General features: G+C 47.3%; 10 protein-coding genes, 1 long non-coding RNA gene and 2 other non-coding genes across 32 annotated transcripts; 5 read left to right on the top strand and 8 right to left on the bottom strand.

Moving 5' to 3' along the window:
- Positions 1 to 14,937: 14,937 nt before the first annotated feature.
- On the bottom strand, positions 14,938 to 28,962 carry LOC120663619 (pentatricopeptide repeat-containing protein At5g04780, mitochondrial-like). 15 transcript variants are annotated; one of them, XM_039942484.1, is made up of 12 exons: positions 28,736 to 28,962; positions 24,180 to 26,607; positions 23,854 to 24,046; positions 23,080 to 23,756; positions 22,823 to 22,885; positions 20,871 to 21,071; positions 18,485 to 18,894; positions 18,301 to 18,394; positions 17,960 to 18,161; positions 16,666 to 17,299; positions 15,751 to 16,174; positions 14,938 to 15,665 (listed from the first exon to the last, which is right to left on the bottom strand). In XM_039942484.1, exon 2 carries the CDS (start codon positions 26,303 to 26,305, stop codon positions 24,737 to 24,739), a length of 1,569 nt encoding a protein of 522 aa, XP_039798418.1. In that variant the 5' UTR covers positions 26,306 to 26,607; positions 28,736 to 28,962; the 3' UTR covers positions 14,938 to 15,665; positions 15,751 to 16,174; positions 16,666 to 17,299; positions 17,960 to 18,161; positions 18,301 to 18,394; positions 18,485 to 18,894; positions 20,871 to 21,071; positions 22,823 to 22,885; positions 23,080 to 23,756; positions 23,854 to 24,046; positions 24,180 to 24,736. The 15 variants fall into 15 exon arrangements, with proteins under 15 accessions (XP_039798418.1, XP_039798426.1, XP_039798422.1 ...); XM_039942492.1 differs by having other exon boundaries at positions 23,647 to 23,756; XM_039942488.1 differs by having other exon boundaries at positions 23,690 to 23,756.
- Positions 19,478 to 21,830, top strand: LOC120663620 (B3 domain-containing protein Os11g0156000-like). 2 transcript variants are annotated; one of them, XM_039942498.1, is made up of 3 exons: positions 19,478 to 20,769; positions 20,922 to 21,099; positions 21,244 to 21,830. In XM_039942498.1, the coding sequence occupies exons 1-3, from the start codon at positions 20,148 to 20,150 to the stop codon at positions 21,254 to 21,256; spliced, it is 813 nt and encodes a 270-aa protein (XP_039798432.1). In that variant the 5' UTR covers positions 19,478 to 20,147; the 3' UTR covers positions 21,257 to 21,830. The 2 variants fall into 2 exon arrangements, with proteins under 2 accessions (XP_039798432.1, XP_039798431.1); XM_039942497.1 differs by having other exon boundaries at positions 20,922 to 21,830.
- Positions 28,963 to 36,725: 7,763 nt separating the features above from the next.
- LOC120663618 (cationic amino acid transporter 6, chloroplastic-like) lies at positions 36,726 to 42,153 on the bottom strand. The gene is made up of 5 exons (XM_039942479.1): positions 41,620 to 42,153; positions 40,328 to 40,550; positions 39,156 to 39,507; positions 37,635 to 37,866; positions 36,726 to 37,542 (listed from the first exon to the last, which is right to left on the bottom strand). The coding sequence occupies exons 1-5, from the start codon at positions 42,056 to 42,058 to the stop codon at positions 36,992 to 36,994; spliced, it is 1,797 nt and encodes a 598-aa protein (XP_039798413.1). The 5' UTR covers positions 42,059 to 42,153; the 3' UTR covers positions 36,726 to 36,991.
- An 18,368-nt stretch (positions 42,154 to 60,521) lies between these two features.
- TRNAM-CAU lies at positions 60,522 to 60,595 on the top strand. The gene has a single exon. It is a non-coding gene; the product is annotated as a tRNA-Met (tRNA).
- A 5,421-nt stretch (positions 60,596 to 66,016) lies between these two features.
- On the top strand, positions 66,017 to 67,333 carry LOC120663616 (probable F-box protein At2g36090). Its single transcript, XM_039942478.1, has 2 exons — positions 66,017 to 67,124; positions 67,172 to 67,333. Exon 1 carries the CDS (start codon positions 66,128 to 66,130, stop codon positions 67,088 to 67,090), a length of 963 nt encoding a protein of 320 aa, XP_039798412.1. The 5' UTR covers positions 66,017 to 66,127; the 3' UTR covers positions 67,091 to 67,124; positions 67,172 to 67,333.
- A 180-nt stretch (positions 67,334 to 67,513) lies between these two features.
- Positions 67,514 to 72,487, bottom strand: LOC120663615 (mRNA-decapping enzyme-like protein). Its single transcript, XM_039942477.1, has 8 exons — positions 72,190 to 72,487; positions 72,055 to 72,095; positions 71,904 to 71,953; positions 69,813 to 69,957; positions 68,983 to 69,039; positions 68,754 to 68,877; positions 67,978 to 68,439; positions 67,514 to 67,899 (listed from the first exon to the last, which is right to left on the bottom strand). Exons 1-8 carry the CDS (start codon positions 72,367 to 72,369, stop codon positions 67,846 to 67,848), a joined length of 1,113 nt encoding a protein of 370 aa, XP_039798411.1. The 5' UTR covers positions 72,370 to 72,487; the 3' UTR covers positions 67,514 to 67,845.
- A 1,396-nt stretch (positions 72,488 to 73,883) lies between these two features.
- On the top strand, positions 73,884 to 75,423 carry LOC120663614. Its single transcript, XR_005670546.1, has 2 exons — positions 73,884 to 74,995; positions 75,145 to 75,423. It is a non-coding gene; the product is annotated as an uncharacterized LOC120663614 (long non-coding RNA).
- Positions 75,424 to 93,227: 17,804 nt separating this feature from the next.
- LOC120667371 (bZIP transcription factor 16-like) lies at positions 93,228 to 94,485 on the bottom strand. Its single transcript, XM_039947457.1, has 4 exons — positions 94,083 to 94,485; positions 93,905 to 93,982; positions 93,706 to 93,771; positions 93,228 to 93,609 (listed from the first exon to the last, which is right to left on the bottom strand). Exons 1-4 carry the CDS (start codon positions 94,467 to 94,469, stop codon positions 93,514 to 93,516), a joined length of 627 nt encoding a protein of 208 aa, XP_039803391.1. The 5' UTR covers positions 94,470 to 94,485; the 3' UTR covers positions 93,228 to 93,513.
- Positions 94,486 to 99,599: 5,114 nt separating this feature from the next.
- On the bottom strand, positions 99,600 to 100,591 carry LOC120663613. Its single transcript, XM_039942476.1, has one exon. It carries the CDS (start codon positions 100,531 to 100,533, stop codon positions 99,913 to 99,915), a length of 621 nt encoding a protein of 206 aa, XP_039798410.1. The 5' UTR covers positions 100,534 to 100,591; the 3' UTR covers positions 99,600 to 99,912.
- A 670-nt stretch (positions 100,592 to 101,261) lies between these two features.
- On the bottom strand, positions 101,262 to 101,335 carry TRNAE-UUC. The gene has a single exon. It is a non-coding gene; the product is annotated as a tRNA-Glu (tRNA).
- A 193-nt stretch (positions 101,336 to 101,528) lies between these two features.
- On the bottom strand, positions 101,529 to 104,660 carry LOC120663611 (ribonuclease H2 subunit A-like). 5 transcript variants are annotated; one of them, XM_039942473.1, is made up of 9 exons: positions 104,512 to 104,660; positions 104,297 to 104,403; positions 103,979 to 104,050; positions 103,012 to 103,135; positions 102,841 to 102,928; positions 102,618 to 102,755; positions 102,448 to 102,535; positions 102,247 to 102,379; positions 101,529 to 102,153 (listed from the first exon to the last, which is right to left on the bottom strand). In XM_039942473.1, the coding sequence occupies exons 2-9, from the start codon at positions 104,388 to 104,390 to the stop codon at positions 102,048 to 102,050; spliced, it is 843 nt and encodes a 280-aa protein (XP_039798407.1). In that variant the 5' UTR covers positions 104,391 to 104,403; positions 104,512 to 104,660; the 3' UTR covers positions 101,529 to 102,047. The 5 variants fall into 5 exon arrangements, with proteins under 5 accessions (XP_039798407.1, XP_039798403.1, XP_039798408.1 ...); XM_039942469.1 differs by having other exon boundaries at positions 101,529 to 102,121; positions 104,512 to 104,659; XM_039942474.1 differs by having other exon boundaries at positions 102,247 to 102,367; positions 104,512 to 104,659.
- A 732-nt stretch (positions 104,661 to 105,392) lies between these two features.
- On the bottom strand, positions 105,393 to 108,009 carry LOC120663612 (replication protein A 32 kDa subunit A-like). Its single transcript, XM_039942475.1, has 10 exons — positions 107,774 to 108,009; positions 107,551 to 107,667; positions 107,321 to 107,418; positions 106,819 to 106,860; positions 106,634 to 106,711; positions 106,477 to 106,555; positions 106,294 to 106,389; positions 106,129 to 106,214; positions 105,806 to 105,874; positions 105,393 to 105,710 (listed from the first exon to the last, which is right to left on the bottom strand). Exons 1-10 carry the CDS (start codon positions 107,858 to 107,860, stop codon positions 105,626 to 105,628), a joined length of 837 nt encoding a protein of 278 aa, XP_039798409.1. The 5' UTR covers positions 107,861 to 108,009; the 3' UTR covers positions 105,393 to 105,625.
- A 26,608-nt stretch (positions 108,010 to 134,617) lies between these two features.
- LOC120663610 (rho GTPase-activating protein 5-like) lies at positions 134,618 to 138,784 on the top strand. The gene is made up of 5 exons (XM_039942468.1): positions 134,618 to 135,652; positions 136,926 to 137,046; positions 137,146 to 137,265; positions 137,653 to 137,883; positions 137,981 to 138,784. Exons 1-5 carry the CDS (start codon positions 135,207 to 135,209, stop codon positions 138,545 to 138,547), a joined length of 1,485 nt encoding a protein of 494 aa, XP_039798402.1. The 5' UTR covers positions 134,618 to 135,206; the 3' UTR covers positions 138,548 to 138,784.
- The last annotated feature ends 1,417 nt before the right edge of the window (positions 138,785 to 140,201 follow it).

Below are 140,201 nucleotides of genomic sequence, written 5' to 3'. Positions count from 1 at the left end.
AGTACTGGATTTCAGGTTATTCATACAGGAATTATACCATTTGTTTTTAAGGGGAAGGAATTGTACTATTTGTTGATAAATTCTTACAGCATCCATGTGAATTGTAGCAAGCTGTGCAAGCCAAATGGGCCGTACCCTTGAACTTGCATTTTGGGCTGGGCTATAGAAAATATAAAATGGACTTATGCTCACCTTTGAACTGGGCCGTGTGGATCACGACCAGGGAGGGCCGAAAAGACAAATGAGTGTTCAAAACACCCAGAGCAGCAACAGCAGCAGCAGTTTGTTTCTTGTACGGAGTTTCCCTACCATTTTCTTCAGGGCTTCAGTTTGAGTCGACAGTGAACATCCCAACCTTTTTCGGATTAACAGGGAATTAAAAAACGCTCATTTTAGGCCTAGTGCCCAAACTCCCAATTCATCTAATTTGCATGCTCCCACATCCACAGGTGCTCTCCTAGCCTGAGCCGGGCGAATATATGCTGCCATGGTGGTGGCAGGTCTTCTCGATCCTCTAAGATTGCATTGTCCACCATGAAAAAGATGAAACACAGCATGATATTGACTGCATGCTTGCACAAGTGAAGGGAAAAGGAGACGAGCTCGAGAGAAATTAAAACCACAGCACATCGGCCCAGACACTAGCACGATGATGGAGGCCTAGCTCGAGTTAGAATGCCGCAAATGGGGACGCATGGGATCGATTCGAATTCGATCCGTCCGCCCTCCTTGATCTAGCTCCATGATATATGTTCAACTGGGATGAGAAAGGCTATTGCTATTCTGTATGTATAGCTAGCTAGGTACAAGTACAAAGACGGCATGCATGATGAGTGTGTCTCCTAGCTTGATCTCCTGTGACATACTGCAGCCACTTACAAATTAAAGAGACGACGGACATTCTGAAGATCATTTGCACCGTATGTACAACTGTCGTTCGATTTCCCGATAGATAGAATAATCTGCTCCATCATATGAGAGCATTTTCTAGTGTAATTTGGACATTTTGTAGACGGCCAAAAAAAACGGCAACTGGAAGGAATTATGTCCTAGCGACATTCTTATAGTGAATGCACGACGCAATCAGCCACTAATTAGTAGTATAACCCTCGGAAAAATAGTGATTCTGTCGTGTCACAGTTATCAAAACTAGAAACTTGTTAACTGGAGCTGAAGTGTATCTAGTGCAAACCACAGTCTTTGTGAAAACTCGTGCAAACCACGGCAAAAAAGTCGTCTAAATTCACCAAAAAATCACACATGTAAATGATATGATGATACACAACTTTGTAAAATATCTTGTCCAAACTCGACTTTGTTTGTGAGATATAAAAATAAAAAATTTCAAGTCAGAAAGTTGTCCAGATGATTTGTTAGAAATTTGTTATTTTTATATCTCACAAACAAAGTCGAGTTTGGGCAAGATATTTTACAACATTGTATATAACATATCATCTACATGTGTGATTTTTTTTGCCGTAGTTTGCACGGGTTTTCACGAAGCTGTGGTTTGCACCAGATATGTTCCTCATTGTGATAACACTCCTCACATATTATAAAACTCTCCCTCATCTCTTCTCATAAACAACACTATCATGTCAACAAATTTACTGAAATTGCATAATATTTAATACTCATGATACTCTAACAACACTTCCATTGAGATTGGCTTCGTCCGTACATGAACTACCACCTTTGCTGATCGGCACATGAATGAACAAGTTCGTACGGACCGACATTTATATATAATCATACTGTTTTGCATAAAGAATCAATTTCAGCCCACCCCAAACCACTCCAATCCATATTTACATAGAACCCACTCCACTCCACCCCATTAATTGATACAACTCATTTGAATCCACCCAAACATAATTCATATCAAAACCCAATCCATTAAAACCATTTCCACTCAAACCATTAGCAGGGCGACTTATCTTGAGCCTATCTGACCCAACCCTCCGGTCATCAACGTAACATGCATGCATATATGTGGCCCTTCAATTCGTCAAGCAATCATATCAGAGCCGACATGCAAATTTCAGAAAGAAATTGCATTGTTCCGTTCCTTTATCAAACTTGTAAGCTTTTTTTTCAGAAAAAATATCCTTTATCATTGATATTTTGAAGTTCTCTGTATTTCTGACATACATGCATGGGTCCCTCTAGTCTGCTCCTCTGATGTCGGATCTATCTGGCAAAGTTTGACTGTTAATTACAGGTATCAAATAAAGACAATCTGCAAAACTAACTTCACAACTCTGCGCTACTTTGCATGACGAATATAATGAGACATTTGACCGCACGATTAGATGATGGTTGTAGCTAGTCATGGATTAATTATCGTTATTAGATTTGTCGCGCAAAATTGTACCTATTTGTAAAAAGATTTTACAAATAAATTTATAAATTTTTTTATGGTGTGAGTAGCGCAATAAACAGGGCCTCTCTCTCGTTCATCAGTGACTGACACTACATGCGCATGGACGTGTTGACGTCGTACTGTACACGGCGTGTGTGAGGGTTTCCTATATAACTTGTGGAAGATGGATAAGCTAAGTATCTATAAAGCCTATTAGATGATTAGCTTCAATTAGATTTAATATTTTTGAAAAAAATAGTTCAACATTTAAAAATAACAGATTCAACATGTTTTAAAAACACATTGCAATATTTTAGATAAAATACTACATTCAATATTTTTTACGAATTATCTCAACATCTCAAAAGAATACATTCAATATTTACCAATACTTAATTCAACATTTTCTTATTCTTATAAATAGATCCTTCACAATTTCTTCGCCGGCACTGGCCGCGGCGGGTGCGGCGGCAGGCAGCCTAGCAGCAGCACGCGGCAAGGGCAGCCGGGCAGCAGCGCGTCACCTAGACAACAGCTCACGACGGGGCAGTGTAGCAGCACCGTCCAAATTAAACCGGCTTAAATGCACTAACCATCATCTTAATACTTAATCAAGTTCCTGTGCACTTAAAACGGTGTAACCTGACAGGCTGTCGGGTAAAATCCCGATTAAACTACTGTACTCCAGGATCACAATTGCACTTAGACCCGTACGAAGACGAGCACAGGTGATACCAGCATACAGAAATCTTCAAATTAATTTACAACACAGGTTTTACATAAAAGTCTTAATACAAGCGACAGAGTTTAAAACACAGCGGAAGTTTAAAACTGAGTTCGAAATACAAAACGGTAACCACGACGATGATATAAGGTGAGCTCCACATCCTGCCCACCGATGTGATGCCAACCTGCCCAATCTTCACGGGGAAGATGGGGCCCACTCGACGGTCCAACCCGGAGGAAGCGGCTGTCCAATCCAGGACGCACAAATCTCCTCGAAGTCAGCGGGGACACAACCTGCTAAAAAGGGTACAACAACAACCCTGAGTATACTAATACTCAGCAAGGCTTACCCGATTTTGGGTATACTTAGCCCATTACCTAGACATGCAAATCTTTTTGGCTCTGGAGTTCTTTTGCTGAAAGGCTACTATAAGTGAATCCTTACTTTCAATATTTTATCTCCATTTAGTACAGCGAGTATTAACTAAATTTGCCTAAACATCTAGAGCACACATGGTGGAACAAATTATCTTTCAGTAACTCCCAAACCAGCATTTTCCATTCCGTTTCCATTCCACTTTCTTACTACGATGTGACAAAGTGACCAAGGCTCTCATATCCGCGAGTCACGGTGAATCGATCCGATTTAACCTTGCAAGGTGGACCTAACTCACACGACACATGTAACCCTGTCGGGCCACGCGCGTCAACTGTTTCCATCATTACCACGGCATCTGAACTACGCCTGCTAAAACCCAGGTGATGGGCCCCTCGCGGTGAACTCCCGGAGAACCCGGAGGCGGCATCCTATCCAACACCAACCAACTCCCACGCCCAGCGTAGCATGACGGAATTCAAATCACCGTTGTAAAGTGGTACACAGCTTACCGGTTTCGACTACCTCCTACTTCCGGTATGTGGTTAGTACTGTTCAATCCTCAATCAACACTGCCAACAACGGAACGGTCCTCAATCGACACAGGCGGAGATTTCTTTTCATCCATTCCATACCATTAATCCAATTCATTTCCGCCCGGTCTCATTTCTCTTTACTCAACAACTCATTTCAAAGCTATAGCTAAAGAAACAAGATCCTAAAACTCGCGAGTGACAGCAATCACTCGACTTCTACCGAAATCCTACTTAGCAGAGCATTGCTAACGATACCTGCACACTAGTATGGACTCATAGGTACCTAGGGAGAACATGCATACTAGGGTTTCATACAACTCCTAAAACTTAAATGCACAAATACTTAAATAAACATTGAATAATTTAAATTATGGTTATGCTCCGGGGCTTGCCTTGCAGGTCAGCGGGGTTAACGAGGCCTTCTGGAGCGGGCTCAACGGCGTCCTTCTGCGGCTCTTCTGCTCGTGGATCCTGGACCGGCTCAGCGATCAACTCGTAGGCGACTTCGTTCGCGGCGTCTACACGAATAAAAATATGGCATGCAACAGTTAGGACACAGTGCAATGCATGAGTGCTTATGATGCGATGCAAAGAACTCAATTTAGCCTGAAGTGTTTCCTGCAAAACAACACTACTAAAACGGCTTAGGGTAGCATGGATTAAAACAGGAGTTTGTTTTGCAGGCATGAAACAATTAACTAACAACACTAATAAGGAAAAGAGCATAGCTAGGGCAATATAAAAGTAAACACCTAACTTTCATACATGCTCTAGCAACAAAAATTTACCAGCTTAACTTGAAAGCAGTAAGTATGCCACCCAATTTTTTTTCAACATTTACTGATATAGAAAAACATTTCTTTTAGCCCTAGAAAAGGAAAACAAACACTACAGATCCACAACCAAGCACATAGGCCATGCATCTGAAACTTTTCAGTGGACTACACATGCAAGGAGTAACATACTGAATAAATTTCATAAATTTTATAGCAACAGAACAAGTGGTAATAATTAAACTAGCTTAAACACACACTAAATTTTTATCAGGGGCAAAAGTGACAATTCACAGGCACAAGTATTTTTCCTCAGAAGCTTTTGATTTTATAAACCTAACAAAATTGGGTTTGCATTTTTAGGATTTTTCTGTGATTTATTACACAATTATGAACTTTCAGCCAAAATAAAGAAATAAAATTGGAAACATAAAAGATAAAGGGGGCGCTGACAGCCGGACCCCACATGGCAGTGGGCGCCGGCCCAGCTGCTCCCGCCCCATTCCCCTGCTTCGCCCGCGCGGCCAAGGCCGGCGCGCTCTGGCCAGCGCAGCCCGCGGCGGCCCCGCCAGCGGTGACCGGCCAGCGGCGCGGCTGGACCGAGCCGCGGCCGAGGGCGGCCGGGGGTACAGGGCGGCCCGCGGCCCGCGGGGAGGCGCAGAGGAGGGGGCGCGCGGCGGCCCATGGCGGCGCCGAGACAGGGGCGGGGTCGGCCGGCAGCGGACGGGGCGGTGCGGGGCTCAGGGAGGCCAAGCGGCTCCCTGGCGCGCGGCGGCGAGCGGTGGAGCACGGTCAAGGGCGGCGGCGGCGCGCGGCGTTCCGGTCTGGCAAGGGCCGGCCGGCGGCGGAGGTGGGCGGCAGCGCGGCCAGGGGTTCTAGGCGGCCCTAGGGCGCGCGGCGGCGCACAGGGAGGCCCGGCGGCGTGCGCGGGCGGCGCACAGCGCGTCCGCGGCGGCGCGGCGGCAAAACGGCGGCGGCGGCGGCCGCGGATTCGGGTGGGGAGAGGGTCGGGGAGGGTGAGTAGAGCGCGATTGAGCTCACCGTGGATCGATTTGGGGCGGAGGATGGCCGGGGAAAGGTCGTCGTCGGAGAGGGTTGGAGCTCGGGGATGGCGGACGGCGTCTGGGGCTTGATTTCGGCTGGGTTTGGGCACGGCCGCGCTCGTGGATGGTCGGAGTGGGTGCGGGGTGAGGTCGCGCAACTCAGAGCGAGAGGAAACGGTCGGGGGCGACGAGGGGTGGTCGGCTCAGACGTCGACGACGAGCTCTGCTCAGCTCGGGTCGTGCGAGCTCGAGGAAAGGGATGGACTGCGCTGGACGGGAAGCTTCGAGGCCTGCGCGAGAGGAGAAGAGCGGCGCTTAGGCGCTATTGCCGACGCGTGGAAGCGGTGCGCCGACGGCCACAGTCGCCGGTATGGCCGGCGAGCTACACCGTGTCGAGCACAGGAGATCCACTGTTTCTTCGTTTGAAGGATTTTGACTCGAAATTGACTAGCTGAAACTCCAAATTCCATATGGGAACATGAAATTTGGCCAAAATAAAAGTTGTAGAGGAAAAGAAGATCTACAACTTTTGTTTTTGGCGAAAGTTGATTTGAAGCTAGGATCGGTGACAAAAATGAGATCGAAAACGGCTAAGTAGATGTTTACTAAGCGAACGCGATTAGCGCTAACGACGAATTGAGTCCACGATTAGCGAGATAAATCGTGATTAGCGAGCATGATTAACACAGGGGTGTTACAGGCAGCTAGGCGCAGCCCAAGCAGCAGGCTCACGGCTAGCTAGGGGGCACACAGTCGCAGAAAAGCAGCGCAGGGGGGCACTAGCTCCGGCGACGGTGTGCGGCCAGCAGCTCGCGGCAGCGGACTGAGCACCAACAGTAGCAATGGCGGCGGCGGGCGTAAAGCTGGTGGAATTGGACGACGGAGCTAACAAATCGAACAGAGGGAAATCATCTGCACGAATCTCCAATATTGAAAGATGAATAACAAAAAAATCTTTTGTGTAAGATATATAGGATCCACCGCGTGTGTGCCCGCGCAGGGGCAGGGCCCACGTAGCAGCATAGGTAAGGTAGCCCAGGCCCAGAAGGTCGGCCCACGCCAGTCATCTTGGCACACGATGTTCAGGTGGTGTCGGAGGGCCCGCCCGGCCCGCAAGTGGCGTGAATTATTATTAGCACGCTCGCTCGCTCGGGTTTGGATCTACTGCGTCACTCGCTCGCCACATGACATATAGATACTCCAAAAAAACACTAACGAGAAAAACAAAACTACTGTCTGGTAGCAGTAAGGAGACGTAGGAGCCCAGTACGTAGCTGAGGAGCACGCTCGGTTTCTTGAGGCTTTCAGGCACGCAGCTAGGCAGAACCAGGCCGGGGCAGTGCAGTGTGTGTGTGTGTACGTCGTCCTCAGCTGACGCGACGCACACAGCCGAGCAAGCAGTGTCATGCATGCATCAGGCAACGCGCACGCCGGGCGGGCCGTGACCAGGCTACAGGACGGCGAAACGGATCGCCACTGTTCCGCGCAAAGCTAGCCGGCCGCACTGGCCTGGAAAACCAGCGGCATGTACAGGAGTGAATTAAGTGAGCTCATGGCCAGCTAGCTACTCCTAGACAGGTACAGGTACACCATGTACGTACCATCTCATACCTGATCGACGACGTTAGGTTCGCCATTACGTTAAAGAAAAAACGTTAGGTTCGCCATCCCCCTGCCGCAGTTGACACACGTATGTGCTGAGCCAATGGCGGTGGGACACGACTGCACGCTCTTGTACTTGTACAAGCTAGCTGTGGCCGCGTACGCAGTACAGTAACTACGTACATGTACGTACACACAGTGCCGAATTGAATTTAATGAATCTGTCAGAAAGACAAGTAGTAGTACGTACCTTGTGGCAAAGCAAGGCGCAAGCTAAGTATAGATCTGGGCGTCAACCCCATTTCCAGATTCCTACCACGATCGTCGATGGAGAGTGGGCCGACGCCGAGGCCGAGCTGTCGTGACAACGATCGCTCGATCGGTCCCGCCCCGCGCGCGCGCACTGTGGAAGCAGCGGCGTGACTCCTGTAGCACAGCACCACCTTGCATCATGCGCCCCACCACCCGAGAAACTTCCTGGCGTCTTCCCCGGCCAAACGGCAGCCTAGAGCAGCAGCGCGCCGGGGGACCGGCCTCCTCCTCGCCGACGACGTCGACGTGCGGTGCGGGCGCCGAGCGCGGTGCGTGATGATGCGCGCGACCGTCGTGGGCCTGCCTGCTGCTCCGCTCCGCTCCGCTCCGCTCCGCTTGGGGGCCGGGCCGGCACCCCGCTCCGATCCTGGCCCGGCCACGCGACGCGTGGGTCGCCGGGGGGGCCCCCGGCAGGTGGTGCGCGGCGGCACGCGACGCGCCGGCCTAACAGCGACGCCGCGCGGAGGACCTGCCACTGCCAGAGGGGGACCAAGCAGGCAGCCAGGCACCAAGCCAAGGGCGGCGAGCCGTGCCGTGTGCGTGCCAAATTATTCGCGTCGCGTCGCGCGGCCCAGGCCGCCGGGGACGGAGCGGAGAGGCCGGCCGGCAGCTAGCGGCTGCTGGGCGCAGCGGCAGCAAAGGGAGCGTGCCTGCTGGCAGTGTGACGGCCTTGGCTTGGCTACCTGCTGCTGCATGCGCCATGTACCGGTGGCGCCTGACTCACGTTACCCTCCGGTCATCACTGCCGCCGTCTGTTCATCCCCTGTTCACGTGAGGCGGTGGTGCCGATCCTTGGTTTGTTGTGTTACCAGCACTGTGACGTCAACCGCACTGTGCTGCGCGACCTCCATGTCCAAGGGTGGTTGGTTTTCCGCTGGCGACGGCGAGGACGACGAGCGGCTGGCTCACTGACCCGCCGGCCCTCATCGGTGCCTCTACAGTCCGAGCTGTTTCATGGCGCTGTTCGCGGCTTCTACCTGTTGAATTCTGAGATTCTAGAAATACACAAGGATCCTTCTCTGTGCACATAGATCAGGCACGGGCACAGTGGCGGAATCAGGACTGAGTCGAACCCCGGGCCGAGTTTTAAGTATAGACGTCCACAAACTCACAGTTCAAAAGATACATGAAAATATAAACGGAAAGATAGATAACATACAAAAAGCGTCATCGCAAAGTAATATATTTATTCTTCTTCAACAATTGATCCAAGTCCTTCTTCAGCAATTGATTCAAGTCCAGAGGTAGAAACTACTGTAAAATGAAAAAAAATTGGATCGAACCCCGGGCCATGGCCCGGGTGGCCCGGGGTGTGCATCCGCCCCTGCACGGGCACACGTTCTTGACATGAATACACAAGTAAAAAGGTTCTTCCCTAGATCTATTATATAAATGAGAGAGAGAGAGAGAGTGAGGAAGAGGTTAGACCAGATCCGCCGGTGCTGGGCGGCGGGACGGAGGCGCTGGAGCTCGGAGCAGTCATGACTCCGACGGCGGCGGCGAACTCCGGGTCGGAGAAGAGGCCGTCCGGCGGCGGCGAAGGTCAGCGTGGGAAGCGGTACCCCTCGAGCCTCCACCGGCACTGTCCGGGGACAAGAGCAGCAGATCGGGTCGTCGTGGTGGACGTCGCGTGGCGGCACTGGTGTAGCTTCCCGTCGGCCAAGCGCTCCCGAGATCGGATCGGGATATTGGAGGGGAAAGTGGCGGCGGTGAACTTAGGGTACCGTGCCCCGGCCCCCTCCTGTTCTTATATAGCGCTGGCGATAGGGGCCCACCAGTCATAACGGACTGGGCGCCCCTGATCAGGGCGCGTCAAGGGGTTTGGCCCAATCTTTGGATTGGGCCTTGAGATCAACTCCAACATTCTCCCCCTTGATCTCTCTTCTTTCTTATTGTTCTTGTTCTTCATATGTACTTGCTCCATTCCATCACAGATCAGTGGATAGGGCGTGCCTCGTCGTAATGGTTACTACCGTTAGATTAACGGCCACAATCAACTTTCCGTTCTGAAAAAGAATCTTATTCTTGGGCCCTCTTTGTCCAGGAATCATAGGCCTTCCCTCAACCCCATGCCGGCTAAGTGTTCTCTGAATACATTGGGTGGTAGACCTTTTGTAAGCGGATCTGCTAACATCTTGTTCGTTCTGATATGTTCTAGACAAATTGTTTGATCCTGGACTTGCTCCTTAACAACATAAAACTTAATGTTGATGTGTTTGCAGCACCACTCGGCTTGTTGTTAGGAGCATAGAATATTGCTGGCTCATTGTCGCAGTATAACTTCAGTGGTTTTTCTATGTTGTCGACCACTTTCAATCCGGGTACTAATTTCTTAAGCCATGTGACCTGCCCTGAGGCCTCATAACATGCTACAAATTCAGCATACATCGTGGATGATGCTGTGACTGACTGTTTGGAGCTTTTCCACGATATCGCTCTCTTTGCAAGAGTGAAGATATATCCAGACGTGGATTTTCTATCATCTGCATCTCCTGCAAAGTCTGCATATGAATATCCTTCTATTTCTAAAGATTCTGATTTTCTGTATGTCAACATGAGACCTGTTGTACCCCTCACATAGCGCAAAGCTTTCTTTACCATTTACCATTTTCCAGTGCTCTATGCCTGGATTACTCTGGTATCTGCCAAGTACCCCATTTCTTCTGTCTCGATGAATCTCAATTTCTAAAACGAATGAAGCTTCACCGAGATCTTTCATATCAAACTTCGAGGACAAGAATTTCTTTGTTTCCCGTAGTAGATCGACATCACTGCCAGCTAGCAGAATGTCATCCACATACAGGATGAGGAAAATGAATTTCCCATTCTTGAACTTTGTATAAATGCAATTGTCCTCTTCATTTTCTTTAAATCCAAACTTTCTTATTGTTTCATCAAATTTCAAATACCACTGCCTTGAGACATGCTTCAAGCCATAAATCGAATTTTTTAGGCGGCATCCTAAGTTTTCTTTGCCTTCCATGACAAAACCTTTCGGTTGTGCCATGTAGACATTTTCATATAAATCCCCATTCAGGAATGTCGTCTTCACATCCATCTGATGTAATTCTAGATCATAATGTGCCACTAAGGCCATTATTATTCTGAAAGAATCTTTACATGAGACCGGGGAAAAAGTCATATTGTAATCTATCCCTTCTCTTTGCGTAAAGCCATTCGCCACAAGTCACGCTTTAAATCTTTCTATGTTCCTTTTGGAGTCACATTTCGTCTTGTAGACCCATTTGCAGCCTACTGTTTTGGCTCCTTTAGGAATTTCTTCTAAGTCCCATACTTTATTGGCACTCATAGATTTCATTTCATCTTCCATGGCTGCAGTCCACTTGGATGAATTCACGCTTCTCATGGCTTCTTCAAAAGAGGTGAGATCATCCTCCATTTGAATTTCTTCGCTATTATAGACTTCATAGTCATCAGAAATAGCTAGTTTTCTAATTCTTTGTGGCCCGCTCGGGGCCACTGCAACTGGTATTTCTTGCACAAGAGACTGCTGTTGCTCCCCCTCGTCCATGGCAATGGGTTCTATTTGGTCCCGAGGAACAAGGTCCTCATTTTCATTTGTCGCCACGTTAGGAGAACTAACAACAAGCGTCGGCACTGCAGTTTCCTGCTCTATCGGTGCTGCAACCACAGGCAACGAGAAATAAGGCTCTTGACTCATCGGAGTGGGAACGAATACCCGCTTCTCTTCAAGATCATTTTTTCTGGCTACCATGCTCCCCCTGATTATCTGATCTTCTAAGAAGGCACCGTGTCTTGTTTCTATAAACTTCGTGTGTCTGTCGGGACAGTAGAAACGATATCCCTTAAACTTTTCTGGATAGCCAATAAAATAGCAACTGACTGTCTTGGGATCTAATTTCTCAATGTTTGGATTAAATGCCTTAGCCTCAGCTGGACAGCCCCACACACGAAAGTGATTAAGCGAGGGTTCTCTTCCTGTTCATAATTCATATGATGTTTTCGGCACCGACTTACTTGGCACACGATTAAGAATGTAGATAGCGGTTTTTTAATGCCTCCATCCACAAGTTAATCAGTAGCATGGAGTAGCTCATCATGCTTCTTACCATATCCATCAGGGTACGGTTTCTTCTTTCTGCTACTCCGTTCTGCTGAGGCTCGCCCGGTGTAGAATACTGGGTAACTATGCCATTTTCCATAAGAAACCTTGCAAAAGGTCCTGGAACTTGGCCATATGGGGTGTGCCGACCGTAGTACTCCCCTCCATATGGGGTGTGCCGACCGTAGTACTCCCCTCCACGGTCGGATCTTACTATCTTGATTTTTAAATTATGTTGATTTTCTACTTCTGCTTTAAATATCTTGAATTTATCCAACACTTCCGATCGTTCTTTAATTGGATAAATGTAGCCATAACGTGAATAATCATCTGTGAATGTTATGAATGAATCATAGTCATCCACAGTAGTGACAGGAAAGGGTCCACATATATCTGTGTGGATTATTTCTAAAATTCCTGCACTACGTTTGGCATTTTTCTTTATTTTCTTAGCAAACTTTCCTTTAATGCAATCAATACATTGTTCTAATTCAGAAAATTCTAATGGCAGAAGAATTGATGCTTTAACTAAGAGCTCTATCCCCCCTCGAAATATGGTCTAAACAACAATGCCATAATTTCGACGAGATTGCATCAATTCGTTTGCGTTTCTTAGTAACATTCTCATATGAGGAGGCATTCTTATTCTCAGAACATACAGCATTCACATTCTCAGATAATAAAAGCAAGTATAATTTGTCTTGTCGGAAGGCAAGACCAACACATTCTGAATTAACTTGTATCTCACACTTGCCATCACCAAAATGACAAGCAATAGCATCATCATCTAATTTAGACATGCTTATTAAGTTTCGTTGCAAAGGCGGTACATAAAGAACATCTCTAAGATAAAGTACAAAGCCACTATATAATTCTAAGTGAAAATCTGCAATGGCTTCGACTTCAGCTCCTACACCGTTTGCAACTTTAATTCTTCTTGCACCTCTTGGCAGGGTCCTCCTCATACTTGATCCCTGTAAAAAATTAGCAACATGAGTAATTGCACCAGAATCAATCCACCAAGTGGATTTATCATAACTTAAATACAGAGATTCATCTACAAAAGTAATGGTGTCCTCACTCTTTCTTAGCAACTCTTTCAGGAACTCGGGGCAGTCCCTCTTGTAGTGCCCTCTCCCTTTGCACTTCAGGCACTGGTCTTTGTCAACTGGGAAGTTAGACCAATCTTTCTGCTGAGGTGCGTTGGAGGGACCACTCTCGCTCTGATTTCTACCAGGTGGGAAAGGCCTCTTGTTCTGGTAGTTCTTATTGTTCTGGAAGTTCTTCTTCTTATGCTGGACATTGAAAACAAGCTGGCCACCATTGGAGTGCTTGAGTCTGTCTTCTTCTTGAACGCACATAGCAAGCAGCTTTTCTAGTTTCCATTCTTCAGTTTGAGTGTTGTAGTTGACATTAAAAGTCTCAAAGTCCTTGGGAAGGGACTTGAACACCAACTGAACAACGAAAACTTCTGGTAAGGACATATTCATTGTCTTGAGCTTATTTGCAATGTGGCTCATTTCTAGAATATGTTCTCTAATGCCACCGCCGGTATATCTCTTGGTCACAAGCTGCTCTGTCAAAGTGGCAGCATAGGCCTTGGAAGAGCCAGTGAACGGACTCTTCACCCTTTCTAGATCCTCAGCAGCAGTGGTACATTCTGGAATTGCTTCTTTTATATTGTCTGAAATGGACCACTTTATGATCATCAGGCACTTGCGGTTGGAAGTATTCCAACGTGTCTTGTCAATATCATGTTGGATTATAGTACGATTATGGTTCTTTTTACGAATGGCCCATGCATCGTCTGCTTCATTCTAGGCCCGCACGGGCTTTTCTGGTTCTTTAGGTGTTGGCACTGTGACAGCCAAGTCTATCTCAGTCATTGCCAACGCAATTTCTAGTTTCTGGTGCCATTTCCCATAATTTTGGCCATGTAGTTCTGGAATTTCATTCACATATGACATAAAGCCTGAAAGTAAAATTTAGAAAAATGAGGATAAATTCTTGGTAACAATAATTGCATGTTTAAATTTAACTTTGGTCAAAATTCAAACATACAATATTCTGTGCATTAAATCTAAATCACCTTTGGCAGATATAGAAAAAATGCATAAGGTAATTTCTGGACAAGATTATAATATTGCAATATCAACTTTGGTCAGAAATTACAATATCATAATTTACTAAAACTCTAAATTCAACAACAAATTCTATATTTCTCTATGCCAATTATCTCGCTGGTTCAAATTAACATGGAGAAAACAACAGTAATAATTCTTTGCAGCGGAAATATGTAAAAATTCTAAATATTCAGAAGCATATTTCTTTGTTATTGGTTCTAAAACAATTTACACTAGGTGCAAATTCAAAGTAGTATTCAAATTCATCAAAACATATCCAAAAAATGCTTTTGAAATTAGAAAAAACTTGAAAATCCTCAGACTTCTTTTGGCCCGTGGTCGAATTTGGCCCGCGGCCCACAGCCGCGCGGGCGCCCCTCCGCGCGCCCAGGCCGCAACCTGGGCCTGGGCCGTGAAAACGGCCCGCTCGCAGCTCCCTCTTGGGCCTATTGTGGCCCAATCGCCGGCCGGATGGCGCTGGCCATCGGATCTGATTCGACGACCGGCCTTCATTCTCGGCTGATCAAAACCGCCGTCTGGACGTCGACCGGCCAAACCCTAGGTCATTCTTGCTTCTTCCTTCCTGGTTCCTCGGAGCGGCGGTCGCCCGACAATGGCGGCGCGGCGCGATCAGCACGGGGAACGAGGGTGGCGGTGCCGCGGCTCGCTCGCCGGCGCGCTCGCCCGAGGGTGAGCGCGCGGCCGTCGAGGTGGCCGCGAGTGGCGCCTCGGTTCTGGATCCCGCCGAAAACCCGCGTGACGGCGAGCGGCGGTGGGGGTTCTGTGGCGCGCACGATGATGGCGCGATGCTTCTGATCCGCGCGAGCGCGGCGGTTCGGGAAGGTGAGTTCGCCCCCCTCCCGCGGGTTCTGTTCTTGGGTTAGGGTTTCTGGAGATTCTTCGATCTAAAATTCGAGTCTGGGTTTTCTTGATTCGAACGAATCCCCTCCTTCTAAATGCTTTTCAGTGCCCAAAACACTCGATCTAGTGCATAGATCGGTGATAGATACCATTGTTGAATTCTGATATTCTAGAGATACACAAGGATCCTTCTCTGTGCACATAGATCAGGCACATGCACACGTTCTTGACATGAATACACAAGTAAAAAGGTTCTTCCCTAGATCTATTACATAAATGAGAGAGAGAGAGAGAGAGAGTGAGGCAAAGGGTAGACCAGATCCGCCGGTGCTGGGCGGCGGGGTGGAGGCGCTGGAGCTCGGAGCAGTCATGACTCCGACAGCGGCGGCGAACTCCGGGTCGGAGAAGAGGGCGTCCGGCGGCGGCGAAGGTCGGCGTGGGAAGTGGTACCCCTCGGTTCTCCACCGGCACTGTCCGGGGATGGGAGCAGCAGATCGGATCGTCGTGGTGGACGTCGCGTGGCGGCACTGGTGTAGCTTCCCGTCTTCCCGTCGGCCAAGCGCTCCCGGGATCGGATCGGGATATCGGAGGGGAAGTGGCGGCGGTGAACTTAGGGTACCGTGCCCCAACCCCTCTTGTTCTTATATAGCACTGGCAACGGGGGCCCACCAGTCATAACGGACTGGACGTCCCCGATCAGGGCGTGTGAAGAGGTTTGGCCCAATCTTTAAATTGGACCTTGAGATCAACTCCAACATTAGCCACCCGCTTTTTACTGCCACTCCTTTTTCCGGTCGTGCAGTGCGGACCGGCCGGCGGCCAGTGGCTGTCTCTGCGCCGTATTATAGGAGAGACTAGTGCCTGCAACTGCGAGGTGAATAGTAATATCATGCGAATAAAAAAAGGTAAGGCACCGGCCGGTCAAATAAGGCTGTGGTGTGCTCAGCTTTACCTAGGGTCGTGGTAATCAGGACCTTGCTTCCGCTTTGTCTCCCTCCCTCCACACCACAAAAGGCGCCCTTTCACGCTGACACAAAGCGGCCGGGCCGGGCACCTACTACTACACCACCAGCATGACACCATGCTTGCAGGCCCTGGCCATTGGCCTCTGCCGAGGGTGAAAAGGCCTCAGAAAACATGCCAGTTCCTTCTCTCTCTCCATCATCATCGTCATCAATCTCCTGCCGGCTCGCTCGGCTCCTGGCCTGGCCTGGCATTCTCTATCACGTCACGGCGCTGTCCGGTGCGCAAGAGGAAAGGCGAGCTCCAATCTGGTGGGGTGGGCAGGCACCAGGCAAGGCATGGACATCTGCTCCTCGCACTGCACTGTTTATTTGCACTGTGCGCCTCCCCCCCGCGCACGCATCCGCAAAGATCTGCCCAAAAGATCACGAGTTTAGCTGCCGCCCGGTGCGGAAATTTAGGCAGCTGCGCGTAAAACGACAGCTGCGAGATGTTGGACCAGCGCTAGCTCCTGCAACTGGTTCTACACATGGCACCACCTCCCAGCACCTGCAAGTAGCTAGTCCACAGTACAGTACGTCCACAACAAAGTATTATTCATGATCATGCCACCGAACGAACACAAATAGGATCTACAAGAAGCTAAGCGTTCACTAGCTAGAAGAATCAGCAAGATTTTATTTTTGCATATATTAGGATGTGTATGTATCTTAGAAATGCACTAGTCATCGTCCTAATAATTATTCATCCGCAGAATTAACACTCACTAATAAGCTGATGCATGCATGCTTACACATAAGATGATAAGAGCCAGAGAGAGAGAGAGACCGCCACTATATATTATATATATAATTATAATCCTTACTTAAACTAATGTTACCATCAGCCATGTAAAGATACATACCTGGTTACTATAATCCTTTCCACGTCCGTCACGGCGATGGAGCCCTCCTGCATCCTCCGCCGCACCAGGCACACCAGTCCTGCATGAAGGAAGGAAAGCAAGCAGGCAGGCAGGCAAGACAGACGTGGCCTCTCATGGAAAGCAGCGGAGCCGCAGGAATAACATAAGCAGGGGAGGGGGCATTAGCATGTGTCCCCTCATCTCCACCTCGCCCCGGTATTCAATTCAATTCCCCTGCATAAGAAACCAAGCCGCTCATGTGCACGGAGAAAAGATTGTTGGGCAGGTGAGCTGCATGATTGAGCTTGCTTAGCTGCGCTGCGAGGAGGAGAGAAGCTAGAAAAACAAGCTGCCTGTGCCCGGCCGGCCGCGCCGTGGCTGCCCTGCCTCGTGGTCACGCTCGAATAGGATACGCACTTGGACACACTTCACAAGCTCCCCCGCCCCGGTTGATGAGCCCCATGCGGTATCTCGATGTGTTGTGCTGCGGATCAGCTGACGGGGTTCCAATGATGCGGCTGCGGTCCGGTCCATGTTGCCGATCGATACCTCCTTCAACGATGGGCGATTACTCAATGAAATCAGGTAAAAGTATGCTGGACTGGATCTTGAATCCTGGTCAAAGTTTAGGGGCCTGCAAGTGCATCCCAACTGTCAGTAGTGATAAACAATTCCAAGTCTACCCCTACTAGTGTCTCTCTTCTGAAGAACATGCCTACTACTGAAAATTTGTGATCAAGTCTGTATAAATGGATTTCTCGGGAAAAAGAAGTTAAACATAAACAATGCAATGCTGCAACTTCAAATTGCATATGCATCCGCTATGGAAACCCTCCGGTAAAAACTGGAGTGTTTAAGGTTTTCCAAATTAGGACCCTCATTATTTGGGTGGAGCTGCAATCGAGTAACCCTGATGACTTTTCTTGACAAGATTCCACAACAAAACCTGCCAACGTGAACTCAATCGTGCATGCATGATGCACCATGGAGATGCTAAACATAGACGTACTCATAGTTTAGTCCAAGCATATGTGTGCAATTAACAATTACTACTAGTCTCTAAGCACACTAATTAGCACATATTATAGTGCATCTAGCTGCTAGTGGCTGAGCAAGGGAGCATCAGGCTTGTTTATTGCGCATCTCTATGTGCATGCACGCAGGAAAGAAGAGCACAGCATAAGTTCTAGGGATTGCTAGGGGATTAATGGGTGGAGGAACTATGAGGACCAGGGGTTGGTGTTGCACAGCAGTAATGCTGTGGAATGAACTGGAGGACAAAAATATGTATCACCTGATTCGCGAACTTGTTGGAAATTGGAGATGGAGCAAGGGATCTCTGGTGCAGGTCCAATCTTTGATCTTGTTTCCCATTTCAGTGCAAGATTTACTTTGGCGTTTGGGAACCTGTAGCCCCAGCGACAGCTAGGCAAGAGACCGCACACTAGTATATGCCAATGCCACGTGAGATGGTAAATTATACACTTCCCATTTTCCTGCAGGTGTTGATAGTAGAAGAAAATATGACCGGTCAAATTACCAATATCCGATTAAGTGATCCAATAATGTCAGAGAAATATCAAATGAAATGAGATGAACAGGGAGAGATTAGTTTTTTGAGATCCGTTAGCACACCGTTATGATTGGATTCTGGACAGTACAGTACCAGCTGATATAATAGCAACAGCCTTCCCTCATGGCCCCTCCGGTTTCTCCAAAGGTTGACATGCTGAATAATACTCAAACATAAGCACGCATTAGTGCAAGAACAATGCATCTAACCACGTACTGCTCAGTTCAGAAACATGTGATGGAATACCTGTCTCCAAAGAAGCAAGCAAAGCGACATGGCCGATTTCATCCCCAATAGTTTACGGGATCTGATACAGATCCGCCATTAAAAATGCCAGGAACAGATCATCTGGTGTCCTGTACGCCAATCTTCCAACAAGACGAGGTGCCTCCCAAATGGCGATGATGCATGGTAATAACAACCGCTAATCTGCAGCAGCAGGGGAGGGAGGCATCGATCCAAGCACGAGCAGGAGGAGGCAGGGCCGTGGTGAGGGCCAATCGCTTTGCCCCCACGCAAGCCTCGATCACCAGCCACCATGTTCAACACTCCCAGCTAGCAGTGCAGGCAGGGTCCGGACCAGGCCACAGGCCAGGAGGAGGCCGGGGCAGGTCGTCCTGAACCGATGGTTTGAATGGGAATAATGCAGCAGCATCCTGCAGGCAATTCAATTCATGGGGGTAATAAGAATCCAACCAAAAGCCAGCTCCCTCGCTTGCAAGTCTTGTCCTCCGGTGGGGAGGGGTGGTCAGCCAAGCCTTCAATGGGACAGGCCTGACTGAGCCCTTGATGGTGTTGAATCTGAGACGAAAAAGAAGTGGCTGGTTCCAGTACAAGATGGTGCATGATAATTAGAGCTGGCTCAGAGCCCATGCAATGCATACACCTCAAATGTCACATCTACTATCTCACAAAGGCCACTAGTGCCCTCAAGAACAAGCAAGTTATTGCCTACCAGCTCCTCAGGCCTCAGATATTCCAAGTGGCCACCACAAGGATGAACTGAGGCTGCTGGTGCCTGGTAGGAGTAGAGGGCTAGAGGCAGGCAGGCCAGCAAAACCTGTCAATCCATCTATCTCTTCGGGTTAATCCACCTCTACCAAACTGTATATGGAGAGAGGAACAGAAGAGACAGGATGTTATGGGAAATTGAGATGGTAACCGGGACTGGCTGGCTGTCTTGCACCTTCCCAAAGCCAATTGGAAATTGAATGGCTTGAAACACCAGGAGCCAGGATCCCTTCTGCAAGCAAGAAAAGAGGTTAAAAAAATGAAATAAAACTGGGGAGTTCATCAGGACAGTGGTCATGTATAGGCCCCAACCACCCCTCGCACATGGAAAGCAATGGTAGGGCCTGCCATGTCCCGGCCCCCTGCATGGCTGTGATTAGGCCACAATGTCCAGGCGCCAACTTTTAAGTACCACCACCTGATCATTCCTCATCGACTACACTGGACCTACATATTCTAATCTCATCACCTTTGAAACCCTTCCCTCACTTTGATTCTTCCTGTCTACCTAGGTTAAAATAATAGAAATGCCTCTCTCTCTCCTCAAGATCAAATGCACCTGCACCAAGACCTCCCATGAGTCTCCTACTCATCATGCATGTATTCCCACCATGGAAGTATTATCAATAGTACATTACATGTACACCCCTTCCTGACCATCTAGACTGGTGGTTTTACTACTTGGGAGGCTGGCTATAAATGGCCGGCCATGACATATGCATGCCTCCCTCTACACAACACAACACATCACCACACCACCACTGGTCCACTGCCTCTCTTCCCCGCCTCTTCCCACTGCCAAACTTTTCTGCGTGAGCTAGGCAAGAACTGAAGAACCTCTCTTCTTCCACCTCTAGCTAGTTAGCCTTCCTCCAGACTAAGAAGTTCAAGATCAACAATGGCCATGCACCATCTTGCCCAGGGGCACCCCCATGCGTGGCCGTGGGGGGTGACCATGTACACCAACCTGCACTACCACCAGCACCAGTACGAGAGGGAGCACCTGTTCGAGAAGCCTCTGACGCCCAGCGACGTGGGCAAGCTCAACAGGCTGGTGATCCCCAAGCAGCACGCGGAGAGGTATTTCCCCCTTGGCAGCGCTGGTGGGGTCGGCGGCGGCGATGGCAGCGAGAAGGGCTTGCTGCTGGCCTTCGAGGACGAGGCCGGCAAGCCGTGGAGGTTCCGGTACTCGTACTGGACCAGCAGCCAGAGCTACGTGCTCACAAAGGGCTGGAGCCGGTACGTGAAGGAGAAGCGCCTCGACGCCGGTGACGTCGTGTGCTTCGAGCGGGTGCGCGGCGGCCTTGGTGTCGGCGACCGCCTCTTCATCGGCTGCAGGCGCCGTGGCGAGAGCGCAGCACCAACGCCGACGCCTCCACCGCCCGTGCGCGCCCCGGCACCTGCTCTGAACCCCGGCGAGCAGCAACCTTGGAGCCCGATGTGCTACAGCACGTCGGGATCGTCGTACCCAACCAGCCCGGCCAGCCCCTACGCCTACCATAGCGACATGGCACACGCAGGTATATAATTAACGTATCCAAAAACAGAACACTTTAATGATCAACGCGATGCTAGCAAAGGTGAAAAACTGAAAAAGGATCAAAGAGATCATGTGGCTTACCCCATTTCCCGTGGATGATTTTTTGAACATATTTCTCGTGGATGATTGCAGGCGAGGCGGACGCCAAGAGCAGCGGCACGCCTACAGCACCGTCGAGGAAGCTCCGGCTGTTCGGCGTGAACCTCGACTGTGGCCCAGAGCCAGAGCCGGAGGCGGAGGCGGCGACGGCAATGTACGGCTATTTGCACCAGAGCCCTTACGCTGCAGTGTCCACAGTGCCAAATTACTGGTTAGTGCTACAAATATCGCCGAGTTTCAGTTATTGCATCATACCTGAAACTGGTAGAATCAATCGAAATCAACTACCACCACTTTCCTTGCTCAAATTAATAATTAAGTGAAAACTTAGTATCTTCTATTTTCTTGTCAACAGGGGCAGTTCATAGGACAGAAGAAGGAGATCTGAGGCCATGCTTGCAGAATCCTTACAACCAGAACCAGCAATGAAGAAACTAGCTACCAGCCTACCACTACTACTGCTCTGTAGTCTGTCTGTACTGAGTGACAGGTTTGAATTGACCTGTGGAATGAAAAGGAAGGGAGTGAAAGAGATCCCTTGTTTCCCGGGCAATCTTCCTTCCGTCACCCAGGAATGCCCCTTTTCTTTCTTGTTGCCTTCCAGAAACCCTACGTGCAGTACGGGTCGAGCCGGGCCCGTTGCAGCTGCAGCAGCAGGTAGTAGCTAGTTGGAGGTTTCAGGAAACATCAGGTTGAAAAGGAGAGGTAGAGAGACTGAGGGAGTGAGGGATGGTGACACACATGAAAAAAAACAAAAGGACATGCCTGCCTACATGCATGTGTGTATGTGTTTGTCATCTGTAGTAGGAGTATGTGAGATGTGGGTGGGCCCAAGAACAAACTGGATGCATGAAGTTGATGTATCTATCTTCTCCTCAGCTCCCTGCCTCCTTCAAGGAACAAAGAAATATCCTTATGGAGACTTGGTTCTCTCCTTGAGAATTTTCTGCCGTTCTAGCAGCTTCAAGCACTCTTTTTTTAACGTCAACAAAGATTAAAAAATATATCCTTTTATCTTTTTTAACAGGAGTATAAATAGGGAAAGTCAAACTATTTAATCCCATACCATAGAGCTCAATTTCATTTGAAGTAGTAAGGAAAAAAGGTACAGAATGATACCTAAAAGAAGTAAAAGAAAGACGACTGTAAATAGCCGAAGGCGAAAGCTGATGCAGTCAATTGTTTCAATGCTTTTTACGCTACCTGTCTACTTCATACAACCAATCCAACCAATGCTTTCACCTCAAGGGGCAATCCAAGCAAGGTGATGGATGTGCAATGGCATTTCACCTCCTCCAGACAACCAAACCAAACAACAGGGTGAAAACTCATAGATGACCAAGAAATATTAAAGAAGCAATGTGCCCCAGGCGATGAAGACATCTGGGGATTTCCATGTTCCGATCCCTCACTAGACTATCAATGGGCGGTCTCCACCTTTTTGTTCCCTCGGGAAGGAAAGGCTCACCAAAAGTTTCAGCGTCCAAGTGGGCTCAATTCGCCCTAATAGGATAGAAAAAGGGCTGGCCAAGCTGACAGTCTTAGAGGCAGGTTTCAGACAGGGAAGGGGCACTAAGCTCCAATAACCAGCAAGATTCCCAGCAGCACGTATCAAAAGATGGACGCAGATCTGTGACTGTCCCTGCCTTTTGTTGCCTGACTGCCTACGTCGGAAAGGCTTGTACGAGGCTAAACCACAGGTTACAAACTGCTCTTTTGGCCGGCCAGCCGGCTGGTCAATATAATTCAGAGCAGTGGTAGGTGCCTGGAGAAACCCGGCCTAACCAAGCTGATGTGGCACCGATCAACTCTTATAATTAAGGCAAGGCTGTAGCTAGCTGTAAGAAAAAATGTGCACTGCCTTCGTGTCCACTTGTGAAACACAAGCACATTTAAACAAAGTGCATGAAGAATCTAGAGTGACAGCCTCTTACCTTAGGTCACCTAATAGGGTATGAGAGCACATCAGTGTAAAGACCTCTGCAGTTGCAAGTAGCCTGAGAGATAGAGGATATATAACTAGTCAATTTGCAGTGCAAGTGCTAGATGATGAGAATCCTATTAAAACATAAACAAGGTCCTAGAATACTGTGCTGATTAGGGGAAAAATAACTAGGATGCAGGTTTCACATTCATCTGAATGTAGCAGCAGCAACTGTGGTAATGATGATTAAACATATAGGTTAACTACCGTATCACCAGCAGGATTTCCTGTCTGCTGCTGGCGACCGAGAACAGGAGCCATGTGCAGAAGCGGAGGCTTTCCCTAATGACCAGACATGAACCTTATCCGAGGCACTCCAGGGTTACATGATTAACACCTTTGAACACCAGATAATATTATCTGAATCACTACAACTAAAGCGTCATGTGAGGGCCATAATGGTAAAGTAGACTCTCGCCTACTATGCTCAACACATACCAAGGAAAGGAAGTGTTTCTTTCATGCAAAAGAAATGAGTTGTCAAAGGATGGATGCAACTAGTACAAAGTACAAACTAATCACGTCATCCACGTAAAAGTACACTCCAGCTAAATATGTAGTTCTTTGTCTGACAAAGTAAACAACTCTTTTATAACCAGAAGAACCCTAGTTCCTTTCCAAAGCCACTTTTATTGGATAAAAATACACAGGCACATGGAGGATCAGCCAGGAAAACCAAGAAATACTGTATGGCAATGTCCAATGCTAAACAGGCAATGGTGAGGTGACCATTACTAGCTGAGAAAAAACCGAGATGAGAGTGCAATGACACACTACTTTTGAGAGAGAGGGAGGGAGGGAGATTAAGAAGCATCACATGAGTGAATTAAGTCCCGGGAGGTACCAGAGGTCTGGCTCATGAAACTGGTCGGACCTACAAAATGCTATGATATACCCATCAGGGGCATCAGCCACATGAGGCCAATGACTTCAAGGAGCCCCATGAACAAGAATATAGTTGGTCCACAAGAAATGACTAACCTGATGAATAGTCATAATCTCCAGTGTCAATTATTTGCCCTTTCCTCAGTACCTGCTAGTGGTTCTAGACACCAGCTCTTTTGACGAAAACAGTACTTTTCTGGAGAGACAGATGTAAACATGGGCTGATGGTGGACCAATGGAGGCTCTTTAGGACCTAAGATATGCCATGTTGTACCAAACTATGCTCAAGCTGTCATAAGAGATCGAAGGTATAACATATCAAAACTTTGTTTATTTTTTGTATGTTTTACATAATGTTTACTTATTAAATAGAGAAAACTGATAAAAAAGTTTCATGAAAATTATGTGACTAGTGAACATACCCCTTTGAGAGTTCACTGTGAACTGGAAAGATAACGAGGAAGACAGGAATAGAAGAAATCATCCTTTCATGTGCATTTCTATAAGAGGCCTTTTCTATAAACTCAACAAATCGTGCATCCACTTTCCATGCACAGCTCTGCACAAACAAATATTTCATTGCTAAAAACATTGGCTTACAAAAGCACTGTACAAGATATACTTCATTACTGTAGGTCACACTAGCTATTATGATAATAAGCGACTCAACTCAGCCTTTGATATGCTATTAACGTTCAAATGATAGTGTTGATGTCACACTAAATGGGGCCACAAAATGACAATATTGGCTTGAATAACAAAGCTATCAGCACAAGTACTGACATTTATCTTCAATATAGAGACTACCGCAAGGCAACAATTTAGAATTTACTATATGATAAGAACACAGTGCCAGAAATAAATTGTTGCCATCCCTCATTTAGCAATCAATTACCAAAAGTCGTCATAATAACACGTCAATCCTTAAAATGGTGAAATTGATATCTCTGACCATGACCAATGCCATTTGCAATCTTAATTAAGGAATGGCAGTCTGCACAAACAGCTCCTCTTTTTGTTCACAACCAAAAATATGAGCTGCATAGATCCAACTTGACCCCATGTCTTTCTTTGCGCCACTATCATTCAGGTATTTCCTTGCCAACACAGCATTCTCCCAGTTTCCACTGGCCGCATATACATCTGAAAGCAAAGCATGGTTCCCTCCATTTTGTGGTTCCAGTTTGAAAAGCTGTTCAGCTGCTAGTTTGGCTAATCCAATATTTCTGTACTTACGGCATGATCCAAGCAAAGATCCCCACATAGAAGTAGTTGGCTCAAATGGCATTTGTTGAATCAGTTCCCAAGCCTCATCAGTCCTCCCAGATCGCCCCAAAACATCTACCATGCAAGAATAGTGAAGGGCATTAGGTTCGACAGTCTGATCAGATATTAGCAGGCTGAAGTAGCAGCGGGCCTTTTCAACTAAACCTGCATGACTACACACTGACAACATGGAGACATAAGTAACTTCATTTGGAGATATCCCTGCCTGCTGCATTTTCTCAAACAGAATCATTGCTTCCCAAAAATTGCCATGCCTAGTAAAACTAGTAATCATTGCATTCCACAGAACTACATTCTTGTGTTTCATATCATAAAATATTAGATAGGCTTCCTCAATCTTCCCACAACTTGCATAGACATCCACGAGAGATGATGCCACAAAAAAATTACCATGAAAACCATACTTGAAAGTAACTGAATGAAGCTGTATTCCTTCAATCATCAATGCTAGGCTTGCACATGTACTGAGTATAGCAGAAAGAGTGAATTCAGAAAATTGTGCTCCTTCCCTTAGTGACCTCTGGAATAAACACAATGCATCTTCATGAAGACCATTTTGCACGAGTCCTGCAATGAATGTACTCCATGTAACTGCAGTTTTCTCAGGAATTTTCTCAAAAACCAAGCATGCATCATTAATCATATTACACTTTGCATAAACATCAAGAACTGCAGTTCCAACAAAACTATTGGAGTCCAATGCTAGCTTGATGGCAATAGTGTGCAATTGTTTGCATTCTACGGTAGCAAATTTTGCAGCACATGCACAGAGGGTGCTGGATAAGGTAAATTCACTCATCTGTATCCCTTCTTCATGCATCTTTGAAAAAAGCTTCAGAGCTTGTAAATCATTTCCATTGCAAGTATACCCAGCAATCATGGTATTCCATGAGACTATGCTTCTGAAAGGCATTGTATCAAAAACACGACGGGCACAATCATTCATGCCACATTTTGTGTACAAGTTGATCAGAATATTGCACGTGGTAGTATCAGTTTCCAGACCTAAATGGACGGCTAAACCATGGCAGCCTTTCCCAATCAAGAGGCACCTCCTCTTCGCACATTGTTGCAAAAGTACATGTAGTGCAAACATGTCAATCAAATTCCTGTCAAACCTAACAAGCCTTTTATCCTTTAGGGCAATTCCATTGTTGAGCTTGTTACAAAAAGATCGAGCACGAAAATGAAGTCCCAAGCATACAGAAATAAGAGATCTGCCACACTGACTTGTAGCATGACGGTTAAACCAAATGCCCATCCAAGCAAGCCAGCTGTCGGCAAGCTCTGGGTTTTACTTGAAGGCAAACTTCACCGATGGAATTTGTTACTCGCAAAAGGAAAATCATTGGATCCTTGCCAGTTGCTAAGAGTACATCATATTTTCTGCAGACTGAACTAAGAATGTTTCAGGTTTGTTTACCTTCAATCTTCAGAAACTTATCAGACCATTGAATGGTGTGGCTGAAAGAAACACCAAATTAAGGCATTGTGACAACAATATGATACTCATCACAATTTGGTGCACCTTCTTCTAGCAAATCACATCCTGTAAAATAAGATCTATCAAAAAAGTAACATAAGTTCAGCTGACATTAGCATGAGAAAATATTTTAAATTCTAATTACAAATGGTTGGAAATAAAACAAAAAAATGGAAAAATAATCGTGGAACTGAAACAAACGGAGTTCCTGGTTTAACATCTTGGGCTGTGCAAGCTGAATTTAGCATGACACTTACATTATGCACTGAACACTATTCCAGTGATAATAGCCCCAGGTTTCATTTCTGTTTTATTGAAAGCTGCAAACATTAATATTTTTGAAGTTAGCATGACCAGTAATTTAATAAGGTTTTCTTATTTGTCCATAAGAACTCATCCTGAATCATAGTCGCATTAAAACCGTGCCCATCATGGAATGAAATATCTTCCCGAAACTCAGAGGCAATCTCTAAAACACGAAACGCCGTCCGACCCTAGGGAATTCTCTGGCACCTCAGAGGGCCACGTCGCCCAGAAAAGCAGCCGCCGTCGGATCGGGGCCATCCAACGGCCATGGGAATCCCCCGCCTCCTCCTGAGCCCGCCTCCCCCGCCCGAGCCCCGCCGCAGCGCTCCGCCCCCTGCCGCCCCTGCTCTGCCGCTGGCCCGCCACTGCCTTGCCACCCTCGTTCGTGTCCGGCCCGCTGCGTTGACCCGGCGCGGGAGCGCGGCCCGTGCCGCGAGGTGCGCGCCGCGCGACGCCGCGGCGGTCGGCGGGGTACGCGGCCAGGAGGCGAGTGGATGCCGGCTGCGCGTGCGCACCAGCTGCCCAAGAGCGCGGTGAAGCTCACCGGCCAGGAGGCGGGGAGACGGCGTCCGGCGACGGTGGCGATGGAGCTCCGCTGAGAGGACCTGCGGAAGGGGAATCGGCCGGGTGAGGACCGGAATCGATCGAGGAGAGGAAGGGGAAGCTCTCTTTGCGAGGAATTGAAGGGAACCTCACCGGAGACGATGAATCGAGGGCGGCCGGCGGTGGGGAAGAAGGTGGCGGCTGCGGCAGGAGCACTGGAGCAGCGGCGCACCTCGCCGCCGGAGGCTTCGCTGCTGTTGGGCCAAAAAAACTCAGCCCACCTCTCGTCTGCCACCGCCGGCCCACACAGGGTCCAAATTAATCAACCAGACGTTCCCCCCGGCACCCACGTCTCGCCCGACGCCCTAGCCCCCCGCCCGTCTTGCCAGCCTGCTGGCTGTTGGCTGCTGCTGCCGTCGCCCCACGCACCCGTTGCACGCCCAGTTGCTTTATCATTAATTTGTATTTATTACTGGATATAGCTTCTCGAGAAAAGGTACAAATGGTTGCGTATTACAATGTTTGTTAAAATGGATTTTCATCTCAAACTAGAATTACAAGGCTTATCAGAATCTGGATGCTCATGCGGCACTTTGAATTGAAATACTACTATTTATGCATGTATCCGGCTATCGGCCTTTTGAAACATTGCATTTTGCGCAATTATAGAATTCCTGGTTTATAGGAACTGATAGTTAAGAACTATCATTAATGGAAGTTAAAATGAAAATTAGGTTTCTCATGTGTATATAGGCACTGGACACAGTATACGTGTGGCCAACCGCACATCAATAACATAGCGTCGTATCACTTCCAGTTTTGCATTTACTCCTCTTTGCATAACTGTGGTACATCCTGATGCTTAGCTATCTTGATTCATGCTTGACGTAGCGTCGTAACTAGCTTACTTTTCTATTTTAGTACTGTAATTATTAGCAGACACAAATTCACAGAAACCAGTGCAGACACAAATGCACACAAACATTATCAATTAATTTGTTAGATACTAAACAAAGTTCCCAAAACAAGCCAGTGGCGTTATCTTCTCCTCCCTTCCTAAAGGCATCGACAACTAGCTTAAAAAAAACACCACCAGTGAAAACCGGTATAAACAAGATCAATCCATCTATAGAATATCACTGGCCGTTGCCGCGTGGCTTTTCTAGTTAGATCATAAATGGGGAACGAGATACAGAGCACCCAAAACTACAAAAAGCACACTCCCCGACTCTTCAATCTTGCTCGCAGCAGGACATATTTTCAGTCCAGCGCCCTATGGAAAACTGATAGTCCGACACTATAATACATCAAAATTCGAGAGTTGTAGTAAATTATGCACAGAGAAGATCCACTGGCTACCTCTCTCGGGCGGATCATTCCATCGAACACCCTCGGCGCACGAAGCAGATGTCGCACCATCCACAGGGCCAACAGCTGCTGTGCTTTTGCGGAAGCGGTGGGACGAGGAGGAGGTGGAGGGAGCCTCGAGGCGAATGGGAGTTAGGAGGACGCCGAGGTTCCGGGGAAGGGATGCGATGCGAGCGATCGGAACCAGGCCACAACCCACAGGTGGAGCCGGGGAGGGAGACGAGCGGTTTTTTTATTTTTTATTTTCGTTTTTTACAAAAATATATTTTCATTTTCAAAATTTATAAGAATATACCCCGACCGCCTCATTGCCGGACGGCCGGCACCCGATCGCCCCGCTGCCGGACGGCCGGCACCCGGTCGCCCCGCTGCCGGACGGCAAGAACTTATCTGCAAAAAATTTTGCGAAAAAATTACGTTCCGGTCCCTAGAGAACCGGTCGCCCGGTAGCGGGGCGGCCGGACTCCCAGAGACCTACTAGCTATCTGTCAGCGGCAGCTCGAGGCCTACTAGCTACCTGCAGGCTCGGCCGATGCTCATCGATCAACGCGCGCGGTGCGTGCGCACATGCATATTTTTGGCTGGAGGTTTCCGCAGTTTCGACGGCGACGCCTGCCCCTGCTTCCAGCAGCGTCGAGCTGTGGCACGTGTACGCGCACAACCTGGGTATACGTGAGGCCAGGGCGTGTACAGCAACCTAGGACTGAGGTGCTACATGCATGCCGGGCGGCCCGTCAGGCATCGACTCGTCAGACAAAAGTAGTGCAGATCAAGCTAAGGGACCATTAACGGTGGCCAGCCGCACGCACCATCAGGTTAGCAATTGGTAGGATTTATAAAGTCTCGCCTAATGTAATACCTCCAGCAAACTTCAGTTGTCTGAAACATCAGGCTTTGCTACAAAGTTCCCATTTTGTCTTAGCATTTTTTATATAATTTTATTTGGTTCTGCTTATGGTCATTTCAAGGCTCTGAAAACACAATACATACACCAGCTTAATCAGGACCTATAAAAAGCACCACAAACATGCATGTGCAGCTGTCATATTAGTCATGTTGTTATAAAGTAATCCAAAATGGAATGTGTTCGGATATACATGTTGCTATTTTTCTTCTCTTGAACTATTGATTGAGCATATATGCTTTGCGCTTCTCCCTGATATATTTAAGCTTAAATAAAGGGAGCATAACAAGAAGAAGAAAAGGGTAGCGGATGGTTCTTAGCTTTAAGTGAACATCAAGGATTTGAATTGGCAAAAAAACGAGGAATCACCTAATGCGAGCAGAATTTTGGCAGATTCCTCTCTTTTGCTAAACATTATCTTGACAAAAGTGGTTTCGATTTGGATTTATATATGTGTGCAACTAGATAGGGCACTTGTGTTCTTTTGCTCCAGAGAATAATCTGCCCTTTTGGACACGCTTCTAGAGCGGACGTAGGACCCCGAGCAAATAACAAGGGCGCAGGAACCAACAGATTTGTCTTGAGGTCTGATGAATCGTTGTGCGCGTACGCGTGCCACAGCTTGATGCTGCTGGAAGTAGGGGCAGGCGTCGCCATCGGAACTGCGGAAACCTCCAGCCAAAAATATGCATGTGCGCACACACCGCGCGCGTTGATCGATGAGCATCGGCCGAGCCTGCAGGTAGCTAGTAAGCCTCGAGCTGCCGCTGGGAGGTAGGCCTCGAGCTGCCGCTGACAGGTAGCTGGTAGGTCTCTGGGAGGCGGTCGCCCCGCTGCCGGGCGGCCTGGAGGGCCGGCCGCCCCGCTGCCGGGCGACCGGTTCTCTAGGGATTGGAACGTAATTTTTTCGTGAAATTTTTTACAGATAAGTCCCTGCCGCCCGGCAGCGGGGCGATCGGGTGCCGGTCGCCCGGCAGCGGGGCGGCCGGGATATATTCTTATAAATTTTGAAAACGAAAATAAAAAAATCGCCGGAGACGAGAACGAAGCGAGGCAAGAGAGTGAAAGAAAATTGTGGGTCTCAGGAAACACCTGACGGAAGCATGCGGCCCAATAGAAGAAGAGCGCGTGAGGATTACAGCCCAGTATCTTGCGGAGCCTGTTATGCGGGCCGGCCTTGAACCTTGTCTGATCGACGCAGGGACAGTACTCGGGCCGGCCTTTTTCCTCATGTTCTTTTTTTCCTCATGTTTAAGAACAAGAGCATTTCATAGAAGTCCAAAAAGGCTCCAAGTCTATAAAGTATAAACCAACTTGTTTCTTTTGTCTTCCTTTTTAAACTATCTTTAGTGACTCTTGTAACAAGCAGTTCGTCTTTTTAAGAGAGTTACCATAATATAATTATGAAAGGTTGAGGATCTATCCTCTACCATCTCACCTAAAGTAAAACAAGAAAATGAAAACAACTGCCGCCGGCATGCTCTAATCCCTTCTACTATAAGAGGGTATGGATCACATCAGATGATTCCCACTGCGATTGAGTGATCAGATTACCACTAGTCAGCCGATCAGTTCACATCGCTCGAGTCTTTTTGCCCTCCACAATCCGTGAGGATAGCCAGGAATCATGCCGGCCTTGGTGCATTCCTCTTCGATTTCACCCTATCAGCTGCGCCTTTCCTCAAATCAAATTGGTTATTTGTTTCGTGTTCATCTCATCTGGACATCACCAAGGCGCGGTCAGTTTCCCCCCCCCCCCCCCCCCCCATTGCACTTTTCAGAAAAGGATGGCCATTTGCACCCACTGATGTCGTGAGTGCTGAAACTCTTTTTTAACCTTTTAACACTGAAACCTTGTACTATACGCCCACGCGTAACTAGTCGTTTTCATGTGATTGTGACACAAACACCTGAGGCATTGCATTACCAGGTTAGTTTATTGTTTCATGAATGTGCAATCTGTTAGCCAAATCTTATGTTCCCTACTGGTCGATATGATACAAAAAAGATTAGAAGCAAGCAAAGCATATCCTGTTTTCGTCTTACTGAAGAATATGCACGACCCACAATCAGGATATTTGCTTTTTTTTCTCTAAAAAAATGTGAGGAGCAATCAGCATAGTCCAACCCATGCATTGGTTCTGTATAAACAGAGAGATTCTCCTGCTTAGTGGTGCATATCAAGTGCTGCAAGGTAATGTAGCAGCCTAGCAGGCTAGCAGCATACTAGATCACTGATCAGCCAGTTAGGCCATGGGTGATGTAAGAAAAGGATTTTAATGTAATTACTTGCAAAAATGTTGTACTACCACAATTCCTGAAGATACTGCAGCCTATGCACTTCGTAACTTTTGAGTTTTGACCCATTTGCGGTCGAGTCTCTTGTTATGTAAAATAAAATTGACATGCAGAGCTTTTGAACCCTAAAGATACAACAAATTGGGATTTCTCTTTGTCTGTCTCTTGTATCATGGAAAACTCTCTGGAGTTCTATGTAAATAACAAAGAGAAAAAAGCAGCATAATTCTTGTTTATAACAAAAAGGAAGCAAAAAGGAATCATCGGTTGCATTTGATTGTGCCCATCGTCCAAGAGAATCCAGTAGGTGTAAAGCGTAGTGCAGTGGAACAGATATGCCTGCACTCACTGACAGCCATCAGCACTATTCCATGGCGGCCACAAGATATGGTCCAAAGCAAAAGAAGTGCACATGGAAAAGGCGATGAGATCGCTTGCCAGAAATGGAACCAACGCCTCGCCGTTTTCTCATTTGTCAATGCACACCAGATAAACCTCCAAAACCAAGTGTCGGCAAATGGCGCTTACGGGACTAAAAATTCTGTGAATCTAAGAGAGCATGCGCCGTTGCTCTCAGGCTGCACCTTGAGTGTTTTCAGTTGGGTGGTGATTCGATGGCGGTGGAAGAAAACTTTCGTCCAGCCGCCCTCTGCTCCTCAGTGGATAATGGATTTGATTCTCGCACTGATCGATCGTTTCGGAGACAGAGAGAACGAGTTATCTTGACATCTGGAGCTTTCTACTTTCCCGAAAGATCAAAGCAGGTTCACTAAGGAAATTACAGGGTTTCAAGTTGCAATGGCACTTGTGTATGAGCAAATGCTAAACCTGAGTAGAATTATTATGTGTAAAGGAAATGCCTATCAGTTCAGCACCGACAGGCCATAAAAGAAAATGATGTCTCGTTATTTTGTCTCAACATATCATACTCGTTTCCGTTTAGTTGTGACTGATCGTGGTGATAAAGGTATGTGATGTGAACCAGAAAATGCGAAAAAAACAAACACTCAAGGCTGAAAAGCTAAAATATTCGGGTCGGTCATCGAAACACAGTGGGCGGCACAAAGATGTTTCGGACGAATTATTGGCACCAGCTGGACTGGATCAGCTTTATCTCCATTCCATTCCATCAGGCGATAACTTCAATCCTCAAGCCTATCTGCAGTTTTATATGGACGAAATGTTCTTCAGATAGCAAAAGTTTCAGAGATGGGGCACTATTGCACACTGCAAACAAGCATTGACGTGCGGTGGCATCACATCCATAGTGGCAAATCCAATCTTTGGAGCGGCGAATTTCCAATTTCCTTGATCGTTACCTACCAGATGATCCAAAGAAAACATGCGCCAATACCATCCATATCATGCAAGTTAATTTGTAGACACATTCTCCGAAAGAGACATTTCATTTCAAGAGGCACAATGTGCGTTGGTGAGGCAGTGTGCAACAAGCATCGCAATCCATTTCCATTTGATTTCCACAAGCAATTTTCCAGGTAGCATGGCAGATTTTCCACGAGTCCTTTTAGCAGAATCCAACTGAAAAAGAATAAGAAGAAGCAAGTGGCACCATCTCCATGCGCGCGTGCGGATCATCCATTCCCGCCGGCTTCGACGATGGATCGACAGACACAGGATCAGCATGCCAAGACGATCGCGATCCGGGTAATCATCACATACTGGCTAGGCTACTGCTGCTAGGTTCCCGATTGCATGCCGAAGTGGCCGGCGTGCGACCAATCGATGAGCGCGGCATGTTCTGCTAATGTGCTAATGGAGGTCGCCGTCGTTGCCGCTCAACCTGCGTGCTCGTGGCAAATGTGTGCGGCGGCGGCGGCGCGATCGTGGCTTTTGGATTTGTTCCTATCGCGAGGATCCGCGCAGAGACGCATAGGAATTTCGGTGGCGATCCCTTCTCCGGTTGTAGAAGACGAACGCTACATGCTTTGAGACAGTTCCACTGTGCTTGCCTTCGCTGCTTTTTTTAGAGTTTTTTTTTTTATCAAGTGCTTTTTTTAGAGTTTATGAGACCCAAAAGGGTCTCCCGTCTTACGTAGAAACGAAGACAGAACGTTTACAGCACGGATCCAAGTTACAGGCTGGGACCAATCTCGCCTGCACAAGTCTCAGGATTACCTACCCCAAGCTAGAGCCCAACCAGCTCAAAGAAAACAAACGGAAACAGTAAGCGAAAACAAGAAAGTTCCAACAAGCTTCAACAGAAAAGGAAAACGTCATGACTCCGTACAGCAGGATCTGCTCATGACTCCGTACAGCAGGATCTGCTCTGAAAGTTAGAACGGGTATGTTTAGATCCTTAAAAAGTGAGAGAAAAAGTCGCATCGGACACTGTCGGGTATCACGATTAGGGGCACCCTAATAATGGTACTAAAATCACCCTAAAAAACGCAAACACATGTTAGGCGACTGAGCCCACGAAAGCCTACGGCATCCTTCCAATTCGGAAGAAAGTAAAGGACTCGAAGAAGCCTAGGATGCGGCCCATTCGCACCCCCCTCGGACCCGCGGGGCGATCTCCGCCTCGCTCGAGGGCTCCCATCGAAACCCTCGACTGCGCCCCGCATCTCCGCCTCGCTCGAGGGTAGCGAATCTACCCTCGAGCGGGCAAAACATCTCTGCCTCGCTCGAGGGTAGCGAACCAACCCTCGAGCAGGCGACTCATCCCCTCCTCGCTCGAGGCCGCCCCTCGGCGTAAAGGACAAACGGCCCTGCCGCTCACCGCCCGTCGTACGGAGGCATTGAATGCCAACCACTCCTCCACAGCGCCCAGGACAGACGGCGTCAGGCCGCCATTCCCCGCAGTGGATGTGACCGGAGTCCCGTCCGCCAACTCCGGTCACTGCTCCACCATCCCGGACGTTGTGGCAGCACTGTGGGACCTGCGACGCGGGACGGGATAGGCTCGGCGCTGCTACCGTCACTATTCTGCCAACTCCGGCTGTCCGGACTCCACCTCACCCGCGCATATGGCACCGGGCCCGCCTCCTACCCGGGAGGGGGTCCGGCGTCGCCACGTGCCCCTCAAAGAGGGACACCCAGCACTCGCAGCCGGAGTCCCGAACCTCCCCCTCGAGGGGTTCGGGATCCCCGTATGACTCCCGGACCTCCTTAGTGCACACGTCAGCACTCTGTCCTGGGGGTCCGGGACCACCGCGTGCCCCGCTACCGCTGGTGCACGCAAGACCCTGACCTGCAGAGCCCACGGAACACCACTACGCCACATCTGGAGGATTGTACACCCTACAGCAACAACCACGCCTCCTGCTGGGGCTGGCAAGATGCCGGCGCGATCTCCGCGAGGTGAAGGACGATGCCCAGGACGACCGCCATGCCCGACGCCATACCCCACAGTGTACTTCCCACAGTACTCGACTGTTGTATCCCCACAGCTCGAGGAGGAACGACAACTTTCGCGATGCCCTGTACATGTACCGGTCCCTCCTTGTGTCTATAAAAGGAGGAGGCGGGCTTCCCCTAAGGGGGTGGGTGGATCGATCGGAAATCAGGACGTTACATCACTCACAGGGCACACACTTGCTTCTAGCCCCAACATCGCTACTCGCCACGCTCATCTCCTTTTTTAGCAGAGACTTGGGAGCCTTCATCCCTCTCTCGCCTCGCTTGTACCCCTACTACCAGCACTCCGGGTGCAAGATAATACAGTGCCCTCGCACACCCTTTGCTGAACGTATGTCCCCGCGGCCGGAACCAGAATAAACCCGTGCGTTACTGTATTGCCTCTTCCATTAACATCTGGGACGAGGAAACACGCAGGTTTACTAGTTGAGATCCGAACCCCGAGGTCAGGACGCGACAGACACTGTAGCACACTGTAGCATTTTTCGTTTATTTGTGGTAAATATTGTCCTACCATGACCTAACTAGGCTCAAAAAATTCATCTCGCAACGTACATCAAAACTATACAATTAGTTTTTTTATTTATCTACATTTAGTAATCCATGCATGGGTCATTTTCTATATTTAATGTTTCGATATGATTTTGATGTGATGAAAAGTTTGGATTTTGTGGGGATTTTTAGGATCTAAACACACCCAACAAGAAAGTTTCAACAAGCTTCAACAAGTTCCAACGCTGCTTTGGATGCGACTGATGGCCGAACACTGAACTGCGCTGAGTCGGAAGGGAATCGTACTCTGTCGTCCGTACAGCAGGATCTGCTTCGGCCTCTTTTCATTTATGAGATGGATTTTGTTAACTAACCCTTTGTTTAGATGCAAAATTCTAAATTCTAAAACTATCATATCGAATGAGAATATGCATGCATAGTAAATCTAGACGAAATAAAAAATAAACTACATAGTTTGCTTGTAAATTGCGAGACGAATCTAATGAGCCTAACTAGACTATAATTAGACACTAATTTGCTACAATAATTGCTACAGTACATATGCTCTAATGATAGATTAATTAGGCCCATTAGATTTATCTCGAAGTTTACAGACAAGTTCTGCAATTAGTTTTGTGATTATTCTATATTTAATATTTCAAATTTCAAATGTTAAAAGATTTCCTTTCAAAAAATTTACAGCATGCATAAACGAGGCCTAAGACAAGACTTTGACTACAATTACTCTAAGAATATGTGAAGCATAAGCATAAATAAGTCTTTGTGGATTATGAATATTATCGTAATTAATTTTGTGTTGAAAATATTATGTGCAAATGGGAGTAATTTTTTTATTAAATTTTAATAAAAAGAATTATGTCTTTTTATAACTCATGAATTAGCATAACATTTTCGAAGCAAGATCGGAGGAATCCTTCATTGACTCCTTTAGCATATACACTTTTCATCTTTGCAAATTACAGGATGCATATCCCTTTGTTTCTCTCTATTTCCATTGGGTTGTTTTACCCACCCTTGTTAGATTCTTTTTTTTTCCTTTGTTCTCGTCAGCACAGAACAAGTCAAAAATAGGAAGAGAAAAAAGCATACTAGAGCCTGTGAGCAGCACTGAATTAGGATTAGTTGCCTCTGTGTGACATCAGCCAGGCATCCTGCTACACCGTGCACGCTTCATCCTGCACCTTTGCCCCGGCGCCGTCGAGACCGCTCTCCTCGGCGTCGTAGCTGGCGTGCACGCTGTAGAGCACGTACACCAGCAACGCGGCGGCCGAGAAGAAGCCGAACCGGACGTAGGAGGGCCGGTCCAGCGAGCCCAGCAGGAAGACGTTGAGAAACACGGACGCCGCGGGCACCCACGGCATCCCGGGCACGCCCCACAGCTCGGGCGCGTGCGCCTGCGGCACCAGCGCCTGGAACGCGGCGACCGTGGCGACCGCGAGCGCCGCGCACGCGGCGAGGAGGCCCGTCCGCACGCCGCGCTCGGCCGGGGCCAGCTTCCAGACCAGCGTGAAGGAGAGCGCGACGAGGGACAAAGCGGCGAGGAACGCGAGCGTCGGCCAGGCGCGCCCAAACTCGCCGGCGCCGACGTAGCGGCGGTACACGACGGCGTTGGCCACCATGTAGAAGACGAAGAGCGTGCCGATGCAGACGAGGTTGAGCAGGATGTCCAGCTCCGTGAACAGCGCCAGGGCCGCCGTGAAGAGGCCTGCGAGGGAGCAGCGAAGCTGTCATTGTCCAACATCAACAAACAGATCTAGCAGAGCTGGCAGCGTCAAATAAAGCTGAAACGGAACGCACCGAGGAAGGCGGAGGCGTTGACGGGGGTGGCGGTGCGGGGGTTCACCCTGGCGAGCCAGGCCGGCATGACGCCGGAGCGGCCGATGACGCAGAGGTACCGCGCCTGCCCGAGCATCGCCACCATCAGCGACGTCAGGATGCCGAGGCTAGCGCCGGCGCCGATCACGTTGGACACCCACGCCATCCCCTTCCGCCCCCTGAACGCTCCCGAGAACGGCGCCTCCGGGTCAATCTGCACAGCACAGCACCCAAAAAGGACAAGAGCAATCAGACCAGGTGAAAAACTGTCGCAGATTCTTTCTTGACTGAGAATTAGCTGTCACTGTTATTCGTGGTGGCAGTTAGATAGAACACAAAAAGCCAGTAAAAATTCTCGATGCTTTGTTCTGCCAGAAAGTGGATTCGGGCCCTTCCTGCGATTGGGACCTCAGATTCATCCCAAATCATACGACCAACATCCCAGAAAAGCTGAGGGAGATATGAAAGAGAGAAAGACTACGTTACCCCGATACTCTAGAGGAGTTGCGAATTACGTATCCGATACGTATCGGATACCGATACGCGGCGGATACACGACGGATATGTATTGGAGAAGTATCCATAAAAAAATAAATGAAACATAAATCGGATACTTATTTGGGTACATATCGGATACTCCATTGAACGTATCGCAGAGAGAGCAGAGGATCTGCTTCCGATTGACCGATCCAGAAAAAGGAAAGGTTATATGGGTTGTTTGGTGGTCTCTTGGGCTGAGCTTTCTTAATTTCTTCTTCTTTTCTTTTTTCTTTTCCTTTTCCTACCATTAAAATGCATTAATATTTATTTTATAAAAAATTACTAAAATGTATCCGTGTATCGGGTTTTTTAGAAAAATGACCAAAAAATGGCGTATCCCTGTATCCGTATCGGCCCGATACCGATACGCGTATCCGTATCCGTGCTGCATAGGAGAAAGAAAGCAGGTGCCGGGATCAGATGCCAGTGGCACCAACTGTTCTACTGAACTAGCCCAATTGACCATATATTCCCTGACCCAGCTACCCTCACCTACGCAACCAACGATGAGCCCTAAATATAGTAGCTAAAAGGGAAAGGAAATGGCTGGGCATCAGTTTTATTCAAAGTTCTAGGTAAGTGTCAGCATAATGCATTCAGCTATATGCCTGAGCAGAGCCTCAGCCACAGTTTTGGCCTGGATGGAATTCTGAAACAGGATGTCTCTAAGGTTTCTGCAAATCTGCACTTGTACTATCAGCATCAACTCTGAACATGCATCCTGTCGCGTTCAGCTAACTATAGCCACCCAATCGACCTTTAGAGAGTAATATTCGCCTGTAGAATTTTCCCTAGAGCATAAAGATGAGCTCTCCTCCTCTAGCTCTAGGTGAGGGAAACTTTAGCAAAACGTTGCTTGCGTGCCTATAGTGGAATCTCAAATGCTGTTGTGGATGGAATCTGGAACTAGGCAAGATTTGGGCATCTGCAAAGTTTGCATAGACCAACAAGGCGAGCACGTACCGCGTCGTAGGGAAGGAGCATGGACATGGAGGCGGCCATGAGGCAGTAGAGCACGGTGACGACGACGACGGAGCCCGAGACGCCGATGGGGATGTCGCGTGCGGGCCGCTCCACCTCCTCCGCCATGGTGGACACGGCGTCGTACCCGATGTAGCTCAGGTACACCATGGCCGCGCCGTTGAACACGCCCATGGCGCCGTGCGGGAAGAAGCCGCCGGGGTTCTGGGACGGGTCGGCGGGGTGCGTCAGGTTCCGCGCGTCGCCGTGCACGAACCCGATGACGATGATGAACAGGATGAACGCCACGTGCACCGCCGTCAGGACCATGTTCACCAACGAGCTCTCCTTGGTGCTGCAATTGATAGCAGAGCGCAGAGAGGATTAGCAACAAATGTGTTCAAAAAAGTTGTAGCATTTTTTTCCCAAAATGTCAAAACAAATATGAAAATGGTTGTTGCAAATTTCAATCATCAGATGTTGCGTTCCAAATTTCCAAGGCTTGTTGTAGACAAAATCGTGTGGTTCTTGGGTGATCTGAGGTGTAAAGAAAGATACGAGCGAGATTTCAGGAGGCCAGCCAAGCAGTAGATAGAGTGGCTAGCTTTTGATTTGATTCTCGTCTTTCGACAAAGTTTGCCAACATTTGCCACCAAAAACATTCGATCACCAAACGAAAGACGAAGGTACACTAGAAAACAGCGACCAACAAGCCACGGAACAAAATCTCCATTTGATCGACTCTGCTTTGCCCGAACCTTACGGAATCTGGAGAAAACAGATCGAAGGACAGGAGCAGCTACGGAGTAAAAAAAAAACGCAAATACAACCACCAGACATGCATGTTTTCACCAAAGAAAAACATCAATTACAAGAACATCCAGAAGGCAGTAAAATGAATCTGGGAGTCACAAAAGTGTTGTGCGCTTGCTTTTGAGTGCACAGAAACCAGGTGTTTGTGTTTCCTTTCCATCTCATCATATCACTGATGCAGAGCAGACAATGCAGATTGGAGAGTTACACACGAAGAGACAACAAGAGTGACACTTGGACGCAATATCTTCTTTCTTTGTAACGTCGAATTATTGTTCTTTTTCAAAAACAAAAAAAACCTTCAGTGCAATGGTGACATCAGAGAAGCTGTGGTTTAAGTAAAAAGTAACTGACGCGCGCACCTGTAGCAGATGCATACGGAGATGAGGAGGATGACGCCGACGGCGACGAGGTCCACCTGGTTGAACCCCTCCGGCAGGCCCGGCACGGGGATCCGCCACTTGCTGGGCGCGTCGACGCCGACCGCCGTGCCCAGGTACGCCGTGAAGCTTCGCGCCACGGCGGCGTTGGAGAAGACGTACTCCATGATCAGGTTCGCCCCCGTCAGGAACGCCGCGAACTCCCCTGCAACCAGCACGGCAGCGCAGGCGTCACGTCGCCGCCACGACCATGGCAGAACAGTAAAAAAATTCTAGTAACTCCAAAGAGAAATCGCTGCCAGGCCAGCGTTACTACATGCGAATTGCAAGGCAAATGCTAGGTAATTTACTGGGCGATCAGGACGGAGGGAACGGTGGTTGGGACTGAAAATTACCGTGACCTTGTCCCGGTCATGGCCCTTCAACGGGTCGAGGACTCCCGGGTCCCATGCGGACGAAAAAGAGCAAACCGTTTGGGCGTGTGCGTGATAAAATCTGTTGGGCGTCGCAGTCGTCTCGAGCTTTTTTTTTTACCGTCGATGCCAGTTACAAAAGGGCCAAAACCCAATTGACGAAACACGGGCTGCATGCAATGTTGGGCAAATTTAGGTAGGTCATGTACTTTTCAAGTGTTTTTTTTTTACAAAAAGAAAGAGGATTAGCAGCCGACAAAGTGAAGAGAAATCTTTTTGGAGGGTGGTTGCCTGAGCCAAATGATCCATGGAGGAAGGAAACATGCATAATCACGCTCAGATGGCACCTATCTAACTCTCTTGAACGCAATTACGCAACTACTAGTACAAGTGACAAGGAAGATAAATACTCTATGTTGGCGCAAAAAGAAAAAAATCAAATTGGCAATTGTCCTCGTGGTTGCCGCAAATGAACAAACAAGACTCCAGCAAGAGCAGACGACACCTCTCGCAAAGCCCTTAAATAGGCCTGAAAAAAGGGGGTGCCGCAAATGGACAAACCGAGGAAAGGGGAAAGAGAGCGAGCAAGTACACATGCAAGACGATAACCATGAAATGATTTCTATAAGCAAAAAAAAGCATCTTTTTTGTTTGGGATATATATGTGGCGTCACGACTCACAAACTGCCGCAATGCCGGCCGTGAATCGCACGAGCTGAAACGAACATGGAGCTGAATTCAGTCCGGAACTCCCCAAAAGAACTGAAGCTCACACGAAACGAAACAGAAGGCATCGATCGGGGCAAGCCGGCAAGCGCATGGTGTTGGCGAGGCGTGAATAGAATAGTAGAGATTACTGACCGAAGGTGACGCGGAGGTAGCTGAAGGCTCCGCCGGCGACGGGCATGTCGACGGCGAACTCGGTGTAGCAGAAGGCGGAGAGCAGCGCGCAGAGGCCGGCAATGGCGTAGGACACGACGACCCCGGGCCCCGCGTAGAGCCTGGTGGCGCGGCCCGTGGTGACGAAGACCCCGGCCCCCACCATGCCGCCCAGGCCCAGCCCGACGAGGTCCCACCACCGCAGCGCGCGCGCCATGTGCGCGCCCGACCGCGCCCGCACCCGGCTCATCTCCTCCCCGGGCGCCGTCGCCGCGCACGCCCGCCGCGCCACGCGCCGGGGTGTCTGCGCCAGCGCGCGGCCGTACGCGCGGAGGCTCGCGAACGACCCGCCGGCGCCGGCGCTCATCGCCCCGCCATGGCCGGTGCCGCCAGACGGCGGCAGCGCGCCCTTGTCGTCCATGGCCCGATTGGGGGACGGGCAGTGCGCCGCGGGAGATGGAGGGGTTTGGACGGGACGGAGAAGGAACGCAACAAGCGTGGCGTGGCGACGGGAAGGGGAGGAGGCGCGGTTTATAAAGGGAGGCGGTCGACGCCGGGCGGCGGGTGTGGGTGGCGCAGCGCGCGTTGCCACTGCCACGGCCACTAGCAGCGCGCGGACACTTGGCAGCGAGCGGAAGCCAGCGGAGCCGAAAACCCCCTGGCTGTTTTTCAAGTTGACCGTAACTTTTTTTTCTCCCGATCAATTTTTTCCACCAAAACACATGGTGGCCCCCACTATGCTCATATATCTCCTCTCCCCCACCGCATTCCCCACTCCCGTGATTCCTCCTCATCACCCGCTCTCTTCCTCCCTCTATCTCCTTTTTCCCATCGCCGGCGCCGCTCGTCCTTCCCCATCGCCAGATCCAGCGCGGTGCGGCTGCTCCCCTTCCTCTCCTCCGCGCCGCTCGCCCGGAGGCGGCGCAAACCCCGCCGCGCCCGGGGACGCCCACCACGGCACCAAGCAGCTCGTCCCGGACCCCACCTTCGCCTCCCTCGTCCGCGAGGACGCCGCCGCGCTCGCCTCCACTCGCGGCCTCGTCTGCCTCCGCGGCACGGCCTCCAGGGACTACTACGTCGCCAACCCGCTTGCCTTTGCCTGCGCGCGCCCCCCGCCCCCGCGCGCGACCACTTCGCCAAGGGGGACCCGCCGTCGTCATCACCTTCGATGTCGACAGCGGCGCCGACGACGAGGAGCGCGCCCGCGGCTTCTTCTACCGCCACTACCACATCGCCGTCGCCTTCCCCATGGGCGAAGGCCTCTACGCCTTCGAGTCCTTCTCGTCCAGGACCTGGGAGTGGACCATCGGCGCGGGAGTCGCCGCAGCCGAGACCGTCGTCCCCTTGTCCGGGGTCGGCGCGCAGGGATGCGCCTTCTGGCGCACCACCATGGGGTGGTTCCTCTGCTACGAGCCCGTCTCGGGATGCTCGGACCTCGTCCCCGCGCCCTTGGTGGTGCAGCAGTAGCCCGTCTGTGAGCTCGGCGAGATGGAGGGCACGCTCCGCGCCACCTGGGTATTTTTTATTCGAGTCCTGCGTGGTGCAGCAGAGTCCTGGGTATTTTTTTATTTTTTTATTTGTTTGATACAAAAAAATTTAACAAAAATTTTTTTATTCGAGTTTTTTATTTTTGGATGTAAAAGTATTCCTCTTCAAATTTTTTTAATTGATTTTGTAAATTTTTCTCTTTCAATTTTTTTCTAACTCCAAAATTTTTCTTGATTTTTTTTCCCACCCTTCAAAATTTTTTTCTTTGTTTTTTTTCTGACTTTTCGCCCTTCAAATTTTTTCTGTGATTTTTTTATCAGAAAACGACAAAAATTTACCGAAAACGAAAAAAACATTACAGTCGTGAGATCGACCGTAGGGATCCTCTCCCTACGGTTAACCGTAAACTAGCGGTGCCTGCCGAAAACGCGGACGGACGAGCAGGACCAACCTGTCTTTAAGAAACCCGATTCGCGGCCTCACATAGTATTTATTTGCATGTAAACTGTGTTATCGCAAACGAAAACCACATCCGGAAAGTAGGATAAGGACGAGAGGCCAAACAAATAAATTGAAATGGATCCATACATACACATCCAAACAATAGATCGACAGATAGGTGCAGCCAGGCCACTGGTAGGTCAACCACTGGCGAGTGATCGAGAAGAATCAACCATATTTCATATTTGCTACCGCGCTAGTAGCCTAGTACACGGGAGAATCAGTGTACTGGATCAGGTCGGCCGTTGGAAGATTTGGCGCATGGCCAGGGAGCTAGTATCTGTATCTGCTGAGGACGGAGGTGACTGCCCGGCCGTGCCGTGGATCATAGCATTATTATTAAAGATGGAACTTACCTCAGTGGCACCCTGCGGCAAGAATATTGGCCCCCCAAGGCTCCAACCACTACTTGGCCCCCTCAATGATCAAATCCTGCCTCCGCCCCTTGTGTTGCAACAATCTGGATTCTCTGAAGTGCTGAAGCAAAGTCAGCAAACACTGTAGCGGCGACTTTCGGTGTATTTCCGGCCGTCCGATCTGAGATGGATGGACATGATTGATTGCTACAGACCCCTGCTACAGTGTAAAACAGTACCTTTTTTAGCAGTGTTCCGTGAACAGTGCCAGATACATTGATTTGCGGTAGGGATTACTGTTCATCCAGACTCAGATCACTGTTCAGCTTTGTGACTTCGCTTGTTCAAGTCAGTGAAGTTGGACCCGTGTTGCAAGGCATCGGATGATCCATCGACAAGCTCACGTGTGGGTGGGAGTGTGTGACACTGACACGCATCCTACTCCTCCACTGACCACTGCCGATGGACGACGGTGCGTGACTGATCTGAGCGCGATGGTTTGCTGCGGCGTTACCTGCATGAGCCTGATCGCAGCTCGACTGTGCGATCTCGCCGGCAGCTGGTTGATTCGGCTGCGGACCAGCTGATCGGTTGGCTCGAGCCGGCGGGGTCCACTTGGTGGTTTGGGGCTCTGGGTGGGTCGTCGATCCCTACTACCTCACTCCAGCTGGCTATCACACGGCATGCAGTACGTCAAGCAACATCACAATTAATTAATTATATTTGATTTCTCCATCAGGCCTCCTCCAGCGGTTATCGCTGGCTCTGACGATTTCGGCAGCCGGCACGACAGCAGCAATGCCTTGAAATGCGTGTTTGTGAGGAGGAGAGCACTCTCGCCTGTCGACGAAACCAACGCTAGCGAAAGGAATCTTGTCATTTCTCTCTCCGCCGCATCATTCAAAACCAGCTATAAGCTAACCCGTTGGAGGAGGCCTCACTAGGCACAACAACACACTACTAGACCAAGTGCGGTAAATTATTCTTTCAAGCAACAGATAAATTGTCCATGAATTGCATAGAACGTAACAATGTTTTCGCCACAAATATTAAAGGTTTCAGTAAAAAAAAAGTAATACCTTGCCCGATCCTACTACATGACAATGACATCGAACCACACTATATTTCTGGACAATGGTGGCAAGAGAACTAGAACCCGACGAGGAGTGGCGAGGCCATTATACATTTCCTTTTTCGTCGTGCTAAAACCTTAAGCGAGCAGCAAAAACCAAAGCCTTCCACTGATGCAGCGTTTGATTGGGAGGGAAATTAAAAGGAGGCCAAAAAGAAATAGATAGAACGAAAGATGGATAAATAAACACGGGTGTAGACCCTGGCGTATAGTATACTATGCAATGCAATAGGCAAAAGGCGTGTGCAAGTTGAAGCCCCGCGTTCCTCTTTCCGGTAAGAAAAGGGGGGCAAGTTGGAGATGGTTGCTAACGCACATAACCGTCTCCAATGGCGTTCGTGTGAAGCGCCGCTCCATCTTTATATATATGTGGCCTGTGGTACGTTTGTTCCTTTTTCCGCTTTGCAACTTGTGTCCTTGTCATACAGATAGGTGACGAATTGACGATGCATCCGGCCGCACAATGCATGCATGCTCCAATAGGAAAATCGTAGTATTGTTACTAGTATTATAATGTATATTGCTAGTATACTTTACTGTAGAGCCCAAACCGGTTATGTATATTGCTAGTATACTTTAGCTAGCTAGATCTAAATTTGTATAAGGCCTCCTCCAGCGGTTGGAGCTAGCAAACGCGATGTCGCCGGGCGGCACAGTGACATAGGTGCCGAGGGTCGCGTGCCCATGAGGGCGATGGTGCTGTGGCTGGGCGAGGACTGCACCGCTAGCGAGAGCTGTTCGGTACTGTTTATGAATTAAAAAATTATTATTTTAATTGATAAACAGGGCTAAAACCATCTTGCTAGCGAGGGAATAAGCGCTAGTCTTGAACACTTTCCAACACATCTCCCTCTCTGTGCACGTTTTCCAAAGTACCTATATACTTCTCTATGTAGCGTCTCTGCCCTCCACCTCCTCCGGCGACGTCGCCTCCCTGATGAGGCCTAAGAGCAACACTAATAATTAAGTCTGTTGCTAGCTGTAAAATTTTTTTCTCATTTCTCAGTCTATTTGTATAATAGTTTAGCTCACCACCATAAATATATGGCCTACTTATTTATCTTACAAAATATTTTGATTCTTGTATCAAAGCTGACGGTAAGCTAACAGTCTACTTTTCCTCTTTCTTCTCTTCTCTCTTTTTTACCTCAGCATTTAGTCTGCTTTTAGTCCACTATAATCCTTGTTCTAATCTTGTTATGGAACAATCTTTTTTGAGCACCCGGCTAAAATGGTGCATATTTTTCAGAATTTAATAAACACAGACCTGTTTCTCCCCGGCTGCAAACTTTTGAATGGCGGAACCGGATTGGGCGAATGCTGACCAGAATCCAGATAAACAATCGGCGCCATTAATGAATGAGACGCCCACACCCAATTACTACTGCTAGCAGTGGATGACAAGTGGACCTCCAGCGCTGCTGACAATCCTACTAGCTGACGGCTAACCTCTCGAGCAGTGTGCCGGCCCGGCCCATACGCCGTTGCCTCTTGCTTCCCGAAAACGCCCTCCTGGGTTGCGTCAAAATCCGAGCGTTGCCCCCGCGCTAGGGCAATCAACTCTGTTTAAAATGTCTTCAAAATTTCAAAACTTTACAAAATTTTCCATCACATCGAATCTTTAAGCGTATACATGAAATATTAAATATAATTAAATAAAATAATTAATTACACAATTTGTTTATAATTTGCGAGACGAATTTTTTAAGGATTGTTAACTCATGGTAGAACAATAATTATCAAATACAAACAAAAATGTAACAATACTTTACAACCCAAACTTTTTACGTCTACACGCTACACGCGAGAGGACAACTCAACAACTATACAGGGCATTATGGTCCGAGGGCATTTCGGTAATAAAGCGCGCGGTGGCCCACGTACTAGCACTAGACACAGACAGGGCAGCGGCGCGTGCGACGAGACGTGACGGGCGGCAGGTACAGTGCGGCGCGCCCATCCATGGACGACGTGGCCCTCCCTCGTCTCGTCGTGTGCTACTGACATGATGATTCACTGCGAGCGCCGGCCGGTCGACCAGCTACTTTGGCGGGGACCACCTGCCCTGCATGCGGCCTAGAGGGTCAACGACGTTGTATGCTGTGCGCGCCAACGGTACGAGCCAGTGAGCCACCGTCCGTCGTCGTGGACAGAATTTTTTTTTTTTGAAAGGCCGGAACGCGCAAGGCGGCGAGGACTGCGGTTTAAGTAGGCGAAAAGATTGGAAGGATAGGCACATGAATGATGAATTCGTGATCGATGCCTTTCAAGTCTTGGCACACGCATCACTTTGTGCCCGTTATTCGACTTGCCTGCCGCACAGGCACAGGCTTGTTGGTTACCCTTCCACGCCCGACTGGATTATACGGCAGGCAGATTACACGAGTGCGATGCCGCGGAGCGAACAGCCGAACACGGTGTTCCCATGGTTGGGCCACCCTCTGCATTTATTACACGACTCACACACACTGGCACCCGCTCTTTCTCCCTGCCCGCAACCGCATAACGTGGACCGCACGCACGGGCTGGGATCGATCACACACCGGCGGGCGGGTAAAGAAGAAGAAAAAAAAAAAGAACCTGTGATTGACGTGCGCGGGCCAGGGAAAAGACGTACTGTTTGCCACTCTCTCTTAATGATTCATGCCTCATGCAACTCTCTGTGCTTTCCGTCCGTTCTACTTCTATTCTCTCGCAGAGGTTGTGTGTGTTGCGCCGCGCCTACAAAAGCGCTTTTCTATTAGTTACCAGACGGTGACTTTTGCATCTCAATCATGTTCATCCATGTCTTCGATCCTGCATTTCGTAGATGCATGCCTTAGCTTGCTGCCATCAACTAAAATGCAAGCTCGAATGCTCGATCACATGGACACCATTCATCATGCGATTTTGGGCCACCTGCTACCTAATTAATAGGATTTAATTTGTCCCATGCATGCCAATGATTCATGTGCCTACAGGGAAAAAAACTTCTCTTTCTTAACACTCTCGCCGGCTACATGCCTCATTCTAGCCAGGCTTTTTATTCTATCGTGAGTCAAAAAAGAAGACGAAATAAAGCATATGTAAAAGTGTAAACCACTGCCTTCACATCAAATAATGATACATTGAAATCTAGTTTATATAGCAGCTTGGCATATTAGTCATGGACCACCACGGAAGCCGATCTTGCACCTAATCACCATTATTTTAGGACCAGATCATCATTGATGCCTACTACTCCCTCCATCCAAAAATATAAGATAATCATTTTGGTTTAATAAACTAGTCTAAGTTTAATCAAATATATAAAGAAAAATATTAATATATAATGTATCAAATAAGTAAATTATGAACAAAGCATGTGTGCCCCGCCAAGGGGGGATTGTTGTGATCCTTTGCTGATGATGAGGGCCGGGACCCGGGACATATCCATGCGCGGCATATATTCCTAGCTATCAAGGTACGGTAGAATGCAAATAAATAAAGCAGCAGACAAATATTCTCCGAGATCTCACCTATTTTTAACAACCTAAAGCACGGGGATTTATCCCTGTTCATGCATGCTGCTCACAAGCAAGTACACTCGTACTAATACAATGTATGGTTTCAACCTCGTGGGAATCAGCAAAGGACGAACCAATAATGAACTACGGATACATAGCAACCATTCGTTGATTTATATATATATACGCTAAACCCTAAATTATTATATACAAATAGCAAATCAGCCAATTTACTTCTTTAAAAAAATTAGAGTGATGCTGAAACAGCAAGTTAATTAAAATTGATGCCCTACCGACCATTTAGCTACAGTTAGAGGAAGCCCCACGGCCACTCAAGGTCACTCTGGGCCATCCAGCTAGCGCCGCAAGCAGCAGATCATCTTTATTTTTCAGTGAGCTGATGGTCCACGCAGACATCAGCCGGGCCGGGAGACCAGAGCTAACATGCCGGTAATATAAGTACAGGTTTCATCTTGCCCAAATAATTAGGTCTTCGGTTGGAACATCACAACCCTTTCTTTCGGCTTCCAATCCTTGCCGATCCATCGATCAGGGCTCCACCACATGCAAATGTCTCTCCTCCATGCAAACAGTGTGTCTAATTAGGCCGTACATTTCTCTGCAGTTGCTAGATGGATTGCGTTTCATGCCAGCTGATTTGGCTCCTGCAGTGAACCTGCACATCTGAAATTCTGAATACACACAGCCACAAGCCATGCATCGTCTACACTGATCGATCCAAGAGTGATATATGCCAGCTGTTCACCGTCGGTCATTCACACGCGAACCTGCTGCAATGCTCAAACCGAGATTTCAACCAGTGCAGCAGAAGGGCAAGAGTTCATCAGAATCCAAAGAAGGAGAAGAGGTTCTATAAGACTGACACCAATTTAAAATGGGAAAAGTCCAGTTTATACTTTTTTTTTCAAAAAATGGTACATGTTTCATATTTTTCTAATCTAAAATAAATTAGTTTTATTTTTTAGTAATAGTTTTTTCATCTTTGAAACCACCTACTACCTTACACAGTTGGATAACCCTCGTTATTTAGTTTTGTAGTCGAAGATTGAAAATCAATTTTTTATAATAGTTCGAGATGTAAACTGGATTTTTTACAATTAAAATTAGGACCTTAATATTATGCAGTTTATTGTTTGTGGCTCCAACGTCCAACCTCATGGGGAATCAGCAATAGCAGCAAAAGAGCTGCGGCCGATTTATACGAACCATACAAATTGCGTATACCTTATAAAGCTATAGAGTACTCCAGATATTATGCCCTTTTTAATAAAAAAACTACTATACAGTGATACTAAAGAACAACTCTTTTGAGGCATGCATGCAGTGCATGTGCAGCAAAACTTCGAGGTAGGGACCCCCACAACGACTACAGGGCTAGCTGCAGCTGGAGAGCCATCCACCGCCGCAAACAGCCGATCATCTTTTAAGATCCGCGAATGGACCAGACGGAGCAGAGAGGGATCGGACCAGCAGCTGACAGCAATCACCAGCTGACTAGCTAGCTATCCTGCTCAAATGATTAGGCGGGCCTTGCAATCAAACAGACAAGCTTGCATGGTTGGAACTGCAGAACCCTAGCTAGCTTGTCGATCTGTCGGGCCCATTCTCTTGCTGCATTTGTATTTTTGCATGTGCAGTCAATTTGCTCGATCTGTCCAGGACCAGCCACGTACAACAGACGGAGTTGGACAGAGCTAGCTAGCCCGTATCTTTCACAGGCACTTTTCTGCAGGCAGATGCATGATCGTGTGTGTACTATGTGGATGCTTGCTGCTGCTGATTCACAGGGTGTTTAGTTAGTGAAAATTTTTGATTCAAAAGTCACATCGATTGTTTGACCAGATGTTGGGAGGGTTTTTCCGGACACTAATTAAAAAACTAATTTCAGCACTCGCTTGGAAACGGCAAGATGAATTTTTTGAGGCCTTTGACCATATCATTAGCACACGTGAGTTACTGTAGCACTTATGATTAATCACGCACTAATTAGGCTCAAAAGATTCGTCTCATCGTGTACATCCAAACTGTGCAATTAGTTTTGTTGTTTAACTATATTTAATATTTCATGCATATGTTCAAAGGAGAGAAAAAATTTTGGCCAAAAAATTTTGGGAACTAAACAGCCCTCAGCTCACGAACCTCCGATCCGATCAAGTGCACAGCAGGAAGAACAGCCAGCCAACGGACCTTGCATGCAAGCTGTCGCACTCGCACAGTACATGGTGTTGGCCTATACTCACTACCGAAACCCGACGTATGCTGAGTGCCGAAGGCTTTGCCGAGTGCACAATATCGAGCACTCGGTAAAATTACTATTTGCCGAGTGCCTACGAAAAAGCACTCGGCAAACAGACAACACTCGGCGGAAGAAAACTTTGCCAGCCACGTGGCACTCGGCAAAGCCACACTTTGCCGAGTGCCTAAATCAAGACACTCGGCGAACACACCTTTGTCGAGTGCCGCGTGGGCAACACTCGGCAAAGTGTCACGTGCGCCACACAAGCCCGCACACGCCCGTTACAACGGGGCTGCCGTTATTCTTTGCCGAGTGCCTCACAGTGTGCACTCGGCAAAGACAATCACGTGCGCCGCACACGACCGTTACCCCGTTGCCACCCTGTTGCGACCAATGTTACACTGTACGAAGACCGTTACCGTTATGATTTGCCGAGAGCCAGGCTGGGGACACTCGGCAAAACTTTCTGTGCCGAGTGCTAGCTGTCCGGCACTTGGCAAAGCTCTGTGAATGCCGAGTGCAATAGGTCTGGCACTCGGCATTGAAACTCTTTGCCAAGTGACGACTTTAGCTCTCGGCGAAATAATAAAAAAATTTCTCCAATGCAATCCAAACTTTTTTCTTAGCTACTATACTATACAAAACACTGCATATTAGAATTTGGTATATTTTTCGTTATGTTTACTATATTTAGTTAATTTATTTGGTTAAAAGGATATTTTGGGAATAATACAATTTTGAACCACAAAATATAGTATAAATGAAGTATAATGAATGGAAAAATGATATTTATGTTATTTAGTCCAATTTGAGACATTTTCAAACAATTGAAAGGGAAATTTGAACATCTTGGTCCTGAAACGGGACAAAGTACTGGATGGACAAAATGGTTTTTAATTTATAAAAATCAAAAGTAATCAGAAATTCTTGAAATTTGTCCTGACATCATGGTTTCATATAGGGAGTCTATGGTAAAAATTTGAAATGGATTTGCAAAAGTTATCATGTATGTAGTTTACGAAACGATCCATCTCCGAAGAAGTTTCAGAGAACTCAGAAGGATTCTTTGAGATTTTGAGTCAGAGTGATGTTCGAGTTGGAGTTTTACTTGCAATTTTTTTTGTAGTCATAAGATATGAAGAATTGTGTAATTTTAAATTTTTGTGATTTTTTGAATCCATTTGACAATTTTTATTTTTATTTTTCCAAACTAGAGTATTTAAATTGAATTTGAACTAAAAGTGCATGAAATAATGTCATTTTTGTTGTTGTAGCATGCTAACTTTTTTGTATATGCAATAGACTGCATAAATTGGTTCTTGTTAAATTTGGGTTATTTTTTGAATTTGTTTTGTAATTTTTAATTTTTTTGAAATGAAAAGAATTAGTTCATATAAATTGAAATATAGCTAATAGTGATTGAAATAATGGAATATTTTTTGTTAAAGCATGAGTAAGAATTGTTGTGTGGAATGGGTAATGAAATCTTTCATTATTTGAAGAAATTTGTGAAAATTTGAATAGTATTCAAATAAATTTCTGAAAAAAATTCAAAAAGGCCACTTTGCCGAGTGCCCTGACACGACACTCGGCAAAATGTGACTATGCCGAGTGTCATGTCAGGGCACTCGACAACAGCTGACTTTGCCGAGTGCCCAGATCTGGCACTCGGCAAACCTTGTCTTTGCCGAGTGCTAGATCAGAGCACTCGGCAAAGTCACGAACACTTTGCCGTGGCGGCGCCCACACACGCGCGCACACACACAGACAGCGCCCACACACCCCGCCCCCGCCGCACACTACAAAAAATCTGTTGATCCATGACGTTTGGATTTCGTCACAGATCACTGAAAAACCGTCATAAAACAGTATCTATGACGATCTCAAATAACGCCATGTACTGAGCATCACAGATCAAACCTCGTGACGTTCCTTAAATTTTCGTCATAGATTGCTCGATCCATGACATTTTGAAATCGTCATGGTATGTCTCCGGGCCCCGGAAACCCAGCTCAAGCCCGTTTTCTATGACGAAAATTAACGTCACGAACAGTATAATTTTCGTCACAGATTCAATTGCCATATCACACATTGATGACATGGAGGATGACGTGGCTGCTGACATGGTGATGACATGGATGGCAGTGATAACATGTAAATTGACGTGGACGGTGACATGGCTGCTGACATGGAAAGTTAGGCTGACGTGGCAATCGACGTGGCAGATGACGTGGCTGCTGACATCAGCTACACAGCCCATGAGTTGATGGGCTGAATTCAAAGTGGGCCACCAAGTTGGGCCTGATTTCAGGCCTAAATTAATTATCAGCTCACAAAATTTCAGCCCAATATTAATAATCAACTAATAAGATTTCAGCCCAAAATTATTAATCAAAACAAGATTAATCCAAAATTCACATCACAGCCGTAATAACAAGATTTATCCAGAATTCACATGACAACTCAGCAAAACAATAACATTCCAGAATCCACATGCTCAGCAAAAGATAGTTCCATTTGTCCAGAATCTAGAGTTCAAGCCATACAGTTCTCCAAGGCGTTTCAGCCTATTCGGCTGCACTTAATACCAGCCGCGGCTGGCTGATTGGCCCAAGCAGCACACCACGCAAGCACACCACGCAAGCAGGAGCAAGCCCAGCAGCACGCCTACCCAAGCAGAACCAGCCAGACAGCGCTGGCTTTTCAGCCAACCGAACGGGGCAAAAAATAACCAGCAACAACAAAATATAGTATTCATCAAGATAACTCAGCAAAATATGAAGGCCACCCAAAAGCTACCAGATCAGACCACCATATGCTCAGCTTTGTCCATTTTGGCTTAGCAGCAGCTCCATTTTCTTCTCCAACTCAGCTTGCTTCTTCCGGTTCTCTCGGTCTTTGATCCTTGCTTGTTCTGTTCCCTGGACTTGATTTTTCAAACCATCCATTTCTTCACGCTGGTTGTTGACGATCGACTGAAGCTCAGAATTGGTTCTTTTCTCCACCTCCAATTCTGCTTGAACATTTTGTAGTGTAGTCCTTCGCTTTGCAACCTGGATGCCCACATTCCGAAGGAAGTGATTGGTTTTTGTGTTTTGACAAATCTGCTTGAATCCATAAGCTACTATCAACACAACCAAGAAAAAAATTGATATACCTTTGGATGCCGGCCGGTGCTCACGCGAGGAAGAAGGGGAAAGACGAGACGGGTACCCACCAATCGATGATTCCAGCGTGTCCAAGCTATTGAAGGCCGCCGTGCCGGAGGGGACGAGCCGTGGCGGCGAGCCGCGCCGAAGGGGAGGAGACGCGGCGGAGGGCCTCCCCGGAGGGGAGGAGCCGCGGAGGGGAGGGCGCACCGGAGGGGAAGAGCCGCGGAGAGGAGGCCGCGGAGAGGAGGCTGCGCCGAGGGGAGTGCGCGCCGGAGGGGAGGAGCCTCGGCGGCGGCGCCGGTCATGCAGTATGCAGTGGCGGCGTAGGTGCCGCGGGATGCAGCGCTGCGCCTGGCCGGACTCGCGGGATGACTCACGGGATGTCACTTTTTTCATTTGGCTGATATGCAACAACACTACAAAGAAAATATTGTTCTAAACACAACCACATGCAATCAAGTGGCGTGGTGGTAAACATCTTCACTGCCTAGCCGCAGGTTGCGGGATCGACTCCCAGGATTTGCGCACAAGGTGGATTTTTTTATTTTACGTGTGCGCTGACTAGGCTGCCACGTAAGCATCAAATAAGAGAAGAAAAAACTTGAATTAAAAATGAAAATGTCAAAACATATAGTTAAAATAGCTATGACGATTTTTATGACATTAATGTTAAAATGTCATGTTTTGTGGGCTAAATTATGACGAATTCAATAAAACGTCATATTTTGTGGGCTCAATTATGACGAATTCAATAAAATGTCAGAAAGTTCTGGGCCTAAGGTCCATACCTTCAAATTCGTCATAGATTGTGTGTAATTGTGACGCTCCATTAAAATGTCATAAAATTTTCGTCATAGATCACCACATTTCTTGTAGTGGCACCCCGCCCCCGCCGCCGTACCCGCGCCACCTCCCCGGCCGCGCCGCCTCACCGCCCGCGCCACCGGAGGCCGGCAGCGACGCATACCCGCCCTCGCCCCGCTCGATCCTCGACGCGCCTGGACGCCGGCCCGCGCCCGCGCCTCGACCCCTCCCACCCGCGCGCCGCCTCGACGCCGGCCCTCCTGCCCGCGCCTCGACGCCGGCGGCGGGCCTCCCTGTCGCGGCCGGCCCCTCCGGCCCGCGCCTCGACCCCAGGTTGCGGCGACCCCGGGGCGGCTCACGGCGGCCGCGCCCGCCACCGACGCCCCGGACCCGCCCCGGAGCCAGTGCCCGCGGCGCGGCACTCGGCCCCCGACCCGCTCGCCTGCGCCTGCCGGTCCGGGAAACACGCTCACACACACGCACGGCCGCCGCACCCCGCCCCCGCCGCAGGACCCGCGCCACCTCCTCGGCCGCGCCGTCGCTGCCGCCGCACCGCGCCCCCGCCCATGCCGCTGCACCCCGCCCCCGCCGCGTCCACGTCCCCACCCCGGAGGCCGCGTCCACATCCCCGCCCCATAGGCCGCGCGGGCTCCTGACGCCAACGCCCGATTGGCCCCCGACGCCGCCTCCCCGCCCTAACAACGACGTCTCCGGCGCCCGACCCCGCCCCGGGAGCGCCCCGGTGCCCATCCCCGGCGTGCGTCCCCACCCCCGGAGCGACCGGTCCCCGCCCCGCCCAGCCCCCGGTGCACCGCGACCCCGCCCCGGTGCGACCGTTACCGCCCCCGGTGCCACCCGTGACGTGTTCGGCGAGAAGTCCGAACCGCGAGTCCACTCCACGCCGGCCACGACTACACCACCGACCCTCGGTAAGCAATGCAACCGCCCCCGTTATTGATAATGTTCGAAGATTATGTAACCACAACCTAGTTAGGTGTCTCCCGTTCGGAAGAAATACAATTGAGATATGCGGATCTTTGCATATCTATAATTGTATCTATTTTGAATTGTCCACGTTATTTGGACAGCCTGAGGATGCGTAAATACGGTTAGTTTTCATGGTTCACTCCTATCCGAGACAGAGTCTCGGCATCACCTCCCCGTTGTTCTCCGGATACACAATCTCCCTTTCAGGACGTGTATCTGGAGAACAGCGGGGAGGTGCTGCCAAAATTTTGTCTCGGATGGTAGTGGACCATGAAAACTGACTGTATGTACGCATCCTTGGGTGGGATTAGGACCTACCTTCACCTATTAGAATGTAGGGACAACACGTAGTTGCATTTGACTTTTATTCTCACTTCGGTCTAGAGGATGGATGACCGTCATTGGATGTACACGGTCCGTCCAAGTCAGGCTACCATGACCGATGAATGGATTCGAAGGACCAATGATTTTTTGGAAGCCGCGTGGAGTCAGGCTGAAGGATCGAGTTTCTTGTGGTGTCCATGCAACAGATGTGGAAATAAGAAACGGAAAACGAAGAAGGTTATGGGCCAATATCTTTGCAAGTATGGATTTACGCCGGACTATACCCGGTGGATCTTTCATGGTGAAGGCCACCGTATGAGGGACGAGGTTGTGAGGCAACGCATCGATGATTGTGATGCTGATGGTGGGGTTGGAGACATGTTACATGACTATCATGAAGCACATTTCGGTGATGGACAGCAGGAGGAGGAGCCAGAGGCATCCGCAAAGGTGTATTTCGAGATGTTGGAAGCTGCACAGAAACCACTTCATGGTCATACAAAGATTTCTCAGCTGGACGGCATCGGACGGCTAATGGCCTTGAAGTCTCAGTTTAGTCTGAGCCGAGACGCCTTCGACAGTCTGTTGACCGTGTTTGGAAGCATGCTTCCAGAAAATCACATTCTACCAAAGTCAATGTATCAGGCACAGAAAATTCTCGATGCACTTAAGATGCCATATGAGCAGATTCATTCTTGTCCAAATGGGAGGAGATAGAGGCGAGGCTAGAGGAGGAGCGGACGCTAAGGCAGGAGCAAGAGCACAGGTGGCAGGAAGAGCGGATGCAGGAGCGGCAGAGGATGGAGCAGGCGCTTCTTGCTGAGCGAGAGGCCGCGTAACAACAGATGCAGACCATGTTCTCATACCTCCAAGGCCTTGGCGCGACAATCAACTATCAACCGCCGCCAACGATGCCCTGGCCTCCACTACCGCTAGGCCTTCATTCTATCTTTCCTCCATCTGGCGCTACAGGCACTCCTGTGAGTATGATATATAGATTTACTTTGCTTGCACATACATATTCAAATTTTGAGATACTTTATGTCAATATATCATGTGCTATATCTGAAAGAACATCTAGACTCACTTAGTGGTTGGTTGATTAATGACATATGCTTTTAATAAGAATGATTAGAAGGTATCACGGCTGATATATACATGAGCTAAGTCAAGGATATGAAAGTTGAAAAGCGGATATTCATTTAATATTTTATCTTTTCAAATTGAGTTTAGGAATGTCATACTGTCAAGAGGGACATGAACTCTTACAGGTTTCTCAAGATGTAATCCTCAATTTCTTTTTGCAGAATCAATCGATTGGGGGTCAAATAAGCCTCCAGACGAGCATTCACCGGCACCGGCAGCGTCACAGCGGCCACCGAGCTGATTTAGAGTAGTTTATGGTATTTGTTCTACAGACTTGTACTTGTTAGACTTGTGCTTGTTTAATTTATTGGACTTGTGCTTGTTGAACGTTACACTTATGGCATCGATGTTGGACTTGTGTTATTTGTGATATTCGTGCTATGTACCGTGAGATATTTGTGCTATTATGCTATATTTGTGATGGATGTGCCGTATATATGCTATATTAAATGTCTGGAATGTATATATGTTATTACCCTGACACTCGGCAAAGCAACCATTTTTCTATTTTCTAGAAAAAGGATTCGCCGAGTGCAATTACTTTGACACTCGGCGAAGTCTGAAACTTTGCCGAGTGCCGGACGCGTGGCACTCAGCACATATACAAACTTCGCCGAGTGCCAAGCTGGCAGCACTCGGCGAAGTTTGAAACTTCGCCGAGTGCTGCCAGCTTGGCACTCGGCGAAGTTTGAATCTTTGCCGAGTGCCACCCATCTGGCACTCGGCAAAGTTTTCGACCCCGTCCCGTTCGACCGTCCCGTTCGTCCCGTTCGCCAGTTTGCTGTTGTCCGTCCCGTTTCAATTTTTTTTGCCGAGTGCCCGAGAAAAGCCGGCTTCGCCGGTAGAAGAAAGGCCATGTGCGCTTCGCCGAGTGCTACACTCGGCAAAGAAGTTGCCGAGTGTCTGTGACACTCGGCAAAGTACGCGAGTCCGGTAGTGACTCTGTTCCTGCTTTATATTCTTGATAATTTATTAATTAGTTAGGACGAATTGATCGTCTCGCCGAATTCATTGATATGTACACGCACAGGTCTAATACTGATCATGCTCGTATAATACGTACTTCCCTATCGCAAATTAGAGTATAATAGTATGCAGAAAGGCGAGAACGAGAGCAGGTGAGAGAGGTCAGGATGACAAGACAACCAGGGGGATTAATTAGGACGTCGTACGGCGCGGCGGTCTTAGTTATTCTGAGAGGGCAACTGCGAAGTGACGGTTTTGGTACGCAAATAAACAAGGAAGAGGTGAGTGACGACGTTTGACAACAACCTAGTAAGCTCTACTAGAGATCGACTAGCTTGAAGACGAAGGTAGTCAAGTTTAATTTCTGCCGATACGCATGCAGTTGCATATTCAGTAAGCTATATATGCTGCCTGAATAATATTCATGGGCATTGTTTATTTGCAGCTATAGCTAGGACAACATGCAAGCAGCTGGCTGTCCTTCATGCAGTTCGAGATCATTAGTTAGTTGTAGTTCATACAGCGTAGCCCACCATTCCATTCCTTGGTGTACTGATGGGGGACGCTGGTGGACGCGCGTCCGTCGCCAGCCAACAGGTACGCCCCCGCCTTCTTCCCGTTCCTTCTTTCTTCTTTCTCCCGACGCCCCCACCGCCGACCGCCTCCTCCGGCTCCGGCTCCGGTGGCCTCCGCCGCCGCACTAACCGAGCACGCCACCGCGCCGTCCCGTCGCCCCCGCCGCCGGCCACCGCCCACCGGTTGTCCGGCACCGCCAGGCCGGCGGCGCTCCCGCGCCGCCGCGCCCTCCGCCGGACAACCCGCCTCCATCGCCAGGCCGCCGCCACCCCCGGCCCCTTCCTTTATGGCTGGTGGCCATGGGAACCGGCGAGCCACCCCCCACCCCCAGCAACCCGAATCATGAAGGCCGCCGCCTCCCGCCACCACCCCGGCCGCCGGCGACCTCGCAGTCGGCCGCTCCGCCCACCTCCCACCCTCCCTGGCCGCCCCCTCCCCCTCCCCCCAAACCCTAGGTCGCGGCGGCGTCCAGAGGTTGAAGACGACGGGTTGAGGATGCCCGTTCGCCGCTTCCTCTAGCGGCGCACCAGCGCCGAATAAGAATTTCGTGTACTGATCGATGCAATACAGATGGACGCAGACAAGCAGCAGACCCATACACATGCATGGGCAACAGGACCAGCTAGCTAGATGCATGTGCATGTGCATGTGTATGGCAGCCCCGCTCCACCCGCTGCAATGACCCCGCTGTTCGTATCTCTGCAATCGATTCCTGAACTCAAATCGCAATTTTGCAGGACTACGTCCCCAACAATTTTTTTCTTCGAAAGATACGTCGTCAGCGTTCCGCTGATCTACAAGTTTCTGATATATGTGCCCAACGTAGAGAGCAATTGATTCAGAAACATTCTGCAACTTAAAGTTGGACAAATTCAGCTTCATTGTTGCTGCACTACTGGTTCTACTGATGTTTACTATTGTCTTCACGAGTTGGACAAATCCAGCTTTATTTATGGTTGCTGCACTACTGGTTCTACTGATGTTTTTTTTTTCCTTTCACTGAATATCTTCTGAAAGAAACAAAGAGGGAATATACTGATACTACAGCTAACGAACTCAACATTCAGCAACTTAACATATACATTGTGGTGCTGATCTAATTGAAGTTCTGTCCTCTGCTCGCACCGCCTCGCTGCACATTCCTAGATCATTTCATTAGTGATGTTTGTGTTCCCTCTGTTCCTTCTCCCTTTCATTCACTGAACTTATTTGTGCCTTGCCCTACTGATCAGCTGAGACTTGTCTAAGAAGCTGAAAACACTATGGCAGTGGAACTGTAGCTTGCCCTTCTAGTTTTGATGCAGTAGTTTGTTTTCTTAATTTTCCTGTGAAATGAGATGAAGCATCCCCAACCACTTAACACTTTTACAATTAGATCAAAACACTAGATATTTAGGAGAATTTCTATATCCTATTGTATAGGGATCATCTAGAAAGCAGAGTTTTGGTTCCATTCAGACAGAAAAGCTGACATAGATGTTAAGTGGTGAGAATATCCATAAAGGAGCCAAATGAAATCAAAATTTCATGTTCGGTTTTGAATTAGAGACGTTAAAAAAAATCAATCAACGTCGACTATAACCCCTAGCCTTCCAAGCTAACGATGCGGGTTTGATTCCCGCTACCCGCTCCATTTTGTAGAAAAAGACTATTCTATTTGTTTGTCTAGATATGGTAGAGACTTGGATTCAACCTTTTTCGGCCCTACAGAGCGGAGTAGAGCAGTTTGGTAGCTCACGAGGCTCATAACCTTGAGGTCACGGGTTCGATTCCCGTCTCCGCACTTAGCAGTCCGTATAAATGGACTATTCTATTTGTATAGATATGGTAGAGGGCTATACCCAACTCTTTTTTTATTTTTATTCAGCAGGCAGGCAGCAAAAATAAAATAAAAGAAAAGAAAAGCATAGCCTATCCCTATAAAAACCGTTTGTCTCTTGTTTGTCTCGGTGAATCCCCGGTTTAGGGAACTTTCTTGGAAAGTTGGATTTTCGCCCTCGAAGTACTCTTTTTTTTTGACGGATGCAAAGGAAGGATAAGATAGAAAGGGGTACAGTACTAGACTAACAACTACTTAATTTAATAGAAGTAGTTAAGTAGTCAACTAGATTTAATTTTTTTTATCATAGTATCTTACTAAATTAAGCTGGCGAGCGACGGGGATGGAACCCGTATCTTTTCCTTGGCAAGTCATGTCAAATGCATCTTCCAGTTTTAGCATTTGTTTCTTGCCAATCGATCAGCATAGAACATACCGTGTCAAATAGGTTCTTCTGTTCTGAATTTTCCTCAAATATTAAGGCTATCTGCACCTTTGAACCATCCACGTGAAATTGGGCAGACTCTTCTGTCTTCTCTTCAGCATGACTTGCCGGAGCTGCTGTTGCAGTGGTCACGCTTGGAGCTGTGTGCCGTACTGCCGGTCCCGACCTCATGGCTGATGTGAGTTCTTTTTGAGAGGAGCATTTGGTTGACGAATGCCATGTTTTCACTCGTAGCCACGCTTGCAAAATGCCTTCTGCTGCGGCGTGCCGGCGTGTTTGCAGTCTGCAAATCATCAGAATCAATCGAGTCTTCCGCGCAGACTGCAGAAACCTCTATGTTCATCGATGAGACATTTCGTTTTCGGAATAGGAGTTCACCCCCATCAAGCACCGCAAGAACTCGTTGACACACTTGCAACCGAGCTCACTCAACGGTCAACGCCATCGGTGACGTGAGGTCCGGTATTTCGTCGAACACCCACTCCACCTTCCATGGCACGCGCGGCGCCCAGGCTCCCCCACGCCAACTCCATGTTCTTGCGGCGGCCGCCGTTCTTTGCCCCCGTTCTGTTGAGCCTGCTCCCTCGCGACGCGTAGCAGGACGAAAAGGCAGTTCCGCCGGGCAGTACGCCTCGCCGCCAACGACGTCACCGGAATAAGGAACCAGCGTGCGCCTGCCTTCCTTCGCCGGGGCCGGCAGCCCCTCTCAGTCAGCGCGTCATCGAAGGGAGGCGGGTCCTCTGGCCGGAAGAGGGGACGGGGGCACCGGAGGCGAGAGGAGGAAGAAAACGGGATCTCCTTATGTAATCTCGTGACCAATCTCGGCCGCACAAATCTGATCTGACAGTTGACAGGGACCCAGGGGCGGACGGTATTTCGTTTACCGTCCACCCCTGGGATCGCTTTCGCGCCGGACAACCGCCGCGTCTTCCCGTCCCTGCCGCTCGTCGCGCGGTTGACTCACTTCCCGCGTGCTGGAGGCCTCCTGGAGGTGTGGTTGTGCTCCTGATGAACGGAGCTGGTGCGGCGGAGGCCCTCCCGCCGGCCGAGTGCTTCCGAGACGCGCCCCTAGCCGTGCGTCGCTGCATGCTATTGCTCTGGCCTAGCCGCGAGGCCGATGGTTCATTGGTTCACGTTCCTGGAGAGAACAATTTCACGGCGGCGCGGACATCTCGCCGTGTTTGTGGCTGTGTTGGATGTCCTGAGTCCGCTACCGGTGGCGGCGTGCTCCATGTACAGGAAGCTAGCCCTCTTCCGTGAGCTCCTCCGGAGGTTCGCCGACCGCTGCGACCTTGGGCGGGTGCCGCAGCCCACAGCTCAGCTCAACGCGACGCCAGAGGCAGCGGAGGCCGCGTGAGGGAGGAGAAAGGGGTGGCCTTCCGTACGCAGATCCTGTCTCGCCGGAGCGCCACCCTGTCACGGTCGTTCCGTGCGTGCTCCCGTCTCCTCCGATCCGTCCTACCGGAGGTCGATCAGGTCGCGCCACCTCAGCGCACGGCGTCGGCACGAGGAGCCCACGCCGCCCGCATTCGTGATTCGGGCAGCCGCCCCAGGGTCTCGGAGCGGCTCATGATTCACTTTGTCGATGGGGATGAGAGGCGATGGCGGAGGAACTGGCGGACGGGAGGCGAGCGAGGAAGAAAGAAGAACGGAGTCTCTTATGTAGTCTCGTGGCTAATCTGGACCGCACAAGTCTAATCTGACGGTTGGTAGGGATCCAGGGGGGACGGTATTTCATTTACCGTCCACCCTGGGACGTTGACACGCCGGACGGCCGCCGCGTCCCGGTCGTTCCTCGCGCGCTCGGCTCATCTTCCGCGTGCTGGTGGCCTCCTGAAGCACTAGCATCACCTCCCCGATGGACGGGACCGGCACGGCGAAGGCCTTGCCGGCCGCTGCTCACCGGCCAGAGTGCTAGCGAGACGCGTGCCTTGCGCCGCTGCAATCTCTGGTCAGCCCAGGATGCCGCAGGCCGTGCGTGGCTGCCTGGTGATTGCCGAATGCCGATAGGGATGAGAGGACAACGGCGATGGCGGAGGAACAGGCGCGCCGCGCGCTTCCGGGTGCGCAGTGGCGCAGTGCCCGTTGTTTTACGGCGGAAGAGAGACCAGCCATTCCGGCTTCGCGTCTGTGTCTTCCTCTGCTTTTGCTGTTCCAAACCGTCTCTGCACTACAATGTTGCCCGTGGACTGGAATGGTGAGAAGACGACGACATGGCACAGGCGCACAGCATTAGTGCTTCTTCTTCTTGCTCTGCTTGGAGTTGGACAGCTTCTGAATCCCAACAGTTCTGTCTGTAGCTACTGATTCCCAGTTTGCCCTTTAAAAGGGATCGTTTCTTCACAAATCCCTCTCCTTTTAAGCTGTATCAATCTATACATACAACGGGCCGTGAGTTGTACTTGCGAATTAACCATGCATCGTTTACATTGTTCGTTCATCATTGCAAAATGCAAATAAAGCTAAGTTGATACGCTCCATAACCAGCTGTGTCAGGAATTCTTTGTACCATACGCCGGCCAGTGCAAACTCCAAACACGCACATGTTCGAAGAGCTCGGGGAGCACGGTGACGCGTTTCGTCGAACACCCGCTCTGCCTTCGGCGCCATGCGCGGAGCTCTAATTCCCTTATGCCGTGCTCTAGTGGCCGTCATTTTCTGCGCTGTTGAGCCAACTCCCTCGCGACGAGTAACAGGATGCGAAGGCAGTTCTGCCGGGCAGCGCGCCTCGCCGGGACGCTCAGCAGTCGTCGACGTAGGTCGATCCTGGCCGGACCGCAAGGGGAGGACGCGGGGGGGGGGGGGGGGGGGGCACGGGAGCCAGGAGGCGAGCGAGGAAGAAGACGAGTCTCTGGTTAATCTCGACCGTACAAATCTGATCTAACGGTTGATAGAGACCCAGGGGTGGACGGTATTTCATTTACCGTCCACCCCTGGGACGTTGACACGCCGGACAGCCGCTGCATCCCGGTCGTTCCTCGCGCGCTCGGCTCACCTTCCGCGTGCTGGTGGCCTCCTGAAGCACTAGCATCATCCCCCGATGAACGGGACCCGCGCGGCGAAGGCCTTCTCCACCCGCTGCAAGCTCTGGTCAGCTCAAGATGCCGCGTGGTCGTGTTCTCCAACAGGCTGTGACCCGATTCCAGAGGTGGCGGCGGCGGCGCAGATCCCTGGGCCGGCGTGCTCGTGCCAGTTTCCGTTGTCCTATGTCCTGACCAGGGCCAGACTTGTCATCTTCATGGTTGTGCTGAGCTTCAGCAGCATCGGCTCTATTGGCTACAACACAATGCGCTTATGCCATTGTTTCGGCGCTGTCTTTTTGGGTGGTGCGGTGCAGCTGCTGACCGGAGGTCAACGCGGCGTCACAAGTACGCATGCTCATAGTTCGAGAGGGCCGTGCACATGCTCGGCTTCGGGTCCGGCCGTGAGTGAGGCAGTGAGCTCGATCGATGACCTGCGCCGGTCCCAGGAAGCTTCGTTCATCAATCGGCAAGCAACCGCGGGTCGCAGTTGGCGGACCTCGCGAGCGTCGCCGCCCTGGACGCCGGTGCGCCGCCGAGGCTGCCGCGCTCCCGGCACGGCGCCGTCATCATGAACACTAGAAAGAAACATGAATCGCAGCACAAGTTTTAGACCATGGCATATGCCGTTGATGTCTGTAGAGACTGTATTTGGATCAGTATGCAAGCTGTGTTCATTTTCCTCGTGCAGTTGCTGCTTTATGATCATGCAGATTGATAGCATTGCCGCTTCGATGTAACTTCTCATGGAAAACCTCGCATGAGGTTTCCATACATCTCCCATGGGACTGCTTGCTCATGAGGTATACGAATCACTGCCATACCTTTTGTACTGGTTGTTCGACTGAATCTGTCCACCCTCCTCTGATGTGGATTTGGCACCTGCAGCCTTCAGGTATGAGGTCAAGAAGTTGACAAAGGCGGCGTGGATCAGGTCCAGGCGTACTGACATTCATGGCGATGCAGCTGACTCTGGAAAAGTGTGAATGGATGGATGGATGCCGCAGCCACCGGACGCGCGTGTGCGACTCGCCAACGCCTGGTGTTTGGTTGTCCAACACGCACGCAGGACGCCCCCGTTTCTTGCCGACGAACGCGTACAAGCAGACAAGCTCCGTGGCTCCAGGAGCTCGGGGAAAGGAGTGATCTCGATTACTTAAGCAGCAGTGAGTAATCTGAATCTTTTTTCTTTAATTGAGTAATCTGAATCTAGTACTACTTAGGAGTAAGAGAGACTGGAGTAAGATTAGTGCCCTTGTTCGTCTGGCTGGGGATCCGAAGCTATCAGTCACGTACGAGGAGAGAGGGATACCGAAATGGAACCACACGTGGCAGAAAAGAAAACATCACGCGGCACACGTTCCCGAGTGGAATAACCCACCTCCTCCTCACGTGTTACATACCCCGCACTGCACCACCGTGAAGGCATCAGCAGACTGTACTACGCACACAGAGACGCGCCGTTGAACCAAACCAACGGTGATCGGGTGATGGTTGACCGGCGGCCGACAGATCAGAGTCCAGCGCACATGCCCAGGCCATCAACGCGGATGTTCCGTGCGTTGCAGCAGCAGCAGGCAGCAGCAGCGAAGCCTTCACCTTCCCTCCACCAGGAAGACATGCCTGCCCAGCCTTTTCTGAGTTTGTCATCCCCTTGGACGATGGTGACGCGTCAGTCAACGAAGAATATATCCCTCGGTGGTCCCACGTCGCAGCGACACCGTACCTTCAGCGTTGCTTGCCAGCTCGGCAGCTAGCCGTGGCTTCTCAGCTCGGCAGGCCAGCAGCACGCCGTGGACGTGACGCCGTCACGCTCGGACAGCGACCACTACCCTACTATTACTAATCACACACGCGCACATGTGTTTATAGTATATATGCAGAGGACAACTAGGTCGCTCGGCCGTATCCAAACCGGCAAACCCAACACAGCAAGCTGGTCAGACAAGAAACCTGGGCTACTTCCCCTGCTCCCCGTTCCTTGCGATCCTATCCGCCCCACGCGTCGTTCACCGCCACCGCGCCGCGTGCCATGGCGACCGGCGACGACCAGCGCTGCCCGGCGGCGTTCGCTGGGAACGCCGCCGGCGACGCGGAGAGCGCGACGGCCATCGAGGACCTGCCCGTGGACGTCCTGGCCCTCGTGCTCCGCCGCCTCGACGGCGCGTCTCTGGCCGCGTTCGGCTGCGCGTGCGCCGCCTTCCGCGGCCTCGCCGCCGACCCGGACGCCTGGCGCGCGCTCTGCCTCGCGCGCTGGCCCTCGCTCCGCGACGTGCCCTCCGCTCACCACAAGGGCCACCGGCGGCTCTTCGCCGACGCGTTCCCGTTCCCGGCCGCGCCTGCGCCGTCGTCCGCCGTCCCGGCGCGCCGCCTCCCCGCGCGGCTCGTCTCGGCCGTCGACCTCCATCACGGGGGCGCCTGCATCCTGTCGCGCGTCGTGGACACCGACGCCGCGTCGGAGTGGTTCCTGGGCGCGCCGTTCCGCGTCGACGCGCTCGTGCAGGAGGGCTTCTCGGCGCCGGCGCCCATCACTCCCGCCGACCTGTCGCTCAGCTGGGTCCTCATCGACCCGGCCACCGGGCGCGCCGTGAACGCGTCGAGCCGGCGACCGGTGTCCGTGGACCGGCGGTGGCCCACGGGGGAGACGGTGGTGCGGTTCGCCGTGGTGCTCGGCGGGGGCGTCGCGCTGGACGCCGCCGTCACGTGCGACGATCGCTTCGGGCATGTTAGGGAGGTGAGCCTCTGCATCGAGGACGGCGAGGGCGGCTTCTTGAGCGGGCGGGACGGGCTGGCCGTGGTGGCCGCGGCCATGGCGGGCGCCAGGCAGGGGCGCGGCGCGGAGGCTGCGGCCAGGCTGCGGTACGAGGAGTTCGTCAAGGGGAGGGCGGCCAGGAAGGAGCGGAAGGCCAGGCGGGAAGGCATCGTCGACCTCTGCTGCTCCGGCGTCGGAGCGGCGGCGTTCCTAGGCTTCCTAGTGATGTTGACATTCCGGTGACATTTCGACGACCGCCACGCAAATGTACAGCTCGGCTGACGAGCAATGTGAATAGTAGGAAAAAGATGAGCTATATATATAACTTGACGCTTGACACGCACGCTGCACGCAAGAGCTGTAATTACGTACATGGTGCAGGTTACAGGTTTTAACAACACTAGAAATTTAGACAAGGGCCATCTCAGCGTATTGAAGATATGACTCGTCTTACTAATGATCAAATGTGTATGGTCCCTTACCCAATTGATACAGGTTCGGACTTTTACGAAAGGAAGCATTTGTTTGCTCCATGACAGACAAACAGACACCCATGTTAAATGCTTTACCCTGGCTCCAAAAATAAATCAGTCCAGCGTAGGCACTTGCTTTGTTTGAAAATCCCTCTTCCCGCAAAATGCCGAATACCATTGTCAATTCTCCAGGGTAAATCACACGAAAAAGATGGTATTTAAATATTCCTGCACAAGTCCTGTTTTACAAATCCAGGCGACCCGAAATGGGCCTCGAGGAAGCTAACATTCTTGGTGCTCGGTTACATAATAAATACTATATGACAATACAAGTTATTTGGAAACCAGCAGGAGAAATACTACCAAACATCGCTATAAGCACTTCTACAATAAAACAAGCTATACAGAAGTTTTGACAAATAAATCATACAGAACTCACAGGGAAAAAAGAGAACCCAGACAATCTTCTCACAGCGAGCAACTCCATACAGACTCTTTGTTTTTAGATGAATTCCAATTCGCAGTCTACATGTGTGCATTTTGCAACTCACGACAGATTAAATCGATGAACTCGTCACCCTGTGTTGGACACAAAAATGTTAGAACATATAGCCAGTAAATATTTTTCAATTGAACATTCTTTTATAGGAGGCATACCTGAACAAGTCTTTGGAGCGCGTCCTTAACTTTATCCCTTGAAATAAGAGCCCCATCGTTGTGTGCAGGGGTCAGGGAAGGAGGTGGAGTCGGTGGGGGAAAAGGTTGGAGTAAGGGGGTGCCATATGGAGGACGTTGAGCAGATGCTGAAGTTGGATGAAGAGGCGGCGCCGTAGGCATCATGGATGCAGCTGGTGGTGCAGATGCTACAGATGTAGAAGAGGGTGACGGAGGTGCAAAGAAAGCTGGTGTTAGAAGATTTGTTGAATGGCTGGCGTGGGCATTTGCATCATGGACGGGCAGTGGTGGAGCTGATGAACCCCCTAAAGGATGAGTTATTTGATGTGCTGGAGTAGCAGATGGAACAATCAATGGCACATGGGCAGATGCAACAGCTTCAGTGGATGGATGCGCTCTTCCAGCCATTTGTGCACTTGATACACTCCCAATGCTAGCAGCACCCTGTGGATTTGTTTAGATCAAAAAATGAGTAAATATACACTATGGAAAAAGAAAGCAATAGTGTGGATTGCTAAACAAAAAAAAAAATCAGTAGACATTACACTATGGAAAAATAAAGGAATGTTGCTAACTTCATGCAATCATGATAGGCATGAAGCATTCATTAACAATACTGGCATGCATGTATCAATCAGGATGCAACAATGCCCATCAAGTTGAGACTCCAGATACATGGATATTTACTAATGAACACAACCCATGTTACCCGTCAAGTATCTAATATTGAAACAAAGCTAAATTTGAAGAGAACATACACTGAAGTAATTGGCCAGTGATTCATCAGGCGCATCGGAAACTAGAGAACTGGATGATGGTGGAGGTTCAAGGGGGCCATCTATTGCAGCAGATGTCGGAACAGCCTCCAATTCTTCAAACTCACTGTGCACATTAGAAGATACTACACAAGTGAATCTAATATAAGAGTACAGAGCATACAATGTGGAAACTATTGCCCAGTTGGATCCAGGAAGTCAAGAAAAAGACCTTTTTGTGGAAGGCACCTTTGGTTTTGGGGGCACTTTGGCGTAAGCATTCAGTATTCTGCAAGAAAATGCATGAAAAAAAAATTGAGCAGAAGCAAAAAGTTTTTGCACTCAAAGTCTTCGATACTAAAATCTGACCCTATGTATTGCACATAATAGGGATTATTACAATGATATTCCCCCTATATAAGGAAACCTTCTACCAATAAATGGAAGGTATTTTGTTTTGGAAAAGTCAAACTTGAAAATTTTGTTCAACATTTAGTAAAAATTATATGCATGTTTAGTGTACAAATTTGTATCAATAGATTTGATGGACAGAGGGAGAAATAGTTAGTAATGAAACCAATTGATTTGAAGAATTTAAGCCTTGCAAGAATCTTACATGGACAGCATTTTATATGTACCTAAGGTATCACACTATCATGTGAATTTCCTCAGCTTTTGTGTGATTACACAATTTTTTTCAGGACTTAGATCATTGCATTTCTTTTCATTTCCAACCCCCTCCCCTCTTCTTTTGAGATGGGTCATAGCTCTTTGGGGAGGAACAATCAACAAATGTACAGAAAATGGTTTTTAGAGAAGGGATTAACTGGTTATTAAGATTATAGCTACTTGATATTATGAAACCGAGTAATAAACAATTTTTGTTAGCAAGTTCCAAAAGATCCCATCCCAAGTTAAGCCCTACAACATGTATAGTTCACAGTGTGGTTCCACCTAGAGAAATTGCCTTTTGTTGGCATTGTTCAGTCCTAGATAGTTACCATCCATCCATATGTTGAGTGATGGCAAGATCAGGCCAGCCACTTCAGCGTGGAAATTTACCTTCCAAAAAGGCTAGCAACAGCTTCACAGTCATGTTGGTTATAAAACCAAATACCATTTACTTCTTGTGCAGCATTCCGATACAACAAATATGGAGGCTGAAGTTCATATTCAAAATCGCTTAAAAGATCCTCCACCAGATTATCTGTTAAGAAGACAGTAGCAGCTTTTTCAACAAGGAATCCGGCACATTGACAAGTTCACCTCAACACATATCAGTTTAATGTCACAACATGAAGAACTCAGAAATAAAGTTGAGGTGGCAGGTACTGACCCACTTATGTTAAAGCTATCAAGATTTATAATCAGAGATGTTCTTATTGTGCAGGATAAATAGAGTACGGATTACAGGATATCAGCTTGTCCTGCTACTTATAGAGATCAAAAAACCTAGTTCCCTGTTCCCCTTTCTTTTTTGGCAGGAGTAAACACATCTCTTAAATGTTTACATGTATTTGCAAAGGAGGAATCGGTTCACTGTTTATCTAGAGTACTAGTTAAAAAACTTTCCTCACATTAATAATTTTTTTGGGAAATTTAGATTCATACCATTGAAAGGTTCAGATTTTAGAAAAATACCATCGAAAGATTCAACCTTAGAGGAATAGCATTGAAAGTTGCTCCGTCTTTGATTTATACCATCTCCGTGAAACTTGCCGTTAACTGCTGATAAGAAAAAACGCTGAGAGCACTCGCGAGCTGAATAGCACGGCCCAATTCTATCTCCCTTGCAGCACGGCCGCCATGACTACCTACTCCACGGTGTCACCCTCCCAAGCACATTTCCGCCATGGCCGAGGTGGCTCCCTCCTCTCTGCGAGCGAGCAGGCAGCAATCGGCACCAAAACTCCTCTCTGCTGATTTTCCCACCGAGATGCAAAAGCTGCAAGCCTTTTCTTCCCCCCTTCCTCTCTGTCCCTGTTCTGTCCACTGTAACCCCGTCCTCAATCGAAACCACTAGAGAAAATCAGCACATACCTCACCAAATCCAAGTCCATAGCTGCTGATTGCTTTCTTGCTCCGTGAGCACAAATTAGCGGGAAGCAGCTTCCGGCGCGGATCTCGCGAGGATCAAGGAAGGGGCGGAGCGGCCTATACTGCTTCTCCCTGCTTGCTCCTGTCGGGATGCGTCAAGTTCTTCATGGCTCCATCAGTGCAAGCAGCTGCACCCCCTGCTGCCGTGCGGAGGTTGGGGATGACAAGTGGGGCACGTCGTGTCATAGGGAGAGGGAGGTGATAGGTAAGGCCTGAAGGTCTCGTGCTGTACTGATGTTAACGTTGAACTCACGGAGATGGTAGAAATCAACACCGGAGCAACCATTCAATGCTATTTTTCTAAAGTTGGATCTTTTGATGGTATTTTTCTAAAGTTTGAATCTTTCAATGGTATGAATCCAAATTTCCCTAATTTTTTAAAAGAAACAGTCGCTTGCCCTGTTCACTATTGTCCATATTAGTACAGGTTAGCGGTAGTATCACGAGTTATTTGTGAAGTTGAAAGATTCCATGCAGTCAATATGAGAAGCTGCAGCAATCAGCCAACCAGCGAACCCGCGCAACATTTCTGTCTTGCAGCTACATTATTTAGTCTACTTTAACATCAAATTAATTTACGGGGTTCTTAGAATGCCCAGAAAGCCAAAGGACCTCTAGCTGACTTGGTTAGGGGAACCCAGCGGCACTCCTCAGGTCCTGGGTTCGACTCCTCATGGGAGCGAATTTCAGGTTGAGGTTAAAAAAATCCCCTCGCCTGCCTCATGTCCAAAGCACTGTGGAGCCCGGCCTAACTCACAAGGCGACGGGCCCCCGTGTACGGGTGGGGCAGGGGTTTGGGGATTTCCTTGGCCTGCTGTGAGAAGGTCATTCTACCTCTCAAAACAATGCCGTGGGGGCGGTCTTACCCCCCGCAGGTCAAGTTTTTTTTTTAGAATGCCCAGAAAGAATATTTTATCATGATCCATCCATACTCCATAGTCTAAATGTCCCAGTGCACTAGCGATCAATCCTACCAGCACAATGCACTGAACATGAAGCAAGCTAACAAATCGAAGCAACCGGCGAGCAAATCAGTCCAGATCGCAATGTACGTACCAGTGTTGCGCCTGTTCATGACAATGAATTGGAACCTCGGCTGCGAGTTCCTACATGTGATCCAACACGTTCCAGATGCGATTAGACCGCGGACGAAATAAAAACCCGATGGAAACCCAAAAACCCCCGTTCCCAGATCCTTGCGACCCACCTCTTGACGACGAACAGCGACCCCTCCACGTCTTTGCGGCTCTGCACAGCGCAAGCAACACAAACCCGCATCAGATCGGATCGGATCATGGTCCAGTCCAGGAACGTACCAGAGGAGGGAGAATCGCTTGCTCACCCACTGGTTGAGGTCGATGTTGAAGTCGTAGAGCGTGACGTGCGCGGCGGTGATGAGGATGTCCTCGACGGCGGGGTCGAGGCGCTGGAGCACGGTGAGGTTGAGCATGCGCGTGGCCTCTGCGTCCATGGCCAGGTTCGGGGTCACCTTCCCCGCGTTGGCCTGCGGCGGCGGCGGCATCGCTGGGCTCGGTCTTCGCGTGTTGGGAGTGGATCTGAGAGTGAGTCGTAGGCAGCAGGAGGAGAGGGAGGGGAGGGACACTGAGGAGCAGACTAGCGGAGGATGGGGATGAGTGGGATGAGACGACGGGCCGCGGCCCACGCGTGGGCTACTTTATTTGGTCAGCTCGTTGAGGCCCACTAAGTTGGTATATGTCTCTCAAATTTCGCGGCCTTTTTCCAGGTAGTCCCGGCCCGTATGGGCCCAGTAAGTCCATGGATTTGCGCCAATGAGAAAACTTCTGTTTTTGGAGGCCGACACAAATGAGATAGCCGTTGAGCACATTTAGATTATTTGACTTTTTTAACCTCAAATTTCACCACTCATCTTATTTTAAATTTTATATAAAATATCACTTCTTTTATTGTGGCTTGTTTTATCAATACAAGTTCTTCAAAAATAATTTAAATTTTACTATGTTTGTATAGAATTTTTGAATAAGACGAGTGGTCAAACTTGGTGTCAAAAAATCAAATGATCTATAATTTGGAACGGAGGGAATAACTATTCGAAGGAACCAGGGGATAATTGCTGGGGTCGTTTTTTTATTATTACTAGTAACCATGCCCGCGCTATGTGTTGATACGATAATAACTAAAATTTTAATATAATAGAGCAATCTTTATTTTATACTCATAAAAAATATATAAAAAAATTCAATAATCTTAGATTCAAAAAAATAGTTACCGTGCATAGATTCAATCTTATCTTTAAGCTATCGTAGCCAAATAAATTCTACCAGCAAAATCAGATATTTGTTAAGATCAAAAGGAAGATCAAATAGAGGTTCTTGTTGCTTAATGTTGCAGCTGACCCACATTTTTCCTGTAACAAAAATTGAGTTTCCAACTTAGAGCAAAAGGGCCTCAAGCAGTTGCGAAGCCGGACACTAATTTCACACCCTGGCTGTGCATCATAACATCTGAGCATCAAGAATTAAATCCTAGGTTAAGGAGTGTAATGCAGCAATCTTAAATCCTAGGCGAAGGAGTGTAATGTGGCAATCTTAGTCAGCAGAAAAAACCAATTAAAACCCTAAACCTTTCATCAAGCTTCATTTAAAGGAAAATAGTAAAGCATTAATGATATTAATTAGTGAATTACAAAAAGCAAAGCAACATATAAAATACACCTTTACAGGTAATGCAGTGTCGACATATAACTAAGCTCTGGCGGGTACGGGTCCAGTTAGCCTATCGCCTTGCAGGCATCTAACCTGAAAAAAAAACTATGAGTCAGCCTCACTATTGCAAAATCTTCTTAGTACAATTCGCGCAACAAAAGGTGCAAAATCTTCTTAGTACAATTCGCGCAACAAAAGGTGCGCGGCGAGCGTGGCCACGTCGCCCGCTTTTCTCGACTGTCGGATCGGGCGGTCGCACGGTCCAGATCAAGCAAATACCAAATATTTTACAAAAAACCCTCGATCTTTATTGAAATCGACCCGCAGTCCCTTTCCTCTTCCTCTTCCCATTTCTCCTCCTCGACATCGCCCCCCACTGACGTCGACGGGGCAGACCCCTGCGTGGGCCGCCAGATCCACATCCGCCACCCGCGATTCGCTCGCTGACCACGACCAGCGCAGTCTCGGGCGACCTCAGCTGGCCAGGCCCCGGCCGTGAGTGCGGCCGCCGCCGCGGCCTCCGTCGTCGTCCCCGCCACGCCGAGCCGCTGCAGAGGAGGACAAGGAAAGGGAGGAGCCACAGCGGAAGACATCCCGCCACGCCGATCTGCCCACCGGGCAACCACGCCAGGCCGCCGCGCCTCTCGCCGGGCCGTCACGTGCGCCACGCCAAGATGGCCACCGGGCCGCGGACGAGGAGAACAGAAGAGAAGGGGCCGCCATGGCGGAACGGCCCAACCGCATCGAGCCGGCGGCCCTCTCTCGGCCGCGCGGCCCTCTCTCGGCCGCGCGGCCCGACGTGGCGCCTCTGCCTCACGCGGCCTGGGCCGTGCTCTTGCGCCGCCGCCGGCTGCCACACCCGACCGCGGCTCGCCCTCCACCTGACCGCCGTGCAACGCAGCGCTAGCTCGCGCCGCGTGGCCTAGCCCTCCTGCCGTTGGCCAAAGGAAGGCAGCATGCCCGCACGCCTGAGCATCCTCTTCTTTGGATCACGGCTGCAGCTACCTTTACAAGAAGGACGTCCCTCCTCTGCTCCTAACTTTTGCCATGGCCGGCGCTCACTACCTGTTCGACGAAATGCACATCCCATGTTTGCCAACAGATTGTACACAGAGCTCCAGCAGAGTGCCATCCTTATAAACACACCTCCATCTGCAGTCACTGCGCGCTGCCGGGCGCGGCAAGCGGCTGGCGGTGGAGTGCGTCCCCCGCAGCAGCGCTGTACGGGCCATGGACGGTGTCCACCGGCGAGGCCGTGGCGCTCATGCCGGCCGGCCGCAATGGAGGGGCTCGCAATAGCGCCGCGTAGGTGGGGCAGCGGCAAGGAGCATGCCGACGTGCGGCCAGCCGGCGATGAAGCGCCTCGACCACCACGACACGCAGATGCGGCAGCGGTGACGAGAGCAAGCTGCGCTGATGCCCCAGCCTGTGCTCGCTATTCTCCGAAATCCAAAAGTGAAACAGGTAAAAACCCCACAAAATCCTCAGACCTGCTTTATCCATGTCCATGCACCAATTTATCAGACATGTTCATTGCAAAATAGTTTAGATTTTCAGCGTTTGCTGCGAAGTTAATCAATCACAGTGCTTTTCGCTCAAATTGCCGATTGCAGGTGATTTTGAGCTTGGGAGTTGCTTGGACGACCAATTTTGGAGCCAATGGAGGGGATGTCAAGACCCCTCGATCGATTGGCTAGGCCATATGAGTATGAAGCGCTTCTTTCCCTTGGGACACTGAATCTATTCCCAACGAATTAGCAGACGCTGTCGATTCATCTTGTTCTTCCCTGTTTCTTTGAAAGATAAGAAGTTGATATATTTCTGTTTGAATAATAATGCTATTACCAGAGACCATAAGAATAATTGCTGCTACATGGGTGTAGCTTTATTGCCTGGTGCCCCAGCCATTGCTCGCTGTACCACCTGACCTCAGGCACGTAATCTGCGTACTCCATCGATTTCAGTTTTTCTTTTTCTTATGAGTACCTTCATGCATATTAGATGTTCAACGAAATAGGTAAAAGTACCTGACTCACATTTTCTTTAACACATTTTCCTTGAATTCCAATTTTCCATTAGTCTTTGACTATACCCTCATGAAAACTATATTTACTACAATAGATGATTTGCAATTTACACAATGTCAAATTATTTCAGAACCACCCCAAACCAAAAAATTAGTTATACTTGTGGTCAAAACAAGACATAGCAAGTTAACACTCTTAGGTACATAATACCATGGTAGTAGGCAAATTCTCCATGGATGCCAACAAGTAAGACACAGGCAGGTACCTGCATATAGGCAAGGAAGGGGTTGCCGTCCACACTCGTGAGCATTATCCATATGGTACTAAGTGTTCTTCTGTAATAACTAAATCAATAAGCTTCTTTAAACAACTGTCAGCTGTGTATTGTTTTCTTCTAATTCCCATGTATTCTCATGCATACCATTTGCTTATTGAAATGGATTACTGCAGCTTACATTGGCAGATGAACTATACATCTAGAAAAAGTACCATTCTTCATAATATGACGATTAGTAAATTACATTGAGTGGCTGACGACGGGAGTTCAATTTCGCTTAATATTACTAGACATACGAACTCTTAGTTTTACATGCAATTACTTTCAATCACCTCATTTTCTCTGTTATACAGCCTTTTAAATTTGCAAAACACAGACTCCCAAACTTTTAATCCTAATTCTATGGCCCGTCCACTGGCCACACGCGGCAACGCCGCGACCATTTCTAGTGTTTGACAAAAGCTAGAATTTTCTATCAGTGCAACTGCTTAGGTAAAAGCATCACTAATAAAATCAACTACATTAATTGACATATAGATTGACTACTTGAATCGATCACGTATGGAACATCCCCTCTATTCCTAGCACCTTCCATCCATAAGGTCCGGCATATCTTTATAGTACAGGTGGGTATTACATATTAAATTATGTCAATCATCTGAAATAAAGTAACAAAGATGGAATTAGCCTTCAATCATATTTTATTTGCAATTATAAAGCTCCATGATGTAAAACTGCCACACCAAACAGGAAGAAGGCAGGGAAAATAGATAAGGACTGCAGCACAACTAAAACTTTGCAATAAGTGTAAGTAATTTTCACAGATTAGTATATTTATTTGTTATACTGCCAAGATGCTCATATATGAAATAATTTCTGTCCAAAATTCAGTGGCACCAACAGATAAAAAAATAGAAATGATGAGGTACCACCAAAATTCAGTGCCACCAGCAGGTCAAAAAAATAAGGACAATCTTTTATGGTAATGAAATTCTTCATTTGTTTGCAAACAAACAGAGGTCAGTGATCAAGTAAACACATAGAAGTCAGTCATCAAGTATCAGATGGTGCACCTAAATTAGTTAGATTTACTTTCCGACGTGCCTACAAATATACATTTCGTAATTTGAACACAATTTTTGATTAATTGGACATCACAGACCGAAAGGCAGAAAAATTAAACTTACAACCAATTCAGAATGTGTTTTTTTTCTCTATAGCAATATACAACTACATTATCTTCCTGATATTCACTTCAGAAACTACGTTAAGGGAGGCTAATTCCTGATCCGACCAGGCCACCATCAAAGATGCCTCAGCAAGGAGATCCATTTTCCTCTACCCTTACCTTGTGTATATGCTTCATCCTAGAAAACGCTACAAATCGTCATCCTTCAAGTGCTCATTTTTGTTGAGCTTTTCCTTTGTTTTCATTTTGCATAAATGTTGTTCTATAAAGCTGATATCCCTAGAATACTGTTTGCTTTCTATAAAGCTAGACTTGCGTTGGAGTTGAGTTGTGCGGCTGTGTCGATGTCCCAATCCGACCGGCCTGAGTTGTTGAGTGGAGTTGAGTTCGGCGCGCGTTGATGTCCCAATCCAACCCGCCGGTGTTGTTTTTGTGGTTTTCCTTTTTCCTTTTCTTTTGTTGCCTGGTTATGGCTTCCCAGAGACATAACCTTGTATTTTTTCTGCTATATCAATAGAAACGCACTCGTCGAGTGTTGTTCATTCAAAAAAAAATATAAAGCTAGGCATGAGCCTTATGTCTAAAAAAATCCACACAAGCCCCATGTAATCCAGTCAATGGCCTGAGAGAGTATTTGACATCAAAAAATAGTTGCAGATATTCGACTAACGAAAAAAAAACATTTACCAACAATTCAAGTATTTTACTCTTTTTGCAATTTCCTTAAAATTATAAATAAACAAACTTGATTTGCATAAACACAAACATAACCATGACATCATCATAAAAATAACAAAGGAAAATTAAATAATAAGGATCAAGGTTATCTTACAATGAATTGAGGCATATCGTGTGGCGCTTGTGGATCAGTAAGCCCTAGAATTCCACAAAGAGGAAGGTGATTTTTTTTGCAGGTGCAAGAGAATATCCTAGCTTAGCATTTATAAATTCAATATGTATACGACAAGTACAGGTAAAATCAAAGACAGGAGACAACTACAAGTCTTACATTTATACAAACATAACTGATGGGAACACTAGTAGAAAAAACAAAGTAAAAGACAGTGATATTAATATAACTCTTATGACAAGGACACTTTTGAGAAAAATCAGTTGGTCGCCTAAGGTAGTGCCAAGTGGCACCCTGATTAGCATATCTAATTGCTATTTATACCTACTTGATGCCCTGTAGCCCGCCTGATTGGTGTATAAGCCCTAGTCAGTAGCACTTAGGATGCAGGGAGGAAGAATTTGTTTGTCTATATAAAATTAAATTCGTGTACTGTTGCCTATGAGTTCAATATCTTAAGTTTCAACTGTTGTGGTCTCTATTTGGGAAGTTGACGAGTCATCAGGAAAGAAAACATCTTTTAGGTCGGGTTTCGTGCTCTATCATGCCAACTGAATATGCATAGTAGTTACTCTCAGCAATGGTTTAGATTCGAACAGGAAGATATTTGTCCAATCTGAAAATGGGTACTGTTCTAAAGGACTTATCAATTTTGGTGATGCAAAGTCAAATTTTGCTGCCATATTTGTGGATGGTCTTTCTTTTGGACCAAAGACCATATCGATTTCCAGAGATGAAGTCAGCTAGGGTGATAATGCTATGCATATGAGATTATTCGACGAGAGAAATCCTAAACTCAATTTCAGCAGCGGGACAGTTGGGTATTTATTTCAGAATCTTATTTTTGTTCTTGTAGATCTAGAGGTATGTTGATGTTAGTGACTTTTTTCTCTATTTTAGTCTTGTAGGCCACAACACAAAAATCCACAATGAAACTTTCACCAGATTCATTCATTGTTGTTCTGAGAAATTGCATTTGCTTGGTGGGCCTGTCTTTAGCTTAGGAGGTGATCTGGTCGGAGTTAACTACTCACAGAAGGAAAACAAAAATATTTTCTTTGCTTTGGACTTGCAGTAGTTGGGGAAGGAGTTCAAATGGTTGTTAGGGGAAAATATTGTAAAAACTAGCAGTTTCTCTGTACATCATGAAATATGTTAAGGATTACATGCCACTTAACATATTTTGTTATTTATTTTTATTGGAAATCGAGGTGGCCTTAATACCCATTAAGCTGAGGACCTACACCTAAGACACGCCAACTCACTTTAGAGTCGGTTAGCCTTTTCAATTTCTAGCTACTTAGTGTATAAGATCCGTTCAACAGCAGAGTCTCTTTCTCGCTTCCAGGTGGCAGAATCTACCAACAGATGAAACTGGCTTATAGGACGCAGAGCTTTCCGATGAAGCCCAAACTCTTGTGATTTCGGGTGGCAGAACCAACCTACGATAGATCACTATTTATACACTAAGTACTTAGAAACTGAGAGACTAACACTTACAAAACACTTGTTTTGTTACAACACAATAGTATTACACAAGAGTACACAACACACCCTCTTTGTGGCTATCTTAGCACTCACCCTCTCACTACTTCCTCGCACCACCCATCTACCATGCTCATAGAATGAATGTCATGGCAAGGGAGGAGGGTCTCTATTTATAGGCTAAAGATGGATCATAGGGTGGTGACATGTGTCCCCCCTTCTATAGGGTTCCTAAATATTACAAGGTTTTCTAATTTATTTATTACCAAATCTACACTACTCCATGGTAAATATCTTACTCTTGCATAGTGTAGAACATTCTAGAATGTTGCCTTGCCATCTTTCAATACTCCCCCTCATCGCGATTAAAGAACTTAAATTTTTTTCCTTAAGAATACAGGTGATAATGTGTAGACCTTAATATATCCATACCCATTGGTAGCTACCACTTGATGAGTGAAAAACCTTAATATATCGATGCCCATTAGTAGCTACCACTTGATGAGTAAAAAACTATCTTGTTATCTGTCTACTAAATAGGAGGCATGTTATCCTTAATTACCACAATTAGAGAAAATCAGAAAAACGAGGATAGTTTTACCATCATATAACAAATATCTGACAAATTATTTTTTATATTCAGTAAATAAATTGGCACTTATGATGGCATATTTTATTTGTATAACTAGTTCCACCAATCACAAAATGGTGACCTTTAGTTTGCGTGTAGTTAGCCAATCAAAACTTTGATCACCAATGACGTTGGATTGAACATTTGGAAAAAAAGTATGGTTAGATTTGTCTCGAAAGGTGGTCTCATAAATCATAATCACAAAAACTTTATATTGTTTGCAGAAATCTTTTGATAGAAATTAGTAGTCAATTTTGAATTTTTTGGTGACCATGTCACTTTTCAAAACACCACCTTGTGTGACTGCGGAGAGTGTCCCAATCTCATGAACCAAAATTGTTCAAATCCATTGACCGTCATTAATTTTGCAGCGAAGTAATACCTATTAACCAATATAACTAGGATGGACAAGTACCACAAAGTGTAATACACTGTTGGTTTCATGTTTCCCTCGTTCGTTTCACCCTTGGAAGTTATCCTTTACTGAGTTTCTTGACTTCTTTCAATTTTGTAGTTTGTTGATTCCTTTTGACTTGAATGCTATATTGCTATTTAGGAGTGATGTCATTGAACTAACAAAGTTTTACTTTTGACCAGGAAGTTACATTAGAGCCGGTAGACTTGTTATCAAATAGCAATGTTCAACAAGGCGGCGTTCCGCGCTCGCCTAGGCGGGATTAGTCGCTGGGTGGAGGGGTTCCGCCTCGCCTAGGGGGTAGGCGGTACCCTAGGCGGAATGGGACGTCAGGCGATGACGGCGGAGTCTCGGACGGAGGTTGCGGCGGCGGCGGGAAGGTCGGCTTGTGGCGACTGCAGAGGAGGAGGCAAGGATGGGCTAGGGGAGAGGCTTCGGCATCGATCCACGCCGGCGAGGGCGACGGTAGCGGAGGAGGAAGCAGGAGAGGGTGGGGGCGGCTGTCTGGGCAGCGAAGGAGGAGGCAGTAGCGGGCAGGCGGCGGCAGCTGTGCAGCAGAGGAAGAAGCGGGTGGAGGAGGAAGCAGAGGTGGGGGAGGCATCGGATGGAGATAAGGTGGAGTTAGGGTTGGGACTTGGGTTGGGCTGCTTTGATGGGCCTTTTTGTCCAACTTTAGGCCAACTGCCCCCACTAGTCTTCAGATTTTCTTTTCTTTTAGAGATATAATTGATGTGTATAGGAAGGTATATATATATGTACAACACCGCCTAGAAAATCGCCTAGAAACGCCTAGGCTCGCTTAGGCTCTAGGCGATGGGTCACCGCCTAGAAACCGCCTAGCGCCTAGCCTAATATTGTCAGATAGCTTTCCGCAATTCCTGTTTTGTTAGTAACTTCTATTTACATTAGATTCGACATTGGTGGGTTCGAATTGATATATGGCATTCTGTCCTAAGCCTGTTGTGCTACTTTTTGGTATGGAAGGCATCACAAGTTTGTAGCATGAACCATTTAACTATTTTTTACTCAGGCTCTTTTACATAATGAAAATGGGAAATTCTATTGCGTGCCAATTTATATTATCTTTTGTTGGGACAGGTACTTGAGCTATGCAAGTTTATATTGTCAAATAATTTTTTGCACATTTAGAAAAAGAGTGTATAGACTATTTTTTATTCAGTGACTATGTTTACTCTTTTTTTTTGCATGCATCAGCTTAATCTTATGCACATTGTAGATTTGTGAGATATCAACAGAAAATTATGGAGGGATTGAGGTTGGCGATATCATCTCAAAACTTGATGGAGTTGCTCTTTACTCTGTTGCACAAGTATTACATTTATTTACAAAGTTTGTCCATGTCGATGTGTCAGTTTGCACACGTTTGGCTTGATTTATCTGTACTAGATGAGGATGTAAGACTCTGTACCCTTTTTGCCACTTGATCTGTTTTATTATTTGATGAAAATATGAACTCCAGAAATAGTAATTGAGTGGGAGAAAGATTTGTTCCTGGTGTTGCACTATTTGATATCTCATCCTAAGCCATGAGAAATGTGTCGGGACATCCACATGTTTAAAATGACTCATTGCAATTGACAAGTCAAGGGCTCTGTTTTCCACTTGTCTGTATCTTGATGAATTAGCTGGAACTTTGAAATTCGATTTTAGTCCCAGAATTGCACAAATCTGATTGCTTAGGACAATTATAGGATTCAGGGAGACTGGAATTGGTGTAGAAATCAGTAGATAGTGATTTTTCTTTTTACTTCAAACCCAAAAAGTTTGAGGCTAGGATCAGAAAATAAAAAAACATGAAATTTAGTAGCTTTGGGAGATGCCAGGCAATAGGCAGGACATGGAAGGGGAAGAACAAGCACCTAAGAGGGGTTCTTGCCCTTGACATGAGGGGTGTCCACCAGTGTGACTGAAAGAGGAGGAGGAGGATGTGATTGCTTGCTTGAGTTGCTGCTTTGATGGTGGCGCTCAGACTGCTGTTCACGAATGGATGAGAGGTGCAATAGGAGAGGAGAGAAGAATGTAGGCTGGATCAATTTGTTTGGGCCGTTAAATGTACCAGATACAACTCAGCCCATAAGATTGGTTTTATCAGCATTTGCAGAAAATTCATCTCGATTCATTTTGTCATCTGTTACTCATCCGTTTGTTCCCACATCGTTGTGCTATCAGCATTCGGATGTACTTCACTTGAAGAATGTGAATATGTTCTTGTAGCATTTCTACGGGAGACATCACACATTGGAGCTGATGCATGTGTATTTTGTTCTTTGCACAGTTTACTGCAATATTTTTAGATAAAAAGGAGGTTGCAATGGATACACTGAATACTGTGACACTCGAGGTTAGTTTTCTAACTACAATAGTTGTGATATATTTGTTACTTTGTTAGTTCTTGCTATGGGCAACTAAGTAGGCAGTCGTACAAAGACCCATGGACAAGACAATGTTTGTTGCAAAACTCAATGTGCAAGAGGTTGCCTCTGATGAACCTGACAATTCATTCCAAAATAGGTTTGTGTTTAACAAGAACACAATAATTTTTTTATCTTTTTATTTGTTGAAGATTGATGAGGTTTCTTCTTTCAATTAGGGATGGATGCACTTGAAGCGCTATGGTTTTAATGAGTGATGGAAGTTTGAAATTATGTGAGTACATCCTTGGTAATGGTAGAATTGGGTCATCAAGGCTTACTGCTGGGAGTGGGATTGGATCTGTTTCATCTTTTATAGGAATTTCACCCCTACCTGTCATTTAATAGGCTATTTAGTGCACTAACCAACTCCATCCTCCTATTTTCACAGTAGTTAGTCTTCTGTTAGGAATTCAGTCTTCAGAGTCTAGACAGAGCAAGTCGACGCCAAGTTGAACGGTTCACTGGAATCTTTCATCCAAACCTTCGTTTTCAGTTCTTATTAAACAATATTACTGAACTCTAGAGTCCCTTAATGTAATCACCCGCCACATGTATTTAGGCTGGGTTCCCTTCGCTAACACTTTATGATCGTCGAAGAAGACTCAACCCTAGAGTAGGTAGTGTTGGAAATAAATATTTCAGTTAAGATATTGTGATCTTCACTATTAAGGAAATGTTTAAACCATCTAAACATGATTAAGGAAACCTGATGATAAAACCCTAATGGGCTGTGATCAGCAGGCCCATTAGGCCCGTTTCCAGAGGCTGGCCCCCAGCCCCACAGTGCCTATAAATATAAGGTCGTGGTTAGCACTTTAATCACCCATTCATCTCAATCTAAAACCCTAGCCACCGCTAGTCTGATCGCTGAAGGCACTGGAGGGGTTTGGAAGGCCAAGCACTCCCGTTTGGCGCCCGGAGGACGCCGATTCGCCGCTGTGTCTTCTACACCGACAAGAACGCCTACTTCCTCTACGGATCAGGCGTAAATGGCTGCTGCAACTGCTAACGTTGGTATAATGTTTACCAATTTATTCCGCATTAGATTGATTTGTCATGAACTAGGTTATGTTAAGATCTTGGGTTATTAGCCTCTAATGTTTAAGCCTGGCTAATTCTAACAATTGGTATCAGAGCCATCTTAACCTAGTCATGCACGGTCAATTTTGAGCCATGTTTATGCCTATGATTTTCGTCGGTTTAAGATGCAATTAGATCCTGCATAATGGCTTTTTATGTGTTAATCATGCGTGATTAGATCTAAATCATGGTTAATTAAGTTTCTGATCACGAGATTAGATCTAATCTAATTCGGTTTAGGTCAAGTTTAAGATTAATCTTGATCTGTTTATGAGTTAAGTATCGGATTAGATGCAATCATGCCTGAGTAATGAATCAGTTTAAGTTAATGTCATGATTAAATCGAGCAATTAAAGTTAGGGTTTACTGCTAGCAGTATCTGTTCCCCAACTTAAGCCCCTGATCATATTTATTTCGCAAATTAGTTCTTAGATCCATGAAATTGATGCATCAGTAAGCATTAAGAAGGAGGGAAAACGCAATTTTCAGATCGGATTAAGAAATCCCCAAAATTCCTCATGAACCCTAACCCTAAGAGTATTACCTGGATGGCGACCATGAGTTGGATCGCCGTGCCGCTGGCATGAAGGTATGGTACTCCAGTGGAGCCCCTCGACGGGATGCCGCGCGTCCCGGACGCACGCGCACACCGGCGAGAGAGCCCACGAGAGCACCTTGAAGGCCGGCGGCGCATCAGAAAGACTGGCACATGAGGACGCGCCCGCGCGGCTCTGAGGCGCACGCACCAGAGGCAGCAGCAGGCCAGAGCCAACGGCGCACGCGCCGCGGCCTGCGCCGCCCACTGCGCACGGTGCGGGGCCCGCGCATGAAGCCGCGCGCGGCTTGCGCGCGTGAGCCGGCGGCTCAAGGGCCAGCAGGCGGCGGCCGGCCCAAGGCCCAGAGCTCCAAGCGGCGGCCAGGCGTGCGTCCCGTGACGCGTCGCACGCCAGGAGGGGCGCCGGCGCACAGGCGCACGCCGGCCCCACCGCGCGGCGCGTTGGACGCGCGCCCCCCGCGCGTGAGGAGCAGCGGCGCGGCGTGGCCTGCATGCGCAGCAGCCGTAGCCCGCCACCGCTTGGGTGCTGGCGCGCCAGCTGCCGGTCCCTGGGAGCCAGGCGGTGGCCTGCGCGGCCCGCGTGCCGAGGCCCCAGTGGGCGCTCCGCAAGCAGGCTGCAGGGCCGCGCCCCAAGCTGAGCGGCGGCTTGCTGCTGCGATCTGAGGAAGAGCGAAGGGAAAACAGTGAGGCAGTAGGGTTTTTCCGACCAGCCTCCTCCCTTTATATATGATGCTAGATCAGTTATCAGCCATCCGATTGTAACGAACGGCTGAGATTGTTCCGCATTAGGGTTTCGCGGGATGGGCCAAATGGGCCGAGAGCGCATATTGGGCCGCGAGCGAAGGGGATATTTTGGGCTGTTTTCATGAGTTTTAGCCCATTTAATATTAAAGCCTTATTCTTTTACTGTTTCTTATGATTTAAGCTTAATTTTAATTGCTGTTATGTTTAAAGGCTTTAATTATTTATGTTGCACTTATTATTACCAGCATTATGTTTATTTAATTTTTTTTCCATGAGTTATGTAAATGCTTTTAATTATGTTTTAATTGCATTTATTCACTGAAAATTATGTTCATCCACCATAAGCAATTAAGATGCACTCTATTTAAATGGAACCATCGGGAAGTTTATTTAGAGCACTTGTAATTAATTCTGACCATCGTTGATTTAATTACGAGTTTTAATGATAAATTTCATTTGTTTTCCCCATCGGTGATGCAAATTGAAATTTATGTATGATTTTAATCAGACCATCGTAGGGTTAATTTCATACTTTTTATGCGCATCTTAATTGTGAGTTTAATTAAGTTATTATTCTCATGATTTTCAGTGAACACTGTGACGGGCTACCTGAAATCCATTGAGCCCCTGAATGGCACCAACTATCCAAGCTGGTATAAAGATGTTCAGGTGGCCATTGCTGTGTGTGAGTATGATCTCGCCTTACGTCAAGACAAGCCAGCAGAGCCCGCTGATTCCAATGGTGATCGTACAGCCATTGAGAAGTGGGAGAGATCAGACAGGATGGCCAACATGATCATTAAGAACACGATCACTCCGGCCATCTGTGGTGCTATTCCTGATAAGGACAAAGATGGTAATGATCTGAGCGCCAAGGCATACCTTGCCAAGGTGGAGGAGAACTTTAAGAGTTCTTCCAAAACTTATGCTAGCACCCTGATCATGAAGATGCTGACTTCACAGTATGATGGGCAAAGTGGAATCAGGGAGCACATTATGAGCATGTGTGACATGGCAAATAAGCTGAAGACACTGGATATGGCTATCTCTGATGGTTTTCTGGTGCACTTCATCATGACTTCTCTGCCAGCACAGTACAGTCCCTTCAAAATAAGTTACAACACTCAGAAGGCGACTTGGAGCATGGCTGAGCTCATTAGCTACTGTGTTGAGGAAGAAGAAAGGCAGAAAGCTGAGAGGATGAAGGATGCTGTCAACATGGTCAGCGAGCGCTTTGGGCGTGTTAGCATGAGCAACACTCCTAAGCATCAGGCTGAATCTGGCAGCAGCAGGCAACATAAGAGAAAGTTTAAGGGCCATAAGAGCAAGGCCGTGTCACATAAGAAGACCTCTAATGAGAGGCTGTGCAAGTTCTGCAAGTCACCTAAACATGAGCAGAAGGATTGCCATGGATTTAAGGAGTGGCTTAAGAACAAAGGTACAATTACTGATTATGTATCTTTTATTGATGAATCATTCTTAGTGAATTTTTCTCCCAATACTTGGTGGATTGACTCAGGTGCTACTGTGCACATTTCCAATTCACTGCAGGTATTCAGTTCGATCCGAACTATAAGAGAGGGGGAGCAAAGTCTAAGAGTGGCTGATGGCAATGAAGTGAAGGTTGAAGGCATTGGGAGCTTCAATTTGGAGTTACCAGGCGGCTTCAACCTTAGTTTGCATGATATTCTTTATGTTCCCAGTTTGAAGAGAAACCTTATTTCTGTTTCGCGTTTAGATAAGTCGGGACATATTTGTGAGTTTGGCAACTCTGTGTGCAACATTAAATTTCATAATTTAAGTGTGGGCCTTGGTCATTTGCAAGGCGATCTTTATTTGCTCTCTCTTGATAAAGTTTATTCTGCAATGAATGTGGATGATGTATCGCATAAGCGTAAGCGTGATGATGAGACTTCTTCGAAATTGTGGCATTGTCGTTTGGGCCACATTTCGAGGGGGAGAATTGAGCGTCTCATAAGAGAAGAGATACTCCATTCATTAGATCTCTCAGACTTAGATCAACAATGTGTTGATTGTATTAAGGGGAAATTCGCTAAGACAATTAAGAAAGGAGCTACTCGAAGTTCGGGCCTATTAGAAATAATTCATACTGATATTTGTGGCCCGTTCCCAGTAAAGTCTGTTGATGGTTTTGACTTTCATTACTTTCACAGATGACTTCTCTCGTTATGGTTATATTTTACCCCATTCGTGATCGATCAGAGTCATTAGATAAATTCAAAATATTCAAGGCTGAAGTGGAAAATCAGCATAATGTCACTATTAAATTAGTGAGATCGGATCGAGGTGGTGAATATTATGGGAGACATGCTCCATTCGGCCAAGTACCTGGACCATTCGCTAAGTATCTTGAAGAGAATGGTATAAAGGCCCAGTACAGTATGCCGGGCAAACCACAGCAAAACGGAGTTGCTGAGCGTCGTAATCGTACACTGATGGACATGGTACGTAGCATGCTTAGTTATTCTACTTTGTCTGTGGAGCTGTGGATGGAAGCATTAAAAACAGCTGCACACATACTTAATCGTGTTCCTTCCAAATCCGTGCCAAAAACACCTTATGAGTTGTGGTTTGGGAAGAAACCATCACTTAATTATTTGCGTGTGTGGGGCTGTCCAGCCGAAGCTAAGTTATTTAATCCACAGCAAAAAAAATTAGATGATAAGACGGTGAGCTGCTATTTCATCGGATACCCTGATAAGTCTAAGGGATACCGATTCTACTGTCCTGATCGTTTCACTAAGTTCGTTGAGACCAGGCAAGTTGTATTCCTAGAGGATGCAGGAATCAGTGGGAGCTTTCCGAGGAGGGAAATTAATCTTGAAGAAATACGGGCTGAGCTTCCCATCCCGGTGATTCAAGAAACAGTAACACCTCAGTTAGTGCCGCTGTTCGTTCCTTCCGTTCAGAGTACACCATCTGTTCAGATTACGCCTCCTGTTCAGAGTACTAGCGCTGCTCCGCCTGTTGAAGTAGCTCCTGAGCCTGCGAGCGAACAACAAGTTGAGCAAATGGCGCCTAATGCTGAAGTTGAGAACCCTGTCGAGGTGCCTCAGACTGCACCTCAACCAGCACCTCAGCCTGTTGAACCATTAAGAAGATCACAGCGGGCTAGGAAACAGACAGTTTTCCCTGATTGTGAAACATACTTAAGTGAAGACATGTATGATATTGGGAAAGCTGATGATCCTAACTCATTTAGAGAGGCAGTATCATGTGAGAACTCTGCCAAATGGGTTGAGGCCATGGAAGAAGAGCTTAAGTCCATGAGTTCCAATGATGTTTGGGATCTGGTAGATATTCCTAATGGAGTCAAACCAGTAGGCTGTAAATGGGTCTACAAGACTAAACGTGATTCTAAAGGGAATGTCGAACGATTCAAAGCAAGGCTTGTAGCCAAAGGTTTTACACAAAAGGAAGGGGTTGATTATAATGAAACTTTCTCCCCTGTGTCTAAGAAAGATTCATTCAGAATCGTTATGGCGTTAGTGGCTCATTATGACTTAGAGCTACATCAGATGGATGTCAAAACTGCGTTCCTTAATGGTGACTTGGATGAGACCATCTTCATGGCACAACCGGAAGGTTTTGTTGTGAAGGGCAAGGAACATTTGGGATGCAGACTTAAGAAATCCATTTACGGGCTTAAGCAAGCGTCAAGACAGTGGAACCTTAAATTCGATCAAGTGATTAAGAAATTCGGATTTAAGGAGAATGATGTGGATAATTGTATCTACACTAAGATAAAGGGTGGTAAATTTATAATTCTAGTGCTTTATGTGGATGATATCCTATTGGCGAGCAGTGATAAGCGTATGCTGCATGAAACAAAGGGATTTCTTTCATCCAATTTTGATATGAAAGATCTTGGTGAAGCCTCTTATGTTCTGGGCATTGAAATACACCGAGATAGGACCAAAGGAGTACTAGGATTGTCTCAAAAGGCATATATTGAGAAAATGCTTAAGAGATTTAATATGGATAAGAGTAAGGCCACACCTGTTCCATTAGCGAAGGGCGATAAGTTTAGTGAAACCCAATGTCCTAAGAACCAATTGGAATCAGATGAGATGAAGGACATACCTTATGCTTCAGCTGTCGGAAGCCTGATGTATGCACAAGTCTGTACACGTCCTGACTTGGCATTTGCTACCGGAATGTTTGGAAGATATCAGAAAAATCCCGGAAAGGTCCACTGGGTTGGTGTCAAGAAGGCATTACGTTACTGTCAAGGCACTAAAGACTTCATGCTCACATACAGAAGATCAGATAACCTTGAAGTTGTGGGTTATACTGATGCTGACTTTGCTGGATGTGTAGATAGTAGGAAATCTACATCAGGATATATCTACACGTTAGCTGGTGGAGCTATATCATGGAAAAGCTCTAAGCAAAGTTTAGTTGCAGCGTCGACGATGCAAGCTGAGTTTGTGGCATGCTATGAAGCAACTGGACAGGCTGTTTGGCTTAAGAATTTTATTCCGGGCCTCAAGGTAATTGACAGCATTACGGAACCTATAACGTTATACTGCGATAATCAGTCTGCAGTATTCTTTTCGAGTAACAACAAGTCAAGTGGTGCTTCCAAACACATTGACCTTAAATATCGTGTTGTGAAAGAAAGATGCCAGGATCGAACCATTAAGATTGAGCACATAAGAACTAATTCTATGTTAGCGGATCCGCTCACTAAAGGCTTACCACCGAACGTGTTTAAGCAGCACGTTACTAATATGGGTTTGGTGGATAGTCTTTAGGTCCTGGTTTAGGGTCATTATGACTCCCAACTAACGAATAAGCGTTCTACCGAGGTGTTTCAGTGAGACTGTGGGTAATGGGGTCCCAGTAGTGCATCAAGCTACTGACGACGCATTGGTCCGGTACTTTCTGTTACTACTAAGGGTGAACATTAGTATGATACGAACATTAGCCTTAACCGTTCGATCAAGTGGGAGAATGTTGGAAATAAATATTTCAGTTAAGATATTGTGATCTTCACTATTAAGAAAACGTTTAAACCATCTAAACGTGATTAAGGAAACCTAATGATAAAACCCTAATGGGCTGTGATCAGCAGGCCCATTAGGCCCGTTTCCATAGGCTGGCCCACAGCCCCACAGTGCCTATAAATATAAGGTCGTGATTAGCACTTTAATCACCCATTCATCTCAATCTAAAACCCTAGCCACCGCTAGTCTGATCGCTGAAGGCACTGGAGGGGTTTGGAAGGCCAAGCACTCCCGTTTGGCGCCCGGAGGACGCCGATTCGCCGCTGTGTCTTCTACACCAACAAGAACGCCTACTTCCTCTACGGATCAGGCGTAAATGACTGCTGCAACTGCTAACGCTGGTATAATGTTTACCAATTTATTCCGCATTAGATTGATTTGTCATGAACTAGGTTATGTTAAGATCTTGGGTTATTAGCCTCTAATGTTTAAGCCTGGCTAATTCTAACAGGTAGATTAGTTGTATTCCACCGCCACGCCTATGGCTAGTTATCAGGTCCTTCCTCTGTACTTGGGTTTCGATCTATTAATTCAGCTGCTCACTTGCTCGTGATCTCCTGGTTGTTGTTGAATCTATCTTCTTCCCCATCAATTTTGAGTAGAATTTAGGATAGATTTAGCTCGTGCCTCACATCTTCTTGCCCAGACAACATATGCAGTGCTGAGGAAATCATGAATATTATTCGTCTGTCTGAACCAGTGGTGGATCCATGTTGAAGCAGTACATTTTTCTTTTCCTTAAAATTGCAAAAGTAATTACTGAAAAACACTAGAACGATGCATAGCAATGAATCTCACAAGCTGCAAGGCCTGGCGCTACACTGCTACGAACTAGAAGTTTAACATTATAGCCTGGGCTAAGGTATGGTGCAAGAGGATCAATTATAGGTGAACGTGTCGCATATGCAATGCATAGGTGATTCTCCAGTAAGGAACACTGAATGTCTGAATAGTTTGATTGTGTTCTACAGGTACTAGAATCTGTCTTTTTTTTTCCTTCAAAAAAAGAATCTGTCTTTTTTTTCCCCTTTGTGGTGGTAAAGAAAATCGCATAGGAAAATGGTTAATGCTTGAGTTTTTTAGTATTATTCTTGAAATATCAACATTTCATGTACTTTTTATGTTATTATATTTTCATGAAACTAGTATTTGATTGCTGTTATATTTAATATCTCTTTCAGATACTACCCGAATAATGCTCTTTCTCACTGGTACGAAAGTATTTTATTTTCCCTTCCACTACCTCCATCCCTTTCACTACTTCCATCAGTGCTAGACTGAACTAGGCCTATCTGGTTTTGGTGATTTCCAAAAGCCTACTACTTAACAGCTTACTTGTTATGATGCCTGTGGCATAAGGTTGAAGCTTTGATAAAAGAAATACTTAAAGAGAATAGCCGTCTGAGCTCTCAATTTATAGGTTACTTAAGTGTCACTAGTACAGGCTGGTGAGAAGAAATGGAGACCGGGTAGGAGAGGGAGGGGGTTATAAATTGTACCATTTTCACTGCTGGCCCTATATATTGCCCCCTTCTCTCTCTCCTTCCTCTGCTCCAGACTTGGCCGTTTCTTGATTTCGCACGCCGCCCACCGTCGTCATCCTTGTGCCGCCGCGCCACCTCCTGAGCCGTGTCGTCGTCCCCGACCGCCGTCTTCCCTCGACCGCCGTCCTCTACCCCGAGCCGCCGTCATCCCCCGAGCTAGGGCCGCCACGTCATCTCGACCGCCACCTCCCAAGCCGCGCCGTCGTCCCCATCATCCAGCGAGCGCCGCCTCGCCCGTGCGACGTCGCCGCTGTGCGCACCCCCACCCCCGGCCCCGACCACGGTGACTTGCCCCGAGCGCCGCCTCCACGCCGCCGTCGGCGGCCCACCTCCTGCGAGCCTCCCCGGCCGAGCTAGCGCCGCCTCCACGCCGCCGTCACCGACCTCCCGAGAGCCGCCTCCATGCCGACGTCACTGCCGCCTCCGAGCAAATTTAGGTTAGCAGATGTCACCGCCGCCTCCGAGCAAATTTAGGTCAACAGTGTTTCCGAGAACATTATACTCAGTGCAAATTTGTGCAATCGAAACCAAAATTTGCAATTGAAACCAAAATCTTGGGGGACGCTCGAGCATGATATTCCTGGATGCGACGGGGAGCGGACACTAGCAGAGGCCATTCATGGCTACATCCTATAGGATAAGCGCTACATCATCCTGAAGTCGGATGATCGGATAATAAGGCCGGCATCTCCGCAACCCTCTCCAAGACTGACATCTCCGCAACCCTCTCCAAGGGCACCACTGTCTCCGCATGCTTCACCAGAACACTCTTCATCACCATCATCTCTTTGGGAAGCCAATGAACACTCAAGCATCACCGTTGGTCACCACTGTCTATGGTCACCTCTTCCGCCGCCGGCAAAGAAGTGAGCCTCCATTGAAGAAGGAATAGAATAAAAAAAATAAGGCTCATATTAAACCCTGGGACATGAGTTTTAAAGAATGTGCAAGGATAAGTGATCAATGCGTTAAAGAGCACCGAAGCCGCCAGAGAAAAAGGAGAAAATAATAAATCCGGGAGATTTCAAATTTTTTATTGGAATATGTGTATCAAATAAGAGAAATTTATTTCGAAAGAGCCGCCTTCAGACTACTACGAGCGCCAAATGATTGAAAATGTATGTTAAAAATCAAATAGCCCTTGGATCCAAACACTCAAGGTTATTTTCTTGAAGAGCTATTTCTTTGGATTAAACTTTAGCCATCAAAATAACATTTAACTATTTCTTCAAATATGGCCCATATCATTGACGGTGAAGATAGGAAATTTCACGCGCATCGAGATTAGTATCTCGTTTTTCTTAATCAATCGTATCATCGTCTTGTGTTGGGAGTACAAAATACCAGTACGTTTGCCATGCCACAAGCAACCACGCACAATACGTCACCGCTTTCAGTACATCGGAAACGTACTGCTCACAGCTGGATAAAAATGAGATTGGAGGAGGGTATATTTATAGAAACAGCCATGGTCATCCATACTATACAGATTTCAGAGCAAGGCTCAGCCGAAACAGTTCCCAACTCGGCTACGTGTACGGCGCTGACGAGTGACGACCCAACAAAGGTCGGTCATGTGGCTAGCTTGGAATCGAACAACTGGATAGTTCCAGCCTCTAATTAATTTCTTCTTCGGAACATGCTAGGCCCCTGCTTCTTTTTCTTTGCTTTGGCCTAACGATGCTAGAGTAGAAGAACGAGAATAAGAAAATCCCTTGTTTAGAATAAGGAAAGCGAGAGGTCGTGTGCCTGAGCTTTCAGCTGCTTGTTCGTCTCTTTCAGTGACAGATACTCCTTCATCACCAGGTCCTTCTCCTGCATGCGCCGCAAAAATTGTTAAGGTAACTGCCAGGCCATTTGTGAATCAGTTATTAGTCACACGTAGCTAGCGTCAGATCTGGCTCACCGGACCTTTTTTATGGTCTCGTTCTCTGACGAGAGGTCTGCAACTTTTCGTGCAAGCTCATCACGAATCGCCTAAAATTCAGTTAGTTATTACTAGAAGGAAAAGTGTCTTATTGACTTGAGCAAAAAAAATGGACGCTAATTTTTTGTACAGTAATCCGCACAAGTGCAGAATAGTACTGGCATTTAGAGGAGATCAGATCACCTGCCGGCGAAGGATGGTTTGCCTCGCCGACTCCCGGTTGGCGAGCACCCGCCGCAGCCGCTTCGCCTCCTTCTCCGCCTGGAATTATCGCACCCCGGCTATCTCTAGTGAGGCAACATGCTCGCAACCAATTGGCCCCGCTTGTTAATTTCTAAGCTAGAGCTATGTTGGTAGTTACCTCGGTGAGCATGTGCCGTGGCCTGGGGCCGTGAGTAGCCGGCGCGGCGGCGTGCGCCGGTGCCGGCTGCCGCGATGATGGGCGCCCAGCGCTGGAGCAGGAGGACGACTGGATCCCGACCATGCCCAGCTGCAGGCTCAGCCTGGTGCTCGCCATCTCTTCGTCGTCGGACATGGCCTCCTCGGCGGCGGCGCAAGTGTGCAGCTGCACCACAGCCGGCCGCGCCTTGGCCTTCGGCTGCGCGCGCTCGGCGGCCGGCCCGAGCCCGACGCTACAGCCGGCCATGTTGGCCAGCGCCAGGGCCGCGCCGAGCTCGACGTCGGGCGTGATGCCCCTCCGGCATTGCCGCTGGCCGCCGCCGCCGCCGCGCTGCTGGTCGTCGGACATGGGGATCGGTGGAACGGCGGTGGGTGGGTGGGTGGGTGCCAGTCGATTACGGCGGCGGGGTCAGATATACCCCCGCGGCGCGCGGCGTTTGGCCCGTGGCGGCCCGCCACGTCTCGGCGCCACAGGACGTGACCGGAGCGGGCACACGTGGAGGGCCGGGACACGTGGGCTGGCTCCCTGCGCGCGCATGGAGCAGGCGGCCCAGCGCCTCGCGGCCCGAGAAGCATGGGAGCTCTCGCGGTGGGCCAGCAGTGCCAGGGAGAGGAGGAGAGTGGGGGGCGATGCGCCCGCGCGGGGGGTACGCGTGGGGCTGGCCCCACGGCGGCGGTGGTGCGGTGCCGTGCGCCCGTGTGCCGCCGGACCCGCGTGGGTGCGACCGTGCGAGGTGCCACCAGCGCCTTTCAAGTCTCAGGTCAGGTGGACCGACCGGTCGGTCCCGGAACTGGATCGAAGACCCAACTGGCCGGGTTCGGTCCTGGTTCTCGACTTGTATATCTGGCTCGACTCCACCGCCGACCGGAGAGCTAGCCAACCCAGTAGTGAGCTGGTCGGATCCAGGCACGCGTGAGGGGGGTCAGGCCTGACCTGACCAGCGTGCTGCGAGTCCGGCTCTGTTCGTAATTGGCTGATGGCGTCGACAACTGACACGTCGCCGGCTCTGTGTCGCGCAGTCGGCCGTCGGCCAACGGCGAGAGGATAGGCCGGCCCCTCCTCTGACGACACAGAGCTTGGAGCAAGAGCGACAAGGATGTTGGCGCTGTTCGTTTTGCGCTACAAGCATTACGAGAATCTTATATGCATGAGTATTAAATAAAGTCTATTTGTAAAACATCTTTACGAATGGTGTAATTTTACACGACGAATCTAATGATGGTAATTAATCCATAATTAACTAACCATCCTCTATTCATGTGGTTAAAGACCTCATTAGATTCGTCTCGTGAAGTAACGCGGGGTTGTAGAGTTAGTTTTATAAACTTACTTTATTTAATACTTTTAATTAGCAGTTAAAGTTGTGCTAATGACTAGCATAGCACAATCCAAACAGAGCAACAATTTGCTTTTCTGTTTTTTTTTGTATGTGCGAAATTTGTATCCTTTGATATTTACAGATACGAGTAGATAATAGTGATAAGGTTTGCACAAATAAGAGAATAGAAATGTGATGGACATATACTTTCCTTTTAATGCTTTACCGCTAGTTTTATCAGAAGAAAAAAAATATTTATTGGTCCAACAATAATACAATTCTTTGGAGGTCTATTTGGTGGGTCAAAATTAAAAAGATAATTGGGCTAGGCTAAAAGAGAGCGCAGATGGTTTGAAGAATCCAGCCCAAGCCCTAAGGTTGGCCGACGGTTTTATTTAAAAAAAAGAGGTTTGGTCGACGGAGCGAGTGTCGACGTCGAGGCGCCGAGAGCACGTCGGTTGGAGCACATTTACTGAAATCCTCCACACCATCAGGATCATACTTGACAGGTTCAGACTGGGGATCCAAATTTGACATGTTTGTTCTCGTAGCCGTTTAGCGTCTCCAAAATGGACTAAGGCTATCCACAACGGCAAGAGCAAATTTGCTCCTCCTCCTCCTCGTTTTCCACGCCCCCTCACATATTTACTGTCTACAGTGCGTCTACAGTGCCATACAGTACATTTACTTCTTTATTTGCTCTCTCCACTGTGGACGGTCTAATAGCACTAAAAGTGATTCTTCCCTTGCAAAAGACAGCTAGTCCCACACCTTCCATCTTCCGCCGCTAGGGCGAAACTAAAGTTAGTTTTGCCTGGTGCCCAGGCACGTAAAAAAGAAATTTACCGTTAAGTAAACTTACAATTACTGTACAGTTCTGAAAGTTTATAAAAGTTCAGTGGCTTCGCCTGTTCGCCGCCGCTCTCGTTCGACCTACCTGCGAGGTAAGACATGGCGAGACGGAAGGTGTGAAGGATTTCGATGTGCTTGACTATTTTGGAAATCATTAGTTTACTAGCATAGTAACCATGCATTGCTACGAATAATATAATAGACCTATATAATATCATCAACTTTATGTTTATTCACTACTTTGTATTCATTCACTTTATGTGCAGGTCCTGTCGTAATTGTGCTTTCGATTGAGATTCTGATTGATTTGTTCGGTTTCCGATTAGAATTTAGATTTATTTATCCGGACTTCAATTACTATTCCAATCGACGGATCAAGGAAACATTAATTGCTTTAGAAATATTAGAGATAGAGATCAATATACCTATATACCAAATAAAAGAAATGCACTTTGATTTGTTTTTTTCTTCCGGCATGAAAATCGGTGTGGAGAACTCGTACACCCTCCGTGGCCAACAGGCAACGAGTCTGACCCGAAAAAGAAAAAAACGAGCCCGACGGAACACGGAAGTGACAAGCAGTTTCTGTACAGTCCAGTCAGCCACAATTCCAATTACGCGTATCTAGGCAGAGAAGCCTCAGCAGGTTTACAACTTGGGCAAGGCTCAAAATGAAGAAAAAAATAGACAAGACAAAATTTCTGTACATCCAGTGCCTCAACAGAAATGCTTGCGATTCAACAGTGAATAATGACATGGAAAGCAAATGCACTAGCTCCATCACACTTCTACTCAGCTGCGCATGCAACTAACATCCCATTCTCCTGCATGCACAAGAGTTGACATTGCATTGCAAAGAATTTTTTCCGACTAGGCAGGGGTGTGTATGAAATCACAGGACAAACATTTACAGCAGCAGAAAATGACAACAATTCGTTTCAGGACCAGTGGACCACAATCAAATTCAAACCCATAGCAACAGCATCGATCAGCAAACAGAAAGATTCCACCACAGACAGATCTCACATGAAAGTCTTGGCTCACAAGAGTAGTACAGCGTTAAGGAATTCCCAGATGGGCATCCATTTTTGATTTCAACCACATTCATTCCCAGATTCATATCTTACTGGTGTAGTGCAGTACAATCTTGATAAATAACGGTCATGTCCGTACCTGATCCTTATCAGTGTGGTGATTACAGTTTATAGCAACACTAATCACTTTGGCCATCAGTGAATGGAACATCAATAAGAAATAAATGCAAGGGTTAAAAAAAAACCCAAAAGCTGGGCTATAGTGTGTACAGGTAGCACATAAGTCATACCCTGACTGATCAGGATTACAACCACAAACGTATGGCCGTGAAGCAACACATCCCATGCAGATATTCCGACACGACAATGAGATCATCACATATTGAAACATAAAAAACAACAACTCTGAAATAGTCTAGGGAGTTGGAGATCTATGAGATGGCATGAGCAAACCATTTTATTGGGCAGTGGTCCCCCAAAGTTCCATCGCAGCACAGCATACAGAGGCTTTTAAATTCTGATGATCACTGGATGAAAGCATCCAAGGCTATTATTCTGTAATCTGTACCAATGAGATGAGCTGGACCAATTCAAATCAAAATTATGAGCTGGACATCACGTATGCTCATCAAATAATTTGGAGTCGTCATCAGCAGTACAGAATGGAAGATACATTGCATATTCAGAGCTGTTGGGGTTCATAATGTAAACGACCACAGGGCAACAAAATTTATAAGCACAGTTGCATGATGGGATCGAATAAAGGGAGATCGGTGGACCAAATCTTAGAAAGCGATATCGAATGGTTAAGCATAAAGGCAGTGTCACTTTCAGGTCGGCATCACTTCCATTAACAACAAGTATGAGCCTAACAATGCAGTAAAATAATGCATCTAAACGGTGAGTCGCTTTCTGCAAAACTGTTCCCATGGTCATGATATCTGTGAACTGAAAAGCACAATCAAGTATATTCATAAAAGAATCACTCAAGTAGATTTATATATTTCGGACAGGATCCACGAAGTCGGTAAGTGCAGAGTGACCTAACGAACAAGTGAAAATTACGAATTTAGTCTTCCACAACTGATCATTTTGCAAAATGGGCTTATTTCTTCATTCATGAAAGATGTCCATTCATTTTTACCAAATTTCAACAGCAAGACTTTGTCATTGTGTTGGAATAGTCTTCTGCTACAGTGTTGGCCAATAGCGCAAGTGAATCATGCAACATTCAATTATTTGTTGGTGGCAATATGCCATTTGCAGAAATCTAACTAACTGCACTGTACTAACATATGAGAACTATTAACACAAAGCAACTTCTTGATAATGTACAAATGGCATTAAATCGCTAAGGTTTTGAAATGGCCCAAACAAAAGACTTTATGGCACAGGACATGATAGCAATGCATGTTAGCTGCGTCTTGATTGAGATAATTGAAGGACTATGCACACTTTGAATCACTAGCCAAACGAATCACAGCATTCAAATTATGGGACCATTTCATAAGTAGCGCTACAGTAATGCAATTGTGGTCCTTGTCCATGAATAAATTCAATAGAGGGCAATGGAATGATGGGAGTAAATTGGAGGAGGAACCATTCTTATATAATCAAATATCTTAACAACAAAATATCTTAAGAACAAATGATAATTCCAATATAAAAGTTGATCATTTTGGCCTAGAACCAACTATTGCTGAAAAGGACTACGAATAAATCTAATTCATGGTCTTTTGAGGTCATTTCACCTTGAAGTTAATTTATCTACAATCTAGTACATATGAACACAACTGATGCTTAACAAATAAAGCAGAAACGAAAAATAGCAGCCAGGTAAACATCCATTTTCAGCTTTCTGAGTCACTGTGTTTGACATGAAAAAATTGGATTGCATAAGAAGTCATACTATCATTTATCAAGACCAATTCTGATAATCTCTAAAACAGAGAAAGAAAAAAGTTTGCATGTCAAGCACTACATGTTTCCATTATTCAGATGAATTTTCAATATCAGAAGCTTGGAAACATGCTATAGGGACAGACATGCTTCAATTAATACAAACAAGGTTATCAGAAAACGAGAACTAAACAAAATCCAAAAATGCATTAAAGAAGAAAGTAGTGGTAACATTCCACATTCAACAATTTCAATTACCAATTGTCACTAACCACGAAAGAATTTCTATGAAATATACCACCAACGACTTAATCTAGCATGAATCACCTCAGGGAAGCTCCGAGTTCAGGCATTATTAGCAAGTAGCAAAACACAAGCATAGAACTGGGCATAGTTCATTAGGAACTACACATTTCTTAGCTCAGCTAACAACTAATTTCTTCTCAACACACAGCACACGGGTTGAACAAATATAAAGGCCAAAACTTCCATATATGCGTGATGGAATGGAACAGCACCGTAATTAAGTCCTTGCTCACTCACCTCACCTCAATTTTTTCAACCCCTTGCTCCTCAGGGGATGAAATCAAAATAACCGGACCGGAAATACATCGGGAAACAAATCGCGAAGGGGAAAAAACATGGTCAAAACTTTATCGCGAAAGCGACGTGACGACTCGCCTCCGCCTCAGTCGAGGAAGCCGGTGCGGCGCAGGACGGCGTTGCGGACGCGGCGGAGGTCGCGGCCCTTGAGCGTCCTCCCGGCACCCTCCAGCACCGAGCTGTGCGCGGCTGCGCGGCGCGCGACGATCTCGTGCGGCGGGACCATGGCCTCCCCGGCGTCCTCCCCGGAGCCGCCCGCGCCGGCCTGAGCCCACCTCCCCCTCCGCGCTGGCTCCGACGGAATCCGCACCGGCGCCGACCTCGCAATCCCGGACGCGGCCAGCCCGGCGGCCTCCGGGACGGGGCGCGCCGCGGATCGGGCGGGGGCCCCGCCCGCGGCGCGCTTCTTCTTTTTGCCCTCGTCCTCCGGGAGCGCGGCGAGGAGGCCGAGTCCAACCGCGGGCGAGGCGGACGCGCTGGCGGGCCAAAGGACGTCGAGCTCTAGGAGGTCGCCGTCCGCGCCCGCAGCAGCGTGGGCCGCGACGGGGAGGGGTGGGCGGGAGAGCAGGAGGCGGTCCATCGCGTCTGCTCCGGGGATCACCAGTACGGCGGATCTCCGGCGATGTGGCGGCGCTCCGGCATGGGAGGTTGAGGTGGGCTGGGCGGACGAGGACACACGGCACCGGCGAGGGGAGGCGGGCGCCATCGAGCGACGGCTTCTGCTTATAGGAAGGAAGGAGGGGGAAGTTGTTTCCCGCTTTTTGCATCTTAGCCCTCTAAGTTCTAAGGAATCGGATTCTTGCACTACGGTTGCTTTGACCGGAGCGCATGGGCTCATGGGCTGGGCGCCCTGGGCTGATGAATATCTCGCCAACTCCACCACACCACCGCCTCTAATTGGCGCATGGGTTCACGGATCGAGTCGTTTGGTGCATTCATGGCTTGATTGATGCCTCCTTGATCGCAACTTGGGCATCTGTTCAGTACCATTCCCTCAAAAAAAAAATCTGCTTCAGTAACAAGCGCCACGCCGCCGCCGTGGATCAGCTTCAACAATCAACAGCAGCCACTTCCAGTTCCAGTTCCAGAGCCTCTCCGACTGTTTCTGTATGCAGCTTGTTCGGAAATGTTGTGCACATTTGAGTATATTAAAGAAAACTTATTGGTTACTTGCTCGACTGTTCAAAAATATATCTTTCATTTTTGGGCTGCTTGTTTTAGTACACTTTTCTAGATACCAGATGATTGTAAAAGTAAACCAGAAGTGCAATGTTAATGGTATCCTTAGATATGCCCACGGGAAATTATCATGTTTATTGCCAGCTCGTTAAACTGGGCAGCTTGGGAGATGGTGAAACAAATAACATTGTTGTTCTGCTCACAAGAATGAGGGGCTTTATATAAAAAAAAATGAGGGACGGGGAGCAAAAAAATTTCCATTGCCGGGATTTGAACCCGGGTCGCCTGGGTGAAAGCCAGGTATCCTAACCGGACTAGACGACAATGGATTTGTTGTCAATGGTCCCCTCGAGTGTATTATCTTTGGCTTCTCCAATGTAGCAAGCTATCCAGCATAAACGTTGCTAGCAAATCGGACTTGTAGTAGCATTAGTAAGTTTTTGTTTAGGGCTAGTAGCATCCAATAACTGGTGCAGCGTGCGAGCACAAGTACAGAGGTAGCGATGGGCAAGACCATCATCATCTTCCATCCGTTTCCAGTACTGATTCCCATTCCAGCCAAGTTCAGCTTACAGTTCCAACTAGTTCCTTACAATACATGACAAACACCTGTCCAGCATTTGCTGCTCCACGAAAGTTTCGATCCATGACTTTCTACTTGATTTCAGAAGGTTGCTTTTCAATCCATGACTTTCTACTTGATTTCAGAAGGTTGCGTTTCATTCGCTGTGTTCGCTTGGCTTGTCAGCCAACCAGCCAGCAGTACTGTTCTCTCATACTAAATCAGCACCAGCCACCAGCTACCAGCCAGTCAGCAGTACTGTTCTCTCATAACAAATCAGCACCAGCCAAGCGAACACAGTGAATTGCGAGTGTTCAAATCAAACTTCAGAAGAATACTTTCTACTACAACCAACTGCCAAGTTAGCACACATCATTGGAACTTCCTGACCAGCTCAAGCTTGCGAGCCTGGAAGAACTTGCAACGGCCTTTTCCACTCGATTCGATCTCTTCAGTCTTCCTTTTGAAACCAGTAAAGCCTAGGCTAGAAAGCTTGACTTGTCGCTTGGCTCTTCCAGTGTTAGTTGCATCTTCATCAACTTCATCGGACTCCCTTCATGTCCATTCCATGTGGCACAGATCATACTAGCAATCAGAATCACATTTTGCAATTCACAGAGGAAAAATTTGTTCAACAAAGAAAGCATGGGAACATAAAAATTCAAAATTTGAACACACCATGTAACCTCAACTGCATCCTTGAAGAAGGGTGTGCAAGTTCCCCAACTAAAACGAACCAGGGTTGGGAAGCCAAATACTGGGTGCTTGTGATCTTCTAGCCATTGCTTTGTATCAGGGTCTGCACCATAAACTAGGATGTTCTTTAATGAAAAAGTCATATGACTACAGTTTGATAAAATCCCGTACAATGAGGATTACCTCCTGGATAGCCTGATCCAGTTTTCATGTGCATGTTCAGAGCCGTTTCATCAAACACCCAGTTTCGCAAGGCCTTGTCCCTAGTGACCTGCAGTTGAACATTAAGACATTAGAACTATTTAAGCCTATAAAAATGTAGTCACATGAGAAAATTTCATATGGAACATAACCTTTGCCACTATACTTGCCCCACTAACAACTGGGTAAAGGCTATCAGCTTTTTTGGCAACCACAAATTTAATGCCTGGAAACTTTTCGGTCAGCTTGATCTGATACTTCTCAGGATCCCCCACTGTATCTATATATACCTTTTCAAGGAGGAATAAATTACCAAAACAATGTAATGGATAATCTTATATGGATAACTGCACAAGCAAGAACATATGCTCTTACTTCTGCCAGTAGTACTCCCATGTCAAGAACTTTTCTAACAAGGCCCATGGCAGAGTTATGTGATATTTCATTTAGATTTACTTTCGACCTGAAACAATGAGACTATTAATTAAGATAAAAGATCAATTCTGCAGTTCACGAATCACGAGGTACAAAGGTTACTAGACATACCTTTTTAACATTTTAGCAGATAGGTCCTTTGGACATATGACATCCACTTCCCACCCAATAGAGCTATTGACCTTTAAACTTTCAAATAGTTCCTCCCTTTGTTCCTCCTTCAAGGTCTTTGAATCTGTCCACGAAGACAAGACCAATAGGCTACATTAGTTATCAGTCAATGTGCTAAATGCACACCTACTCTTGAACTTTTCAAGGCCCATGGACAGTAACATATTCAACCTACTCTTTTAGCTGGACCGTCCTAAGATAGTAAGCATCACAAAGTACCTAGATGGATTTAAGATTTGGCAACTCTAAAGGTTGGATTCATGCAATATGTCAGCATGCCACATATAAACAGCTGTCTCAACTCTCAACCACAACTCTAAAATGTCAGAAACTGATATTTTGCACTACAAGAAGGATGCACATGGAAGCAGCACCTAATCAATGTTTGGGGGGAAAAAAGGATTAACGAAGAGAATGTTTGGCAAACAAGGGAAGCAAGAAGAGGAATCCAACTTATGAGTTAATGGAAAAAAGGATTAAAGAAGAGAATGTTTAGCAAACAAGGGAAGCAAGAAGAGGAATGCAACTAGCACTTCAGCAGCACCTAATCAGGCTGCACCAAGCTCCCACCTTTCGTTTCGAAAAAAAATCAGGAAGTACCAAGACTAATATGTTTGATGTACCTATCCATATGTTTATTTTGTTGTCCACAAATTTAAAAGTTCGTAAATATATGCATCAGCACTTGAAAAGATATGGTGTTACAATTACCAAGCTAGCCCATTTCTCTCTCCGATACAGGCCCAGTCACAGAATCATTCATGATGTACTTGAAATCAAATTATATTTACATGTCTCTGGAACTAAAACAGCTTTAAGTTTATTGAGCTGTGCCTCGCGAACTAATATAGCCACCAAGCAAATCAGATTCAAAAAATAGATGAAGAAGAAAAAGAGTGAAGATGACCTGCGAATTTGAGGGTGGCAAGAGTCTCGTTGTAAGACCGCGCGCAGTACATGCATCCATACACCATTGGACCTGCACAGAACAAGCAGTAACAAGAAGTGAATTTCGGCAAACTTCATTTCTGCTAACAAAAACCCTGCAAATATGTGTCCTGTTCATGGCATGCCATGAGTTCAAACCAACAACAATTTCAAGAAACATTGCATATTTCCGCAAGTGCTCATCTTAATTCACTTTAGCCTACTGAAAACTTGTAAACCCCAAAAGGTTTCAAGCAACATTGTGTATTAACCAGCGAGTCGGGAGAGAAGTGTATACCAAGGACAGGGCCACGGCCAGCCTCGTCGATCCCCATGAGGCACGGCTCCTTGGTTGCCCATTCCGGCGTTGTAGCCGCCGCGGCGTCCGCCATTTCCACAATTCCACTGCATTAGGTAAAATGCATGGTCAGATCCGTACACAAATAGAATACTTGAGGGGTTTGGGTGTTCGATTTCGCACAGCATGAAAGGAAGGGAATGGAATGGGCGGACCTGGGTGGCGAAGCGCTCGACGAAGAACTGGCAAGGGCGGCGCCTCTCGCCCTGCCGTCGGCCGTCGCCGCTAGGAAAGAAGAAGGCCGAGGGAGAGAAAACCGCCGGATGTTTTTCCCCCACCTCGAACAGGCCCACGCAGCATAGCAAAGCAAAGCAGGAGCATAAGGCCCAATTTGGCCCAAAACGCGAGAAAGGCCTAGGTTAATTTCTTCCTTTCTATTCCATCTTTCTTTTGGACACCTTTCTTTTAATACTTTCAGTAATTCATTATTTCAGAAATTTGTTATGCAAAAGATACTGTTATGCAAACAACACACCATTATTAATAGCGAGCTTCCAATGCCTGCCCTCCTCAAGCTGAAGTTGGACAGCCAGCCCTAATTGGGTTGCTTACGAGGCTAATTACAGTAGATCTGTAATGCCAGTGAAACAAACTAACAAAATACTCACTCCGGACTTTAACATTTTAACAAAATAAATACTTACAGTAGATCGGTTTGCAATTCATAATTTTCCATATCGATAGAGAGGCAGCTGTGCATAATCACTACAGTAATGTATTGTACGAGCTTCAATGAATCATAATCTTTAATTACTTCTTCCGATATCTTCTTCTAAAGAAAGATCACCTCCGATCTGATCCTTTTGGCAAGGCAAGATCTCTTGTTGTTATGTGCTTGCACACATGGACGAATAGTTTAACTTGTTGAATTGGTGGATGCAGGTCCAAGTACAAGTATGCATGATTGATTCTCGATTAGTTTGGCTGATCCATCCATCCATGGATTGGTAACGAACGTATGCAACTCCCCCAGGCAAAACATAGCTGCTCCCTTGCTTCAAAAAGCAGCATAATAAACACCTACTACACCAAGCTGAAGGGTCACTAATCTTCACTGTCACAACTTCATCAGATGCATGATACAAATCATCCGATTGACACAACAGCAGTACATTTCCATAACCCATACATATAGGATCATCTTAGAGAGGTTTAACATCATCAAGCAGCCTTCTTAGCTGGTCAGTACAAGGAGGTGGAGTCAGATCTCTCAAATGATACATAGTCCTCTAAGATGCGATGTAAATATGCTTGATTTTGGCTACAACTTCAGTCGGTGAAAGCTGACTTGTAGTGAAAATCATCGATTGTTGAGTAAATATGCCCGACATCCGCATTATACATAATTGCCTCCCTGCATAACAAAGGCGTATAAAATATTAGACACTGAGAATACTATCTTCTTTTGTGTGCGCGCGCGCTAGTGAAAGACAGGGGAAAGAGCTACACCTTATCTTATTCTCAGGCAATTTGAACCGCTTGATTATTTCATCAATGTGCACCCCATGCTCACTCTCACTGTCAGCGATACAACAACAAATAAATCATAAATGAGCAACTTGCTTACCCACGCATTGCAAAAAATCACTTTCTACTTGTTATGTGAAAATGTAATTGTTTAAACTAGGGACAGGAGATGGGGCATCATATTTTTGGTAAGAAACAGATAATATGAGAAAGAAAAGAACAATCAGGTGTCAAAAAACTTTGTCTGGAGGGCTTAGACAAAATATAGTGCAAGGCAAAGGGAGGGCCATGGATATGCAACTTACATGTTGGCTGGTTCGCGGAAAATATTCAGCACCTGTGTGTTTAAATCAGTCCCGTCGGTTCCACTTGCACCACTGGTCACCGGTGCCTATAGGAATCAGCAAGACATGATGATATCTGAAAGTTTCAACTAAATGATCAGTGCAATAACCGCAACCATAACTTACTGGATTAGATTTCAATGATGCTGGTGTGCTTGATTCACTGAATCCATTTGAAACTGATGCTCCCATAGAAGAACTGGTTCGTGCAGGACTGCCTACCTACGGTACAAAACAGAAGCCTTGTGAGACAAGCATGGGAAAGATAGCATGGGGATTTCATGGACCTTAGTAAAGAAAGGGTGACACCTTTAATTTAGTATTCTCTACGTGCATCCGAACACATTGAATGAAATGCAGCGTAACCTCATTGAAATCAGTTATAGGCCTGAAATAAAATCCATATGTCATCCGTATGCTGAACTGCAAGAGTTGTTCAGTTTAAATGAATTTATTGCAAGGATACCTGATTGCGAAAGCAGTAGCGTGCTTCCTCTCTTGAAGTCCCTTGAGACTACCAATCACCGAGACATACATACCATTCCTTGATAAGCAGGATGAAAAGGCGAGAAAGAAAAAGTGATGATCCCTCCACAGGAAAGTGTGGCAACTAGGCTTAAGGAACAACATAAAGGATTGGCTTATACTTACTGAATAGCAGCAGTTTCAGACGAATCTGAAGCGTCATTCACCCTGTGAAATAGAAACAAAATAAATATGAGCAAGGAAACCTATTTTACTAATTGCAAATATAACCAACATGGTAGGCCATAAAGACCTTGGTTGAATGGTAAGGGCGGTTGGCCCAACATTGAAACAGGCCCTTTTTTTCTAGAAAACAAGATAAATGGCTCTAAAGTTCACTAAGCATGCACACACCTGCACTGCATTGTGTTTAATCAATCAGTGTGTCCTTTACATTAAACTTGTACTGTGTTCCCCTAATGCTGCTAAAAATTTTGGTGCTTAAGTATCATATCAAGAAGAGCAAATGGCTAAGGCTTTTAAAGTATAGTATCGTCATAGTTCGCATTGTTGCATGCCTTAATTCTGATGACAGCTAGCAGTATACAGATAGAACCAAGTTGGACCCTTGAAAAAGAAAAAATATATATTTGAATTTAGAGCAAGTGATTCATGCAGATTGTCTGACCATCTAATGAAATCGAGGCGACCAGTGCCGTCATCGAGCGTGAATGACACATCTGTCGTCCGCTCTGCTTTGCCATTGACCATCCCCACAAGTCGAATCTGAAAGGGGAACCGCCGCCGCCGGCCGAATTAATCGCGAGAAGACGTCCATTATCAACAAATCGAAACACGACGGAGAGGAAACGTTGAGAAATGTAGACGGAAAGATGAAGAGACAGTTAAGCCCCGTACATTAGCCGTCTCTACGCCATCGACGACGAAGGGAGCGCCCTTCTCGCCGGTGCCAGATTGATGCGCGTCGGCGATCTGCTTGACGGTGAGTGGCATAGTGCTTGATGCGCCCCGCATCTGCAGACGCAGCCACCGAACACAAGTTAGCACAGGGGAACAAGAATACTCCATCGCCAAGGCACCCAAAGGTTGAGGCCCGGATGTGGGAGAGAGAGGAGAGAACCTTGGAAGGGGTGGTGGAGTCGGCGGCGGCATTCTGGGAGGAGGTGAACTGCGACGGCGAAAAATCGGGCTGGCTCGAGGGCATCATCTTGTCCGTGGTCCGGTTTGTCGAACCTCTCGAGCGGCCGCGGCGTCCAACGCTGCTCGCTGTGGCGGCGCAGCTTGCCGGCTTGGAGCTGGAAGACGGGCGGGCGGGGGAGGGGAGAGAGGGAGCTGGGTGCGGTCGGGATGCTAGGGATCGAGCAGGCCGCTGTTGGGTCTTTTATTAGTTTTAGGCCAGCCTATTGGATCTTTTCTTCGTTTTGGGCCGGCCTGTTGGGTCTTTTCTGTTTATTCTCACATTTGGCGCTCTCGAGTCTTCTTTCCCCTCCGCACAGTAAACCGAGGCGACATCAGGGTGGAAATCTGATCCGCCGCCGATTCGACCTCCGCCTCCAAATCTGATGCCCTCGCCGGCGTCGGAGGTGGAGGGGGTTTGTCAATCGGCGGCCGGTCGCGTAGATATACTATAGTTTAGGTAGGTTCTGTAGTCTAGGGTTCCCGGTGGGATGAGACTCCCATCGGTTCTTTTGTCCCTCCGAGGTACTTCTGGTGAGGTTGACGGTGCCAGAGTGGACGGCCGCCGTGCATTCTTCACTGATGATTATCTTGTGAGGTATGTAATACACCTACTCGTGTAGCCGGGTTGGTGGTTTGTCTTCTCCCTGCTCGAGAAATCGAGTTGGTTGCTTTCCGCTAGGGTTGCTTTGTCGCCGGGTGTTTCGGGGTCGTCGGCGGTGCTTCTAGCATCCGATCCCGTACTCTTGGCGAAGATTTGGCCACTGGTCAGCTTTGGCCCGGGCGTTCAGTGGTCAAGGTGCACATCTAGTTATGTGCCGATCGATGTGGCTTCAAAACCATATGTTGCTTCATTGAGGTGGGATTCGGCCTCAAGCTGCAAGCTCGGCGTCCGTTCCAATGTCGAGTGGTGGCTCCATTCCCTGGTGGCGAAGACGACCGGGAAGTCTTTGCAAGGACCAGTATGTAATTTTCTTTTTATTCAGGAATGTCTTTGCAAGGATGTATGTGTAATACTTTATATGAATCAATAAAATGCAACCCGGTTTTTCTTAAAAAAAATCTATTTCCATCTTTCTTGGACATCTATCATCAATAGATGATGATAGATACCAATCCTCACCGTTGAGGGCATGTTTCTTCTACATCCACATCCAACTCGCATCTCTCAGGTACTAGTGATTGATGCGCGCCCATGCGCGCGAGCATGCAATATATAATAAAAATGGTTACAGTAGAAGTGATTATGAGATGATAGCAATAATTGAAGTGATTTTAAGATAAAAGCAATATTTTACATACGCAGATGCAAGTTTGCTTAGATGGTTCTATGGTAACTATATTTTGATATGCAGGTACACAGATGCAGGCTGTGTACCTGTGTCAATAGTGATAAACAACACTCTTACATGAAACTAATTAAATTTAGCAGAAAATTAGTGAAACAAAAAGTTTGTCGTAGAAAGCATGGGACATGGTTCATTGTATCACGATGTCCATAACAATTTAAGAAAATTAGTCAAGAGATGCATGCATAACAAACTGATTGTTGGTGATGTTTTGCTACCGTAGCAACAAGCAGGGCAACTGATGGTCAGGCAACACGTCACAGTCCAACGGAAAACAATCCTTAGCGCAGCTGAAAAAAATTTACCGATAGCCGGGAGCCCAGCTAGTAGATCAAGATCGCAGCCACGCGTCGAGCCGGAAATGAGGTACGCGTCAAGAGCAAGATGCACGGCGGCAGCTGCTCGATTGGAGAAACGTCGCGAGCCACCGGATGAAAATCACATGGGCGACAGTTTTTCCGCTAACCTGCCCTGGCTGGGCGGGCGCCTCCCCCGCCCCGTTTGTAACTTTAGATGCATGTCAAAAACCAAGGACTAATAGACCCTTTTGTTGGGTTTAAACACCTCATGTACGCATCCATCTCTTATAAAAACATACTAAGAAAACACCCTGAATTTGAACAAACACACTCGACGCTATTGATACATAAGAAAAAATACAAGGATATAGCCCTAGGAGACCATAACCAGAAAAAGAAAAAACACACAATCACAATGCCGGCGGGTTGGATTGGGTCATCAACACGCGCCGAACACAACTCCACTAAAAAAAATCTAGCTAGTCGGCTTGGGACATCGACACAAGCCACACAACATGTCTCCATGAGACGCATGCCCGGTCGGATTGGGACGTCGACACGGACGAGATCACACCTCTGGGGCCGCGGCTGACAACCTTCTCCACCTCTAGTAACCACCGTCGAGTACAGCCCCGCACTGAAAGGGAATCAAGAAAAACAGACCGCACCGCACCAAAGAAGGCCACCGCTGTGCGGGACCCACCGCCGTAGTGCCGCTGCAACACCACACACCAACCAACAGGGTGAAAACCACCGGGTTAGGACCACACACAGGTTGTCTCGCAGTCGTCACCACGACACACAACGCGGGGGGGGGCCCGCCACATCCGCCGTTGGACTCCACCTCACTCGTCGCCTCGCCTCACGCGGGGGCCTCGTCACGCCCGCCTCAGCACTCTGAGTCACAAATCCATCTACAAAGTCACTGCCAGGATGAAGAATAGTGTTGCCCTGTTCCGAAGAACACCATCAGAAACAGACGAGCCGCACCATCCGGAGGACAGCATCACGTTGCATCACCCGCGCATACAGCCGCAGCCATCATGCCAGTAAAAACAAGTTGTCGTTCGCGCCGTCTTTCGACGATGTACCGCACCGGAGTCGCTGAGCGATGCAGAGCAACCCACCGCAGTCTGTCGGTGTTTACCGCCAAGCCTACTCAGGGATACCCTTAGCAATAGGGTTTGTAGGTAGGGATCGACTGCTCTAGAACTCGATGGTACAAGGAACACAAAGATTTAGACAGGTTCGGGCTGCGAATTTGCGTAATACCCTACGTCCTATGTGGTTTGTATTGCCTTAGGTGTTGATGATTGTTTGGAGGGGGTCCCTGCCCGCCCTTATATATCCGGGGGACAGGGTTACATGAAAAATCCTAACCGAGTACAGTTGGAGTCCTACTACAACATAATCGGATAGTTTTCTTTGTACTGCAGCTAGTTCTATGGCTATTCAGGTAGTTACAAAAAAGGTAAGGTACATCTATGAGCTATCTCTTACTCCAGAACCTTCTATGTTTATAAGCAGTCTCGCTGTCCCGGGTCTGACAAGCCCCCGAGCTCTTCGTAGTCGAGTCCTGCAGGCGTCGAGTACTTGGCTGGGCGTCTTCGAGTACTTCAAGTAGTCAGAACATCCTTTTGGTTGCTTCCTTCCTACATCGAGTAATCATTCAAGTACTTCCGTTTGCTTCGAGATTGTGAGGTGCTCAAGCCCTGAAATCTTGATTATATATGGTGCGCAAAGTACTCGCGCTCCATATGGAGTAGCCCCCGAGCCTTAGGTTGAATCGCAGAATCAGGCTGAAGGTAACTTCAGACTATTTTTCAAAAAATTTGAAAAATAAATCTCTGATGCCTATATCCAGCAGCCCCCGAGCCTTAAATCAAATTCTCTTTTCCTGCGAGTAGCCTCCGAGCGTAGATTTGAAATTAAGGATTTAAGTCGTGGCATCATATTTTATCCTTCATATTATTTACAGGATTCATCAGATCCGGAATCCGAAAAGACCTCTTTTTCGGGTAAAATCCCAGAAAAATAATACAATTGAATCCGCCACACTGATTGCACCCGAAATAATTTCAGGAATAAAACCCGGGATGTACGGCTCTTTATTCAGTGCTCACATGAGACGTTACTGTTTGGAGAATCTACATTATTGCAGCTTTGACTATATCCATGAATGCTGCTATGAATGCGTCCGTGAAACGTGTACTGTTGATTCACGGGTTCTCCTTCAGCAAGTTTTCTTGTGGCTATAAAAGGCAGGGGAGAGGTCCTTAGCAGAAGCACCGAAGTGTAGCAGCCATGGCTTTTCCTTGGTGTTTTTGCTCTCGCCCTCCTGAAGTTTGTGTAGTCCTTTCCAGCAAGAGATGCTAAAAGATAACTTGCGAGTGACAAGAGAAGTCCCTATTACCTCATCCTGCATCCCTAGTGCTCTCATCGGATCCCTTCAGGACATCATGTCCTTGCATATTCCAATGAGGTTGGGTTTCAGAAGATGAATGACATCACATTGTGTCCTATTCTTAGGGTGGCCTGTTTCTAGGTGCCCAAGAACTGCATCTCTGGTGGGAGACTTAATCTTGTCACAACATATTGTGGGAGAAGGAGAAATTTCTCCACAAGATGCTACAAGAGAACTTGCGAGGTGATTACTGTAATCTGCCTCCAAACTCTTGAAACCTTCCTCTCAGAGTACTAGTATCATTATTCTCTTAGTGGGAATAATAAGTTTGTACTTTGTCATGGCCTCAGACTGATCTGGTCTGCAGCAGACGTCGACTAGAAGCTCCAAGAGATCCAGGCGATGGGCATGCAGGTCCGAGTCAATGTAAAGTTTAGTTAGGAAAAAGGTACTCGAGCTGTAATGTCGAGTAGTTGTACCGTGTCGAGTACTTATCCTTGTTTTGGAATATAATCCCAGTTAAGGAAAAGGGTGTCGAGTAATCGACTAGGGATGTGAGTGTTTTCTTTTCCAGAATGTAATCTCAGAAAAAAGGAATGTCTCTTTAAAATCCCGTTTTTTCCGCGATTTGCAACGGATTTTTGGCCTATTGGGTGTTTTTACCATGTTGCCACCGCTATTATAAAATGAAGCGGTAACTTAGGTTTTACCCCACCGACCGCCACTTGTTTTTACTGCTTTAGATTAGATCTGTCTTTCTGCTCTCGAGCTCCCAGATCCAAAATTCTTGCTTCATTTGCTCCCCACTTTCGTCCTAGGGTTTCCGCCAGTATATGCGCGTGAAGCGATCCGTAGATTTCCGGATGGCCCCCAAGAAAGCGACCAAGGGGAAGGGTGTGGCTGCAGAGCCAACCCGTGATGAGAGTAGTCGATTCGTAGAAATCGAGTACTTTACCATAGTGTAAATCTAATAGGATTTGCTTTCTGTAGGGGGACGTGGATCGCTTTAAGAGTAGTCCTTCGCTACCAGGCATTTATTCGCCCTTTTGTTCTTATAATTTCTTCTATTTATTAATCAAATATTAGTATGCTCATATGAGGTTTCATATAAACAGTACCGATATCCAGACTTGGTTGTGCAGATGAGGCAGTGTCTGGGGAAAGGAGTGATGGGTAGCACAGCCCCACTCCAAGTGCTGATGCCCAGACCGAGCGCCCAAGGAGTACTCGGTCAGCGGCGAGGAAGCGTAGCAGCTCCTCCCATACCACTAGCGACAGGTAAGTAGCTAGTTATTTTGCAATCGAGTACATTCTAGTTGTAGATTTGCAAGTTTTGATTTGTGTTTTTGCTTTTCCCAGTCCGGCGGCTAAGATGTCACGGACCTCATCATCTGGGGATGATACTGCGGTGGGACAAACTGTCCCCTCCACCACAGTAGACCCATCAAGTGGGATCGGGGCTACTCATTCAGCGAGTAGTTTCGATATAAATAAAACCGTCGATGCGGGTAAGCTGGCCATGATCGCAAAGCCTGCTCGCAAATTTGGCATCAAGGGGTTTGCCCTAATAAGAGCTCCTGCGTAAGTTCTTTAGAACTTGTATTTGTAGGGTCTGTTTTGAATCTAGTAGTTTGTAACTACTTTGTCTTTGCAGAGATGTAGTCCTGGGAGAGGACGCGGGGGCTGAGAGCCACTTGGATTCTCAGCCAGCGCTGGAGAAGCCCCCGAGTACTCCTGAGATGACTACTCATGATGCAGAGGTGATTGCCAATAGTATGCTTCTGGATTCTCCATTGCTCGATCCTGAGAGGGCCAATGAGGAGATCCCAGAGGATGGTGGAAGCAGCAAGCTTCCAGGAGAAGGAGAAGGCGAAAAGCTTCCTGAGGGAGGCGATGATAAACAGCCTGCGGAGATCCCTACAGGTAAGCTTGTAGTGCCTTGTAGAAAGGTATCTTTTTGTTTGCTCTTGATGTAATTAAGTAGCATGTTCTTCCTTTAGATTTCCAAAACACGGAGAATACTATAGGAAGGATCGAAGAAGTGCCCAAGAAGGTTGTTGTTGTGGCGAGTACTTCACAAGTCATATCGGGAAGCGATTTGCCAAGAGAGAAGGTGGAGCTAGCTTTCAAGCTGCTGGAGGTAAGTAGTCGAATGCTTTTCGAGTACTTTTTAGAGTAGATCGAGTAGTCTACTAATCTTTTTATTTTGCAGGAGGCACTGGGACGAAAAGCTGTCCAGTCGCCAGATGAGACAGAGCTGAATGCTCTCAAAGAGAGGGTTAAGACACTCTCATCTGAGAAGACTGCTCTTGAAGGAAAGCTGAAAAAGCTTTCCCAATCTAAGAAAGGTTAGTCTTTAGCATTTGATATGCACTCGACTATTAGATCTGCTTAATGTTTATAAGATTTTCTTTCTATCGAGTACACAGCTTGTGCCAAATCTTTTGAGATTCAAGAAAGCTTGGTACTGGATTTAAAGATTCTTATGTACTAGAACGCAGATGAAATAGAGAAGCTTAAGAAGATCAAGGAGGACTCTGACTGTGAGGCAGCGACAGTGCTGCAACAGCTCAAGACTTTGTCAGAGTCTCGAGACTCGATGCAGCGTGAGCTCGTGGAGCTGAAAGAAGTCAGAGATGCCGCCCTGGAGGTAGCCGAGGCCATGGATATCCCAGTTAGAGATGGAGATGAACCGCTCACACTGGCAGGGAGGCTTCGCAAAGTTCCCAGAGCTTTTGAGAGGTTTGTTTCAACCATCACCCGCCAGTACGTGGGTCACGTACTTGGGTTGATGAAATTTTATTGGCCAACCACTCGTCTAGATGCTCTTGGACAAGGAGCCAAGGCAGATTGTACTGATGATCAGTTCCGTCAGTATTTGGCGGAAACTTCCGGGGTGGCTGATCAGATTGTAGAAGCCTTGAGCAGAGTCTCCTTAAGCTTTTCTTGTATTTAAGTTGGCGTGTGAGCCAGAAGTACTTTGAACAAATGCTGGATGTTTGTGTAAAGTCAGGTACTTGTAAGGATTGTAGAATCTCTTAATGTGTCGAGTAATTGTACTCGTGGGTCCTGAGTGTAGGCAGCATCGGGCCCACTCAGTCATGAAAGTAGATACGATGCATTGTATCCGTGGGTGCCTTAGGAGGCAACATATTCTCGAATCAAATCGAGTTTGTATGGTTCTGAATCATACCCATAGTGCTGACCGGTTAGGATTGAATCTCGCGGGATTAACCAAGTGGGAATAGCACTTAAAGGTGTGAGAAGCCGTAGCTTAGTATGAATTTCCTTTTTGGAGGAAAATTTTTCAATTAGTACGTGGCTAATATGAACTTTGTTGTCCAATCGGGGGGAGAACTCCTATTGAGTATTTTAGGAGGTATAATAAGTTTCTTGACAGATAAGAAGACAGACAGCTCTCGACAACTACTCATAGTACTAAGGGAAAACAAGAGTTCTTTTTGTATCTCAAGCAAGCGAGTAGTACCCGTCAAGTACTTGAGGCAAAAAGATTCTGTAACGGAGATTCCAATAGTAAACTAAGTAAGCGGGAAACTTGTGTCAACTTATTTTAGAGTATCAAGGGCTTATTTGTACTCCTTAAGGGGTTTTCGTAGTTGATCATTTAGGATAAACCTTGTTTGGTTACCCAGATAGTATGCAACTGTTTACGAAAATGGCCCAAACTACTCGATCGTATCAAGTAGTATGTCTTATTAATGGACTGGATTGATTTCTAGAATAGGACTGTTAGGATTAAACTCCATCGAGTTAACCAAGACATGAATATTCTAGAAACATCCCAAACTTAGTCAAGCAGAGCGAGTAAGCTGTCCTACCTGAGAACTGTAGTAACTCTAAGGCATGTCTGTTAGGTACTAACCCCATCGGGTTGTCCAAGATGAAGGTGCCGAAAGAGTATCCAAGACCTACTCGAGCCAGCGAGTAGGGTGTCCTTTAACCAAGGACTGGAGTAATCCGTAAGACAGAACTGTTAGGTACGAAACCCGTCGGGTTGCCCAAGACGTAAATGTCGAAGGGATATCCAAAGCTTACTCGAGTAAGGCGAGTAAGGTGTCCTTTAACCAAGGACTGGAGTAATCCTTAAGACAGAACTGTTAGGTACGAACCCCGTCGGGTTGCCCAAGACGTAAATGTCAGAAAGATATCCAAAACTTACTCGAGCAGGGCAGGTAAGGTGTCCTTTTAATCAAGGACTGGAGTAACTCTTAGGGCAAGTCTGTTAGGTACTAACCCCGTCGGGTTGCCCAAGATGAAGGTGCCGAAGGAGTATCCAAGACTTACTCGAGCAGGGCGAGTGTCCTTTTAACCAAGGACTGGAGTAGCTCTTAGGGCAAGTCTGTTAGGTACTAACCCCGTCGGGTTGCCCAAGATGAAGGTGCCGAAAGAGTATCCAAGACTTACTCGAGCAGGGCGAGTAAGGTGTCCTACCAGAGGACTAGAGTGTCTTTTAGGACAGAACTGTTAGGTACGAACCCCGCCGGATTGCCCAAGACGTAAATGCCCAAAAAGCACCCAAGTATGAATCATAAAAACTACTCGATAGCTGCTCTAATGTTGAGCAAGACTTTTCGAGATGGGGTATTGGTCGTGTGAGCGAGAGCCAAGTAGTCAATATAGGAGAAATCAACTTTATTTGGATTTGTCGAAATTACAATAACTGTAAAGTGACAGACTCTGACTCTTAAGACCTACCCTTTGCTCGTTGGGCGTGGGCAATGGTTTACATGACTGAATAAGACTTATTCGAAGAAGGAACTTAGTTGATATGATGATCGACTAGTACCACTAGTCGATGCAGAGGTCGACTAGATTTATTGGTTGTGTCTCCTTTAGGAGAGGTGCCCCAAGGGCCTTGTGGAGTGAGTCACACTGGAAGATCGTGTGAGAGCTCTTTGGATGGATAAAGCACTTGCGTATCAGTACTTTGTTGATCCTGTTTCCGCTCTGAGACGATTCAGCTTGATGCTGGGTGCGTGGTTTACCCTGAGGATGGGTACTGGTGGTTGCCGGCTTGTACTTCTTGAAAGATGCGGAAGCCTTTGGCGGGATGCAATAGTTGGAAGAAGGGTTGTATGCCTCGACTTCCTCCCGTTCCTTTCTTCTTGAGATGATGACGTTGCGCGCATCGCGCCCAACGTTGATCACACTGCGGAGGTCGCAGTTGGAGTAGTCGTAGTTATCGTCTTGTTGTTCTTGTAGGGTGTTAGCGAGGCGCTGATGCCTGAACGCCCTCTTCTGGTTGAGCAGGCGACGACGTTCATAGAGATCTTCTGTTGGATGCTGCTCGTCTAGTTGGACGGTGACGGTCACCGCTGGAGGAGGAGGAGGAGCAGGTAGATTCTCCTTGGTAGTAACTTGGGCTTCTGTGATTGTAGGAGGAGTTGTCAGAAAGGTACTCATTGAAATCATCAGAATTGTAGCCGTCGAGGTTGAGACGCTCCGTGGGATCTCCCTCAGGTTCTTCGGCTATATGAACCATGAGAATTTCACGGCAGAGGTCTTGAATTTCTTGGTCTTGTTTGCTTGAGGACGGGTCTAAAGGAGTGCTCTGTTGGTAAGGCAGATCCGCTAGCTGTGAGGCAGAAGCGTTGGGATCTTGTGCCTTCCTGAGGTGCACCGTCCGTCCTTGCGGCGTTGCATATATAATCAGGTTAGGGAGGGAGTCCTGATCGGACTTGAGGTTCTTAGCCGAGTTGGACTCGACTTGTTTACTATACTGGATTAGGTCGTCCAGTTGTTCCTCCGGATCGGAGGAGTACTCGGATTCGTAGTCGGTTAGCCCACCGATTTTTGAGTATGTATGCTTTGGGTGAGCGAGAAGCAGTATGCCCATCTCTATACGGAGGGCGTTCTTGTTCATCCACTGTAGCCATGATTGAGTAGGAGTTAGCCCCTCAGGCTCATTGATCCAGGGTTTGTCATAGATTGAGTTGCTGGATTGTTCTGGAGCTTTGGCTTTTCCTTTTTTAAGCTTGGCCAGTTCCCAAAGAGCGTCAGCATGCTCGGTTGGTTTGGTCATAGCGTCCATGAACAGCTCGACGTTGTCTGACCACTATTCAAGATCGTCAGATGGTTCAAATTTCTCAAGACCGTTCATGAAGCGATCAAAGTCCTGATCGAATTTGGACTCGACTGGTTTCAGAGTCCGAGTGTGAGCAGGTTTCGGTGAAGGGCTCTGAGGTATCCTGGAGATAGACGGTCCATCCAAACAAGCCGGGGTTTGTCTCACCAGCTCCCCCGCAGATTTCTCCTCCCGATTTCTGCTCTTTGTTTTGCAGAATGCTTTCAGCCACCTTAATGCAGTTGGCAAGCTTCAGATTTACCCGATCGACCCCTGAGAGCATGTCGCCCGACCTCTTCTGCGGTGGGTTTAGTGCTTTAGGGTTCTGCTGAGGCGCAGATGGGCTGAGAGCGGTTTCTGCAAGTTTGATGCAGCCCTCTATCGGTCGTGAAACTTGATCCACTCCGGCGAGTAGTTCTGAGTTTTTGATCTTAGGGCGTTTGATTGTCTTCAGATGAGCCAGGTATTTTCCAAGAGTTTTGGAAAAGTAAGGCTTTTCGGAATCAGAATTTGTGTCGAACTCGACCAAACCAAGAGTTCGGTTTTGAGTTGTCACATTTCCTGGGTTGTCCGAGTCGAGTTCAGGTGAAACTCTTTTCTCGTCGAGATCCACGGACTCGCGGATGTCGGCGAGTTGGGAGCGGGTTTTCGATTTAGGCGAGTTAGGCGTGACAAGGTGGCTGGAAAAGCCTCCCGTTCCATCAGCCGTACAAGCCCAGGAACCGAAAACGAAAGTCGTGCCTTCTGGCACGCTGTTGGCGTTGCTTGATCCGGCCATTGAATTCATTGGTGAACTCGCCGAATCCCCTACCTAGCGCGCCAGCTGTCGGAGTTTACCGCCAAGCCTGCTCAGAGATACCCTTAGCAGTAGGGTTTGTAGGTAGGGATCGACTGCTCTAGAACTCGATGGTACAATGAACACAAAGATTTAGACAGGTTCGGACCGCGAGTTTGCGTAATACCCTACGTCCTGTGTGGTTTCTATTGCCTTAGGTGTTGATGATTGTTTGGAGGGGGTCCCTGCCCGCCCTTATATATCCGGGGGGACAGGGTTACATGGAAAGTCCTAGCCGAGTACAGTTGGAGTCCTACTGCAACATAATCGGGTAGTTTTCTTTGTACTACAGCTAGTTCTATGCCTATTCGGGTAGTTACAAAAAAAATAAGATATATCTATGAGCTATCCCTTACTCCAGAACATTCTATGTCTATAAGCAGTCCCACTGTCCCGGGTCTGACATAGTCCGCTGCAAACTTAGTCTTCCCACGGTGTCGATGCTGCGAGCGCCGTCCTCCGACGCAGTCCCACACCACACTGGCCATAGCCAAGCAACGCCAGCCGCCGTGGTCCGCTGCAAGCAGCATGAGTCGACACCTGTGCAAAGCCCCCTACCTGCCGACGTAAATTTGGCCACCGCCACGAAGGCACTGCAACCCCCTTCGAGCCAACCATCTGCACCCGCCGCCTTGCCGCGCCACCGGCAGAAGCCACCCATAGCCACGACGACCCGGCATTGCCACAAGCCGAGATGGGTCTCTGAAAACGACGCTTCCCACGCGCACCCGCACCCCTCGCCGGCAGCAGATCCACCAACGAGGCCACCGGATCCAACCGCTGGAGCCTCAGATCCGGCCTCGCCGGCGCCGGCGCCGCCGGCCTCGAGGCAAGACGGCTCCCTCCTCTCGTAGCGGCCGCGCCCGTCGGGAGAAGATGGAAGGAGAAGACAGCCCCGCCGCCGCCGTCCTCGCGAGCCGCGCGGGCTTCCGGCGGCCGGCTCCGGCGGCGGTGCGGCGGTGGGGAGAGGGTTGAAGGGGCGGCGGCGGCGGCGGATTGGTGTTCCACCTGTGTCGCCCACGCGGGAGCGACGCGGGGGACGCGGTACCGTTTGTTGTGAAATGTATTCAGAAAACACCCTGAAGAATAGTGATCTGTTGCAGCAACCAACTGAACTTGATCTAGTTCTTGCACGTCATAGGAGTTGATCAGTGTACTCATCTGCAACAAAAAGGAATCTGAACAGCAACCAACTGAACATGGCAGGAATCTGAAGATACTCTCAATATTCAGAAAGGCGGCTCCAACTCCAAAGCATGTCGATCGGAGTGGCAGAGCCTTTGGTGGAGCGGAGCGGATGAACCCAATAAGGCTTCGCGGCGCTCGTCTGACTCCGATTCTGATGCGGTTGCCCTCTCCTCCTTCCCGGACAGGCGCGACAGCGCGTCATCCACTGCGCGCTCGGCCACCGGGCCTTCGTTCCCAGTCGGATTTAGTATTGAATGCCTGTTCGATCGGACTCGGGACGTCTGGCGCGGCGCGCGGCGGCCCTATATAACTCCACGGTCTCTCCGCTTCGTCTCCCCTGCTCAATCGCGCGGTGCTTGCGGTGCCTCTCCTTCCTTGATCCATGGCGATCCCTGTCGCCCGCGTGCACCTTGCCATGGCGCACGCAGCCCTTCCCGGGCTGCTTCCCAGCCCGTCCAAGTGCATGATGGTGATGCCGCCGCTGCTCCCGACGCCTCCGTGCGCCATCGTCCTTCCCAGTTCATCGCCTCCCAATCCCAGCCGCGCCGACGCCGCCCAGAGGTGGGACGCGCACAAGATCAAACCAGCCGGCAGTCCAACGTCGTCGTCGTCATCATCATGCGGCCGGCGTTTCTTTGACGGCGAGAGCATCAGCAGCCCTGGGCGCGCGTCCTCGTGCGAGAGGTGGGACAGCAACAAGAAGAAGAACGCGGCGGCGGCTTCCTCCTCGGCGAGCAGAACCAGCAGCCCGGGGCGAAGCAGCAGCAGCAGTCGCGCCGACTCCGAGGAGAGGTGGGACGCGCACAAGAAACCGACGAGCCTGACGTCTTGGTCGTCCTCGGCGCGCAGCAACACCAAGGGGGAAAGAAGCAAGCGCCGCGCCAGCAGCAGCCGCGCGTCGTCGACCGCCGCGCGCTGGGACACTCGCAAGAAGCCCACGGCGCGGCTGACGGACGAGCTCAATGACGGCGAGGGCAGTACTGGAAGCAACGACATGGAGTACTTGGGACGACCGCTGCCGCAGCAGGCACTCTACGCTGGACCCGGATTCCTTTCCTCGCCGGATCCGAGCATGCTTCCCATGCCATCGTTGATGATCCGCGTGGCGAAGCGCTGTAGCACACGAGGGGCGTTATTAGCGGTGTGTTAGCACTTAGCACCAAATTGCACGTGTTGTAGCAGCGATGAAGCATGGAAGAAAAGAAGATGATGTTGTTAGAAAAGTACTATATATAGGAGCATGTAGTGTTTGTATCACTTAGCACCAAGAACGTACTCTTGCATGTTTGGTTTCATGATTCAACAAATTTGTTCATCTGTCATCAATATGAACTGTGTACTGTATAATTTTTGTTTTTACCAATAAATGGTTTGATCCTCGTGATATACGTGTGCAAGTACTCTCTTGATTGGATTTGCTTCAATTTGAGCGTCATTAAAGAGTTCCGAGCATTCTTTGCTAAAAGCATGTGTGGAGTAGCTCCACCAACATGAACGTGAAATTTCACAATCCACATATTCAGATCTAAAACACGTGTGATGTCAATGCCGTGCGTCCTCTGTTTAGCTCACTGGATTTACAATTAAGGTACAACCTTAGCTTGGTGCTCTCCTACACGCCCAAGTGATTTTTTAGTAATCTGATGATAATCATTTCTTTGAGCAGGAGCAGGTGTTGTTCGTGCGATGGAGACAGGAGTTCAGGCACATGCCGCTACTGTTGTGGCTGTGTTGAGCACCTCTCCTCGCTGAGGTAGGTGTCTGCGCCCATAGCAGCAGAAACCATGGCGGACGAGGTGGTGCCCTGCCCACGCAGCACGTCGCTGGATTCCGAACAAGACTTCGAATCCGATTCCGACGAGTCCGACTCCGATCACCTGGTACACACGCGGATCCGACCGGCGCGTCCGGCATGGCGGCATCCCTGGGCAATATACAGTGCTACGGGTAATCGTCATGGCCTCCTCTGCAACCCTGCTCTGTTCACTTGCGGCGCCCTTTTCTCCGTGGATCCATGGCGATACCTATTGCGCGCGTGCACCTCGCCATGGCACACGCGGTTCTCCCGGCGCTACTCCCGACCCCGCCCAAGATCAAGATGCTGCCGCTGCTCCCGACGCCGCCGTGCGTCGTCGTCGTCCTCCCCGTGTCGCCGCCCAAGCCCAGCCGCGCGGAAGCCGAGGAGAGGTGGGACGCGCGCAAGGCCAGACCGGCCAGCCCGGCGTCGTCAGTCTCGAGCCAGCGTTCCACGGGCAGCATCAGGAGCAGCCCCGCCAGCGCGTCCTCGTCCGGGAGGTGGGAAGCCGACATGAGGAGTAGTCCGCCGCCGTCGTCCAGCGGTGACCGCCCGAGCAGCCGGGTGTCGTCCTACGCTGCGCACCGGGAAGGCAACAGGCGGGCGATCAGCCGCGCGGCGTCGTCGTCCGCCGAGCGCTGGGACGCGCACAAGAAGCCTCGCCCGCCGGCCGAGGAGCTCGACGGCGGCGCGAGCAGTGCTACTGGGAGCAACGACCTGGAGGTGGACATGCCGCGGCCGCAGCGGGCACAGATTTACGCTGGGCCGGGCTTCCTCGTCGCGTCGCCGGAGCCGAGCATGCTTCCCATGCCATCGTCGTTCATGGTGCGCGTTGCAGCATAGCAGTCTTGCAGTGATCGTGGCAAGCTTTATCACGTAGCGTTGCAGTCTTGCAGACTTGCAATTGCTCGTGTTGGCAGTTGTTTGATCCGTTTGAATGTGACATCTTGTATGTGCCCAACTGAAAATCGATCCAGCAAGCACTACGTACTGTCTTCATTTGACTGATTCGTTTCGACTTGTCTGATAAGATTCGGAGAAATTAAAGTGTTACTGAAATATTATTGCAATGTTTCACATGACCTTAGCTGGAAAAGAACTAACTAATTATAGAAAAGTGACACATGTCTCTAATCTTGTATCCCTTTTTCTTCTTGTTGTTTTTGCTTTCAACAAAAATCTAAATTACTCCTATGAACTGTATAGCCAAAGTTCGGGTAACTCCATAAACTATAGTTTGGTTCATTTTACACCCCAAACTATACTTTTTGGTTCAAATTACCTCCTAATATAATTGTTTTTTCATTTCTTCATTCATAGGTGGAGTTTTAAGCTAAACTTTTACAAGATCACAGTACACATCGTAACACATATTAGAAAAAAAACATCATAAACTTTATCATTATTTTGATAGATTAGGATATTTAATAATAAATTAATTATTGAAGTACAAAATTATATAAAAATAATTATAAAAATTATAATTTTTTAATATGCATTGTGATGTCCACTACTACCCAGTAAAATTTGAAATTAAAGTTCAACTTATGTATGGAGAAACAAAAAAAAAAAGAAAATTTGTATATGGGAGTAAAATGGACTAAATTATATAGTTTTGGGGTTAAATTGAACCAAGTTATAATTTACGGGTTATTCAGACTTTGGTTATATTTGAAGGGAGTAAATTATTTTTTTTCTTTTTCTTTTGAGAGAGGACAGTACTTTTTCGGAGGACAGTACTACTCCTGTTGCTTGATTAAAAAGTCAAGGTCAAGAAACTCACAAACGACATGTCCATTTTCACGTGGGCCAGGCTGATTCCACACACGAGGTGGGTTTACGTGGGCTGGGCTGCACACAGGTCAGCCACTTTCGAAAACCGGACACATTAATCCCTATGGCTATTCCTAAATGGGAAGTTTTATGAGTTTTATTTCCATTAATTAGTATGCCAAGTAGAATTTCTTGATGATATGAAATCAAATTTATAAGACGGAGAAAATCAGTTTCATCTAGATGAAACTATCTGTGCAAGAATACCGACTCTTGTTAAGTTATAAAATTAAATGATATTTGGAGCTTACGAAACCTCACTATAAAATTATGCATTGGAGAGCTAGTTTCAAACACCATTTTATTTCTTTGTTGCTTATGTGGCTACCTTGAAAATATAAATACGAAACACTCCACATGAACTAGCTTAAATGATCTCGAGTCCAATTGCTTCACTGTTTGACATTCCACATCCACGTCCACGCTGACTTTAACCATTAAACTACGTTCGGTTCCATTTGGGAGGTTTTTTACCGGCTTCGGCTTCACCTCTTTCACGTAAATTGAGGTACTGCACTGTGAAGTCTCTTTGTAAGCTGAGGTAAAAATGAACTAGAAGCTAGGTGAAACTATTTTTTTAGCTTCACAGGCGAAGTTATTTTGGGAGAAGTCCTCCCAAACGGTATCCTACTTTCTCTATGAAAAACTTCCATAGGCAAGCATCTTATTAAGGAGGATGAAGAGTTTAGTTACACATAAGTATGAAACCGTACATACCTCAATCTGAGAGAAGAAATTAGTACATGATAAGCCTCCTGATGCTGACATGCTATTGTGCAAAATTCCATAGACAGGTATTTGGATGGACACTAAACGGCCTGATGGCGCCATGTGAGCAACTTTTGGAAGTAGGCGGAAATATTGTAAGTTTCTAGCGGAAGATATTGCCTGATGGACGACATGCAAACAATGTGTATTGACGTCAGCTTGATACCGGCAAAGTTTGGCCGCTCTCTGGAGTCTGGACTCTGGTTTACATCGCTGGACTTGCATTCTGTAAGTAAACTCAACTTCCACTCACAGAACAAGTCTTTCTGGTGGAAAAAATAGCTTCAAAGAAAGAAGTTTTCAGGCATCTCCAGCAATGATTCCCAAATCACAGCTCTCATATAGTTTTTGGGGGCTGGCCCCCATCTCACAGCCTTCAAATAATGCATTTAAGTCCAGCAAGAGCTCCCATATTTTAGCCCCCATCCATTTTTTCTTTTCAATTTTCTTAAGAATAAAATTCAAATTAAAGAAATCCTTGTCTTCCTCCTCGTGCAACCTACTCCTTGTCTCCCGTGATGCCGCCTCCTCCCTCCTCCTTCCACCACCGCCTCCTCCCTTTTCCTAGATGGATGGAACGAGCTGAGGCTGGCGGTGGCGGATCTGGACAAGCAAGGGAAGAGGCAGCGGCAATGCGCCTAGACGGGGCCGGCGGGGGAGATGAAGCACGCAGCGGCGGTGGCGCGCCTTGATAGGGTCGGCGGTAGAAGTGAGCGGCGGCGGCCCGAGCTCGACTTGTGTGGCGTCAGCGGGCAGAGGCCGGCTTAGTTCATGCGGCCGCTCGGGCGCGCGACGCAACGAGTGAAGGGTGGCTAGAACTGGGACGAGCGAGGGGGTTGGCGTCAGGAGGGGAGCGGAGCGGAGCACGTGCTTAGGAGAGAGAAGCAAGAGGCTGTTAAGTAGAGTCCAGGATGGAGAGCTACCTAGAGACCCTAGGTAGAAAGAAAGATTTGGAGACCTTCCTAGTTTAAAAACTCAAGTAGAGGGTCCGCTAGAGTTATTTTTCTTGATTCCATCCTTCAAATTTTGGGTACAAATTTGGTAGAGGATATACTGGAGTCGCTCTTGAAGATTGAATTTGCGACGCGTGTATGCATGGTCGATGCTAGCTGCATGTCCTGCTTCCAAGCAAAAGAAGTCGTCTGTGCCTACCTGTAGTATAGCGAGTAGCCGAGCTGGCCAAATAAACAAATTGTTAACTGTCGATAATGGCATCGTGCCATCGCAAGATCCAATTCCAACTGAAGCATCGAACCTCCTGCATTAATACTGGAGCAACTTGTCGTTTTTGAAAAAAAAACATTATGTGCTGTTCTGATCCAACAGAAGCTCAGATCAGAAGAAAATAAGAATACTACCTGTTCAGTTTTTTCGTCTCTCTCTCTCTGTCTCTCTCTGTTAAGTTGCTGGAACAACAAAGAAAGATTATTTTATGGCAAGTTGACCATCTTCAATTCCTTTTGCAGAAAAGGAACAGAACCCTATAAGCCTCTTCTTGCGTTGAACTATATTTTATAGCTGTCCCTCTATCCCTTCCCGCCTAATGTGACAAGTGACCTCCAGGATCTAAACACAAAGCTTCTATAATAGTCTCTCTTGGTGTAACTCCTTTGCCACTCTTCAGTATTTGTATCAAAACAATAGTACACACTTATGATCTCTCTTGGTGTAACTCTGCCAGCATTCAAGTTTTGTGAATGGCCCTGGTCCATTGCATTGCTCAGGACGAAAACATCAGTTTATTACACAGTTCAAATTTTGGTGGCAGGCGCCGTAACAGATTTACAGTTGTGCAGCTTGATCAGAGCCCAGCAACAATAGTCTTAGATTAAACACAAACAGAATAATGCAATATTAAACTTCTAAAACAATAATGCCACTGAAACATTTAAAATGGCAGGTAGAGTTTCAATCTAAAGTTGCCATACAGATCGGTATATGGGCCATCCTAGCAAAGTTCTTGATTACCAGTAGTCCTCGCTGCAATACCTTTTGGATTCTTGACTCCGCACCAACCGGCCTAGCTACTAGCTAGTACTACTACGGTAGGATACGGCAGAATGTTGTTTCTACTTAATTCTTACGCATGTGTACTGCTTTCGCAAGCATCAAATGCATGAAAACCTAAATGAGCTGGCACCTAATTAGTAATATAATTGGACATACCTAAGTTTAATAATTCATCAGCTCTTGCTGGCTGGTGTTTCTTTTCTCTGCTACTTCTGTTCTGATACCTAAATTCTACTCCCTCCGTTCCAAATTATAAGTCATTCCAAAAATCTTAGAGAGTCAAACCATCTCAAAGTTTGACCAAAATTATAGAGAAAGACATAAAAATTTATGGCATCAAATAGGTACACTATGAAAATATAGCTAACAAATAATCTAATGATACTTAATTGGTATCATAAATATTATTATCTTGTTATATAATTTTGGTAAAACTTCAAAAAAAACTTTGACTCTCCAAGATTCTTGGAATGACTTATAATTTGGAACATAGGGAGTACCAAAAACTTCTCTTGTTGTGACACTTGTGAGCAACGCACATGCACATCACGTGATCAACAGAGGAATCCTATTCCTATATGCATCTTATTCATTTCTCCTCTAAATGCACCCGCAGATCTTGTCTCTCACACCTGAAGAACTCTGAAATTTATTGTGCCATCAGATGAGGGATAGCGTTGCCTGGAATCTTTCTTCCTGCACATCCACGAAATGGATAATGTTTCAGATGGAATGTAGAAAAAAAAACATTTGCCAGTTTATGCAGCAAGAAAGTTGCACTTGTAGCAACTAGTAAAAGTAGGGTAAGTTGATGAACTGCTGGAGAAGGAGAAGGAGGTTTCTTCCTGTTTATGTTGGAGTAATGGGCTTGGCCCATTTATTCTAAAGCAATAAAAGAATTTAAAGCCCACTATTAATGCTAGGGAATCAATGTTTAATTCCGTACCGGGAATTGAGGAGGATCTCAACCGACTTAAAAGGTGGACTTCTTGTACACCACTTGTGAAGCCGGTAAGAGGAGGACGGTGAACCACACGCGCGCGCGCGCTCGCTCGCCTCGCCGGGCCGGGCCGGGCCGGGCCGGGCCGTGGCCGTGGCCGTGGCCGAGGCCGAGGCGAGCCGAGCCGAGCCGAGCCGAGGCGCGGCGCGGCGCGGCGCGGTGTGATGGCTATTTTGCCGTTGACAGCAATTAATCGTGCGATTAAACGTGCAATTAAATCTGTAATTAATGGCCATAACCGCATCACCTAAATGACTCTGATGGTGTCCAGGTTCAACGATCCTGAGCACCTGAGTCACTATATAAGGAGTGCCATTCCCCTCATCCATCCTGCACCAGAGCACTGAGGCAACTCGGCTCCTCTCTTCTCCCTCTCCAGTTGCAACAACTGAGTTCCCCAACGCTAATTTCTGCGCGCACAGAATTAGCGTGAGCAGGCCTCCGAAACCTTGCTCGCCTTGAGATCCTGCACGGGATAGGCGGGCAATCAGGTTTTTGGGTAACGCTTTAGCGTGACTGCTCAAAAATACTAAGGCTTTGCCCGATTGTACGACTACTTCCTGGTGGACGAGCCGAACAACTACGTCGACTACATTCTGGTGGCCGAACGACTACGTCGACTACATCTTGGTGACCGTTCGTGGGACTGCACTGCGAACATCTTCCTGCACCGATTTAGTTCGACTACTTCGACTGAGGCCAACCGAGTAGATGTCTACTCCAGTTGGTAACAGCGCAGCCAATGCCTCCGGCAACGGCCCCGCTTTAGAGTACTCCCTAAAACTTTGGTTATTTATATTGTTTATGCTTATATGTGTGATAAGTATAAACATGTTCACATGTTTACTTTTACTCCTTAAAGTCATAGAAATATTGCTAGTTTATACATCTAATTTTGGAATTAAAATATACCGAAAATTGCCTAGATTTCTAACAATCCAAAAACCTGATTGTGTTAATAGGCTTTCGGTATCTAGCTTTGCTGCATCAATCAAACCATCACCTTTTGATGGTTCAAATTACAAACGTTGGCAAGAGCGGCTTATACTGTGGTTAACACTATCGAGAGTGATCCATGTGAAAGAGGGTAAGCCTGAACAATTCTCTCCAGAGGAAGGGAGTGCGTTCGATGAGGCTGATATCCTCTTTCGAGGCTTGATCATTAGTGTTCTCGGTGATAACCTGGTGGATTCTTATATCCGGCTGCCAACTGGCAAAGCTTTGTGGGATGCTCTTGAGGCTCAATATGGAGTATCTGACGCCGGGAGTGAGTTGTATATCATGGAGCAGTTCCTTGAGTACAGGATGGTCGAAGACCGTTCTGTAGTGGAACAGGCTCATGAAATACATACTCTGGCAAAAGATCTCAAAAATTGCAGCAAAGAGTCCCCATGTGTGTTACCCAATAAGTTTGTGGCTGGAGGTATAATCTCTAAGCTGCCACCTTCTTGGAGGGACTTTGCTACTTCTCTAAAACATAAGAGACAGGAGTTCACAATAGATGGACTCATAGGGACTCTTGATGTTGAGGAGAAGGCGAGAGCAAAGGACATACGTGGGAAAGGAGTTGTTGGTGCTTCAAGTGCCAATCTTGTTCAGAAGAACAACTTCAACAAGAACAAGAAAAAGCCACCGCAGAACCAACCAAAGACTAAGAAGACAACCACTTTTAAGAAGAAGAAGAAGACGGGAGCTTGCTATGTGTGCGCTAGTACGGATCACTTTGCTGCAAAGTGTCCGAACCGCAAAGGCAACAACTCCGCCAACATGGTTATTAGCGAGCCTGGAGGAACTTCGGGGTACGGTAATTTATTACCTACTGTTCTTTCAGTCTTTGGTTCACCCGAGTGGTGGGTTGATACTGGTGCTAATATTCATGTTTGTGCTGATGCTTCTTTGTTCTCTTCTTACCAGACCGGCGGGACTTCCTCCTTGCTGATGGGGAACGGATCACATGCGCGTGTTCTTGGTGTTGGTACGGTAAATCTGAAGTTTACTTCGGGGAAGACCGTGCAGCTGAAGAACGTGCAGCATGTCCCCACCATCAAGAAGAATTTAGTCAGCGGCTCTCTACTGTGTAGAGATGGTTTCAAATTAGTCTTTGAGTCCAATAAATGTATCTTGTCTAAGTTTGGTACTTTTGTTGGAAAAGGTTATGAAAGCGGAGGTTTGTTCCGTCTTTCTTTGTCAGATGTTTGTAATAAAATTGCATACAATGTTATTAACGTTGATGAAACAAATGTTTGGCATTCGAGGCTTTGTCACGTTAATTTTGGTTGTATGATGCGCTTAGCTAATTTGAGCTTAATTCCAAAGTTCACTTTTGTCAAAAATTCTAAGTGTCATGTATGTGTTGAATCAAAACAAACTCGTAAGCCTCATAAGACCGCGGAGGCAAGGAGCTTGGCACCCTTAGAATTAATTCATTCCGATTTGTGCGAAATGAATGGAGTGTTGACAAAAGGTGGTAAAAAATATTTCATGACTTTGATTGATGATAGTACTAGATTTTGTTACATCTATTTGTTGAAGTCAAAAGATGAAGCTTTACACTACTTTAAAATCTATAAAGCTGAAGTAGAAAACCAACTTGAGAGAAAGATCAAAAGAGTTAGGTCAGATCGTGGTGGCGAGTATTTCTCAAATTTATTCACTTTATTTTGCGAGGAACATGGTATTATTCATGAGAGGACGCCTCCCTATTCACCTCAGTCAAATGGGGTTGCCGAAAGAAAGAACCGCACTCTAACGGATTTGGTTAACGCCATGTTAGATACAGCGGGACTTTCCAAGGAATGGTGGGGTGAGGCTATATTGACTGCATGTCATGTCCTAAACCGTGTTCCTACAAAGAATAAAGAGATAACTCCTTTCGAGGAATGGGAGAAGAAAAGGCCAACACTGTCATACTTACGTACATGGGGTTGTTTGGCAAAAGTGAGTGTGCCAATAACCAAGAAACGTAAGCTTGGACCTAAAACTGTGGATTGTATCTTTCTAGGTTATGCTATTCACAGCGTTGGATATAGATTTTTAATAGTGAAATCTGGAGTACCTGACATGCATGTTGGTACTATAATGGAGTCCAGAGATGCTACATTTTTTGAAAACATTTTTCCCATGAGAGATGAAACAAGTTCATCTAGGCAAGAGTTCATCAAGGATGATGGCTCTGCTGAGCCGATAGAACACAATGAACATACACTTGTAGAAAATTCTGAGGAGGATAACAATGATGCTCCGAGAAAGAGCAAGAGACAAAGGACTGTAAAGTCTTTTGGTGATGATTTCATTGTATACCTCATAGATGATACACCCAGAACCATTGAAGAGGCATATTCATCTCCTGATGCTGACTATTGGAAGGAAGCAGTAAGGAGTGAGATGGATTCTATTATGTCTAATGGAACCTGGGAGGTCGTTGAACGTCCTTATGGATGTAAACCGGTTGGATGCAAGTGGGTGTTCAAGAAAAAGCTTAGGCCAGATGGTACTATTGAAAAGTACAAGGCTAGGCTTGTGGCCAAGGGTTATACACAAAAAGAAGGAGAAGATTTCTTTGACACTTATTCACCAGTTGCCCGATTGACCACAATTCGAGTGTTACTTTCCTTGGCAGCCTCTTATGGTCTTCTCGTTCATCAGATGGACGTTAAGACGGCTTTCCTCAATGGAGAGTTAGAAGAGGAGATCTATATGGATCAGCCGGATGGGTTTGTATCAAAGGGTCAAGAAGGAATGGTTTGTAAGTTGTTAAAATCTTTATATGGTCTCAAGCAAGCGCCTAAGCAGTGGCATGAAAAGTTTGATAGAACTTTGACCTCTGCCGGCTTTGTTGTGAACGAAGCTGACAGATGTGTGTACTATCGCTATGGTGGGGCTGAAGGAGTGATTTTGTGCTTGTATGTGGATGACATACTGATCTTTGGCACTAGCCTTAATGTGATTAAGGAAGTCAAAGAGTTTTTATCTCAAAATTTTGAGATGAAGGATCTGGGAGAAGCTGATGTTATCCTTAATATAAAGCTGGTAAAAGAGATCAATGGTGGGGTGATTCTTACACAGTCTCACTATGTGGAGAAGGTGTTAAGTCGCTTTGGTTATAGTGACTATAAACCTGTCTCAACACCATATGATGCCAGTTTAATTCTTAGAAAGAACAAAAGGATAATGCGAGATCAGCTGAGATATTCTCAGATCATTGGTTCATTAATGTATTTAGCGAGCGCTACAAGACCTGATATCTCGTTTGCTGTAAGCAAACTGAGCCGGTTTGTTTCAAACCCGGGAGATGATCATTGGAAGGGTCTTGAAAGAGTAATGCGCTATCTGAAGGGGACAATGAACTATGGAATTCACTACACCGGGTACCCAAGGGTACTAGAAGGGTATAGTGATTCAAATTGGATTTCTGATGCTGATGAGATAAAGGCCACAAGTGGATATGTGTTTACACTTGGTGGTGGAGCTGTTTCCTGGAAGTCTTGCAAGCAGACCATCTTAACGAGGTCAACTATGGAAGCAGAACTCACAGCATTAGATACCGCCACTGTTGAGGCTGAGTGGCTTCGTGAGCTCCTTATGGACTTGCCGATAGTTGAAAAACCGTTACCGGCAATCCTAATGAACTGTGACAATCAAACGGTAATTGTCAAGGTGAATAGTTCAAAGGATAACATGAAGTCATCTAGACATGTGAAAAGGCGGTTGAAATCTGTCAGAAAATTGAGAAACTCCGGAGTTATAGCCCTGGACTATGTTCAGACGGCTAAAAATCTGGCAGATCAGTTTACAAAGGGTCTTTCACGAAATGTGATAGACAATGCATCTATGGAATTGGGCTTGAGACCCACGTGAGTCATTCTATAGTGGAAACATGTCCTATGTGATCGGAGATCCCGTGAATTAGGATGGTGAAACAAAACTAAAGTCTGACTGTGAGAAGAGAACCTTTGTGAAAAGGGCTCATTCCGTGTATAAGGTGCATTTCTCTTCTAATCTGTATGGCAGGTTGGTCTATACCTTAATGTGTGCCAGGTGGTTTCTTTTAAACAAATGAGTTGTTTTCTTGAAACAAAAGATGTTGTCCTACAGAACATCTGAAAGGAACACACCTATATGAGTTTGACCACTGGTCATGGTCTATGAGAATTGGGTATTCTCTAGAAACTCATGAAGGGCCTGGAGTATGACTTGTAAGCTCCAAACCGCGGGGATGCTTTTGCAGCCTAGTACCAGTGTAGGGCTCTGGTCAAACTTGTTTGCACAAAACTGGCAATTCAAGGCATAGTCCATTGCACAGTTGTGAATAAGTGTAGCCTTTGTCCTAGATGGAAGTTCAACTTAACAGTCTCTGTCGAATACTGGTATATCAAAGAGAGAATGAGGGTATTTCTAGTGTGGCTTGAATTTCTTGGTGGGGATTGTTGGAGTAATGGGCTTGGCCCATTTATTCTAAAGCAATAAAAGAATTTAAAGCCCACTATTAATGCTAGGGAATCAATGTTTAATTCCGTACCGGGAATTGAGGAGGATCTCAACCGACTTAAAAGGTGGACTTCTTGTACACCACTTGTGAAGCCGGTAAGAGGAGGACGGTGAACCACACGCGCGCGCGCGCTCGCTCGCCTCGCCGGGCCGGGCCGGGCCGGGCCGTGGCCGTGGCCGTGGCCGTGGCCGAGGCCGAGGCCGAGGCCGAGGCCGAGGCGAGGCGAGGCGCGGCGCGGCGCGGCCGGCCGGACGGGCGGCGCGGCGCGGCGCGGCATGGCGTGGCGCGGTGTGATGTGATGGCTATTTTGCCGTTGACAGCAATTAATCGTGCGATTAAACGTGCAATTAAATCTGTAATTAATGGCCATAACCGCATCACCTAAATGACTCTGATGGTGTCCAGGTTCAACGAACCTGAGCACCTGAGTCACTATATAAGGAGTGCCATGCCCCTCATCCATCCTGCACCAGAGCACTGAGGCAACTCGGCTCCTCTCTTCTCCCTCTCCAGTTGCAACAACTGAGTTCCCCAACGCTAATCTCTGCGCGCACAGAATTAGCGTGAGCAGGCCTCCGAAACCTTGCTCGCCTTGAGATCCTGCACGGGATAGGCGGGCAATCAGGTTTTTGGGTAACGCTTTAGCGTGACTGCTCAAAAATACTAAGGTTTTGCCCGATTGTACGACTACTTCCTGGTGGACGAGCCGAACAACTACGTCGACTACATTCTGGTGGCCGAACGACTACGTCGACTACATCTTGGTGACCGTTCGTGGGACTGCACTGCGAACATCTTCCTGCACCAATTTAGTTCGACTACTTCGACTGAGGCCAACCGAGTAGATGTCTACTCCAGTTGGTAACAGCGCAGCCAATGCCTCCGGCAACGGCCCCGCTTTAGGGTACTCCCTAAAACTTTGGTTATTTATATTGTTTATGCTTATATGTGTGATAAGTATAAACATGTTCACATGTTTACTTTTACTCCTTAAAGTCATAGAAATATTGCTAGTTTATACATCTAATTTTGGAATTAAAATATACCGAAAATTGCCTAGATTTCTAACAGTTTAGTACTGCGTTTCTCATGATATATAGCTTGGTGCCTTTGCGGACGTGTTAAACACGTCAGTAAAAATTTCTGGTACAAAACATAATGGAGCAGGTATTTGGTTTCTATTATCTTCAAATTTTTGCCGTACCCTTAATCTTTTGCCCCTAGCAGCCAAATCGAACAACTTTTCTTTCTTAACTGATAGACGTTTGGTATCATGGAAATGAATCAGAAAGATAAAATAGACCGTACAGTACATGGCATGACTTCCAGTTTGGAACGTAGTTTTTTCTTTTCCGAAATGGAACACGGGAATTATATTTTCACAACGAACCCCCACTTGAAAATCTCGTTTACCTTGAGTTTGAGTACATATTTTTTCTTGTCAGTAAAAAATAGTTTAGGCCTCCTTTATAATGTTAGGCTCTTCCTTTCCTGAGACTAATGGGGGGGGGGGGGGGGGGGGGGGGGGTACAAGGTGGAAAGCCGTTTGTAGGTCCCAAAAGGAGACAACAACACCTAACGTTCAGTTAAATCATTCAAGTACCTGAAAGCCATGACATGTTTTGCAGTTAATCCAGCCCATAAACTTTCTGTGACGTAGGCAATTCGATACAGTTATAAAAGGTTACTAAGACTTTCGCTCATGGGTATAGTAGCTTAAATAGAGAAGAAACGCACGCGTGAACGAGACGCGAGGAGCATGCGTTTCCATGCGTGCATAAAGCGGATGAAAAGAGTAGGAGCAGGAGAGGAATGATGGCGCCATCACCCCCAGCTCAAGCCCTCCCTTCAATCCAACTCCACCTCCACAAAAATCCTATCCATTCTCCACCAAACAGCCCACGAGATTTCATCATCTCCTGCTAAAAATTGCATCTTTCCTGGCTAAAGATTCCTTACTGGAGTTTAAAAATCCCCTTTTGCCGTCCATTTGTCGACGCGCCAATTATTTTTGTTGCGATCTGCGTCGTGGATTTGGACCACGCGCACCACTACAACCAATCCTCCCCCGTCCAATCCCATCCTGCTCCCAACAATCCCTCCCAATCTCCAGTCGAAAGCAAACATCAAGAAGTCCTAATTAGGGACGCACCAAGAACTCCACTACGAGAATCCCCCAATCATTTCATGGTGCATTTGGCCCCCCCTCCACCATCCGAGAAATCCATAGGAAACTCATCCGAAATCGCCCCAAAATCGGTCCTACACCGCACCATCAGATCACAGCTCATAATTCCGGTGAGAATTCGAAAAGGAAGAAGCAATGACGGAGGTGGCGCTCCTCCGGGCCCCGACCAACCTCGCTTCCCCCGCAAGCCGCGGCTCCGCCTCCTCCTCGCTGCGCTATTTAGCCAATGCCGACAGCGACGTGCTCCCAGGAAGCGGCAGCCCGGAAGATCCTGTGGGATCTACAGGGAGCCGACGACTCCAAGAACGGCGCGGGCAAGAGGCAGCAGAGGGGTCGGAGGAGGAAGAAGAGGAGCGGTGGTCGTTCTTGGCGCTTCTGTTTGAGCTGCTGCCGAAGTCGCTGCTCGGGTGCAGGACGGTCGACGGCGGCGGCGAAGGCGAACGCGGCGGCTGTGGGATGGAGATTGGGTTGCCCACGGACGTGCAGCACGTGGCGCACGTCACGTTCGATAGGTTCCATGGATTCCTGGGTCTCCCCGTTGAGTTCGAGCCCGAGGTGCCTCGCCGCGCTCCCAGCGCAAGGTTTGTCTCATTTCTCCCTTCATCGATTGGTATTAAGTTCAAGCTTTGAGAGATTTGATTATGTTCTGAATTCACAGATGCAATAACATAAATCTTTTAGTCCCAATTCAATTTAGTTTTGGAGGATGCTTTCCAAATTATGTGGTGCTTTGATATGAACTGTTGCAGAAAAGAAGTACTAGATTGCCAATCTGTTTATTTTAAAAATGTAAATGGTGTTTGCTTGACACAGCTCGTTAAAAGTTCAGTACTTTTTACCATTTCAACGGCAGTTTGTGTGCTATAGTTTTTTTCTTGGGGGGGGGGGGGTGCTTTTGTTTGTGTTGCAACCTCTGTGTTGCCTTGATCTGAAATATTATTGAATCAGCTTTTGAAATCAAATGTATGGTTTGAACTTCTGATAGTGGGTATGCTTTGGACCACAACTTTGCATGGGAAAAAAACTTCTGTTGTGCTTTTTCCATGTTCCATCAAATAATTGGTCAATCATGTTTCTGAGGCACTCTTATTGACTAGCTTCGATGATTTTGCTGTACTTGCTTGACTCATCAAAGAATTATTTCGATTGAATTAGGTACATAAAGTTGATTGCTACATCATCTATCACTATTAAGACCAAAAGGTTGTCAGGGATTCCATGATTTATGGCCTATTTTGTCTTGATTAGTTTATTCATTTTTGTCACTAGACTTTCAGATTACTTTGGTTTTTATCATCCACCATCTACTGTTTGTATAGTGGACCTTGGGTTCAAATAATTACTTTTTGTGCTTTGCTATACTATTTGACTTATAATAGGAACAGAGCACAAAGTATAAGGAAAGTACATAGGTACCTTGTTTCTTAATATATTGGGATTTCCAAGATGTCGGTTTTCAGCACTAGGCTGAAAAGAATAAACAAAAGGTGAAAAGGGTTCTATATCAGTTCCACTTTATAGAAGGATGGGAGCCTAGTACTCCAAAAGAAGATAAAGTGGCACAAAGACCTAGCACCATCTTCAAACTCAAATGATTGCTGGTATATGATTAATAAAACTCACTCGATAATTAGAGATATTCTTGGCATCATTTAAATTTAAAATTTTGGTGCTTCAAAGATGCCTTGATATCATTGATGGTGGTCTCGTTTTCATGTGGACATATCTTTGCAAGTCACATTTATTTTGCTCATTTTGCAAATATGCATTTTCTAAACAACATAAATTGTTACCTTCATTGCAAGTTTACTTTGACTGTTCATGTTCATTGGCTGACCAAAACATTATGTGCAGTGCAAGTGTTTTTGGAGTTTCAACAGAATCCATGCAGTGTTCCTATGATTCCAGAGGAAACAGTGTCCCAACAATCCTCTTGATGATGCAGAGACGCCTTTATGAACAGGGTGGTCTTCGGGTGTGTTTTCAAGGGTCTCCTATGTTTCGTAATCTATATCCTTTGGTGTCTGGAAGCTTTGCTCTGATCAAATACTGTTTCCTTGTTTTGTACTTTCAGGCAGAAGGTATCTTCCGTATAAATGCAGAGAATAGCCAGGAGGAGTTTGTGAGAGACCAGTTAAATAGTGGAATCGTTCCTGATGGCATTGATGTCCACTGTTTGGCTGGTCTAATCAAAGTAATCTTCTTTCTGTCATGAAGGTTCTGCTATTATAATCAATCTATTGGGAGCATCGGTTTCTTAATCACCTGGCCAGTAATTATAGAATTATCAATGATCGCGCTTACCTTCACTTGTGGAATTTCATGTCAACACCTGCCAGAGAATACAGACATCACTTTCTTTGAGAACTTTATCTTCTCCTTTTCTTGCAAAAGATATTGCCTCAACCCTCAAGCCTTTTTTTCCCCAATGCATACAAAGTTGTGGTTGTAGATTTGCTGTTTAGCAATCTTCTGTTGCAGAGTATAATCTTGCTTTCGGAAGCAGTCAAGGAGTTTGATCAACTTCTTTGACATTAAAAGCTTATTGAGTCTGTCCATTTATTTTTTCATCTCTTTTCAGGCCTGGTTTAGAGAGATGCCAAGTGGGGTGCTGGACTCTATCCCACCAGGACAGGTGATGCAATGTCAATCAGAAGAGGATTGTGCCCGGGTTGCGAAATGCCTTCCACCAACTGAAGCAGCTTTGCTTGACTGGGCTGTTAATCTAATGGCTGATGTAGTCCAAGAAGAACAGATAAACAAGATGAACGATCGCAATATTGCAATGGTTTTTGCACCGAATATGACTCAGGTAATGCATTGTGGTAATATCATATCAAACTAGCAATATATACCTCACCCGAGAACTGATGGTTACACATGCTAACTGTAACACATTTACCAAGCAGATGGCAGATCCTTTGACTGCACTAATGTATGCAGTCCAAGTGATGAATTTTCTCAAGATGCTGGTACAAAAGACCCTCAAGGATAGAGGAGAGTCCAATCCAGAGGATGTTTTGCTGCCCCAGAAGGACCCATCTGATGAAAATGGGCATCAGAAACCCAGTGTGACACTGGATTCTCTCCTTGAGGATGGATCCAGGCGCCCTTCTTTTGCCAAGGAAGAGCCCCTTCTGAACAGTCCTGCACACAGCACTGGTGATAAACCTAATGAAACCAATACCACTGAAGGAGTCGCTGCTCAGGCAAGTGAAGTCGTAACGAGTGTGGAGGACTCTACTAGCTGCTCGCAACCTGCAAATGCTAGTCCGGCTGCTATTGCTGATGCTTCTGGTGCGAGTGCTACAACTTTTCTTCAAGGCAAAGGGAGCCGAAGCCTGAATCGTAGGAGGGCGAGAAAGAGCAAGGGTCAGTCTGGTACACGTACTACACCTGCAGCTGAGAAATCAAGAGGTGTGAGTATTGTGAGCCGAATAAACTCCAAGGTTGAACGGATTGAAGCATGGAGATGAAGTGAAACACCATTTCCATCGTCTATGCAGACTAGATGACTGACCCAGTGTTTCCTGAAATAGCAGCCTGAGCTGCTTGCTTGCACATTTTGCATTTTCTATGTGCTTATCATTTCTTTGCTGTATTGTGGTCATGGTATTTTTGATATTTGAGTTTCTCATCATCACTAACGTCAGTTTCTTCCTTATGATTACTTGTCCGAGTGAATGAAAGATGTTGATGTTTTCATTTGTGCATACGTCTATCCCATGCCTAAATTATGAAGTGCCTGAATGTTCAGATGTGTTATATGCTGCATCGCTGTGCTTGTTCTCATTGCATTGTACCTTAGTCTGCCGTCCGCTGCTTCTACCTTTGTCTTAATTGATCACTCCTGTGCTTTAGTCTTGAAAACTTAAGCTTATGTTTCTACCTTTGTCTTAATGCTCTCTGAATTGCTTATCCTTTTCCATAGTATAATTTTCCTTTGCTGAACTGTCTACAACTGAGCTCTCAAGAATCGTATGCATACCATCTATCATTGCATCAGATAGCTTTATGCTACCTCCTCTACTTCATTCCTTTTTCGATTAAAGGCTTTTAGAATCTGTGCAAAGATTTTTCAGCTTTCGTGAAGAATACAATGTGAACAGGCAAGGCAACACCAATTAACATTTCATTTAGAAATTTAGGCCTGCTTTGCTGAATAAAGTTTAGACTATCAAAGGATGATTTGGGGTTAACTTGATTTCTGCCTGTTCCGCTACCAATGGGACAATTTGCTCTTTATTGTTATGACTACCACATCCTTTATTCCCTGTCGGTGTTTGGAAGTTCTGCACTCCAATTTCAAGATCACACTAGCGTTATTCTGTGACAAGTACAGCAGCGATTGGTGAAAAATCGTTGGTTCAGTCTTCGATCTGTTCCAGCACCACACGAACATGTGCAACCATTCCCTTCACTTGTAGCTAATATATGCATTGAAATGCATATTTGTGCTTGAGCTGTTACACGAAGCATTTCCCAGTCTGATTTGGGCAGACAGATTAGTATGCTGACATTATCAGATTCACAGTCCTGGGCAGACATTAGTTTGCGCAAGGCAGATAGATGGCATTCCAAGATGACCACCATGAGGAGATGACAGGTCAACTTGAGCTTAAGAATACTGAAGCTATGGCTCATCTGTGCCCTGTAAAAAGATGCCACTGTGACTTGTGAGCTGCATTATTGCTCAAACTTCAATTCCTAACATATGTGTCATGCAAGCCAGCACTGATCTCTGTAACACCCATTAACTTGGGCTTACTGGAGTTTTCATTCCAGTGAACTGTCTGAACTGAGCTCTCAAGCACTTACTCCACGACCCTTTTCATTGCACCAAGTTGCTTTATTCTATCTTCTCTCCAGTCCTTTTTCGTTTACAGGCTTACTGGATCTGCGCTAAGATTTTCCAGGTTTTACAAAGATGATACAGTATAAGCAGGCAACCACAAAGATCACCAATTTCCAATTTCCATTTCAATCAGACAACCAGGCATGCTTCAGAGTTCGGACAAGAAAGTTCAGGCATGACAGGCCGAATTCCCTCCTCAGGATAACTTCGGTGTTATTCAGAGACAAGTGCCCCTTTTTTTTGGAAAAGGAAACATTATTATTTTCAAGTTTGAT

Source organism: Panicum virgatum, chromosome 3N (genome assembly GCF_016808335.1).
Source record: "Panicum virgatum strain AP13 chromosome 3N, P.virgatum_v5, whole genome shotgun sequence".
Taxonomy (NCBI): domain Eukaryota; kingdom Viridiplantae; phylum Streptophyta; class Magnoliopsida; order Poales; family Poaceae; genus Panicum; species Panicum virgatum.
Note: the sequence above shows the minus strand (reverse complement) of the source record. Positions and strands in the feature narration are given on the sequence as shown.

Coding starts and splice junctions, on each gene's coding strand:
- LOC120663612 (XM_039942475.1), bottom strand. CDS start 107,860: ATGATGCCCTCGAGCCAGCCCGATTTTTCGCCGTCGCAGTTCACCTCC. Junction 106,556..106,633: donor GCTACTGCTTTCGCAATCAG/GTATCCTTGCAA, acceptor ATTTTATTTCAG/GCCTATAACTGATTTCAATG. Junction 106,390..106,476: donor TAGAGAATACTAAATTAAAG/GTGTCACCCTTT, acceptor TTTGTACCGTAG/GTAGGCAGTCCTGCACGAAC.
- LOC120663610 (XM_039942468.1), top strand. CDS start 135,207: ATGACGGAGGTGGCGCTCCTCCGGGCCCCGACCAACCTCGCTTCCCCC. Junction 135,653..136,925: donor CGCCGCGCTCCCAGCGCAAG/GTTTGTCTCATT, acceptor CATTATGTGCAG/TGCAAGTGTTTTTGGAGTTT. Junction 137,266..137,652: donor GTTTGGCTGGTCTAATCAAA/GTAATCTTCTTT, acceptor ATCTCTTTTCAG/GCCTGGTTTAGAGAGATGCC.
- LOC120663611 (XM_039942469.1), bottom strand. CDS start 104,390: ATGGCGGACGCCGCGGCGGCTACAACGCCGGAATGGGCAACCAAGGAG. Junction 102,756..102,840: donor TGGGAGTACTACTGGCAGAA/GTAAGAGCATAT, acceptor CTCCTTGAAAAG/GTATATATAGATACAGTGGG. Junction 102,536..102,617: donor GGGCAAGTATAGTGGCAAAG/GTTATGTTCCAT, acceptor GTTCAACTGCAG/GTCACTAGGGACAAGGCCTT.
- LOC120663615 (XM_039942477.1), bottom strand. CDS start 72,369: ATGCCGCCGCCGCCGCAGGCCAACGCGGGGAAGGTGACCCCGAACCTG. Junction 69,958..71,903: donor CATGAACAGGCGCAACACTG/GTACGTACATTG, acceptor TCTTCTTAACAG/ATAATCTGGTGGAGGATCTT. Junction 67,900..67,977: donor CGCTCCAAAGACTTGTTCAG/GTATGCCTCCTA, acceptor TGTCCAACACAG/GGTGACGAGTTCATCGATTT.
- LOC120663613 (XM_039942476.1), bottom strand. CDS start 100,533: ATGGCGCCCGCCTCCCCTCGCCGGTGCCGTGTGTCCTCGTCCGCCCAG.
- LOC120663618 (XM_039942479.1), bottom strand. CDS start 42,058: ATGGACGACAAGGGCGCGCTGCCGCCGTCTGGCGGCACCGGCCATGGC. Junction 40,551..41,619: donor CTACCTCCGCGTCACCTTCG/GTCAGTAATCTC, acceptor TGCTGGTTGCAG/GGGAGTTCGCGGCGTTCCTG. Junction 37,543..37,634: donor CAACGCCTCCGCCTTCCTCG/GTGCGTTCCGTT, acceptor GCTCCCTCGCAG/GCCTCTTCACGGCGGCCCTG.
- LOC120663619 (XM_039942484.1), bottom strand. CDS start 26,305: ATGGGCATTTGGTTTAACCGTCATGCTACAAGTCAGTGTGGCAGATCT.
- LOC120663620 (XM_039942497.1), top strand. CDS start 20,148: ATGGCCATGCACCATCTTGCCCAGGGGCACCCCCATGCGTGGCCGTGG. Junction 20,770..20,921: donor TAGCGACATGGCACACGCAG/GTATATAATTAA, acceptor GGATGATTGCAG/GCGAGGCGGACGCCAAGAGC.
- LOC120663616 (XM_039942478.1), top strand. CDS start 66,128: ATGGCGACCGGCGACGACCAGCGCTGCCCGGCGGCGTTCGCTGGGAAC.
- LOC120667371 (XM_039947457.1), bottom strand. CDS start 94,469: ATGTCCGACGACCAGCAGCGCGGCGGCGGCGGCGGCCAGCGGCAATGC. Junction 93,983..94,082: donor CACGGCACATGCTCACCGAG/GTAACTACCAAC, acceptor CGATAATTCCAG/GCGGAGAAGGAGGCGAAGCG. Junction 93,772..93,904: donor AAACCATCCTTCGCCGGCAG/GTGATCTGATCT, acceptor ACTGAATTTTAG/GCGATTCGTGATGAGCTTGC.